This window comes from Phyllostomus hastatus, unplaced genomic scaffold, assembly GCF_019186645.2.
Source record: "Phyllostomus hastatus isolate PE091 unplaced genomic scaffold, TTU_PhHast_1.1 phas_contig_80, whole genome shotgun sequence".
Taxonomy (NCBI): Eukaryota; Metazoa; Chordata; class Mammalia; order Chiroptera; family Phyllostomidae; genus Phyllostomus; species Phyllostomus hastatus.
This window is the reverse complement of record NW_025333960.1, coordinates 52,282,423-52,426,601: the sequence shown is the minus strand read 5'-3', so window position 1 is coordinate 52,426,601 and position 144,179 is coordinate 52,282,423.

The window sequence follows — 144,179 nt, the reverse complement described above, 5'->3', positions numbered from 1 at the left end:
GCAGAAGCGAGGACGCTTGTGGTGGGGAAAAGGGAGAGAGAGTGGATTACGGGCAACGGGAAAGGGTTGGGGTGTGTGTCTGAATCTTCAGGCCCAGACTTGCGCCTTTGTCCTAGGTCTGCCCTTGAACCCTTGCAGCTATTCAGTAGGTACGTTTGGTGAGTTGAATTACATTGAACTGATCAACTCAAGTTTAAGTCACATGAGAAGTTAAGGCTGACAGCATGGAAGAAAAACAAGGTTTGGAGTACGTGACGAGGTTCGCTCGAGTTGTGCCGAAGAATGCACTGGGGAAATCAGCAGAAATGATGTGGATGAAATGGTAGCCTGGAGTTTCTGAGAGGTCTGGAGAGCTATACAGCCGTTTGCATTTAATTGGATTTGTAGTGGTCCCAGGATGGGAAATTTGCCATACCTTGCGAATCCATTTTACTGCATAACTGATGGATTCTACAAAGGATGCATAAGAGGCAACCGCAGTGGGGAGCTGCGGTTTTCTCCCCCATCTTAGGGTAGCTGATAGAGATGAGCAAGCCACCCGAATTTGAAAAGAGCAACGCTTCCGACAAGAACAACCTTTGCATTCCAATCTCTGTGTTCTTCTGGCCATCTTGTAGCCTTTTCTCTTCAATTATTTACAGAGCGTATAAATACTTGTCAAATATGGACATGGGTTTCTAAAGTGTTTCTCAACCCAATTCTCCAGCCTCTCGTTACCCCAGGAACTTCTTCGCTGCATTCGAACGCCAAATGCGGATGCGGGGAAGTTTTGCCCTCCTCGAGGCCCTGTGTGTGTGTTTTAAGAACACATCACCATTCTGAATCAGAATCATTTTTTTTTGTCTTCCATAGCAATTTATTCAGCACACTGTGCAAGAAGTTGGAGATGCTGTTTTCAAAAATATATATATTTTATTTATACATTTTAAATAGAATGAATTTATTGATGTTTTGAGGGAGCTAACACTATTTGCATGGCTTCAAAAGCCTATATTTTAAATTTTAAAATAGACATTGGGGTTATTTTTGCAATAAATATGATACTTAGATGAAAATAGATATATCAGTATTCAGTATGTGGAATACTACAGAAGAATAGTTGGTTCTATTTTAAAAGTAGGGTAAAAACAGACAATTCAAAATATTGGCAAAAATCTATGAAACCCGAGTGAACTGAGTAGCCCTCTTTGCTGTCTGGATGTTTCTGAGTGAGACCCCCTTTGGGACCCCTGGAATACAGGCCTGAAATTGAGGGCGCTGAGTTCTAGCTCCACCTTGGCTGTGTGATGGGGAAAATCTTTTTCCCGAGTTTCCACATGAACCAAGTTCATAAGAATGGAATGAAGATCAAATGAGATCATTTCTCTACCTTAGGTATCTCAGGGATAATTATCAATCAAAACAATATCTTTTCTGCAACACATTTTTGCCTGTAATGGGATGCGGTGCTATGTAAGCTGTGAATTCTCTCCTCCATCTAATATTCTAAAATTGCAGTGGGGTTTCCTTTACACTTGCAATATATTGCAATGTGTTTCTTTTCTATTACGTTCCGAGGTAGGATGTCTTACACACTCAAATTCATTGAAGAACAGCCAGGCGACAGCCACTGCCTCTTCTGGGTCGGCTATGTGTGTCCAAGGAGCGTTTCCAGTAAGACTAGAAGTGAGATTCTCCTTTCTAGGCTCATCTTCACTTTTGGGGGGTCTAGTCCTTGGGCATCCCGGGTGGCTGCACAAAGAGAATGCATCAGTAATCAGCAAGCGTTTTCAAAGACTTCTGGAGGGTTTCATGCTTTGCCGATTCTCCTCCTGGCGAGGCAGTTATTGTAATGAGCCTTGGTATTTAAAAGCACAGGATGAAAGTGTTTCACCTTTTGGAGGTCAATTTTATTCAATAATTTACATAAAAGGTGAAATATTAAAATACCTTTTAAAATTTCAGATAAGGTAGCAACTTTGTAAAGTGAAATGCAGTACATACAGAATAAAATGTGAGGTGTAAGATCCATATTGGGACTCCTCAAATGATGGTCTGCACCGGATTCTTCTTCTAGGAGCAACCTTAGGCTGTTCCTTAAAACAACACAACAATAAAATAACAACAACAACAACAAAACATCAAGAGCATGTGATGACTAACGATTAGGCTTCTGAAGTCAGTGTAAGGCTTCTTTGAAGCCCCGTTAGTGGTCAGACAATATTCCTTTAAGGATCTGCAATCTAACCACTGTTTGCTAAATTCAGTTAACATCATATATTTTTTTCTGGGTTGTTGATTTATCAGTTTCATAGGCAGTTAGTTTTGTTCATTTTAGGTTTTTTCAATTTTAGTGCTCTGTCTTTTCATTTGTTTATTTTATATCCTAAAATATTCAATTTTTACATTTTGAAAAACAAAAGTATATCCCTGAGAGAATTCTCACTTGCTGATGGTCTCTGCTATACTCCTTCTTTCCTCATCTAGCAAACCATTTTTATTTAGTCTTTTGTTTTTCCTCCCAGGATTCATTTTTGCAAATACTATAAGCACCATTCTGGACTCCATTGTTGATATTTTTCTCATTCAAAGTGTTTATGGTCTTGATAATGGTGTTGGTTTCATGGGCATATACTTACCCCTAAATGTATCAAGTTGTAGACATTAAAAGCATGCAATTTTTACATGTCAACCATACCTCAATAAAATGGCTCCACTAAGAATAAGAACAATAGCAAATGTTTTCTTAAAAAAAGCAACTCTAGCCTATAGGTCACTTCACAGATGTTTTCTTCTTTCTGAGGCTACATCATATGCAATTGTGCTGCTGGTCCATATTTTATTCATGTGTGCCTCTTCTGGTGGGCATTTTCACTTTTTTCCCAATGGTTTGTTTTTGGAAGTAATGCCAGAGTAAAGGCCCTGTTATTTCCGACTTCTGCCACTTTTTGTTTGGGATTGTTGAGTCAGAGGGCACACGCACGTGTTATTGTTCCCTTAGAGTAGTTAATGCTTTTTTCACATGTGTGTTTGTGCCTAAACAATGTACTGTGGGTTTTAGATGCTTTGATATTTGATATTTTAGGACACTGTATTGGTCAACTTATCTTGTTATGAATGGTTATCATGCATTTGTCTTTGTGCTCTGAAATATTGCTGTGAACATCTCGCGCCTCCATTCCGGCGCACGCTTGCAAGAATTCCTCTGTGTGGGTGCACAGGGAATCCTCACAGAGCAGCCACTGATGGCTGCTTGTTATCTGCCAGAGGGAGTCCACATTAAAGTAGTGCAGGCAAGTCTCGTGACTGATTTTAGCCACTGTCCCGTGAGCAGCCCTTACTAACTTTGCCATGGTGTTTTCCCATCGCAGGTTCTCGAGAAAAGCCAGTTCCTTTGCCAGAAAGGCACTTTACCTCGGCCAGTGCCAAACCTCTAATTGTCTTTCAAGGGTCAGTTGCAGTATCTCTTCAACTGCCCTCAGAGATGAGATACTTGCCTTTCTTGACTGTTCTTGTGTTGAAACCCCTGTGTGCATACTAAGCACGCTGCGGGAAGTGTCTGTATACATAACTGCCTCATCTGAAAGGCAGGAACAAGGAGTGGTCGTCATCACATTACCGATGTTGAGCATAGTGTTTGGCTCATAACAGGCTCTCAAAGGCTTTTTAAAAACTGGTGCACAAGTATTTTAAAAATGTTGAATATACCTTATGTGAGATGCATAAGATACATAATACCTTAAATTTTAACCTGGAAAAATTCTTCCAATTTTTGACACGAAGAGGAGGCAAACACCCAGAAAAGAGTCAAATATTGAGCTAATATCTTAACAAAGTTAGAAAAAAAGACGGTTTCCTGGTAAATGAGAGGCACCCACAAGGCCTGAAAAGAATTAGGATTTTTAGAGCAGGAGGCCAAGAGAAAGAAACAGTTAAGGGTTTTGTTTTGGTTTTCCTTAGTTGTCTTACATCCAGTCTAGAACTTTGCACCTCAGAAGGGGAGGCTCAAAGGGACGTGGACCATGAAGTTAATATCATGAGCATCATAAGGGAGGCTAAGGAAAGGTGGTTGGCACCTTTCTCCAGGAGGAAATAGAACAGATGCAGGTGGATGAGGGTGTTGAGAGGAAGTTCATTCCTTCCCCCTGGAGTTTTCCAGCCCTTTACCCACACGGTAAGCCACGTGAGTTTTTCTTCTCTCATTGCCATCAGTTCTTGCGATCTGTTCTCTGGCATCATGTAGGAAAATGCGGCCATGCGTTCCCGCTCTCCACTCGGAACTGAACTCCCACTTTGTGAAGAGTCTGAGACGTTATTAAATCGTCTCCACTCCTGCCCAGTTCAAGGTAGAATTCTTAACACCTAGGAAATCAGCATCTGCATGAAAGAAAATAGCCAAACGTGAGTGTCTGGGTACAACTAGCAAAGGGGAGGGACACCTTTCCAACAACCAGGAGAAGTTAGTGTCATTATTCACCTTTTGCAGACGAGAACTGACACTTAGCTCTCTAACCCATGGGGTCAAAGTTGCACAGGTAGCCACTCGTTGAAACAGATGTTTAAACTCACCGTTGTCCAGCATTATTGAGGGTTCATGTTATATTCTCCCCCTTGAGTTGAATAAAAACGAGATGAGTGATTTCTTTTGACAATACGAGCTTTTGCCTGGTCTGCCACAACAGCTCCGACCACTGTGTGTCTATCTACAGGGGACGCACTCCTGCTTGGCAGCTGAAGTGTGATGACGTATGTACTCTGCTTCAGACTTAACTGACAGAAAGTGGCTGATGCTCTTTCCTTATGCATGGGCACCTTACAGACAGAGGGCAGAGAAGAACGTGGATTTAGACTTCCGGAACTCGGAGAGAGCATCTCACTGAGCTGGCTTCTTGCAAGCTGAGGGCCACTGAACTCTGCTTCTTTCGCTCCTCATCTGCAAAGGGGGTAATGCCCAAGTTGATGGTGCATTTTTGTGATGGCCGAGGGAGATGGTGTCTGGGAAACCACTCTAAAAGTAATGTGTTCAAGTGTTGTCGCTTCATTCAGCACATTTACTTAGCAACATAGTAATTCAATACAAACATGACTCATATACGTGTCTTGTCCTTAGAATGCTTTTTATCATGACAGTGATAAGACGTGCACGGAAATAGCTATGAAAGGAGGTGAAAAGTCTAAAGAAGATGAAAGAAAATAGAGGTTAGAGTAGTTCTCATGAAACTGAAAAAAATCACTCACCAATCATGTAAACGTTGTTAGCCTTTGAAGTGTCTATGTAGCAAAACAGCAAAGAACTTTTTAAAATTTTACATGATATATATAGGCTTTCATTGAGAATGATTTCCCCCAAGGCTGATGGACTTGAGTAGAGATAAATGTTGCCACTCTCCAAGGAATGGCTTATATATCCTATGTGGCTGGAATACCAAGCCTGGGGTATTTCTGCTCTTAGTATTGTCAACACTATATAGTAGCGCTAATGATATTCTAAATGAATCGAAGCTGTGCATTTTCTGTGAGCTTCTGCAGAGTTGAAGCTTTACAGAAGTGACAGGTACTTTCATGTCATTGTTGCTGACAGAGGAGACAGGGAGGCTTTATGCTAATTGTTCAGGGGAGCACACCCAAGTGGCAGCTAGCGTTGGCTGGCAAGGCCAGGCAGCTCGTCTCTTTCATGGAGCCTTTTTGCAAGTAATTGATTTTTCAATCTTAGTGAGAGATTTACTTTGACATCCAAACCAGGGTGCGTGCATGTGTGTGTGTGTGTGTGTGTGTGTGTGTGTGTGTGTGTATGTGTTGCACTGCTGTGGAACAGTAAGGGGAATATGAATAAGAGTTTTTTAAAAAACAACGGTCCTTGAAATTTCAGAAAGCAAGTGTTCATTCATCTCAGTGGTTTGAATCCAATTCTCGCCGTGCACCTCTGAGCCTGCTATAATCCCGGTGGCTTTCACCAGGCTTTTCCGCGCCCACAGGCAGCAGTTGGGGTGTCCGATTTGGTGATGTAATTAAGAGCAATAAGCCAGTAAAAGCAGCTAAAAACAAAATCGCTATGTACTCAGTTAAATTTCTCTTGAGGAATCAGCGGTAGGTTTTATAGAACTCTGAAAATTCCAGCCCCTGCTTTTCTTTTGACAGAAGCCCAAGGCCTCTTCCCTCCTGTTTTACATTTTAATTCAGAATTGCACGCCTGAGAATGAAGGAATTTTGTGAATATTCTAAAGTTGCACTCTGCACTGTAACTCATGGACGTAGTGCACAGGTGTGTGTGTGTGACAGAGAAACCCACTCACTGACCTCTGTGTGACCTTGGGTGAATCCTCCCGAAAGCACATTTTAATGGATTTATCATTTAAGAAAAGCACTGGTATATAATTTGGTTGTCTATTTCTGCCTTAAAAATATATTGAACCAAGACTTTGAATCTCTCTCTGCTCTAGTTTTCTTACCTGTAATATGAAGTAGATTCACAAATTTTCTCTTCATTAAATTATTAGAACAATAAAATTTATGTTTACAAGATGTTTCAAAATTTTTCAAGAGTGGTTTGTGGGTGTAAGATATTATTTTAAGCTGTTCTTCTTTGAAATTAACACATTGCTAAAATGTTCTTTTATAATTTTCTTGAGAATAGTTTCATTTTCCTGTCAATTGATAATATATTCTTCTGGCATACAAATTTATATGGATTATATTAGTGAATATCTTAGTTGCTTCTGATGATATTTCTTGTTCTCTTTGGGAAATAAAATCTTTATTATCATATAAAAGGAAGGATGAAATATTTTCTGTGTTAACATTGTATTGAGCGTTTGCCTATGTACTTAAAGGGAAAAGAAGTATTTGGTGTGAGCAGAAAGAAGACAAATGATTATTTTTAAGAATAACAAATACATTAATACAAAAAATAGAAACATTTCACACTAAACATGAATCTATCCTAACTACACCAGCAATTTTCTCAATAAATAAAAAAAAATCAAAGCAAATATGATAATATCAATTTTGGTAGCAAGAGATATATAAATAATAATTTAATAAATATTAATAAATACAGCAATAATATATTTTATTGATATATAAGGCAACATTGCTAATTTTAATAAACAGAAGAGGCATACTAGGAAGAAAATTGTATTAAATTTAAATTCAATCTTGATAATGGCTATTAAGAATTGAAGAGACAAAGAGTCAAGCAAAATTGTCTTTCTCTTGCTTTTTCAATGATCAGGAAGCATGCGTACTTTAAGACAAGAAGGTGTCCCTTGGAGACTCAATAGGAGGCACTTCAAAGTGGCCCGCAGCTGGCAAACTGGTGTGGATGAGGATTTGCCTTCTGATACTTGCTTGCGAATTCCGACACGTTCACCATGTCTCGCAAAATTCTCTCTGATTCCGAGTAGAAACTGTTCTCTTTTTTTCCACTACTTTTGTCAGTCTTGGCTACTGCCTATATTGCCTTCAGTGCTGGGCCATACATAAAGGGAAGCCTTGGGAAAATACTGAGGTTGTACAAAATGTGCTCAAACCCTTTCCCAGCATTGCTTGCTTCTACCCCATTCATTTATTGGTTGACTTTTTCTTGATCCTTATTTACTCAGGTTCTCCTTTGACTGTCTAATGAAAGCCTATGACATTAACTAATTAATTAATAGAATATTTTTATCCATCAAGAGTGTTTGTTAAAAAAGGTTGATGTGAGAATTCTGCCTCTGAGGCGATGGTACCGTTGTCCTTTTCTCTATTTTTCCTAAAAGTAACTAGAGACAGTGGGCTTTCTACGGGGCTGGGCAAAAGTCTGCTTCTAGTTGTTCATGTGGAAAACAATTCAGTAACATATAATAGTACCAGAATAAACCCTGTTTTGCATACTCACAGCTATAAACCTACTTTTGCCCACCCCTGTCTATAAAACAAACATAATTTGAAAATGCAGACAAATCAAATGTTGCAGAGAATAACACACATATGATACGAATGACTAAAATGAAAGGGTGAGGTAGATGAAGACAAGGTGGAGGGAAAGAATGGTCCAGCTCACTTCAAGACTGACATCAAATTACAGCACCAAAGAAAGAAGTGTCTAAGGATTTTACATGAGTAACCAGTACACAAAGGGGAAATGAAAACTACTAATAATGAAAAGAAACAGTAAAAAAGAATGAGAAAAAATAACAGACCACATAGCATCAGGTAAATAAAATATAAACAATCTGACAGAATGAAGACCAAACAGAAATATGAAGACATAGAAATTATCTATTAGAAGAGAAATCTCAGTTTGGCTAATAGAGCTAAATTCAACTCTATGCTGTAGGTGAGACATACCCTGGACGGGAAGATTCAGGGAGGTCATAAAGAGAAGAATGGGGTAAATATGCATCAAGCAAATGCAAATAAAAATAACAACATAGATTGCAATGTTGATGACAAGACAAATTTGGGTCAAAAAAAAGCATTATATACGACAAAGAAGCACAGTGTACTGCCACAGAATGCAATTCACACTGAAGATAAATCAGTTATCAATATATATTCATGAAACAACACAGCAGCCACTTGCATACAATGTAAGTTATGGGATGCGGGGAGGGGCAGAGAGGGTGCACCACCATCAGAAACAGGAGACGGAAACACACTTCTCACAGACCTGAATGCACGCATGGGCAAAGGGTCAGTGAGCACGTGGGCCCGAAGCACGTAGTCAATAACGGTTGACAAGAAGGCGGGTTTGCTGTGTGTGGACACAGGCACGCACACGCACGGAAAAGGTGGGAGGGGGTACAATGTGAAAAGATGTATCTATATATTTAAGTAACTGGGGAAATTTAAATATGGGCATAATTTTAGGGGACACCAAGGAACTCTTCCTTTTGTTCAGATGAAAATAACACTGTGGTCATGTATGAAGGTGTCGGCCGTGTCAGAGATGCATAGTGGGGAAAGTATTGAAAGGATATGAAAACTTCTTTAAACTACCGTGACAAAGGCAGAGATGAAACACACTCAAACATGGATAACTGTGGAAGTTTTACACGGGCCACATGCGTGATTGTACACTGCTAAAATCCTAGCTCTACTTTGTCTCTGAACTGTGACCTTAGGCACACTCTGTTTTCTAGACTGAAAGGCGACCGCAGCAGCATCTGCCCCTTGGATTGCTGTGGTGGTTGTACCCAGTCGCAGCTCACCTGCTCGCCAAGTACCTGGAGTGGTTTGCTGGGCACCTGGCTCTGGCAAGCATGGACGCCCAGTGTTAGGCTTTTGTCTCGGATTACGTTAAAACTGTTTTTCCACTGGCCTGTTTTTTGCATTGACGTAACTTTCATTAGATTTAAGAGAATAAACACTTTGGGGCCCTGATGTGTTCCCGACCTTCCAAGATGTCCAGTTTTATAGATATCTCAGCCTCTCATGACTCACAAGTTAGCTGAGTGAATCATGGAACCTTAGGTCTACAGCTTTAGTTCTCATTACTGCTGTGTATATTTTTTTAAATTCATGAGCATTTAGATTCCTGTAGGACAATAGTTACTAAAATTATCTGATGTAGGTCTGGGACTAAGGCCAAGGTTGTGGACTGAACTGGGTCTGAGGCAGGAACTGAAAAAACCTGAGATTTACCGCTCTCTCAGGCCATGACTAGTACAAAACTAATTACCCGAGACAGCCGGCAAGGACACGCAGAGACACCTATGGCCAAGATGCGTGTCAGGCCGCTGCAGCTCAGCAAAGGGAGCTGTAACATCTGTGATAGTGTTTCTGGATACGGCTCTGTTCTGCCGTCTCAGAGCTGTTTCTGGCTGGGGGGGGTAGGAGGGCTTTGATTTTCAGAGGAGGCCAGACAGATGGAGGAAAGGCAGGCAGAGAGTGAGAAGACACTCATTAAAAAGCAACACCAAAACAAAACAAAACACACCTGTTTAAGATGTGACTGCATGCCCTGGCTGGTGTAGCTCAGCGGACTGAGTGCGGGCCGTGAACTAAAAGGTCACCGGTTTGATCTGCAGTCAGGGCACATGCCTGGGTTGTGGGTCAGGTCCCCAGTAGGGGGCGCTCGAGAGGCAACCACACATTGGTGTTTCTTTCCCTCTCTTTCTCCTCCCCTTCCCTTGTCTCTAAAAATAAATAAATAAATAAAAGCCCCCCGCCCCCGCAAAAAGACATGTGACTGCAAAGGGCATAAAGAAAACTAATGTAAGAAAGTAGGAGCCCCGATGTAACTTGCTCTGAAAAGAGAAAACAAACCAAGTAAAGTTATCTAAATGAGCATGGCTTTAAGCATGGTTAGTACACTCCAAGAGATAAAATAGAGAATAATTGTGACAAATGATAGCTGTGAAAAGAACTGAATGGAAATCCTAGGACAACGTGTTTTTATATATAAACAAATCTTTCTAGGATGCAGGCTGCACTCTGAGAAGAACTAAAGAGATAAGCAGTGAGATGAAGTGAATTTGAGGGAATTAGAATGAAATTTATAAAACATGTGGTAAAGATGGACAGAAAGATGAAAATAATGCAGAGGCCCTAAGACAGAGGAGTGACGAATGGAGAGACTTTAACGTAAGGCAAATGAAAGTTTAAGGGAAAAATAGATGAAAAAGGTTGAAAAAAAACAACAACAAAAAACCCAGGGACTAGAAAAAAGCCACGCTAAACTGGAATTCTCCTCCCGTCCCAGGGTTTCTGTCATACGGTCTGTCTGTCACCTGGCTCCCATGCGGGAGGAGCATTCCCCTCAGGGTCACCGTCCGTCCCTCAGGGTCGTCAGGCAGGTGTCCCTATGGGGGACCGTGTGTCTAGGAGGGTGGCAGCATCACTAGGCACTGTCAGTCTGAACACTCTGACACCGGAAGGACCGAGGGAAGTGGGCAGATGTCCCGTCTGGGCTCTTGACCCTCCTGTCTCCCCTCAGAGCCGGGGATGAGCCATCTGTGACGCCCCCAGAACATGAAGGGGTGCCCCTGTGGACTCCCAGCCCCTTGAACTCCTCTTCTCAGGGCGTTGGCCTTCTGCCAAGGGTGCAGGTATTTTTTCCGAGTCTTGACTTCCCTGGGTCCAGACTCACGGGCCAGGCTAGCCATGGGCGTGTTCATGACTCCATTCTCATCCCACCTGCCGGGGGCTCTGAGAGTGGCCTTCCCAAAGCGGAGGCGGTCAGGTGTTCCTGGCGTGCCCCTGGGCTCCCAGGACGCAGAGGTCACTTAGGTGACAAGGTCCCTCGCATCTACGGTAACTCCCAGGGGAAGTTCCCCAGCAGCGCTTGTCCTGGGAAGCTTTGTCCAAGAGATGGGGACCTGTCTGCTCCTCTTCTCGGGAAGCTGCTTTACGGAGCTGGACCGAGGCCGCCCGCTTGGCCTCCAGGTCTTGACGGCAGCTCAGGGCCTTGCTCCCCCCTTTGGCTTTCTTCTCCGAGGCAGGCAGCGTGACCCCCTTCTATCCGTCTTCCCAGACTGTTTCACCAACAGTGAAAAGTCCGTAAGTCCCCCTGGTCTCCCGTGGAGTCGAAGTTGTCTGCAAGGCTTTGCTCTAAATCCATCCTGTTGCTACTCCCACCCCCTGGGGCCCCGTTTGTCCCGAGCTCCATCACGCCGTGCTGTGTTTTACAACCCGCAGAAGAGCTCGTAAAAATCTCAGCACACACAGAGGTCTTTCCTCCTTCCTGCTGATGGATGGTGAGAAATTTGGCTTCACAATCTTGGCACAGTCTCATATAAACAAATGCCCGGGCCAGTCCTGCTAGTCATCCATCCAGAGACAAAGGGAGAGGCTGGTTGGTGACTCCATATAACTCTTAATTTGAAGACCTGCGCAAGTTTCGGTGAATTTGTGTTCCTCTGCCTCCTCTAAGGCCTGTCAGCCTGTTCCATTTCAGCAGCAGAGCCTGACCATAACTCAAGAGTCTCTTCTCTGCTTTCAGAGGCTCGGGAATAATTCTCATTTCATCCTGTAGCCTTCCCCGCAGAGGAGTGGGAACTGGAGCCCCGGCCGAGACCCCGTCCACAGGGCTGGTACCCTCACCCTCCCCTGCCCGCTCTGAGCACGGAGTCCCCTGGGGGACTTGGCCTTGGTCAGAGATAACGGCCTCCCCAGACTCACGCCGTCCCCCTGGTGTCACCGGCGGCCAGCGGCTGGTTCACGCGGCAGAAAGGCCTGGGCCTGTGCCTCCGTTTGGAGTAACTCTGAAGTGTCGTTCCAACTCCTGAGTCCCTCGAAGGAGCGTCTCAAGCTTCTGCTGTGATCGCATTGCAAGTCGGTGTCTGCCCTTTCCTAGGTCCGCCTTTCTCACTTCCTTACCGGTGTTTCCCACAGAAGCAGCTCCCTGGAAACCCGTGGAATTTCCCTCTCTGTGTTGATTTCTGGGGAACCCAGTTGAAGACAGGTGGCATCAGAAGTGGTCCTAGGGAGTCGACTCCTCCCAGGAAAATGGAGAAGGGCCACCTTCCAGGGAGCGGGCGAGGAGGAGCCCACCTCTGGGGGGAGACGTGGTGCTGGCAGCCCCCAGCTTGCCATAGCGATGGTGCTGTTGAAGGGCTCACTGGGGGGTGAACTCTGACAGGGACCCAAGGGGCGGGGAAGGGGTCGGGGGTGCCGGGGGAAGGTGTGAGCGAAATGGTAACTGAAGGGTAATGGAGTTGGGTGACGGCTGCTGAGCATCACTGACCCTGGGGGGGAAAGCTAATGATTAATCAACAGTTCAAGGTGAAATGTGAAAGCCAGAAAACCTTGTGATAACATGGAATAAAATCTTAATATCCTGCAGCCAGGGGGTGGACAGAGTGGAGGACAGCTCAGGGTCTAATGACGATGCAGGTCTGGGGTCCGACTGGGCACGGAGTGGACCTGAACAGGAGGCTGACTCATCTCAGCTCCGGCCAAGCTCCAACACCAAGGCCGTGACCCTGAAACTTGACATGGCGAGCCCGGGTAACACAAGTGAGAGAGAGCTTTCAGCAGTGCCCATTTTACACCTGCCCTGGGACTGTGTCCGCTCTCCTTCCCTCTGTCACGGGACAGGGCACGACACCTGGGGCATGTGGATATTGTGCAGAATGTGTCACTGGTTCTTTACATCAATGGCATCACTCGAGGCTAAGCAGACGGCGTGGGCAAGAAGGGGCCAGTGGGCGGGAGGTCCTGAGACATGCACCACAGAGGGCAGGAAATGAACCCAGCGATACTGCAGGGTCCCACCGGGTCCATGCAGCTTGTAAGAGTTCAGTAGGTTTGGGCCTGTTGGACTGTCCTCCCTGGGAAAGGGCAGACAGAGTGTTGCAGCTCACACTATTCGAAAGCACAGATCGGCACAGTGCACGACTGACCTCTTTGGGTTTGGCTGCAGCACATTGGGCACCGAGATGGTCTGCTCCAGTCTGTTTAGTGGGTGCCCAGAAGTCACCCAGATCTGACTGGGAAGAGAGTGGGACAGGCAACGTGGGTCCCTGGCTCCCCAGTCTGATGAAGAGCAAGACACCAACGCAGTCCTCAGGGAATGTCGGCTCAGTGGAAGGAACCGCGCGGGGTGCTCAGCTAGCTAGTGGCCAGGGCCAGGCCTCCTGTTAGGCAAGATCCCAGTGTTTTTGAAAATTGTGTATCGGGTGCAGCTAGGTGAAACTTAAGTTCCAGCTGGCTCTTCAACAAGGAAGGGTCTTGAATTTACTCAGTCCTGTCAGCTCAGATACTAAAGCAAATACCTTGTGCTTTATCTGAAATATCTGAGTCGATCCAGATTTAAATCTGCATCCGTGTGCGGGCTTAAAAATCGGGGCCGGTGAGAGACATGTGGCGCCTTTGAGACTAGGCCATCCATGGAGCTTCTGCGGCGCTGGTGTTTGCCCTTGGTTTCTCTGTGGGCACTAATCCAGGACAGCCGTGCAAGGGGAGAGAAGGACCCACTCACAGAGGACCCAAGAAAGCCCTTGTAATGCTAGGGATTCTCTGAAAAGCCTTTGAGTTCACATTCGTCTCCCGGGGGTTGCAAGCTTCGTCCTCGGCGTGGGCGAGGGGGCTTCGAGAAGGTGAAACAAAGGACGGGGTTCAGTGTAAATCTATCCAACCTGCAGTTTGCCCGCCCCTGGAGTCTTCACCAGTGAACCCTCACCCTAGACATCAACCTGATTTCCAAAATGCAAAGAGCTGTGTCCTTCGTTGTCAAGCACTTGCGCGCTAAAATATAGCAACCGAGATGAAATTACCTCAGAATGAGAACTACAGTGGTTTTCTCAAAAAGGTGGTTTGCGCCCCGACTTTCCTTTGGCTAAAGGGCATTGGTCTATGAGCCGGCTGACCGCGCTGGGGGTGAAATTCATCAGCCTGCAGCGTATGCTAATTACTCGGTGTGACGTCATGTATGAATATGGAAAAGAAATGTCATGAAGAGTCTTTTAAGCGATAATAGGTACTTAGAGAAAAAATACTTTTCCTTAAAATTTTTGGTATATCTCTGTGTTGGTGATCACAAAGTATTTATGTAATAGTCTGTGTTTTTGTTTGTTTTTTATTGAGATGTTATGATATTTGGGGGGCAATAATGACCTGTTGCAAATGACTTTGTTGAAAAAAGAAGTTTCAAATTGGTAGACATGCCAGTCTTTTAAAAAAAGCTGAGAGAAAAATTGGCAGTTGGACCTCACAGAATTTGACATGGAAAATGAAAATGAATGTAATCATAGACTTTCATGGATGACCTTTTCTAGGTATTGTCATACGCCTCCCATTTCTCTGCATTTGAAATGTTTTCACTTCTCTCTGGGTGCCTTTCAGTCTAACTGTTTTCCCACTCCTGAATTTTACTGTAGTATCCCAGGGACTCGTTTAAATATGTGTTATTACCCAATTGTTTTGCAGAAGAAAATCACAATGAACAATAATTTATGTACAAGTAATCTTTTCCCCACTTAAACAATATTTTCAAATCCATTTGTTTTATTTAATTCCCACTCTCCCCCAAATTTCATCATGTTTAGTTTATTACGTTCATTACTTTAAAAAATATTCTTATAAAGAGAGTTAGTGCCTAGGCTTTTATTAATCTCAAAAAGACACAACTTTTTTTTAACCCTCACCCGAAGATATGTTTCTTGACTTCAGAGAGAGAGAGAGGATAGGAGAGAGAGAGAGAAAGAGAGAGAGAAACACTGATGTGACGGAGAAACAGCAGTCAGTTGTCACCCATACACACCGTGACCGGAACCCAACCCCCAACCTGGGGATGGACCCTGACCGGGAATCAAACTTGCAACCTTTCGGTGTACCGGATGCTGCTCCAACCAACCAAACTACCTGACTAGGGCAAGATACAACATTTTGATAGGAAAATATGAGTCAAGGAGAAATTGAGGCACTATGGATGTGTTATATTTTTGTAGTTTTGAGAAGTATTGTGGTAATCCTGAAACGTATCCCATTTCGAAAGTCTGCCAAATTGGGCATGTTCTTGATTGGCCTTGAAATAAATGATGCACTTTCACAAAAGTGCTCCCGATTCCAGAAGCACCAAGAGAACAAATGATGAGAAGTGGACACTACTGTCAATAGGTAGTGAAAACATACTGGGGTGTCTGTGTGCGTGTTTATTTATAACTTGCCGACTTCAGCGAAGATTTAAGGCAGCTTGATCACATTGTTGCCATGTTAGAAAAGGGCATTTGAACTTCTCCCAAATATAATTTATTGTAACCAACTACAGTGAACATTTCAGACGGGGCAAACACCTCCCACTAGTGAAGATAAATGAACTATTTTGGCATTATTCTGTGACAATTTTTGTGTTATCTGGTTAAGAAGCACCCTCTTTTTTTCTTTTTTACAACAGACCTGTAACTGAAAAGTTGGAAGCAGTAACTTCCCTTCTAATAAATACTCCAATAAATATTCTCTCTTCTGCCAAGTAAAAAACACGTAAAGTCCCTTTTACTCCTGAGAGTACGGGAAGTGGAGTTTGGTTTCCTTCACTAAACTCTCAGGAGTAAGATGAGGGGCTGTTTTTATTTTGCTTGTTCGGAAGAATTTTTATTACTCTTGAGAGTAAGGGCAGTAGACTTGGCTAAGAAAACCAAACTCTGAGGAGCCAGCAGGGACTTTTATTTCGCATGTCAAGGGAGAATTTTTTTATAGGGAGGAATTACTTCCAACTTCTCGCTCACGGATCCTTTGTTTGAAGAGCAAGCTCTGCGGGGTTCAGTGGAGTGAGGAGACAACCGTGGTTATTTCGATCTGTGCTGTGCCCACCTAGCTAAACTGGACCTCCGTTTTCCAGAATTGCCTTCTCCTCCAAGCCCTGGGTGAATAGGGACTGTCTTCTCGTTCTGTGTCTCCGGTGTGACCTGTGGGAGGAAGCAGCATCACGCCTGCTTCTGCGCAGGCGCGGGAGGCAAGGCCGCGCAGGGGCGGCGGAGCCCTCATTCCAGCCCTGCAGCCCTAGTGCTCTTGGACCGCGCCCCGTCTTTTCTCCCTGTCTCCTCACCTGCAAAACCGGGGCTCGGCGGAGGGACAGCGAGCGAGCTCCGGTCTCCCTTCTTCTAACAAGGTCGCTCATTCCATCCAGGCCTCATGTAAACCTAATCACGTCCCGAAGGCCCACCTCCAGGACATTGCAGCCTAGAGTTTCGGAGGATGGGTTTTGGGGGACACGGTCAGTCCACAACAGGTTTAGAGAAAAGACGACTCACAGAACGTGTGGATTCAAATGCCCGACAGAAACGATGTAGCTTTTATGCTGGAACCAGTAGCCTGCAGGAGTCTCCATTCTGTAGGTGCTTGAGAATGCAGAGTTTTACAACTCCTCTAATACATGCCTTTTGCCAGGTGGTTAGAGCATCATCCCAATACAAGGTGTGGGTTCTATCCCTGGTCAGAGCATATGCAAGAATCAACCAATGAATGCCCAGATAAGGGGAACAACAAATCAATGTTTCTCCCTCTCCCTCTCTCTCTCTCTCTCTCTCTCAAAAATCAATCAATCGAAAATATAAAATAAAAACTCTGTGTGTGTGCCCATGATTGGGTCGCCACTGGAAAGTGAGGTCGGTATCAGAGAAAGATGCCCATAAAAGAAGTTGGGATACAGAACACTTACCGAGGTGACATCAGGTTGTATGCACGGTGTGCCGGTGAGCTAGAGTGCAGGGTCGCCTCGATGCAGCAGGACGACCCTTCAGAAAGGGAAGCCAGGGACAGCGCTGCTCCTTCCTCAGGGCAGGGGAGCAGCCAGCAGCCTGGCACGCGCCGTTGTCGAAGGGACGCGGCCCCAGACACAGGTAAATGGTCTGGGAAGTCTGTGTTCTGGGCTGTTGCAACAGGAGTTGAGATGACTGCAATGGGAAAGGCGTGGGCAGAATTCCCTCGAACTAAAAGGCAGGCGAGCTTTCAGTGCTGGGAAGGTTCTGGAGGGTGCTAGGAGGCAGGCCGGTCCATGTGATCAGACCCTCTGGATTTGCTGGCAGGCTCCCACCCTCCCACAGAGACTGGGAGGGAGAGGCCCCGGCTTTCCCCCGGATTAGGTTTTGGAAGCCTGACCCGCAGGCCCTCATGAAAGAGGTTTCCTGGTAACGAGCAGGAAACCTAGGCCTGATGTGTAAACGATGCACTAGAGAAACCGAAGCCCAGAGAGGCTGACAGACTAGCTGGAGGTGACACTAATATTGCTTCAGAGCTGGGCAGTTTGCTTGGTTTTGTTGGTTTTTGAATGCCTGTCTATTTTGTTTCTAAACAAGTTCATGGTAACCTCAGCTGCCTGTGATCGTTATAGGTATAAGTCTTGTTATTTCTCCGCATTTTTCTCTTCCAAATGAGGAGCCGTGATTTACTGCATTTGCTCTTTCTCTAAGAGCAGTGCCCTTCAAAACTCTACCTTCCTTCCTTCTTTATCCGAGTCCCCTTCCTTGTCATGCGTCCCATTCTCGTCTTCATTTTGGTGGCTGAGAGAGGCTGCCTTGGACATGCGCTGTAGCCAGGACACACCTTAGCATGTGACTCTCTGTGTGCAGGTGACATGGACTGGTCAGCGTTCACGAGGTCAGCATGCTCGCTCACTGACCCTCTCATAGAGAGTGCAGAGTGTCTGAGCTGGTGCCCTCTGCCCCTCAGGGCTACTGGGTGTTTATCATTTAAAACAGTCTTACGTTGTCAGAGTCAGTGATGGAGGAGACAGGCTGGAAGAGTCTTGTTTCCCTGGTCCCTTGGCAACTTCTCTTAGCTCTTCCAGGACTCGTCTTCCTTGCTGATATTCTGTTGTTATGGGGTTAGTTTTATTGTGTGTGCTCTGCACGTAATTTTCTGATATGGTGCTATTTTTCTGGTGAAAAAATTTTTGTATAAATATCCAGTGCAGGTTATTATGCGTGTAATCACCTAAGGTTGCAGGTCAGAAAGTTGTTTACATAAATGTCCAAAGGCGCTTCTCTTTGGTCAAACCCCTTTAGCCCCCCCCCCCGACCCCGGGAGTAGTGGATCAGGAAGACCTCACTCGTGAGACCATAAAGGTGTCAACTCGAAGTTGCTCCACCTCCGCCTCCCCAACTCCGTCACCACTCACTCAAGTGGGTTAAATACTGGGGGGTGTTGTGCGGGCTACAGTGAAGTAAACATGAGTTTTAAAATCTGGAATATCGTACCTACATTATCACACTATGAACAGGTTACCTGGGAATTAGGAAATAAGTGTGTTTCTACATGCCAAACTATTTGACGTGAACATTTAAAAATTTTAAATTTCTAAGTTATCAATGTATTGTTTCTTTCCACTCTGTTTGGAAACAGATCACATTTACAATAAAAAAATTTAAGAGGTCCCTGTTTTAACACAAGGTTACATACATCTCATGAGTGCAACTTTACTTTTTTATAACAAGGTTTTTATAATGACTGCATGATCACAAATGTAATATGAAAAAATCTGTATCCAATTTTATTTTCGAAGTGATACAAGAAAAGGAATTTTAAGATTTATAGAATGAAAAAATTCCAAGTTATATTAAAATGGTGGTCTAATAATCCTCATCCAAAGCAGATTTTTTAAAAGATTTTATTTATTTATTTTTAGAGAGGGAAGGGAGGGAGATAGAGCGAGAGAGAGAGAGAGAGAGAAACATCAATGTGTGGTTGCTGGGGGTCATGGCCTGCAACCCAGGCATGTACCCTGACTGGGAATCGAACCTGCGACACTTTGGTTCTCAGCCCACGCTCAGTTCACTGAACTATGCCAGCCAGGGCTTCCAAAGCATATTTTTCTCTACATTATTAAATTTTGGCTTGATTATTTTTAGGGACAGACTTTATACAGCAGCTGATTCCAATTTCAGGCAGTTCAAAAAAGTGTTGGAAAGTTTCTTCTTGCTCTGTGAACGCGGGCTCCCTGTGTTTTCACACGTCGGTGCTGCTTCTGTCCCCTGGGGCCTTTCGGGATGGATCCCACCCCTTCCTCTGCCGGCCCTTCAGACACTGTGAGCAGTTCTCTCCGTAAGACATTTCTGCTCCAGCTGAACATTTCACTTAATTAAACCTCTCCTCATGTAACAGCTGTCTAACTCTTTTATCATCACGATTACCCATGTGAACTCTCGAGCTTTTTTTTTTTTTACGTTATGACCAAAATTCACAAGTAATGCCCCTGAATGCCCTCAGGGGAGGTGGAAGCCAGCACAGTGTAACCAATGAGTGGAGAGCGAGCTGCAAACCACACGCCCCGCGATGCCGGACCCTGCGAGCGTCACAGACCACAGCCGCCTGCGTCCTGGCGGCCCAGCACTACATCGGCCTGTGGAGGGTCCACAGAAGCATGTGAGTGCACACTGGATTTTCAATGATCTAAAGGCTGGTACTCAATGGTCATAACTCGGTGGTAAAAATTATGCATCTAATAATCATGTTCAAAATTCCAATATACTTGCTATATAGAAAAGCAAGACATTTATATAGGAAATTTAATAAGACACACACATATATGCACTTTCCTTTCTCTTTAAACCATTCAAGCACCATTGTCTCTACTTCAGGGATTTTTATTTTTTTAGCTTAAGTAGAGGATTTATCCTGTCATTCACTCGAGTGTCTTGCTTCATAGTCATGTTTTAATTAAAGAGGATTCTTTTCTTAACAGAAGATTCACAAAAAATAATATTTTATTTTTACAAAGAGAATTATTATTTTTTTGGTAGGGACAGCAATTATTTGTTGAATATTTTCAGTGAATGCGAAAGTTCTTAAGCTGGAAAACGAGGAAGCAGGAATGTTAACCTTGTGCTTTTAGAGACAGGTCTAATAGTGGTTAGATTTCTTCGCTTCTGATGGATGGCCTTTGGCAAAACCATGTGACATTTAAAATAAGACAAGCTCTGATCCAGTAATTCCAATGTAGTTTCAGTAATATATGTGTGGAGACGTTCGCTACAGGATTTTCCATCAACGGGGGAACGGTCACTTAGAGTCGATACAGTGGAAGACCGCACAGCCATTGGGCAGTGAGCGTAACTCCCCCCTGCTGCCACGGAAGCGCGTCCGTCACACACGGCAGCAGAACACACCGTCCCTCCGTTGGCATCTCATGTACACTTTAACCTCAGTCCCGGGCTGTCACCGTCACGACAGATGGGGAAGGAGCCCTCGCTCGGCCCTGACTACCAGACTTGACTTTCCACGTCCGCACTAGGGCAGAGGAGCTTTGAGGATAAGGCTTTGTGGGATGACAGCCACGACATTACCCGGTGAAAAGGCATCGTCTCTGCCATAAATAATAGATGTGTGGCGGGAGAGATGAAAAGCCAGAGGACTCTGTCCAGAGTAGGTAAACACGGCAGAGCTGCCTGGTTTGGGAGCGCTGAGCGGCCTCGTCGCGGCGCGCAGGGCGGTGACAACTCCGCGCGCGGTGGGAGCCGCGTCTGGAAGGCTCAGCCTCAAAGCGTTCGCGGCGGTTACGCGGAGGGATTTGTGTAATAGCAACACCTCTATTTTGATTTTTTTTTTGCATTCCTATACTTTTGGCAAGTTGCAATACGCAAGAACTGCTTGTGCAATTTAAACAATGATCTTAAGATCATTAAACGGCAGGAAAGAAGTATTGAATTTGAGAAAGGGCAAGGATCGGCTACTAAAACATCGATGTGGTTTTTGTAATTTATTGCGTTTTTATGCAGCTATTTTTTAAGAATTTATTTACTTATTTTTAGAGAGGAAAAGGAGGAAGAAAGAGAGAGAAACATCAGTGTGCGGTTGCTGGGGGCCGTGGCCTGCAAGCCAGGCAGGTGCCCTGAATGGGAATTGAACCTGGGACACTTTGGTTCCCAGACCGCGGTCAATCCACTGAGCTATGCCAGCCAGGGCTATGCAGCCATTTTTAAAGTGAGATTTGTTACTTCTAGTTATTTTCTAGGAATTAGTAATGATTCAAACAGACATACACACATGCAAAGAACCTATACATGAATCTTCATAATTAGCAGCCAGCTTTGTGGGATGTGCTTCATGTCCCTCCGTTTTTATTTTTGAGGTCAGAAGGCAGAGGAGGGGAGAATTAGTCACAGGTGAATAGAAAATGTACCCGCAGGGCGGCCCCAGGAAACTTCTGGGAGAAGCGCGGAGGGTAAGAGGCTGGAGAAAGCTATTTAGGGGGAGCAGTGGACCTCAGGTGGTAGCTGTCATCTGTGACTTACACGTCGTCCGAACTCCGAGCAGCACGTTTTACTCATAAGCGGTTGAAGCAGCGCCAAAGGTGCGGTGTTCCGGAGAGCGGGCCTGGGCAGGGGCCACACGCACCCACAGGCCCCGGCCGGGGGTGGTGCTTTTAGGGCTAGTGCGGGGTGTGGAGGGGAGGCCACTGGGGTGGAGCGGCGGGTTCCGAGGCTTGTGCTGTGGGATTCCAGGGAGACTGTCTGCGTATATTCCATGGGCAAAGGGCACAGCCCGGAGCTCAGCATGCAGCAGAGTGACATTGCGGGTTTTGAAACTTACACTGTGACCAGGAGCGAGGTCTCTCGGCATTTCTGCTTTAGCTTTTTCCCTGCTTAAACTGCCAGAAAAAGTCATGTCCACCGTCAATGTCATATGTATGTTATCAGGGCCAATGGGATGTCACTTTTAGACCCAAATACAATTCTTCAACCGATTGTTTTAGATAATCATTATTTTAAAAATGAAATATATATATATTTCATATATATATGTATATATATGCCTCTCCCAGATGGTAGTGATGTCTCAGTATTGTAAGAAAATGTCGTGTTCTAAGTGTCACTTTGAAGCCAAACCACTGCTCCAGCTTTGTCATACATACACTGGAAAATCCTAGTGATAAATACTGGAAATTTGAAGGTGATGACCTCTATTAATATAAACTTTATCGTTACAAGCGACTGCTGTTCTTGAGTAATAGTATAGAGCAAACCTCATTAACTGCAATTAGCAAAAGAATCATCTTACGTCTCTAACCCACAAAAGGAAACACATTTCTTAGCTTTCGATTCATTTACTACCTGAATGATTGTTTTTCTCCTCCATGTTTTTAATTAAGAAGGGATTGCTTCAGTAATTCAGTAAATAAGTCTTAATGAACTAGAAACTCCTTCTCTGAGAGAAAATGACAGAAAAGTACAAAAGAATAAGACATGGAAACATGCATCATTCTATGCGATGCCCAAATGGACTTGCCACTTGCAAAGTTTTTATGAAGGTCAGGACTGCCTTTCTTGACCTCATTTTGATTTTTCACTTTGCATGTATTTAATATTGCACATTATTTTTCAGTTACCTAGGTTGAGAGTGCCCCTATGAGTATGAAACAAGAAAACTACTTGTGATAAGGAGTTAAAGTTGTGGGAAAAAGGCACAGCAACAGACTGGAGAAGTCTTTCAGAACCAAGTATAATATGAAGTAATTGAACCACCACCTAAGTAGTTCAGGCTTCATTTTTCTAGAAAGACCTGTTATGCTCTGATTGCTGGAACAATTATCCAATAGGTTCCTGGTTTGCTGGAAAATCGTATGCATTTCTGCAAATTCAGCACCTGGTTTTGAGAAATAACCATTGCACAATTCTCTAGTCCGTTTGTTTGGGATTCGCTGTGCGTGATTTCAGCTGGGGACAGAGTGCACGCACCCTGGGCTGCGTCACCGTGTCTTATCTCAGGTGGGAATGCACAGAGCGTGAGCCAGGTGTTCCTGCGAGCATCTCACTTACTCTCCAACATGCATTCTTAACCACTGCTTTTCTTATATGCTCTGATCTGATGTGCTGTTTGTTGTCCGTCTTATGGATTATTTTCCTGCTGTAGACAAAACTTAGGGAGGGGGGAGCCTACCTTTGGCATAATTTAGAAGTTAGCTTTATTTCATCAGAGCGTGTATTTCTGTGACCTGACATATTCCCTGAGGACACCTTGGAAATTGCCTACTTAAGCTACTTACCAAGTAGAAATAAATGGTCCCCGTAACTTAATATTTATTATCATTTCATCTTTATCCCTTCACGGATGTGATCGTTTTGCTTCCGGTTTCTCCTCCTGCAGTTATATATAACTCTATAAGATACATATCTTTCTATAGTACAGTTTGCTTCTCACTTAATAAACTATGAGAAAAAAAAGAGTCATATGACATTTAGGGACCTTAAATATACAATGACCAAAATAAAAGTTCAGTGGTTACATTCGTGTTCAAAAATAAAGGTTTAGAAGAGGAAAATCAGAGAATTAGAAGATAGAACTGTAATTCATTCATTCTGAGCAACGTAGAGAAGGTGGACTGATTGATTCTTCTTTTTCACATCTATTCTTATTTATTTGTAAGAGCAGGGACTTAGGAGGAATGGGGCTACTTCATCTTGGCCGGAAGTAGAAGTCTAAGTCAAAAAATTGTATTAAAAATCTCCATCATTTTGACACCACTCCACAGTATCTATATTGCCTAATCCATATATCTCCTGTCATTTAGGGTTTGGGGTTATTTGAAGGATGAAGAGAATGTAATGATATTTGCAAAACTATTTGCATACAAATTTAATGATATTTGCAGAATGATTTGAATACAGAGTACATCTACTAAAATCTATTACCGTAATCACTCAGGGTAGTCATAAAAAAATGCCCTTATCTAAGAGCACCGTGACTCAATTAATTGAAATACTTTGGGTAGGGACTAGGTTTTAGTATTAATCTTTAAACATTCTCAGGAGATTGTAGAAAATCATAATGAATATCATTGAATAAATTATTATAAATAGGATGGGGCCAAACCAACTTATTTTGAGAAACATTCAGCTCAGTTTGCGAACACACAGATATCCAGATGTAATCAACAGCACGTAGTCCGTCGGTCCTGACCACGCAGGCTGCCGGAAAGCACGTATCAGGACGTTGCAGAGGCAACGCTCGGTCTCGGCCGGCAAAGGGACCACATGCTGCTTCTCTGCTCATCTCCATCTTCAGAAGGAGGGCACTTTCATTGACCCTGCCTACTTTAAAGGTTCGTGCTGGAGATATTAGTACCTGTCTTTCAACAAGTTCTAAGTATTTGCTAGACTTATCTATGTTGCTGTTAACCCCAACTATTTCTGTGCAAGGTGATCTTTACCCTCCTTCATAGTTGGTTAGGCATGGCATGGCCTTGGAAATATCACATAGTTATAAATGTCAAAACCGTGTTTAGAGACTCAAGTGTGTGCTTTTCTCTACTTCCCATGTATACTCTTTATGTAATAGTTTTTCAATTTAATTTATTTAAACTAAAAAAAAAAGACAAAAAACAGTTTACCCATTTTTCTCACCCCTCACTACCCTATGTAATATTTAGGAAGAAGTGCAGTGGTATTTATAAACAGCAAGACAGTAACACACTATATTTAGATTGTATAATATAATGTTATACCTCATCTCTTCAAAAGAAGAAAATATAATCTAACTAGTAAAACACAAGTGTGTAGTTACAGTTCCTTTAGTTTTATCCCTCATCTAAGCTGGCCTGCTACACTCAAACAAAGACATACATGGGCTGCCTTACAGTTGGTGATCATTTAAAGAATATCATTTAAAGAATATGGAGAGAATTAATTCTTCTCTTCAAGGTCAATGTTAGATCCCTCACCTTTTGGGTTACAGTATGTCTGAGGATCTTTCTTTCTTCCTTCCTTTCTTTATTTCTTTATATCTTTATTTCTTTATTTTATGTACCAAGGGCACTGTTTGACATTCCAACTCTTCATTCACTTTCCCAGAAATAGACATCTTGACTAGGTTGGCAGATTTATCTAAAGGGGCTATGAAGACTGTTGGCATGTAATGGAGTTGTCAATAGAATTTAGCAAAATAGGGAGTTTGAAGAGTTTTCCAGTTCTCCTGATGTATGTTTTCACCATATGTTTTGACTTTTTCACTGGAAATGTATTCCCAGCATTTCATCAAATCCATCTTTAGGTAAAAACTGAAACTTCATTCTGAAACCTAACTTGAAAGACTTTAGGTTTTCCTTGTTACTTGTAATTGGTTTCCTATTGATCTTTGGAAATGAAGCAAAATAAGCTATGAGGAGAGAGGGAAGAACGTCCTATAGAATAAATGCTATATGTTAATGGCGATCCTTACTTTTATGTATCAACTTGACTGGCCCAAGGGATTCATTCCCAGATAAATGTAAAATCATTGTTTCTGGTTGTGGCTGTGAGGGTGTTTCTGGAAGCTGAGTAATGACGATGGCTGTCCCCAACCTGGTAGACACCTACCAGATAGAACAACATGGTCACAGGAAGGGCGGCGTAGCTTTCTCTTCTTGAGCAAAGCCATCCATATTGTACCCCTGGCCACCAGCCATTGCTGGTTCTTGGGTCTTCACACTTGGACTGGGACTCACACCATCAGCTCCCCTGGGCCTCCGGCCTGCAGACTTGAGCTGGGTCATGCCACTGAGTCTACTGCGTAAGGAGCAGATGGTGGGGCTTCTAGCCCTCCATCACTGAGTGAGCTGATCTACATGATAAACCCATCTCTCTCAGATTTATATGTGAACCACAACCAATACAATTAGAGACCCATAATCAGAAAAACACAGAATTCATAAGAAAATTATGATAGTTTAATTGAGCTAAAAATATTATGCTAACATTCTAGTACATACGTGATATCTGATGAATAATGAAGCTTTTGCATTGGTTTTATTTGAGGCATTCACAGTATTTTTTAGATGATTTCTGCTGCTTGTTAATTGTCAAGCAATTTTGATCTCTGGAGTAGCAACTGGTAGATTTTTTTTGTTGCTGTTTATTTAAAGCAGCTCTACCACTTAAGTTGTAGAATATTAATCGCTGCTAATAAGGCATTAATGATATTATACATACTGAAATGAACTTGGCAACAATGTATTGTGATTCAAAGGTTTTATTTCTGCTCTGGTGGTGAGAAATCTTAAGTTAAATGTTTATAAAACACTGGCAGTTTGCCAGCACAACACACACACAGGGCAAGTTCAAGAACATTGATTTGAACAACTTAAGCAAGATTTTTTTTCTGCTACAATGATCTTTCACGAAAGATTGCTTTTTCTGAAGGACTAATTAGCATCAACAAATCATCATCTATTACTGAGTTACCATGGAAGCTGTGGGCGTGTGATTGGCCACTTCTTGCCTACGCATCCAGCCACCGATAAGCCACACACGGCAATCCCCCAGAGATCCCTGCGGTGGTGTGCATGTTTCCTTGTAAACATGTGTGGGTCTCTGCTGTTGCAAATAGTCATGAAATTCAGCTTTTAGAAAGCAACGTTTTTTAAATCCAGAGCTACTATTGGAAGAGAGTTTGTTTAACTAAGATTACGCTTCCAGTCACTTCCCCCTTTCCTGTGATTAATTTTCAAAGGAGTTTCAACTACAATGAGCTTCAAGTAGGCTACTTTCAAAGTGATTTTTAAAAATCATATTTTTTCATATCATTTTTAAAGTGTCTAAATATTGGAACAAAGAAACTATACTACCCTAACAGAAGCTGATATATGGCTTCTCCTCTAATTTTAGCTGGTTAGATCTAATCATATGCAAAGTATCCTGGTGAAGTTTGCTTGTGTGAGAAGATTCTATCATATTTCTTATGAATGACACTTATCCTATTCTGAAAAAGAAATACAAGATACTCTCTACTGTGAATTTGCATGGACAGTTGTATCTGATGTAAGTAAAACTTATATAAAAATAATAAAATAATATCGAATAATGTCTTATTAAGAAGACTTTCCTTAGAAAATTTAATATTATTGGTAAATGAGTATTATGGACATAACTGGTAGCTAAGTTACCCTAATATAATATTATAATGTAGGTGTAATGAAAATTTAATAATCATATTCAAGGAACCAGAGAACTGAGAATATAATGCAAAAAACAGGATCAGGATACAATAAACTATTCATTGTACATGATGTGTGGTCATGAGTCCTTGAATTTATTTGGCAAGGCTTTGCCATCAAAATTGTGTGTTCGCAACAAACATCAATTTTGCTTATGTGGATTTGAGGTTATAATTTTAAAGATCTAAATATGTGCACCTGTTTTAAAATTATAAATGAAAATAAATATCCCCAAATAACATCTTTTAAAGGGAGAATATCGAGTAGTTAAATAATTGAATACCAAACATTTGTAAACCAGTGAAATCACCGAGATATTTTTCACGTAGTTTCCATGGGAAAATTTGGGAAGATTTTGCAATTTGATTCACATACGAATGGCAAACTGGGAGGTCTGTGGCCAGGCGGAGGATGTGGAGGTGGGTGTGCTCCATGCTGGAGGGGAGGGAGGGCTCCGGACACAGGCGTTTGTCCTTGAGTCTTTGAGAGTATCTCAGGAGACAGCCTTGCTCCTGGACATGACCCAGAGTGGGAGGCGCTGGTGAGGCCCGGCCATGGGTCCCACTGCCGGTCTCAGAGAGGAGCAGCCGAAAGAGTCTCAGGTGGGGCCGGACGGTGGCCACAGCGAGGCAGAAAGTAAGGCAGAACATCTCAGCATCAGGGAGCAGGGTAGATAAGTGTTCACCTTCCAGTGTCTTCCTTCTGAGCAGAAAGTCTACAGGGTCCGGCAGCTGTAAGGCTTGCTCTAGTGTGATTGGTAGCGTTCAGGAATGTTTTGTATGAGATGAACCACAATTTGAACATCTCACCTAAAATGCCATACAGTGTGCTTGAGTGTGATGTTGTTATGTTGCAGAATTACATGCTTACGATTTTGTAATAAAAAAGGGTCATTATTTGTGCCGGGCCTTGTATATCCACCCTGTGGGAAATACAGTGTTAGCAGAAGCTTTTAACTGTTCGGTGTGGGCCCAGACCCGAAACGCCCTTTGAAATGCAACCCAGCTCTTTGAGTTTGAAAGGAAGACCTGGCTGAGACAAAGAACATGACAACTACCTCACTGCTTGATGTTGTTCTTTGTTATTTTCTTCTTTTCGCAAAGGGCATCCTTTCACTGTTTCCCAGTTGAGGGAGAGGACTTGGTGAGGAACCGTGCTGAATTTCAGAGAACTCTGGAGACCATCGAACCGAAGGGGATGGAGTGTAGTGGCATCAGACTCCGAGCTGCCCCCCGTGCTGTATCAGACCTCAGTTAAACATGCTAATGTTGACTTTCATGGCTTTGACCATGGAGAGATAGATCTCAGTTCATCTCTGGGCAAAACAGGGAAGTTGAAAAACGGTTCCTTTTTATGTGACATTTTTGTTTCTGGAATCAGAGGCCCGTGTTCTCTTGTCAAGGAGGACAAATGCCTGGGATGTGGAAGTGTGTGACCTGATGCCGCTGAGGAAGAGGAGGCTGCTGGGTGCTTCTTCCAGGACCGTCCCCTAAGATTGGCGGACGCGATGGGCCGGGTCTTGTCTGCGCCTCACCCAACAGCTGCTTGACTTCACTCACATCATTTAACCTTTCTGTCCCTCGTGTGTTTTTTTCTCTCTCTGCAACATTAGGGCTTTGGAATAGATAGTTTCTATCATTTTTCCATCTAAAGTCATTTAATTGCATCGCTCCCGTTTAACTTACCAGGCTATTTCTTCCATGACATTTGGCATCGCGGAAATGAAGTGTTTCCACAGGGCACAGCCCTGAGAGGTTTGAGCGTGACCTTGGGGATTCCGTGCTGTCATTCAGCCTCGTCGGCAGCCGATTGAGTTGTTAATTCGGCATCGATCGAAGGAGCAAGTGTCCTCTTCAGCACTGATTACTGAAACAGAAAGTCCCAGAACCCTTCCTGGCGGATTTTCCTTTTTAGATTTTTCTTTGCTAATCAAAGTGAACTGTTCAGTGTATAAAATACCATTACACACTTCGCATTTGCTAAGCGACATTTTTGTGCTGAAACGCCACTCTAAAATTGAAATCATTGCTATTATTTATTGATCGTGTGTGATTTTCTAGGCTCACCTGCCATGGGTGCATTTCACATAGGAAGTCACTTATATTTTTTATTTTATATCCAGAACTTCACACACGCGATTTTTTGAAGTCTGCTTTAAAAAACAAAAAATCTTTCAGCCTGGTTGGACTCAGGATCACTGTGAAGCTTCATATGTAGCACATTTTAAATTTATTTCCTTCCGAACACTAACTCATAGTCTAATTGCTCCCCCCAGAGCTAGCCTGTCTTCCCCCATGCCGCTTCCCATTAAGCTGGACGAGAAGCTCTCACTGCCACTGGGCCTTCTCTCGCCTCGCCGCTGCTCCCTTCCCTGCGGCTTCCAGACACAGCCCTCCCGTCCGCGTCCCCGAGCTTTGTCCTTACAGCTTCCGCACACCCTCCGGGCCGGCCCCGTCTCCCTTGTTGCTGTACTTCTGGCTGCTTTCATGTGTGACCCCCGTGGGGAATTTTCTGCCTCTGTCTCTAGGAAGGAGCACTGCCTGTCAATCAATGGCTATTGACTAGGTACCGTCTAATGGGACCAAAAAAAAAAAAAACCCCAGTTCTTACAGAGAACATTACTTTGGAAGACAATTATGCAGAACTGCCATTTCTCCACACTGGGAGATGGGGAGGGATGGCATTTTCACGGGAGGCACCTGCAGAGGGACGGCTCGGGAAGATTGAGCTACGCAGATGAGGAAATGACAGGCCATCGGGAGAGAGATTCGGGGGCAGGCGTGTGCTTCGGGGTCCCTGAAACTGTCCTATATACCCTTGTTTTTGGAAAGACACTTTGAGGGAACACCTGTGAATAAAAGATTTTAGATTTTTCACAAAAGCTTCCAGTTCTAGAGTCCCTTCATTAAAAGAAAAAAAAAAAGCCTTATATGATGGCATTTGCACTTTGCATCTAAGCTAACGGAGGGAACTGGGTGCCTGTGGGAGTCTATATGCTTAAATATAGATTGCCTTACTGTATGTTCTTAAGCCTGAAAGAGGAAATTTATATTTCCTTATGAAATCTTCAAACAAGAATAATCCATAATGTCACACAACTTAATTTCTAGTAACCGTGTTTTAAATGGGGCCCAGAATATTGTAGTCTTGTCTGAAGGAAAAAAAAGTTGTCATAAAGTATAACATTATTCATTTGGATAGGATCTGTTTTTAATTCAAATGCCAATTAAAGCTCTATGTTTTTGTAATGCTTTTTTTCATATGTGAAAATATATGTATTTTAGGGATTACCATAATTTACCTAGATTCTACTTCAGAGTCTATAGATTGCTTTCATGACATTTATAAGCCCTGCAAAAATTGTATGGAAAATATTGTGGGAACATAAAAATTTCTGGATAAAAGGTTCATAGTTTTGATTAGGTTTTTAATGAAACTTATGAACTAAAAGCTCAAACCAGCAGTCTGGATGAAGCATTCCTAAATCAGTGTTTACGTTTCATTCCAGTACTTGGTCTCTTCCACGTATCCAAAGTCTGGAATGTGTGTTGCTGGGCTCTGTCTCAGGGATGATTTCATTAACTGAGCCATCTTGGGAAAGGGGATGTATTATAAGGAACTGAGAGATCTCAGAAGGATGGAACCGGATGTACTAAAGTCATGAGATAGTTAGTTAGGTTTGTTCTTTCCTGTTCTCGTTGTCTTGTTTCTGATTCTGGGTTGATTTCATCTAACTCTACCAGTCTTCCTTTACTTACCTCAGGGTGAACCGGGTTCGCTTCTAAGAATTAATGCCGAATTTCTTTATAAGCTGTTGTCTCGCAGCAATGGCTTGTTAGGTTGAGTCTCTAAGAACCAATTCCCAGCTCCCAGGGGAGAGAATATAATGGTATCAACTGATGTTCACCTCTAGATCCAGGTTGTGAGGTCACTCACACAAGTGCTTCCTCCTTCCGAGAGGTACCTTGAGCACGGTCTAATGGCCACCGTGATGACATTAATCATTAAACCTGAACTAAATAGCATGGATTAGAATTCAGTCGGGAGACTTATTTCGGAGATCCACCACAGCCGGTGCGAGTGGTGAAACCGAGTGACCTTGCCAGTCCTCCACGCCTGCAAATGCTCCAGACCACACAGCTGCCTCTCCCAGGCTTGTCTGATACCCTGGAACGCAGCTGCGTGGGAAGGTGGGGACCTCCGGAATCCTTCCTGATTAGTAACTGCTTTGCCTAATGAGTCAGTAAATATGTTTTTAAAAATAATTCTTCTCAGTTGGAGAGATCCCATATTTCCCCTAAGATTGTGGGAATTGAGAAACAAATCAGCACGTTGCAGCTGCTGATGGCCTTCCAGGTTATCCATCCCCCTTCCCGACGCAGGAGGGCGCTGTCTGGCTGGGACTTTCAGGATCCCCCTGGGTCCTCACAAGTAAATCTCAGTGTGAAGACAGGGCAGTGGGTTCATCATAATCAAATCATCTCCAAAGAGGATGTAGTCTAGAGATAGGGGCGCTGGAGAAACAAAATATTGGAGTGGGCAGAAGAATCAGCAAATCAGACACAGTTTATAAAAGAATTCATGAACTGAACAGATCATGGTGAGAGCTCAGAAGTTAGCACACAGGGATAAACATAGAAAATAAATTATAAAAGGGGGTTTAATTATCTTACCTCATAGAATAAGACTTTTCAATGAACATTTAATAGAACTTCTAGAAGGGGAGAATGGAGAAAACATGGGCATGCAGGCCTTGGAAGAAGAATCCTGAGAAAATTCTGAGACTAATATTGGATTTATAAAGGATAAAAATTCTCAGATTCAGTCATCCAAAATAAGAAGAATAAAAATAACTACAAACCTAGGCATAGCAATGTGAGACTGCAGAACTCCAGAGATAAAAAAGAATCTCAGTAGCACCCTAGAGAGAAAAAATAATGCCTAGCAAAGAATAATAAAGATTTCATACCATGTAGATGGTCACCTGGTTCTTATTTTTTACTTTCTAGAGAAATGAAGAATAGTTTCTCTATGAGAGAACTATCTGGAAGAACAGGAATTTTTCCATCCTGAAAAATTACGTATTGTCCCCAACAGTCTCTCTACATATTTCCAACGTACATTTGTGATATAAGCCTCCTGTCTGTCTGTCTGTCTGTAGAGACTGCGAGGTCCTTCAAGGAAGGAACTGTGCTGTACTCCCTTGGTCCCCACAGCATCGCGCACAGGGCCTGGCATCTGGGTGAGGCTGCGTCACCGATGGCGAGAATTCATGAATGGCCTGGTCCACGGGGTTTGCCCCGCTGCTTAATGAGGAGAGTGCGACTTTTTCTCGTAAGTCGTCCCTTAGGAGAATTTGTTGTGAGGTCATGTGAAGGGACTATTTTGGAAGGCCATCTACCACATTTTTTATATGATAAGGCTTAAATTTGATGACCTATACTTATATGTTTACTCTTTTTTAATAGTTGTGATCTTATCTGTGGACTTCAGACTATGAGAAAACCAAAACATGAAGCCTTTTACACTTACAGTGAATTTGGTGTATAGGTAGTTGGTTGGTTGGTTGGTTGGTTTTTTTACTCTGAACACCGTGGATAGAAAATGAGATTGGCAAAAAAAAGAAAGAAAATATTAACAAAGTAAATTGGAAAGGCCGAAGGTCACCTTTCTCGCTTCGTAATTTTCCAGAGGATCGGTTTGGCTCCTTAATAATGACGACTTTGGCTCTCATTGAACTGTCTTAGGGTCTGCTTCTCATTCCCACCAATGTAGCAAACAAACAAGGAATGGAGTCTTTGAGGTGGGAAATTGGAATGAGCCAGGTGATTTGACGTAATGTTATTCTAACCCAGTTACAGAGTTAAGCCTATGTTTAGAATCATTGAATTCTTCAGTGAGCAATTCCTTGTTTTAGAACTCAGTTCGAGACAGTTGTTTAGCTGTGTCTCTGTTTTACTTCTCACCACGCTACCCGCTGACGGCTCCGGTCTCATTAATTTGGAAGTTATATTGAGTAGATGCTCTTTGTTGGTTTTCAAAATGCCAATTTATCTGAGTATTCAGGCAGAAATGCTCTAATCTTTCAAGAATTTACATCAGACAACACAGGAAGCTGGTTAGATTTCTAATGCTGCTATTTATTTTATAATAAACAAAGAAGGATTCTCCATTGTAAAATAAGACTTCCCTGAGTTTCACCGGTTTTAAGAAATTGAAATATTTGTACATCTTGTGGAGTTCTCACAGAGTCAACATTTTTTATAAGCATAGAGAAATGAGAGCCTTTATGTTATAATAAAGACCAGGTGTGCTTTTTAAAAAATGACTCTGAACTTCAGCCGTTTTCTCTGCCACACTCAGTTTTATTGGGGTAATTTACATTTTATCTTTGGGCAATCAGTATGGAAATGCCTCCCTTTACAAGTGGCCTAGATGGCGAAAATTGCCACAACATATGGGCCTCGGAAAATGTGCACGTTTTAATGGCTGTTTGCTATAATGTCCCTCCTGCTTCGCCAAGCAGAAGGCACCCTCGGAAGGGACAGGCCCTTCCCCGGTGCCTTTAAGTGCAGCGTTCAGACGGGCGTGCTCCGGACCAGCCTTCGCTATTCACACTCAGTGCAGCTGTTTGCACTGGGAAAGACGTTATCTTAAGAGCTTTAAATGGAAAAAGATAAAAAGCTTAATTGGTTTTATTTTTTCATTTAAACAGCTAAAAAAAAAAATAGGAAGACAGGAAGAACCTGCACTGACAGAACATGTGAAACATAACACCATTGCCTCATTTTTAAAGTGTATAGCCATGTTTGTTATGTGTCCACAGCGGGACCTTTTCCAGGGACACTGTAGCTCTGCTAGAACTGCAGGTTTAACATGGCTGGGGCCTTTCCCATTTACAAGCCAGCCAAACGTGACCGTAGCCAGCGGACCTGCAGCCCAGATTTGAGGCTGTGTGAGATTCTATTCCTGTCCCCTCCCAGTCTGCTCAGATTTGAATCCGTTTACGTCCAGCCAACCTAGAAGTGAATGAATGTGTCGCCTTGTTTGTAGCAGCAAACGGGTGGAATCGAATCCACTGCCGTGGCTCGCACTAGTTATAACCGTGAACGGGCAGCTTCGCCTTTGCTAACTCCTCTCTTCCCTCTTAGGGGCCCCAGATATCTAGACTCCCGTTCTGCCCTTAATAACTCAGGATTCGCCACTATAATTCTCTTATCTTATGAATTCTCCCCTTTCACTAAAAACGCTTGTATGATGGTACCCTGATCCAAATGGACGTGGTGAAAGGTAATATGGAAATGAGATATTATAATATTGTTTAATACAATCCAGGCTTCTACTTTGACAGTGCATGCTTTTAAAAGCCTTCTAATGAGAATATGCACTGTTAACATTTGGGGCATCGTGCAATACACTTGCAGGTTCTTTCTAGAGAATACAGTCTTGGAGTTTCCTTAGAACATACTACACTGCCCTGCATCACGTTCCACTCCCACCAGTGGATTGCTGGCACAGCTTAATTCAGACTTCTAGACTAGGGAGTCTGTGGCTGCCGCCAATGTAGCAAAGGGTCAGGTGGCTTTTGGTTCAGCATTTTGAAGGTTTGTTCTCGTTTGTCATATGTTGTTCCGCCCTGGAGAAATTTTCTGCATCTTTGATTATAATCATTTTTTTCTCTGTCACATATCTAGGCGTACCTTTCTAGTGTATAGTCTGCTTGGAGGCTACTGAGATTCTTAAATCTGTGAGTTTATATCTTTCAACAAATTTAGGAATTTTTTGGTCACTATTTCTTCCAATATTTTTTCTGCCTTATTAACCCTTCTCCCCTTTTGTGACTGATCACCTGTATGTTAGACATTTTGATGTTGTCTCTCAACTTCCTGACCATATGTTCATTTTTTCCAATTGCTTATTTTTGTTGTTGTTCTTTTGATGGGACGATTTCTCCTAATTTACCTTTAAGTTCACTGTCTCTTTTCTCCATTGTCTGCTTTTACTGTTGAGCCAATTGGTGGATTTCTTTTCTTTCTTTTCCAGACACTATTTTTTCCAGTTCCAGAAATTCAACTTGGTTATTTTCTTAGAACATGTTTCCTAGTGATGTGTGATATAGTACATTGCTATATTTAATTGCTTACTTGGTTATCTTAATAGAATATTGAAAAAAGATGTCTGCAGTACTTACTCTTCTTTCCTTTTGAGACCAGTCGTGTGTACATTAGGCATTTTGACATTGTGTTGCAATGGTTGGTGTAATATACGTGCACCAAGGTCTAAGAAACGATACATGGTAAAGCCCACATTTCCGATTTTCTAAGAATTGAAAGTAGAGAGCCATCTGCCTGGTTATTCTGTGGAGCTATCAAAAATCTCCATAGTAAGTAAACATGGTTTTGATCCAAAGACAAAAAGAGTTAGAACATATCTTTTCCTAAACCTTTCTTACCCCTTTTTCCTCCAAGTCTTCCAATGAGAGAGAGAGAGAGAGAGAGAGAGAGAGAGAATGTGTGTGTGTGTGTGTGTGTGTGTGTGTGTGTCTGCCATCAGGAACGGACAAGCTCAGAAGAGCCTGTGATATCAGTTCCTTCCTGGGAGAACCAATTTCAGACCCCGAGCAGACAGTAACCGTGAGTCAGCACACACATGGAGATCGCGTTCCGATGGCTGGGTCTGGGTGATAGGGATGATCTGCACAAAGAACACTTCATGGTGAGATGACTTGCTGTCACCACCCAGAGCTGCTTTAGAGTTAAAGCTGAGATTTTCTTCGGGGAAAGGTGGAGCGCACTCGCAGTTAAATATCACTCTTTCTGCATTGACCATCTTCTTACTAGGGCAGCGAAACCCCCTCGCTCTGGACAAGGATGCTAGATTCTGACTCTGGCTACCTGGCTCAAGCTTTCTTTGGCCTCGCTGACATAGAGAGATTTTGCTTATAATGTGACATACTTCTGTGACTGTATTCCTACTATGAAGCTACTTATCAATGACAACTACACATTAGGTCCCTGGTAGCTTCCGTGGGCTGCTGTAACCAAGTCACAAACTGAGTGGCTTGAACAAGAGAAATGTATTGGTTCTCGATTCTGAGGCTATTTACAAACAAGGTCACATTCTGAGGTACTGGGAGGGAGACTTCCGCCTGTGAATTTGGGCGATATAACTCAACCCCTAACAGCCATCCACACATTAATCTTTATTTGAAACTAGCTTAAGATTAGGCTGGCCTGTGGTTCTCCAATTGGAGAATTGTGAAAACCAGAAGGTCTGCTCCAACAAAATTGTATTGTCAATGTAAACAAAAGAAGAGTTAATAGGAAGTAGGCTAGGATGAGAAACAATTATTGTGTCAGACCAAAAGTTGGAAGCTGTAGATTTTTTAAATTGCATGCTTTTCTTTGAGAGAATACAAAGAAAATAACAAAGCCTCTCTTTGCCAAGGAGGCTTATTATGTAGGAGCTTGGATTTTAGATTTTAAAAATTCTTCTTAAGAATTTTGTGTTTAGCAATGAATGTTTGTACTTTAAAAGTTATTGTTTCTATGCCTTCATTTTGGAGGCACATTGTCTCTCTTCTCCAAAACAGACCTCTCTGCTGGAGAGAGATGAGGTACATCCAGGTTGAGAGGGTATTCATAACTTCCTGGCATTGACATAGTACCGTGAGTAGCACAACAAAAATAAGTGGCGTAGATTTAATTTAAAAGGAAAACATCAGAGTTTAATTTCAGAATAATTCTATTACACAGTCTCAGAATCTGAAGAAAATGGAAATGATGTTGTAAGAGAAGGGAATTCTATTCTTGAATGAAGTTTTGCCAACAGCAACACGAGTTTTGCATTGTAGCTCTTGCTTTCCAATACATGTTTTATTGATTAGAAAGAAAAGAGATGACTATTGTATAAAAGTTTTCTGTCTCCTTGGATGCTGGATTTTAAAAATATAATTTTATAAAATTATTGTGGTAATAATTTTATTTTTTTCTTTTTTGTTATATGTCGGTCCGCGGGAAAAATTTGATCATGACAACACAGCAAGAGACATCTTGGGTAGTGACATCAAGCCAAATTCATTTTTCAGTGTAAACAGTGTTCACTGAGCGCCCACATGCACACGTCCTTGTGCTGAAGCCTATGGCCACTGCCCCGAGGTGTGGGTTACAATCCGGAAGGGTGTCTGCAAGATCCATGACCAGGGATTTGTACTACACGGCCATGTTTCAAAAGCACAAGGAGACGATTAAACATTTCTATGAGTTTAGAATTATTTTACTGGAAGAGGTAAAAGATATCTTCATGGCTACTGTTCATGATGGATTTATAGATTAGGTGCAATCTTAATAAATAATGAAGGGAAAACATTTTGAAGACTTAAACCACATTAACCAAAGTTTAGAAACCAAAAGTTAAAGGTGCTAAGAGAATAGCAAGGAGTGTTATTTACACTAAAGGTCAGAGGTTGGTGAGGAGACTCAGCAGGGTGGTGGGGGCGGAGGACAGAGGGCGTGAAGGTCACGCTGACCCACGCAGGCCAGCTGGTGTAGATTCCACTGGAAGCAACACGGCCGCAGACATTTTAATGGTGGGTGGTATGTTAGCAGCAGTGTCAGGGATGGTCGTGTTAGCACTGCGCAGGGCACGCTTTATGGGAGGGCTGATGGACAAAGATGGACTTAATATTTGCCTTACTGAATAGCCATGAGAGAGGAAATAAGAACTTTAATGTGGCTTATGGAAGTAAGAAACAAAAAGACGAACAATGGGTCCTTCTTTTGTATATGTGTTCTTTACCTTGATCTTGATTTACTCATTTGTTTATGCAAATACATGGTATGGAATTGGCCAGATAGCCTCTCACATATGTTAGTGGGCAGTATTACGGAGCTCTGGGCCTCATAGAATTCATGAGGATGTAATCAGATACTCTCTAACCAGTTTATGCCCCTGGCTGTTGGAGAAGGGCGCATAAGAAGGGGCCTGGCAAGGCTCTGAGTCCAGGGAGCGTGACGGATGGAGGGTCTTGGCTGCTGCATTTCCACCGGCAGGGCTCACATTTGCATCAAGGTGGCCCTTCCCACGAGCCACTCGTAGCACTGTCCGCATGCTGCACGCGTCTGTGGGCAGACCTGTGCCGCGTGGGCGTGGCATGTAAAATGTCGTCATGTAAGGGATGCTGTGGAAGGTACGATGATGCAAGCGTTTGAAAGACAGGATGAGGGGATAATGCTCACCCAGAACGTGGAGCTGGCTGGTGACTGCTAAGCTGTCATGACACCGTGCAGAAAGGCGAGTGACTGAGAGCTGTTGGTACGTGCTTAATGGCCAAGGCCAGAGCCAGAGAGGCCCGTGGGGGCTTGAACAGTGGCTGCTCTTGTTTGTAGCAGAGGATGTGGAGGAGGGGGGCGGGGCACAGTTAAATGGAAGGCCAACGGCCTAATGATGAAAGCTGTATAGCACCGGAGACTTCTGAATAAAATGGTAAGGTGGTTAAAAAGGTCAGGGCTCTGGCAGCAAACCTGGAATTCTGCAAACTGGGATGAGAACATGCACGTGGATGCCCCTGAGGGTGTTGAGTTTACAGCCCCAACCGCTGGAATGCCCCTGCTCCAGCGAGGACAGCATGGCCTTCGTGCTGGGGGAGGCGCTCCTGTGGGTGCCACCGGGCAGGGCTTGGGGGGCAGCTGGACATCAGCAGCACACAGGTCGCCTCGACCCCCGGCTCGTCTGACTCCAGCTGTCAGTGGCCCTGAGGGTCAGACCCCTGCCTGGCTGGTTCAGTCGCCTTCGCTGAGGCTCCCAGTCCCCTGTGCTGGCCTGAGTCACAGAGCACTTCCCACGCCACCTCGTCTTGGCTTCTCCCCGTCCGTGTTCTGCATCGAGTTTCCCCGCCCTGACGCAAGCCAACGGTCCCCTGTCCAGCACAGGCCTCAGGGCATGGCTGTTGGATGAACTAGTGAATATAATTCACATGCTTTCACCGCTTGGGTGAAAAAAGGCAAGTGCATTTTATACTTCCCTGTCTTCTTAAAGTGATGCCTGGAAATGATCTGGCTTTTAAAAAGCTTTTGTTTCCCATGTAGCTCCACACACGATTCAGGATTGGCTGTAAGCGGGGCTTATGATTTGGTGATACTCTCAGGGTTTTAACACAGCCCATAAGCTTCTGATATCCTCGGTAACAGGCCCACTTAGGTATTCTCAGGGAAGAACCATGAACCTGTAGATAATGATCCCCATGGGGAGTGATTTGATTGCTCTGATGTTTTATTTTTAATAGTATTTAAGGCTTCTCTACTCATTGTGATAAGCCACTGAGACCCTACAGAAATATCAGTATGGGCACATTGAGCTTCCATATATCACTGGCTCCGTTTTTGTACCTGTGGACCACCCAAAATAACGTAAAGGAGGATCAGTGACCTTAACTGACAGGAAGTACGAACAAGTTCTCAAGTCTGCTCGGACATTGCTTAGGCCAGAACATCTGCTGAGCTTGAGAGCCCTATCTAGACAGCCTAGCATTCCTGGTAAAACGTGTCCGTGTTATCAATGAAATTAAGAGCCCTTTCTGGGAAGCAAGGTTCACACTTTGAAGATACCTCACTCTTCACAACAAATAAAAATGATTTTGTTTATTTATTTATTTTTAGAGAGAGGGGCAGGGAGGGAGAAAGAGAGGGAGAGAAACATCGATGTGAGGGAGGAACACCTCTCGACTGCCACTCGCAAGGGCGCCGACTGGGGACCTGGCCCGCAACCCAGGCGCCTGCCCTGACCGGGAACCACGCCCCCCGCGACCCTTTGCTGTACGGGATTAAGCTCAACCACCTGAGCCACTTGGGGCAGGGCAAGGGCCTCGACCCTTCAGTCAGCTTTGGAACTATGCGAATAATCCTGATCAGAACTCCTTCTGTGTATCCAGTCTAAGAACAATGATCGAGACAACATTTTTAAAAATCTCTGTAATGTGTCTCTACCATGAGAAAGTCTCTGGATCGGTTTTCTCAGGGGCCCGTTCTTTAATTATAAGCTCGCACTAAAACTCCGACGGACGCTCACCAACAGTTCCTTGGAGAAGTCCTTCCGCTGGAGGCAAGCTGGGCATCTGCACGCCAGCCAGCTTCCTCGGGGGCTCGGGGGGCAGTCAGCCCCCCCTCCACAGAGAGAGTTTCTTGGGCATCCGCCGGGCCCGCTTTCCATACTGTAGCACCTTCTCCTAAGTTATTCTGGTCCCATCAGTAAAATAACAGCCATGCCCCTTAATACCGAGTCAGAGGCATCTTGAATATCGGCAGAATATCCTGTCGGCCCTTCGGCCATGCGTCTCCCGTGTAACAGCTCCAGAGGCATCCATGCTTCCTGCTGTCTGGGTGCCTAGAGTGTCAGCTGAAGCTTAAGTGTGACTCCCTCACGTCCAGCGTGGGTGCCTCCCAACCTTCCCAACCCTGTTACCCAGTTCCTGCCCAGCAAGTAGGAGAACACCAGACTCTCCATCTCTGTGCCTTGCTAGTGTGAAGGCTGCAATAAAAACTTCTGGGTCAAGCCCTGGCTGGCGTAGCTCAGTGGGTTGAGCGCAGGCTGCGAACCAAAGTGTCGCAGGTTCGATTCCCAGTCAGGGCACATGCCTGGGTTGCAGGCCATGGCCCCCAGCAACCGCACATTGATGTTTCTCTCTCTCTTTCTCCCTCTCTTCCCTCTCTAAAAATAAATAAATAGAATCTTAAAATCTTTTTAAAAATTAAAAAAAAACTTCTGGGTCAGTAAACGAGATTGTCTCCAGCCGACTGTCTCTTTGCAATTAAAGAAGCAATTATTGATTTTTACCACAACTTTGAAAGGAAATTAAAAGTCTGAGAAAAAAGCAATATAGGAGAATAGTGTTTAGTCAAAGGAGTTCAGTGCTTTATAGGGGAGATGCAAAATGTCTCACCTTGAATATGTTTCCATACTTTTCTTTTTAAATGAACACAACAAAATGGAGTAGATTATGTGGTCTTTAATAGGGTCCTCAAACTTTTACAGAAGAAAATCTAAATACAGCATATGTACGTCCACAGATGCAGGTGACATCACATGACCCTGCATGTGCAGTACCAGTGGTGCTGCCTGTGTGACCTTTGTAACTGGTTGTTAGTACAGAGTTGTGGTGAAAATCACTGGCTGTTTTTAAAATCTACTTTTTCTTCTCCCTTAGCCTATAACCACAGGTGGCAAACCACAAGGCCCGTGGGCTGAATCCAGCCCTCCACCTTGTTTTATCTGAACCCACAACTTGTTTCTACCCGGCAGCAGCACCAAAGTCTCCCTTAACTATTAAGGAATAGTTACATTTATGCAGTCCTAAAATTACATTCGACCCTTTGAAGGTAACCACGAGGCTGATGTGACCCCCGGTGAACATGACTTTGACACCCCTGAGCTAGACTAACATTTCCCATCTCCCCTTGCGGTGAGGTTTGATCGATGTAATATGAGCAAGGAGTCTGTGTCGTTGACCAGCAGAACCCAAGAAACCCTCCAGTGGGTGACTCCATTCCCTTTTCTGTGGACCAGCTGGATGCAGATGACCACGAAGACTTAGGGCTTGTTCCAGCCGCCAAACAGAAGGGGCTGCGACCAGAGCTTTGAGTGGACCAGGGCTTTGTCTCCTCACACTGATTGGAGCAATGAGCTGTGTCATCCCCCCAAGATCGTGAGCAAGAACCGGCTTACCTGTGGCCGCCGAATCTGTCTATTGTCATGGGCAAGTCTACCCTGTCCAGCCTGCAGGGGCTGAGGGTGTGGTTTCTGCAGTTGTAATTTTTTTCTGTTTTTTAGCTACACTGTGGTTTCTTGGCTTCTTCTTCCCATTAACTCTTTCTCCCTCTCATATTTCTGGTATTTTTTGGTTGGTTCTTCTTTTCTTGACAAGAAAATCTTCCAGTCTCCACTGTGTTGCTGATGAGGTGATGGACAAGGCAAAAATACAGGAAAGGCCGAAATGTTTTCAAAAGCAAAAATAGACATTTTACTGTGGGTGTTGGGAAGAATCTGAAAATTTTGGCTTTTGATTTACCTTCACTATTCCAGTTTCCTTCTTTCATATTTTAGTGGATTAAAGAGATTCCATGGGGAGAAGAGTAAAGTTCTGGGTTGAGAGAAACATTTATTTGACTATATATCTCAGTGATTTATTTCTTGGTGGGAAACCAAAACATAACAGGTTTAGAGAAGAGTCCTATCCCACCACCAGGTGATGGATCTACAAGTAAAACCCTCCTCTAATGAATTTGTGGTGTTACCACTGATTCCATTCTATGAATTTCAAGTAGTTTTACCACATTAAATATGACACTAAATATATAAGAAATTTTAGGAAATAATGTTTTACTTTAGTAAAACTTATTACCAAATGGACTAATATGAAATGAAATATGACAGCCAAAAATATATTTTTCTATCACTGTGATATTTGATAATGATTATATATTTTTAATTACATGTTAGTTTTTTCTACGCTCTGTTTTTGTGAAGATGTTTTTGGCAAACCCAGGTTCACGAACAGGTGGTATGAGGTGGTGTTACAGAGAGCTTATTCTGCCATATGTGGGAAATTATGCTTTGTTTTTGCTCAGAATTTGATCCAGCCATCACTTGAAAACCCTAGATTTAAATATCCACTCACACATGTTCTGTTACTTAACACTCTGTTTCTTAACAGCTTCACGGCGCAGAGCCTGTGCTGTTAAAGGGATTGAAAATCCAGATGCGATATTTAGCTCACAAGGCAAATACTCATTTGAAGTGGGTGGAAGTCTAGACATGTGAAGCGTTATGCAACTCTTTATTGAACCATCCATCTCGAGGTTACACTCTGAGACGTTCTCCAAGCTGACAAAGTGACCAGCCGACCACACTCTTCATTTGCATGTGTGCGGCCGTGTGTTCCCAGAGCATCTGTGGCGGGAGTTTGCCAGGGAAGCCCCAGTCGCCTCTTCTGCTGTTCCTTCCATGCACTCTCTCCCCCTGTCGCCTTTGGCTGAGATGCGTCTCTTGTCATGCAGGAAACAACTCAGTGTTCACTTCCCCAGGGACAGCTTCCCCTTTTCACCCTCTCAGGATGAACGCTCTGTTACCCAGTCCCCTCTGTAGAGTGTCGTCATAGCTGTGATTTTACATTTTGTTTATTTAATTGTATGGTTAGCGTCTGCCTCATCTACTAGACGCTTTCTATTTAACGTGCGGCTCAGGTGTGTATAGCATTATCGGTGTCGCCTGGGATCTTGTTGGAAAAGCAGAATAGTGAGTTCAATCATAGATCTGCTGAGTCAATGTACATGTTAACAATACCCCAGGACTCATACACATCCTAAAAATCCCTCCCTATACTATAAACCTCAGGAGGCCATCGTCTGTCAACTCCCCGCTACTGAATACTATGCTCAGTGTGCATTTGTCAAATACATTTCTTTATTTAATTAGTATACGTGCAGTGTATCAGAAGCTTGTGAACCCATTGAAGAATAACATACAGTTCAGCTAAACATGAGTCTTTTAAAGTGTTTCCATGTGTTCTTTTGACACATACTGAATTAGTGCCAATCACAGCCCAGAAACGGTCCTATTAATAGTGCTGGCAGTGTGTTTATTCAGTCATTATCATTTAGGTCTTCCTAACAGATAAGGATGGACAGAAGCCAAAGGTTTGAGGAAAGAACCTCAGAGATCTACTTTGAATTTGGACCATCAACTTAATTTTCTACGAACTTGGAAAGACTGTGTTAATATATTTTTAGTAATGGCGCACCAGAACTAATGTGATAGAACACTGGTGTGACCTGAGGGCATGGGACCACCCTTCGGAAGCGTGGGCGTGTGAGCGGGGGGGTGGGGTGGACGAGTTTGCTCCGACGTCTTCGGTCTGTTACCTGGTGCCCACAGCCGCTCCTTGAAATGGGGTGAGGCGTGAGTCATAGAAAAGGACAACCGGATAAATTAATTGGGAAAAAAAATCTCCTAATTTGATGTTAGAATGAACATTCTTCAACTTAGCTTATAAATCATTAAACAAAACACTTATTAAAACTGTCTGTCATCCATCTATTCCAGGGAACAATGTTAGATCTGTAACTTTTTTCCAAATAAGTAGGTCTTTTAAATTCTGAATTTTGAAGAGGTCTCAAAGGTCACAATTTAGGAAAAAGACTGAGCCAAAATGTACGTGATGGGGATGAATACAAGCCTCCCGGTTTATTGCAGCTACACGACGTGGTGGCATCGGCATGCAGAACACGCCGCCACCTGGGGGCGGACGGGTCTAGTCGTCATTTGTTCTTGGTAAGCTGAAGGGCAGCAAACTCATCTCAACTTACGCTGGGTACACTTATGTAATGAGATGTTTTTTCTTCCTAGAGAAGTTGTGCATGTGGTGCAACTTCAAAGCTGTATGTACAACCATTTATTCTTGCTAGAAAGGTAAGCTTTTCTCAATGGATCTAATTAAAGTTCTGGACGTCTATCCTTTCAATATGAAACAGATTCTGAGATCACAGGGGGTCTGAAAATGGCTGATAAAGTTTCCAAAAAACTTCAACCGTTTGATATCATTTGAACGGTCAACTTTTTACTTAGTTGAAAAGACAAATTACTAAAATGACTTAAAAACAATGTCTATTGATTATTACATTCTCATGTGCTCAAGTGTTTAACTTCTTATTAAAATTAAATAATAAGCCCTGGCTGGTGTAGCTCAGTGGATTGAGCGTGGGCTGCAAACCAGGCATTGCAGGTTCGATTCCCAGTCAGGGCACATGCCTGGGTTGCAGGCCATGGCCCCCAGCAACTTCACATTGATGTTTCTCTCTCTCTCTCTTTTTCTCCCTCCCTTCCCTCTCTAAAAATAAATAAATAAAATCTTTAAAAAGTTGAATAATAAAATTTTGACAATTTTTTCTGTGGAGGTAAATAAAGAAATAAATAAATATTCTTGTAAGATATGCATTGGTAAACACTGACCACTTTAACAGCATTAATTTTTTTCTGGAGAAACCACTCTCAGACAATGTAATTTGAACAAAAAATTTTAAATAAATATATGCCAGTTTTCAACTTACACGTTTTAAAAAGAAAGGCCTTTATAGATTGATTGGATAATATTTTTATATCTTTTACTCTTGTTAGGGCATTTCCCACTGCCTTTAGTCCAATTAAAGCTCCAGTGTTTACTCCTTCGGTCATGCTCCTTCCTCAAACTAAAATTCTGTCTCCCACTGTCTGTCAGTTTAAACTGTGAACTTCACAATTCATCTCACCCCCTATGGGGAGCTTCCCTCTTCTGAATTATTTTAACAACATAATCTACAAAACTCACCTGTTATAGGACAACAATTCAACCCATAAATATTTATTAAGTGCCTACTATGTACATGTTATCACTATATTCTCTTCAGTATTTTTTGTGATAGAAAAGAATATAATTGAAAATACTTTTGTATAGAAGAACACAGTCTCCCATTAGGCTCAGACTTTCCCTGGTGTAATTCTTACTTTATTTGATATTGAAATTAGCTGAATTATTTCACACATATAGATTTAATGAAAATGCTGTTTTTGTGTTCTGATGTATCAAATATCCTAAGAATCTTAACAAAGTAGAACTATTAGCCCCTAGTTTTCCTCTCTGTCAAAACTGAGATTCATAGAATTACGACTTTGCCAGAGGTCAGATTTGACTCCGGGTCTCTCTGGGTCCGTGAGCTTCTTTTATATGTGTGGGGCTGTCATCTCGGTCATGTTTAATTTTGGTAACTCTCCGTGACTTGCTTCAATATTCCTCCTGGTCTTCAAAATAAGTAAGTCTTTTCCCAGAGTTTAAAGTGGCATACAATATAATGCATTGGTATATTTATATAATGTTTTTCTTTCCTTATTCTTCCAATACTTCGTACTGAGAAATGTTTCCTTCTAATTCATCGTTTCCTCCCATTTAAACCTCATCCTTCTTAAATATTTTTTCAAATGAATCCATCTTAACCCAGACCCTTTCCCTTATCTCAGCTCCCCAGTCCAGACAATCTCCATGTTTTCTCTTTTTGGAACACTCTTACATGACTAAACATGCTTGTGGCAGCAGCAACCCCACTGGCTCACAGTGTGTCATACTTCCTGTTTGGCCACCTTAGTTCTTTCAATGTCCCTCTCCCACCAAGGTCAGAGTCAGTTGGGATGTTGTTCAATAGTGTGCACTCAGCAGCTATTCCAACGTGTGGCAATAGACAATACAGCAAGCATTCAATGACTACCGGTTGAAAAATCACTGGTGGACAAGTGAACTTTATAGTCATATTCTTATAATTAACATTCCTGTGTTCCTACATACTATTAAGAATAATTCATAGGTACAAGCAGTGATACAGGTCTTAAAGACCTGTGGTACCTAAAGTAAATTAATAATTTTTTACCTATACTTGAACCATCCTTTTCAAACTTTTTTCTTATAGATGGTACCTCAGTTTTTCTGTTTACCAAATTTAAAATACTGCAGGCATATTATCTTTACTCTTCACTTACTGGTTAACAATTTTGGATTCCATTTGTTCCCTTAGATGTCCAACCTGCAGCCCGCAGGCTGCCCGCAGCCCAGAATGGCTGTGAATGCAGCCCAACACAACATTGTAAACGTACTGAAAACATTTTGAGATATTTTTGTGTGTGATTATGTGTCATAATAAATTTAATGAGTGGCCCAAAACAACTCTCCTTCTTCCACTGTGGCCTAGAGATGCCAAAAGATTGGACACTCCTGCAAGTAATGTCTCATGAATTTGATCTTTTGCATTTTTCTTACAGCTACATTCTTTCATGTTGAGAGTGTTCAGAATGAGCCACCCCAAGATGTGACTCACTGGTATTTGGGTTCTTTTCAGCTAAAGGCAATTTTCTCTTCAGGCTCAAGAGAAACTTCTGCCCCTCCCTTAACTACCCAGGGGGACTTGAATTAGGGGCCTTGCCCATCAAAATGATCAGCAGCAAGCTCTTTGGCCTCTCACTAGGGCAGAACAACCTTTTATTTACCAAATATTTGTTCCTCTTACTCTGCAATGACCCTCTGAAGTCCCCAGGTCTCTCACCTTGTCCCTCACTCAGGGTGTCTTACACCCCGTGTTCCTGTTCCATCTCTGAACCTCTGGTGCACGTGGGGGCCCCTGCACGTACGCTCCCACGTACACGGGGTTCCCATGCATGTGTGCCGAAGCTGCTGATTTTCTCGTGCTGCTCTGTCTCGGGTCGGCTCGATGGTCAGCCCGGCCAGAAGAACCTCAAGGGCAAAGTTTGTCCCTCCCCCACAGAATCTTACCGAATTTTTTCCTCTAAGTTGTTCTTTGCACACCTGTCAAATGATCCACATTAACCAAAGTTTTTGTTATGTCATTTTACCAAAACCCCTGAGTGCTTTCTAGAGCTTACCCATTCCTGTCTAAAGTTTCTAGTTAATGAGCAGTACCTGTTGTTTTTTTCTTTTTTGTTGTTTCGTCACCCTACCCTTACCTAGTGTTCAAGCAAATTTTTACACCCAATCCTTACTAACTCCTATGTGCTTCTTCACATTTTACCTCTTTTGTTAGGCCTTATTTTTTCCCGATCCCCATTCCTTTTTGTCAGTTTAAAGTTAAGCAGAAATTGGAACTTTTGAGTGAAACTTTTCTGGTTATGCTCCTATGTGCATTTTATTTCCCAGCTCAGAATTCCAGGGACAATTTATTGGATCACATACTACTTTGTACCATTAGGATCCTGGTTCTGCCACTTCTCTGACATGTAACCTTGAGAAAGTTATTTCACTGTCTTGGTGTCTCAGTTTGCACATGTGTAAAGTTGGCAACATAAATAGAATCCATCTCAAGCAGTCGTAAAGATTAAGTAAGTCAATACATGTAACAGCCATGGAACAGTTCCTATCACATACCGTGTGTTCTGTAACAGTTTTGTTTTATTCTCATAACTGTTCTGCAAGTCACCCGACAGGCTGCAGACCTCCAGTGTTACCATACTGGAGTTCCATAGACTCAAGAGGAGCAGTCATAAGGTCAAGTTCAGCCTGAGGTCATCTATCTAAAGTGACAGAAGAAGGCAGATTCAGGAGGAAAACGTGGACATTTCAAGACAAATCTGCGGGATTCAACACAATGATTCAGTCAGAATTGTTGCCTACAAGATTCGAGGTAATGGTCTAAGGAAAAAATAGTTGAAAAACAAGGAAGTTCTTCTGATCGCAGGCTGCAGGACCGAAAAGGCCCCAAGTGAGCGAGAGCTCCAGGAGTTCTTCATTCTCTGCAGCTTTCCCAGCGGGGCTCAAGGCGAGGCTGCAGGCTCTGCCCCCTGGACAGAAAATTCCTGAAGGTATTATCCTCAAATAAAGATGACAATCTCCCCTCTCCGTCCACCGTCCACAAATCCAAAAGTGGGACACGATTTCTGAGCACATTGCAATCGCCATGGGAGTCGATCTGTTCTGTAGGAATCTCAAGGGATTCGGAATTCAAGAGCGGCAGTCCCGTTCTGCCAGCGTTATCCCTCTGCAGGTTTCTGCTGTGAGACAGAGCCGGGTGGTGTCTAGAGCCCCGGTGCTCTCGAGTCCACACAGATCCGGCGTTTTGTGGAAGCCAAGAAGGCTAGGCGGGGCTGGGCCTGGCCGCCCAGTGAGCTCAGAGGACGCCCACACCCCTTTCTCACCAGTGGTGAGCTGTGCATCCTTCTAAAAGGAAAGGCCCGCACTGCTGGCTGGACTACAAAGTGAAACCATTTTACCCTTGGAAACAGCCTGGGCATCTGTCTGTGTCAGCAAAGAAATCACTTCACCTCAGAGCTTTGGAAAGAACCTTGAGGCACTGTCTCAGCTCTTATTTCTGTAAGCCTTTCCCGCTGAGTGAGACCCAACCCACTCCCGTTGTGTTCCTTTATCTCCACTCGCTCGGTAATTCCTCCCATAATTCACTGACTTCTGTGCTTCTCTGCACTAGCCTTATCTTCCCTTCGCATTTCTAGTTTCAGGAAGCCATCATGACTCAGAGTTTATTATTTATTATTCATGTGAACTTGGGAAAGTTTTACGAACCTCTACGTGTCTAAATTCTATTTAAAAGAGGCTCCATGATACCCACTTGACAGGATTGTTGAGACCAATACTAAATGACAATTTTTAGCATAGTGAAAAATACTGAAAACACATCCCTACTCCATCAGTGTTACCGAACTGAAGGGGTTGGTTCTGCGGTGCACATCAAAGCCCGATCAAATGCAAACAGAAGTTTGCAGCAAAGAATATAAAGGTTTATTTAAGGAAATGGGGCCAGACCTGAAGGCACAGGTGAACTGTGCTCTGAAACCTGGCTCTTCGGCAGTTCCCTGGGGATGGGTTCTATAGAGAAAAGTCATTCATCATGGTGACTAAGGGAGTTAGGGTCACGGTCAAGATTGTGCTCTGTATTGATTGTTCAGCACTCGGGTACGTGGTTGTTGATCACACTGCACTTGGCATTGTCCCGCCTGTGTTTGAAAGAGTGTGGTTGGGGGTGTTGATCTGATTTTCTGGGTCTGAAGCTGAAACAGGACTAAGGCTCATGTGCTTTTTCCAGTTTGACTGAAACTCTGTCTCTGTGATTGACAGAGCCGAGGATGTGTCCCTAAAATTATCTGATGGTGATCGTTGTCCTGCGGGCTTCATGATGAAGGGAGTGGGAACGGAAGGGAGAGGGTGGGTGGGGGAGTCAGGGTGCTGGGTGAGGCTTGTTGGAATCAAAAGGAGAGGAAGGAGACAAGGTCACATTGAAGAAATTTAGTTTCTCTGTGTTTATACCACCTTCAATGATGGTGGAGTCCTAGGCCCATGGCAATCTTATCAGATGAAAGAGAAGTTCAACCATTAAAGAAAATAGTTAACAGATTCATCTAATCCAGTTACTTTTACTGTCCAGAATTGGCAAAGTGGAACAAAAAGACCCATAAAAGAATAAATCCCTAGCTGTGAGAAGCAACATTATTTTCATCTTTAGTATGCTTTCACTCCACTTCATCACACATAATGCGCGTTACAAGATCCCACATTATTTCTGGGCTGCACTGATGAATGGGCAGACTGAAAAACACAATCCCAATAAATTGTAATGTCTCGCCCCACATCTCAGAACTGTTGTTAAACTTCATTTCACTTTCATTTTCCTTTCAGCAGTCTCCCCCTTTCTGGCAGCAAGTTCAAGGGTTGACTTCCTGGGCCATGTATGTCATAGAACCAGTTTGAGAAGTAAAGTAATTGCATAACTTAAGTAGATTGGGAGACTGCCCTTGTGAGGGCTCTGAAGCTACAGAACTTTTCCATCATTACCCTTCCATCCCAGTGCTCAGGTTTCTTCCTCCTTCATTCACGCAACTGGAGCCACTTCTGTTCAGTACGAGTCACTTGTCGTCATAGGGAAAGGAGAGATTTTAGTATATGTAGAACCATCGTGAAGCTCTATTGGGCATTCTTTATTCCATTGGGATAAAAAAACAGAGGCAGACCAATATTAATATAGTTATTCTTTCTTCCTCATGTCCTCCATCTCTCTTCTCCCTTGCATCCTCTTCATTTCATAGCCGTCTATTCAAAGACTTGTGTGCACTTACTAAGCAGCAGGCATCTCCTTAGGTGCTGGAGGCAGAATTCTCCGTGCGGTTCAGGCTATACCTCTTCTCACCACACACGCGCACACACACACACACATATGCACACACACCTGGATTGGCAGCATCTCAGGTAACACTTACATTCCCTTTAGTAAGTGATGTCCTATCAATTCTTCACAAACATTGGTCTCTGAGCCAGCTGTATCAGCCTCAACCAATGTGCTTAGATGGAAGTACATTCCATAGACCCACCTAGATTTACTAAGAATCTCTGAAAATGAAGCCCGAAAACTTTTGCTTTTAACAAGCTTCAAAGAAATGATGGTGCCAGGCCAGATATGATCAATTCTTCTTATACTATGAAACCCACCGTCCTTGCCGCTGACGTCAAACTCACTTGACCTGTTTCTGATAGAACAGATCTGTCCAAAGAAATCCTTTACACCTACTCATGGTTTGGTGTCCTCTCAGGAGAATTTGCATTTGAGGACAAGTGTCTTATACTCGTGGGATAAACATACAGTGGGGGTGTTTCAGGAACTGCAGTGCGCTGACAAAGGGCAATGTTTGGGGAAAGCCAGCATCGCCAGCATGCTTCAAACCCCACCACGGGTTAAGGACAGTTTCGTACTTACAAGGCAGAATTATCTGCGAAAGGGGGAAAGTAAATCTGTATGTAAGTACTCATCAATCATTTTTATCATGGAAGTTGTGGTGTGCAATGGGAAGGGGGACTATTTGAAGAAGCCCATTAAAAGAGAGTGGTTGAGTCGCTGTTTGCAGAACTACATTAAAATGAGGTTCATGACTCACGCGCCGCGCCGTCTCCCTTCTCAGAGGCAGCTGCGCACCGCCGATGACCGCCCGCAGCGAGGAGCAATCTGTCCGGCCCCGCCCGGCCCGGCGCAGGGGAGCGAGCCACCTGCTCTCTTCAGAACCACAGCTTCCGCAAATCAGTGTTCTTTTTAAAAATGTTCTTTAAAAAAATTGTTGCAATTGCCGGACCAGAATGGAAATAATGTGCAGCTTTCATGCAAAAAACATCAAGAAATTCAAAAGCCTTTGTTTGTTCTCCCCAGTTAGCATTTGGAATTGCTGGAAGGAAGGAGGGCTGTGAGATGAGGATCTTTGACACAACGCAAACAGTTAACTCGAGTGTTTCACATTAATACGATGGTTTCACGTTCGTGGGAAGCTAAATGCCCGAGGATCTCTGCTGACCGATGCCTGTGGGAAAAGCCACACATGTCGTGAGCGTGGATCTGATAAACCTTTTCATTCTAGAGCAGGAATAGAATTCCATAAAGATGAATAAGAAAATATTCAAGAATTTTGAGACTACCATTTTCACTGGATATCATTGCTTATGCCACACAAAAACCTTTGGTTCTCGCTGTTTTTGTTTTCTCTTGCTCACTCCAACGAAGGTTCTTATATTTCCTGGGAGTAAATGTTTCATTATTTCTCTTTCCAAATTTCTGTTGTTTTTTTTTCTAACTTTGCTCCTGATATTCTCCTAGCTACACTTACCACACACCATTATCCATTCTGGCAAACCACAGACGCCCTTCAAGCCCTCAGCCAGCCTGCTGTCTACCCCTTGATGACATCTCAAAGCAGCCTAACTGGAGGGCATTTCTAGCTCTTCTAAATATTAACATGTGGAGTTTTAACTTCCCTGGATCAACGTGAATGTTTGAGTTAGAAATTGGAGAGACTTAGAAAATGGCTAAAATATTTTTCATATGGTTTTCAGTTTTCTAAATAATGGGAAAGATCGACTTTCTTATTCTTTAAGGAGCTAAATTTCAGTAAAGTCAGTATGCATTGTGTAAATCTTAGTATACTCAAAATGTTACTTTGTAATAGTAAAAACACTAAAATCACACTGGACTATAGGTTATCAAGTACTCTGAAGGTTTTATCCTACTTGTAAGTTAAAAAGTTAGTCTGCCATGGTTTTCCTGGATTCTGGAAAAAGACATGGGACTCTTGGGCTAGAGATGAAAAAAACTTTAAAAATATATTTTACTGATTATACTATTATAGTTGTCCCAATTTTCTCCTTTTGCCCCCTTCTGCCCGCTACCCCCATTCCCTCCAGCAGTCCCCCCTTCGTTCATGTCCATGGGTCGTGCATACAAGTTCTCTGGCTTCTCCATTTTCTATACTACCCTTAACATCCCCCTGTCTATTTTGTACCTACCAATTATACTTAATCCCTGCACCTTTCTCTCCATTCTCCTCCTTCCCCCTCCCAGCTGATAGCCCACCAAATGACCTCCATGTCTATGATTCTGTTTCTGTTCTAGTTATTTGCTTAGTTGTTTTTTTATTAGTCACAGCACAGTAAGAAGCATGAACATCTGTGTATTTACACCACTTCTGCTTATCCCCAATCCCATGGGCGTACTCCAGACGTGCCCGCATGAATGCCTGCATACACACTAAAGGAGAGAACTCTGAGCTTAGGGAACCCAAGTCTTTATAATAAGTAGTAAGTGCATCTGACTTTTGCCTTAGAAAGGGAGGCTATGTTGATTACGCTGGAGAGGAAGCATGACTGCTGTTTGTTCTAGAACATAGGTCAGTTAGTACCTCTGCATCCAAGATATGCAGAAATGTGTGAGCTCCATCACGAATCACGGTGTCTATATTAACGTCTGAAGAGTTTTACTGTAAGTATGCAACTGTGAAAACCACTCTGATAGATATGGCCAATGACAGCTGAATCCACTTGTGTTCAATTCATCTTAAACAGCCTTTAGTGAAGACTGTCGACATGACCTCAAATATCAGGGTGAAGCCACTTGCAGGGCTGACCTCAGCCACCCTTGTGTCCCCCCGGGGTTCCAAACCAGCGGAGCAAATCCCACTGGGGCCCACCCTGAAGTGCAGGTAGCTTTCTCCTTCAGTTTCTGTAACTGAAACTTTCACTGGGCCTAGGATATTCATCTAATGGGGGGACAGTGTCTATATTGTACATCTACCTACCTGCCTGCCCACCTACCTGCTGATCTGTCATCCGCCTATATTTTAAAACACACATTTTCAGACCAGATATCTCTGAAAAGAATAGGAAAATGGGAAACTGGGGTGCCTTTCTCCCATCAAATCTAATGTGAGATGGGAACAAGGAGAGCTTACTATGTTTCACCTTGTGGCTAGATTGGCACTGACCTGTGTAGTCTAGGGTTTGGGCAAAGGATGTATGTTTTGCATGGACCACCTGAAAAAGAGTCCTTATGAGAAATTGTACTGGGTTCTGTTCAGTGGAGTCGCAAGAAGAGCTAAGGCTTCATTAACTAAGAGAAAATTAACTGCTCTTGGACCTCCAGGGGCTGACGACTGTTGACTGCACTAAGGACATGGCCAGTTAGAGGACCACCAGGGGGTGGTGGCAGGAGACCTACTAACCCCAGGAGGAGTTGTTTGGGACTAAGCTCATTTAATGACTCAAGACTCAACTGAGACTGTTTTTGGTCATTTGAGTGACTGTAAGATTTTCTATTTTATAAGACTGATCAGAGAATTGTATGGCATGAAGAAGTTTTCACATAGGGGCAATGAGAAAAGTTAGCCCCAATGTGCAAATTTAAAGGGGTAAAATAAAGTTATTTTCTGATTATATCCATAACATCATATTTTTCCTACATTCTGGTTACATGATGGGATATATAGGAATGAACACATGTTACATGTTTATATATATACATATATATGCTCTGTATGTATATATTGGTATTGAGATGGCCTCTAATTTCTCCCCATTAAGAACTGATGATATGGTGAAGAAAATTTCGTATATTCTCATATAATCTATATACTGGTTTCTTCCTTATCTTGTATATGTCTTTTACTTCACAGATTCAGGTTTATTGGAGCTTTTCATAATAATTGTAGAGAAAGAGAAATCAGTGTTACATAAGTTTCTTACATCCGTAATTTTCAAACACTCATTGTAAACAAATAACCAAGTATACCGCATTTTTCTTTTCCTTTTCTTTGGTACACACTGCAAGATTCCTACTGCTAGCTACTTATCACCCTTAAATGAATGTTATCTCCTTTTGCGTGACTCAGTCACAATCTATTTGTTCTGAGTATTTTCAGTGCTGTGTCTGTGCCCTCAATTCAGCCTCTTCTATAAAATGCGGTTCTGCATCATTAAGCGGGTTTTTATAGCCCCATTTCCTTGGCAGAAAGAGCAAGATTAAACTTGGCGCTCCTACAGCACTTGATGGGCAGTGGTGGTCACCTTGAAAATTCCTGTGGGACTCCATTAATTGCCCCTTAATCTGTGGAATGTTGACGTTTCACTGTGAAGTAACCCTGTCTCTCCTCCACATGGGTCGTGCTCATCAGGAGCACGTGTTAATTCTCTTATTAGGTTTGGGGGGCATCAGAACCCGGGGGGGAAGCTCCACCTGTGCTCCAGATGGGGGGGGGGAAGAGCACCAGCCTCGACGTCCCCACCCAAACAGGGCACATCGTTAAATAACACGCACCCGACAGAGCGGTAATGCAGCCACACTTCCCAGAGTAAGTGCTCTCCGGTTTCCACACTGACTCCGTGTACAGTGATCATACAGTGATCTGGAAACAACATCAGCATTCTATTTGTTTCTAAAATACAAAGGTGCTTTTGAAACCGGTAGGTTATTCTGTGACAAGGAAGGATAATTGTGGCGTATGTCTTAAGAAACCCTCCACCTGAGACTTGATTTATGAAATAGGTGTATTAGGGAATCATTGTTCTTATCAAATGATTGTTATTATATAATTACCTGGAGCTTTGTAAGTTTAATTCAATTTTACACAAGGTGTGTCGGGGAGGAGTTCGGGCAGCTAAACAGAAGCTGAAATTGTAATGAAATGTGAGTGGTGTTCCCTAGAGCAGAGCCCTGGGAAACGAGCAGTCATCCCCTGGATCCCGCTTTACCTGATACCGCGCTGCTGAGTGGGCTCCGCCTCCACGCTGCCCTGTCCTCGGGCTCCACTTGTTCTGTTTCTCACCCTGAGTGTGAGTCCACAGCTTCCTGGACATTGCTTACTTCTAATCATGTTCGGGGGAGTTCTGGAAGCAGCAGCTGAGAAATTAAACTGGGAAAACGATGCATCCTTTAAAGATTACAATTAGGTCGATTTCATTACTCATGGTGCACTTCTGCGTGACTTATTGTTTCTAGGTTTTAGATTTATGGCACACTCCATTGAACCCTACCAGACATCTGTGTCGCCACCACTGCCTTCAAACTGTGGAACTGTGTTCAAAGCACGTCAGAGCATCTTACAATATGTGCGCCGTCCTGCCTCCGTCTGTGAGCTTTCTGTGATTTGAAAGTAGACTGATGTTTTCAAAGAAATATGTGTATAACAAAATTTTCTGGAAATTCAATATTTATTTGTTTGTTTGTCCAGAGAACTTTGTAAGAACTTGCATATATGTTTATTATGTTTCATTTATTTCAAAGTACTAGTAAATTTTTTATCATGTTGTATTTTAATATTATGAGTGCATTTAGGTCTCCAAGTTAGGAATACTCAACCAAAAGTAGAAAGCTTTTTTTAATAGAGAGAGTGAGAGAGGAAGGAGGGGAGATGGGGGGGGAGAGAGAGAGAGAGAGAGAGAGAGAGAGAGAGAGAGAGAGAGAGAGAATGAGAATGTATACCTAAAAAATCTGAAAACGGGAAAATGGCCAGGATTATACAAAGACCAATTGCTTGCAGGGTTAGGAAAATAAGCAAAGCCTACACTGGGTCCCCACATCCCTTTTTAGGGTCGAAAAGGACGGAAGCCCTGTTTCTGAACAAAGTAAGATGTATTTCCCACTTTCTGCCGCTAGGGTTGTGGTCAGCAGCCTGAGGCCCTGCACACCCAGCTTCCGGCTGCGTCCTTCCTGTGCTCCTGGCTGCGCTGCTAGGGACCACCGCCTTCCATTTGTGTAGGAGATGCTAAGTCCTGATCTGAATTTTTTTGGTATCAGTGTTCTTTTATATATTTTTAAAAATCTAGTTTCTTCTACAATATCCTGAAAATGTATTCCTAGAAATTGAAGTTCTGTGCTCCAGAGAATACACATTTGGTTTTTAAGTATGAACATTTGAAATGGTAATTTTTCGGCACACTTTTTTTTGTGTATGTTTAAATATTTAGTTTATATTCTGAAAAATACAGTACAGAGAAGAGTGTCTGAAGTCCATGCATGCCCTTTAAAAGAATAGAAAGTGAAAGAATTCCCATGTCACCACTACCCAGGCGAAATAAAATACTGGCCATGTCTTAGAAAATCAATCTCTGTCTCTCTCTCCCTCCTTCTCTCTCACACACGGTTTTATGATGTTCTTTAAGAACACACCTCAGGAGTTACAAGGGGCATGTGCAGAAGATGCCTTGGCTACTTGCTGGCTGTGTGATCTTGGGCACAGCATTTAGCTTCTCCATTCCTTATTTTAAGATTTATAAAGTGAAAGATAGTAATAGAAATACTGCTGACCTCAGATATTCCACATGCTTGCTCTGAACACAGTGCTGACATATGCTCTGTAAGTGTTTCTTTTAAAATTTCTCTTTGCACACTGTGTTGTCTTTACCATTGCCTTTGGGTAGGGCTTGAAACAAACCCACTTTATAGATCTATTGATATAAAGAGACACAGCATCTTTATGTTGGTTTACAGAGATTTAACGTGTGGCTTTGTTAATATGTGACAGATAAGGGTTATTCATAAAAATGCAAAGATTTGCAAAATACCTTAAATATGGTTTTAAGTGAAAGTGCAAGTTACAGGAGGATGCATAGAGAAAAGATAAAATTGTCAGTATTCAGAATATCTTGGTAAAGTCTGCTTTTACTCCTAGATAAGTTTTCCTCTTGAAAAGGGTAGGGCTTAAGAAGAGTTTAAAATGTTGTATTTTAGTTCCATTTATGTAGTAATACTCCTCTTAAGGCACACTTAAATATGTTGAAATAAGTCATTCATATTTTTATTGCATCTGTAGCAGCAGTTTGTATAGAAACTATACTGGACTTGAGAATGTAAAGTCCTTACCCACTTGAACTATTCTAAATCTTTATTTAAGAATAATGGTATTCATGCCTTTATTAAAAGTCAGCCTTATTTGATTGGTTGTAGTACTTCAATGTTGTAATAACACAGTAGAATTACTAACTGTGCCTATTCTTTCTGAAAAATACAGGTCAAAGCTGAAGTTTTCTGGTTAGTTTAGGTGCCCTCCTTTCTGAGCTTAGTTTGCCTTGATCTGAAGGCACCAGCTCCCAAATGCACGGTGTGGTGTTGTCACTGACCGGTGCCCATGCTAATGGTGACGTCTTGGCAGATCATGTCCAGACATGCAAACCTGCGTTGTTGATTTACTAAGACAACCCCCGTGAAGAGATTTAAGATGATTCACACACCATAAATATTCTATTCATGATGTTCCTATTTTTTTTCAAGATGTGGTGGCGGTGGTAGGGAACAGCCTCACACAGGAACGGCTGGTAAACGCGGACTGAGAAGAACTGACAAGGTTCACCCGAGGGAAGATGTTCTGGCTGCACGGGAGGGTCCCTGACTCAGGAGCTGAGGTCCTAGGAGCCCCGCGTGTTTGCCTTCTGGTGATTAAAGAAAGCAAACTCTCTGCTTCCTATCAGGAGGAAAGGTGGGGGCGGACAAGCTGCCAGGCGTCAGCCACGGGAGGCAGAGTCAGATCTCAGCCCCGCTGCCAGCTTCCCTGGGGACCAGCTCGGGGCCCCCAGAGTGACTTATGCGTCTGTCTTCTCCATCGTTTCTCTGTTGCTCTCTTTAGTCCCTTCGCTGTCCCTGGGCGTGACTAAATCCACTGCTCACAGAGAGGCACCAGCCGACCACCCGTCCGCAGGTGTGCGGAGTGGGCTTGGCCCATGTGCCGAGACTAAGTGGCAGGCCATCCTCGTGCCCCTTCCCAGTGTCTTTCTGGGGAAAGAGGTGGCAGGTGCTGGTAGACAGCACAGACCCCCAGGGAACGGCACTGGGAGAACTGCACTGTCTCCACCAGGAGCCCAGCGACACACTGGTGCAGGGAGACACGGCTGGTCCGACCTGGGTAGTTCTGCCGGCCACGTGAATAGGGACAGGAAAGAGAAAACCCAAATGTGAGGAGATGCAGCAGACCACCCACAATGATCAGTAAACGTGTTTCCAACACAACTTTTAACGTGAGGCACAGAGGCCAAAGGTCACGGGATGTGCGCTCTCCTGTAAGCAACGCCGCTAACCACGGAGCTGCTGCAAACAGAGTCAAAGGTTCCTAGCGCCAGTCCATGCCTCTCACTGCCCGAGTCCTCTTGTTTACTGAGACTCAGCACTGGCGCGACCAAGCCTTGTCAACCAAGGAACTGAACAGTAACAATGACCTTTTACAAAGACTCCTAACACACCTTGGGATCAACACCATATCCTTTTTTGGTAAAAGGAAGGTAGGGAGATGCTTTGGATTTTTAAGTGTTGCTTCTTCCATGAATATGCTGAAATCGCAAACCATCGGAGGACGCCAGGGACAGTCAGCTTGACTCCGTGAGAGGAGACAGCCTGGGCACACCCGGACTGCGGTGTGCCCAGTGGCTCAGCAGGGGTGTCAGGGAGCACGGTTTCCCCGGCTGTGGGGGGAGGAGGAGGCCAAGCTGAATCCCAAGGGGAGGAATAGGAAGAAGTGTAGAAAAACCTCCAGGGACAGGGGAGGGTGTTTACAGCACTGAGCAGGTCCTTTGGAGTGGACTGGAGGGAGGCACGAACAGGGAAAGTTCTTGGCAAAAGAAACAGAGGCCAAGTCCATAAGAAAAACATGCTTCATTCAGCTCTTCGTCTCTGTTCTGAGACAGGTAGATCAGTCCTGCAGCCTGAGCGTGGACCAGACCAACACCGGCTCTATTCACACAGAGGCTCACTAACCAAGCCGCCTCGCCACGGTTCTGTTTTTCTGGGTTTTCACTCCTGGCATTCAATGGCGGGCGCTAAGAGCTGCCTGTGAAACGTGAGTGACGTGGAAGATGGGCAGACAGCACCAGTCTTTCAGGCATTGCAGATGAGCCTGAGGACTTCTGAGCTTTCCCAGAGGGAGGGCGAGAATCGTGCTGAAAAAAAATATGGTGCTTATTTTCGGAGCATGATGACTCATCAGGACTCACGAAGGCAGTTTTTCTCTTAGGGTGATGACGGCTGAAAATTAAAGCTATTAGTTTTCTGCTAGATGTGTATCTGGTCTATTAATTATGCATTCAATATGCCATGTGCAAAATGAGGTAAGGGGCGAGGATTAACAGATCAAGAAAATCACAGCCGTAAATCAAAGAAACACCTTCTTAAATTGTTTCATAATCTTATGCTGATTTTAATGTAATGTGTTTATTAAATACATTTCTAACCCAAAGAAAAAAAAATGCAGCTCTAAAGTAAGTAAACATGGATGCATTGTGGTTATAGCCAGACATGCTTACTCAAAATATACTCTGGAATAAATGGAGCAAATTTCTGGAGGAGGAGTTCCTCTCTGCCAGACTCCATCGGTCATTCATCAGAGCGCGACCCTACATCATTAGACGCCTCGCACTCAGCACCGGCCACTGACTGGCTGTGGAATATCGGGCTGCGCGGGGCTGACCTCCTGGCTTGTTGTCATCACCCAGAGCTGCGCTCTGCCCGTATGGTCGCCATTAACCAACCACCTGTGGCCGCTGAGCACTTGAACCGTGTTCAGTCCAAACTGGTGTTGGAATGCAAAATCCACTCCGGATTTCAAAGGCTTAGTGACAAATAGAAATGCCAAAAAATCTCATTGATTTTTGTTTCTATGGATGACACTGTAAAGTGATAATGTTTTGAATATATAATATTTGTGTATATGTATAATATTGGCTATGTATTATATTTTGGCTATATCACTAAAAACTTGAATTACTAAGAGGCTTGCATTTGTGGCTACATTAGATTTCGTTCGGGAAGCACCGGCTGGGGGTGTATTTCTTGGGCTCTTCCATGTACGTATTGATCTTTCCATCATCTTTTAAGGCAATGTCACAACTGACAAAATTATTTTATCATCTCTGTTTCCCAGAAGCTCACATAGTCTTCATGGATTTAATTCCCTTTTAGCCCAGTTAATTCTTCCAAGGAGATTTTTAAGAAAGTTTTCCTGGTATAGACTTTTGACAATTTTTTGATCGATACTATCTTTATTTTACCCTCTGATTAAATTATTTGGCTTTGAAATTTTATATTTAAAGTTCTTTAATGTTTTCAAACTTGTTTTCATCCGTCCTGATTTCCCACTGAAATTTCTGACTTGAGAGTGACTGTGGGTGCGTGTCCGTGTGCGCATGCGCTGCAGATTGCAGCGGTTCATTTTATATGTCAACGTGGCTAGCCCGGGGTGCCCCAATATGCGGTAAAACATTGCAAATGTTTCTGTGAGGCTGTTTCTGGATGAGATTAACATTAACATTAACATTTACGCAGGTGGACTTAAAGTAGATTGCTCTGGACAATGTGGATGATCCCCATCCAATTAGTTAGCTGGAGGCCTAAATAGAACAAAAGACCGCGCATCCCTGAGCCCGCGGGCAGTCTGCACCGCCCCGCCCTGGCGCGCAGCTGGGGGGACGTGAGCCGCCTCCTGCGTCCCCAGGCAGCCGCCTCTCCCACGGGTTCTGACGTGCCCCCCTCAGTGATCGTGGGGGCCCGTTCATTAAAATAATTGCTTTTCCTTACGTACATTCATCTGATCGGCTTTCTTCCTCCGAAGAACTTGACTGCTACAGGGTCTGCTCCTTCTTTGTGAGCTACTTGAGAGTCTTGTCTCGAATTGATGTCCTCGCCATTTTTTAAACCTTTTCTAGGGTTTTTTTTTTTTTTTAATCACGCTATGTGTGGCACAGCCACCTCTTCCTGCTCGTTGTTCAGAATAATTATTGGTCAACATTCTGCACCTGTTTCCGTCACTTATTTTTCTCTTTCCTGAACAAATGTCGATACTTCACTTTTTCTGTCACATTTTCAAATTTTTCTTTTGTTTCCTCTATTGCTTTTCCTTGGCCTGGCCCTCCAGCTCACCCGTTCTTTCCGTGGCTCCTTCCATCCTGCTCTTCATCTCACCTGCTGCATCCCTCATTCGGACCACCGTGATTTTCTTTTTTTTATAAGATTTTATTTATTTATTTTTAGAGAGGGGAGGGAGGGAGAAAGAGAGAGAGAGAGAGAGACACATCAATGTGTGGTTGCTGGGGGTCATGGCCTGCAACCCAAGCATGTACCCTGACTGGGAATCGAACCTGCGACACTTTGGTTTGCAGCCCGCGCTCAATCCACTGAGCTACGCCAGCCAGGACCATTGTGATTTTCATGCACGATATTTATTTAACACGTCTCAATCCCTCATTTGGACCGTCGTGATTTTCACGCACGACACTTAACACAGCTCAAACTTGTTTCAGTTTGCTTATGTCCTCCCTTGTTTCCTTGTAACGATGATTTTAAGTGCCTCTTCCATATTCCATTTGTTCTGCCTTGTCTGGCACGTCTGCACAGGTTGCTCAGCTTTATTTCCTACGTATGTTAAGCCCTTTATGTGGCTTCTTGTGTATCTGTCTCTTAATGGTATCAGCGGTCTCCACTGATGACACGGCTGCCAGCGGTTCTCTAGCCCAGACACCTGGCTGCGCACCTTCCCCCGAATTTAGAGGAGAGTGCGTGGTGGGAGAGCTATCTCAGGCACCATGATCTCGTCTCCAACCACTCTCAACTGGCTGCCTCTCCTCGACACCACCCTGCAGCCGTGGAAAATCCTAACAGCTCAGAGACAGGATAGCCGATATCTAAATAACTTAGAATTTGTTATTTTGCCATGTGTGATACCTCCTCAACAATCACCTATTTCTTTCTTCTGATTTGACTTCATAAAAGGTTCCTCCTTCAATACATTTGGAGGCCGTAGCATCAAGATCCTTTGAAGTGCTGCAATTTAAATTTGGAAGGGGACACTGAGTGAGAGCTGAATCATCTCAGCAGGACACTTGGAGATTGGTATAAATTTGTCCCCACAAATCTCTCGATGGTACTTACTGGAAAAAATACTTGTATTCCATCTCTGAATCCAGTAAATTAAAGCGTCTTACTGTTAGCTCTGCCCTTGGCGTGAGAGCCAAGTTTCTTGTTTGTTCTTCCCTGGCGCTTTGTTCTCTATTCCCTAATGCGATTTTGTTACTGCGAATCTTTCTTGAACTGTCAAGATGAAATGGATTGGGCCAAGGTCCCTGATTCAGACAATTTCTCTGCCTGAACTTGCAACTTCAGCGTAAGTTGCTCCAGTTGGCTCTCTCCTGCCTTTTGAGACTCCACTCAAGGTGATTAATTTTTATCCTTTTATCTGTTAGGAGAGAAGAACATTGTCAGTGGTCAGGAATTTTCATATTGACCCTGAAATCTCTTTGATTTTACTTGTGCTCTTCAATCTTCCTCACATGTGTATTTTCAGTCTGATTTTATTTTAAATCTCACTAAGATTAATTATCTGCAGATAATGTATTTCAGAAGTTGCAGCCAAACATCTCTCTAATTTCCTCTACACTAATGGCCCAGGAAAAGCTGTAAATTGTGCTAAAAAGAGAGAAGAGGGGAGATTGGCTAGTGGCCAGTCAGGAAATGCTGGTCAGAAATATCTCCTAAAACAAATATTTTGGTAGAAGTTGGAAATAAGATACAATTTCAGTTCTGTCCTAGACTTCAAGACACTGCTGTCTATGCTGCATACTGACCAGTTCTTTTGCTGTGATATTTCTGCCATTAGCTAAAGGTGTTGATGGATTTAAATTTTTTCCTAAGGTGTATTATCTCCGAGGACCTGAATTTACAAAGATGATCATTTTTGTTTATGTGATTTCTGTAGAAACACTTTGCAAAATCTTTTTCTATAACCAGGCTGAGAATTTTAAACAACAAAAAATCCCTGAACTACCAATTCTTTGTCACAACTGGTTCAACTCACATATTTTGATCTCTAATGAGATGGCCACTAAAGTCATTGTTCAAAAGATATTGTCCTATTTTGCATATAATTTTCACATGCATGGGTCTTTGGTTTTATGTTCTATAGTGGGTTAGATGCAGAAATGTACAAGGATGTTGAAGAGGAATCTCAATTATTGTTAACTTCAAAAGTTAAAAACTTAAAAGAAAGGAAAAGACAGTAAATGAAGATAAACACCCACACGTCCTGATGCTTACATGTGCACTTAAACATCCATGTAGCACATGCAATGCCCACCATAAACATCCATCTCAGTGCACACTCACTCTTCTCAACACCCACCCATGTGCACACGCCCTGTTTCAGTGCACACGCAATCCCTTATCTTAACACATGCACTAGTCTAAATCCCAACATCTGTGCAGATAATACATGTAATCCCCCCACACAGACCACAGCCATAGCGACATATACAAGTTATTCACAATCTTAACATGTACACCTTTTAATACACATGTCCATATGGACATGCACATCACCTCTCTCGCCTCCCCAAGTCTCCTGGAAATGAACTTCACTCCACAGTTCCTGCCTTCTTCCTGCCCCCTTTGCCACCCTCCTGCACCCGGTTTTCTGTGTCTCCTTTTCTCCCACATCAATGACCCATACATGCCCCACCCCCTTATTCACACACAAGTGTAACTGAACACATACACAGAAAGTTTAGTGAATAACTAATATCCCTACACATTTCAAGGGTGTCCCTTCAAGGGGTTTATAGTGTAAATCAGCATATGATCCAAAAAGAGTAAATCATACTCATTCTACTTTATTTTAGAATGTGAGATAAAATTTAATATGTTTCAGAAGATTCCCCATTAAAACTATGACAGAAAAGAGCATTGCGGTGATTAAACATCCATGGGAAAACGTTTGAACTCTCCAGGGAGACATATGTGCTTGATTTGCGGTTTGCTGGTGCATTGTTTCCTGGATCCTAACCTGTCCTTCTAGTAACGACACTATTTATATCCCAGCCCCTACCTCCCATTGTAAGGTGACCCTACGATGAGAATATCTTTGAGTTAAAAACAAACAAACAAACAGTTTTAATGTCTGCCTTAACAACCGGTATAACACAGGTCTCTAGGGGAAATTGTGGTTGTCCTTCTTATACACACGCTCTTGATAGCCTATTTCATCACTTCGACTCACTGTGAGTCCACTCTAATTGGAGTCTTGCCCTTTTTACTCCATGACAATTACATCTGTGATGCTCATTTAAAGTCTTAATGAGGCAAATAGCCAATCATCGCATTCCTCAACTTCTTGACCTCACAGTTAAATGCTTTATCCATGAAATACTGCTGTTCTTGGATTCATGACACCAACTTTCCCGACTTTCTTCTTCCTTTCTAGATCATTCTGGCCAGGCTTTTCCTACTCTATTCACTGAAATGCCCTAGAATGTCCTTGGTCCTTGTTCTTAGACTGTCTTTCTGTGTTCTTTCTGTGTTTGTTCCATGTTATCTCATCAACTTTTTGGGGTGAAGTTGACCCCTCTCATGCCAATGACTGCCAAATTTCTGTCCCTACCCAGACAGTTACTGAGGTCCAGTCATGTATTTATCCACCTTGACTTGGATGTCCTGTGGGCCTCTCAAGTCAATGTGGCCAAACTAACTAGCCTCTTCACCATCTTTCCCCACACCTCAACTCTAAACCTGCTCCTTCCCCATGGTGCCCCATTTCAAAACATCACTCTGTTTCCCTGTCACTCATCTCTCATCAACTCGCATCCGCTTTATGCCAACAATGTCCCTTGAATACATTCTTTTCTATCTTCACCGACAAACCTTCTCCGTCTGAGCTACAGTGGCCTCTGGTGAGAATGACTAAGTGCCACTCTCTGTTATCCATTTCTATCCTTGTCCTCCTCCTAGGAAGTAGCATGCTGCCACTCCACTTTGCTTTTCCAAAGCGGATTTGTTCATGTCTTTGCCCTAACCAAACCCTCAAGGACCCTCAGCATTATTAGGACAGCCTTAAACATACTTCAGATCTTGCATGATCCAGACCATATGTATCAACCTGGCTGTCGAGCTGCATCTGATGTCACGTCCATCTGCTCATCACACCGACTTCGTTTCCAGTGCCGTAAAACGCTCCTTGCCACTTTGGGTGTTCCCACACGCTCTTCCCCTTGCGTGTGCTTCTTGCCTTCTCTTTAAGGCTGATTATGTCTCAGGTCTAAATTCCCTTTACATTCCCTGGTCTACATCAGTCTCTAATTTATGCTTCAATGTCAGCCATTTCTTTTCCTTTACCACACATATCATAGTAGGGACTATGTTCTTATTGGAGTGCTGTGGTTACATGTCTGTTTCCCCACACTAGATTCAAGATCCATGTCTGTTATCTTTAACATTGTATTATATATGTCTAACACATAATAAGCACTAAGTAAACAGTAGTCGAATGAATGGGAGTTGTAAAAATTTAATGTAGATGAATCCCTACACAAGATGGACTCAGACTATGCAAGTAGAAGCAACCTTATATTTTCCCACTACATGTTTTAAATTGTTTTGTTGCTTCTTCCTTACCTCCTTGATAAAATCTCAGGCATACTCCATAGCTTGATTTTTCAATACTGTGTAATGAAAAGTTCCCAAACTAACACATACTCTAGTCAAGACTAAGTCCAGAGCCATGCTGAATTCAACTTAAAAATTAAGATTTTTGTCTTTTTTTAGCCTGAGTCCATGTCAACTTTGGAAACCTACAACTGGGATGGGTTCAAGGATAATTGACCTTTTTTTCTATTGATTCACATTGTTCTCTACTTTATTCTCGGTTGATTTTTTTTCCCCTGATTCCCTCTAGGTCAGGCCAAAGGTACAGGGAAGTATGGACAGAGGCACTGTGTGTAGTTGATTCATTTATAAATTGGCACTGGTGCCCTTAGATGGGACGGTGTTCACTCTTTATCAGAAGATGTTTAAAGCCACAGGAAAAAACCTAATTAGAGGAACAGGCAAACATGACTGAATAAAAATACATAATCTGCCCTGGCTGGCATAGCTCAGTGGATTGAGCGCGGGCCCTGAACCAAAGCATCACAGTTTCGATTCCCAGTCAGGGCACATGCCTGGGTTGCAGGCCACGGCCCCCAGCAACCGCACATGGATGTTTCTCTCTGTCTCTCTTTCTCCCTCCCTTCCCTCTCTAAAAATAAATAAATAAAATATTAATAAATAAATAAATAATCTATTCAGGGTGCAGCAGAAGCAAATTTACAGTTGTCCGTATGGAAAATAATAAAATAATGAAGGAATAGTACTACAAGAATAAATTCTGTGTGTCATGTACTCACAACTGTAAACCTCCTTCTGTCCCACCCTGTTTTGGGGGGATAATCAGGTCGCAGGGGTGTCTTGCTGTAGGACAGGATCAAGGACACTGCAGGAAAAGATATAATTTCATTTGACACTGCAGGAAAGGATGTAATTTCGACGACAGGTAATTATAGCTTTGTGGATAAGTGAGGAGTAGGGGGTAATGAAATAATTCTTACTCTTGACAACTTCATTTTATTCTCCGAGAATTCGAATGCAGTATCATCAGTTGATGGAGTGTGTGGGTTACGGGTTGTTAGAGCAAAATTTCATACAAAAATTGATCTTGAGCACATGTCAAAGTATATTAACTTGTTAATGAAGGAACTCACAAGGAGATAATAGACTGTGTCAGGTCAGAGCAGGAGTGGGGAGAAGGATTTTATATCTCATAAATGAGAAACTGTTTATGGAAGTAGCTAGGTTGCTCAGGGCAGATGCTAGTCTATTTCATGTGGTTATAAATCTGTTAGAGCTAGAAAATTACCTTCCTTTATCAGCTGACATGAGCTAAACTTGGGAGCTCATCAATTGGAGCCAAGTTCACAGTGTCGCCAGGCATGAATCATTATGCCAGAATAACAAATCATACATATCTGAGAAGCAGACAACATGCAATTGACCTGTGACTGTTAATCAGACACACCCAGACAGAAGTCCCTGTTCCCTTCAAGGGTGCACTTAGGACAGGGCATCGAAGGGAGATTTGCTAGGACAGGCAGCTATCACCAAGTTTCTCCACCATGCATCCAAATGTATTAACATCGCAATTTGCTTATTTGGGGATCTGTAACATTTTTTTCTATCTTGGTACCTTCTTTGGGGCTAATGACAGTAGATGTATCTTGATGATTAATATAGAAGTCCTCATTAAAATTTTGTGCTGAAGCTATTAAAGAAATTTTCTTCCTGTTCATCACTTTCTGAAATTCTTGAACTTAATGGTAAATTAAAACATGGTTGTCTAATACAATGGGATTGTAATCATGATTGCTAGTAATAGTTTTCAAAATTTGATATTATTCCTTTCATTGATAATATTGGGAAGAAATTTCCAGTTAAAATTGAAGATTTAGCATGAGACCAAGAGGAAAGAGAATTCGGAAGAACGCCTTCCAGGCCAGGGGGTGGCGGGAAGAAAGCACACAAATGTGGTGTCTGAGTCTCGTTTTTACCTTCCCATTGAGCTTGGAGACAATAGGATGAGTTACTGGGACTCAGGAGTTTTCAATAGTGTTTCCCAATACTTCTAATATTTCCCAAAGTACTTTTCCACTGGGTCCCTATTGACCATGTGTTTCTGTTCCTAGATTTCATGTGTACTCCCTGACAGGAACAGATACAGAGAAAGTTCAACCAAATTTCCTTTTACAGAATTATATTTACTAATCTTAGCAGACTTACCCAGAAACAATAGACTAGAGATTCCTGCTGAAACCTGTGCTCATTCCCGCAGGTGCTACCATGGCTCGCACAGGTCAAGCTGAGCGAGCTCAAAGGTCGTTCCCCACATCTCAGTGGCTTTAGAACACAATGTGTGTGTCCGGCTTAGGCCAGCGTTCATCCCTGGTTCAGGGCGGCGCTGGACTCCGCGCCTCCTTCCAGAGCCCCGGGTGCCGTGTGGGGGAGTGACTTGGTAGGGAGACGGAGGGCAGAGCGGTCCGATTTCTAACGGGGGCGTTTTTTCTGTTCACCGGTCACTGTGGGTACTCAGTTACGTGGCCTCAGCCAGCCAGCAGGAACTTCAGTTCCACCATGAGTCTAGAAGGTGGAATGCTGGAAATTGTCGGTGAAGGGCATTGTGACTGATAGAGTGTGCTTTTTCTATATATATATTCTATATATATTTTGGTTTTCCAATTTTTTCCTGCCATTCCTTATAAATTTCTGCCATTCATTTCACTTCTCCATTGGCTATAATTATGTCATACATTGTTACTTTAAACAAAGTTATCTTTTTGCTCATTTTAGACTAAAAGCAATAAAAGTTGTGTTCTATCTTCAATTATTCCTTCTCCAAGTTATTCCTTCCTTTATTTAAGTCAATCAAATTTTTTGACCTGTATCACTTTTTACTGCCTGAAAAATTTTCAAGATTTCTTGCAGGACAGGTCTCCTCAAAATGAGTTAGTTCACTGTTTGTCTGAGAACTTCTTTATTTTTTAAAAGATTTTATTTATTTATTTTTAGAGAGAGGGAAAGGAAGGGAGAAAGAGAGAGAGAGAAACATCAGTGTGTGGTTGCCTCTCACATGGCCCCCAATGGGGACCTGGCCCATAGCCCAGGCATGTGCCCAGACTGGGAATCGAACTGGCGACCCTTTGGTTCACAGCCCACATTCAATCCACTGAGCTACACCAGCCAAGACTGAGAACATCCTTATTTCCCCATCACCTTTAGAGGATAATTTTGCTGAGTATAGAATGCTAGTTTGTATTTTTTCAACACTTTAAATATTTCTCTCTATGCTGACATGGTTTTTAACAATACATATGCATTAATTCTTATCTTTAGTTCACTATAGTTAAGGTGTTTTTCTCCCTCTGACTTTTTTCAAGGTTTTCTGTATTTTTGTTTTTTGCAGTTCTACGGTTTGAGTAAGATAATCTTAGGGTGTGCGATGTGCATTTTGATGTTATTTTGTCTTTGTTGTTGTTTTCTACTTCCAGGATATGTAATTGGGTGGCTTTCATTTTTTTTTAAAAGTTTTTGGCCATTATTGTTTCAAGTATTTCTTCTCTCTTCTCTGTCCATTCTTCTGGTTTTCAAATTATGCATGCTTTACATCTTTTGAAGTTGACTACCTATTCTTGGATGTTCTGGGTTTTTTGGTTTTGTTTTTTGGTTTTCATTTCTTTCTGTCTCTTTGTATTTTAGTTTGGGGAAGTTTTGACATATCTTCAAGCTCACTGATCTTTTCCTCAGCCATGCTCAGTCTACTAATGAGCCAAATGAAGATATCTTTTCTCTGTTACAGTGGCTTTGATTTCTGATGTTTTTGTTGTCCTTAGAGTCCCAGCTCTCTGCTGACTTGAGCCGCCTAGCCATGCCTGCTTCTCCCATCAGACTCTTTATCACAGTAATCAGGTTTCCTCTAAATTCCCTGCCTGCGCATTCCCAAATCTGTATTACCTCTGTATCTGGATCTAGTAATTGCTTTGTCTCTTCAGACTATACTTGTTTTTGCCTTTACACATGAGTTGTGATACTTTTCATTGAAAGCCAGACGTGTTGCGTGAGATGACGGGCAGGGGAGTAAGTGGGCTTCTATTGCGAGGGTTTCCACCATCTGGCTGAGATGAAGGCGGCGTTAAGTGTTCCTGTCGATAGCTGTTCCAGTGCCTTGGTTTTTGTCTCTTCTCTTCACCCAGGGCTCTTGCCTGGTCTCCCCCCGAGAGGGGTCTGACCACTGCAGCCCTTTCAGCCTAATCCGCCATGCTCAGCCTGCAGGCCTGCAGCCACGACCTCGAGGTTCGCAGCAAGGCCAGTGTCCGACAATCTGCCCGTGCAACACTACAGTTGTAGCGAGCCTGTGTCTTTGGAACGGGACCGCACACGCTGGTCCAGTGATGTAGCTTTCCCTTTCCTCTTGCTGGCTGCCTCCTGCTTCCCGGGCTGCCGCATTCCTGATCTATTCCTTCGGGCCTTGACCTCGGTTGAGTGCGTTTGCCCCTCTTTAGGTGAAGGCAGGAAGTCGGGTAGCCGAAATGCCTTCCTCCCAGCCTGGCTGAAGCTCCGGCATTTGGTTTTCCCTGGAGAGTGTCTGTCTCAAGGGGAAAGTTCTTGGTGCATTTCTTAATGATCGCCTGTCCCCTCCTCATGGCAGACAGAAATGGATGTTTTTGCAGCTTTAGTGAAGGTAAATCTCACAAAAGTGGGCGGGCTCCACCACCACCACCACCACCACCACTTTGCCTCCTAGGAATTATTTTCTTCCAAGTGGGTGCATACTCTGCACCGGAAACGTGGAAGTCTGCACCCATTGTTTCCGCTAGTTCGTGGTGCTGGCGCTTCTGCTCTGGGCAAGCGGATCTCAGCTGGGGCTCTCTGTGTAAGCCTGTTTTCAGGGATTCGGGAGGATTTTTTGCCTTACTACCTTAGTGCCCTGGTGGGTCCAAGAGAAGTCATAGGCATTCGGTCCGTCCAGCTTCTCCTTGCAAGTGTGGGAGCCTTGACGGATCTGAAATCGGAAGAGTCCCACTTGTTCATTTTTCATTGTCCTTTGTCCATAAATGAATGAGTTCTCCCATTTTTCCTGGGGCCACGGGCCCTTTCTCAGTGTGTTTCTTTGCAGTAGCACACTGGGAACATGGTGGCCCTTTTTAGTCTCATGGGGTCACAGGCTTCTAAGCTACTTTTGGATCTCTTGTTCAATATCGTGTTCTCGATCTTAGTGACTGGCTTTGCTGTTTCGGTAGGGACTTACTATCGGTAGCCACATTGCTGACCTGCCTCTTGGGTTTGCTCTATTCCCTTGTGTATTAGTTAGGGTTCCCCAGAGAAACAGAACCAATCAGAGATCCATGAACTTGGCTCATGAAATCGTGAGGGCTGGCCAGTCTGAAATCTGTAGAGCAGGCAGGCAGGCTGGACGTTCTGGGAAGAGCTGATGTCCAGGCTTGTGTGTAAGCCTGTGGGCTGAAAACTCAGGCAGGATATGGCTGTTGCCGCCTTCAGGTGAAATTGTTTCTTCTTTGGGAAACCTGCCTGTCTCTGCCCTTTGGCCTTCAAATAATGGGGTGAGGCCCATTCACAGCATGGAGGTTAATCTGTTTACTCAAAGGCTCCCCATTCAAATGCTAATCACATCTTAGTAATACCTTCACAGCCATATCTAGACTGGCGTTTGACCAAGCAACGGGCCACCACAGTCCAGGGAAACGGACACTAAAATTAACCATCATGCTTTGTTTTCTTGTTTCGGTGCCTCTCTCTCTGTTTTCTTTTCTTTTCTCAAGTTATTGTCGCCGTGTTGGCATTGTGAGGGTGTCATTCTCTTATTCGTTCATGTTTAGTCTATTTGGACCCACTCAAAGGATTTGCTGGGCACCATTTAAATCCAGTGAGAAATTTCTCCCCTTGGGGGTGAAAGGGATTCTGATTAAATGCTGCAGCGTTTTCATACACCTTGCCATTTCATTTTAGTTTGTACTCTTTGGAGGTGAGAAGCAGTTACCTCCTCCAAATACTGAAGTCCATACATTTGTGGCCTTTCTTTACCTCCTGTCATTTGTGCTCACATATTGGTCCATTCATTTCTAAGTTAATATTTTTCTCATACCATTTTGCTAAATATAGCCAGTGACATTCTCCTTATACTAATTATCTATATTCCCCAGGGACACAAAATTATATATGATATGTCTTTGACAGACATTTTCCCACCACATTTACATAGACGACTATTGCTCTATGCACGTGCAGTAACTGTACCTTCATTGTCCGTGCTGTGTGTATCCTGTGTTAATTTTTTGTTGTTGTATCAACACACACTTCTTGCATCAGCCAGGACTGGTTAGGTTTTGCCACATGACACACTTGATACAGCTGGGCCTTTCTTACCTATGGAGAAAATATTTGTCCAGATGCCGGAGGAACAGCCTTTTGGAGAATGCCTGGGCCAACAAGGATACACTCCGGCTCAGGCGTGACAGCCATAATTTCTGTTGTTCACTCACTGGACAGTGATGGACAGTGATGGACAGTGACTGATGTCATTCACTCACTGGTGTCACGGGGTCTCTCCCAACCACATGGTTCTAAGAAGTCAGAAGGCCGGGAATGTTTGTGCGTAGCAGTGATGAACACCGGAAGTCCCTTCATCCCCATGTACACTCATGTATTTGCAAATCCCTAAGGGACATCAAAATCGCAAAGAATGGTTTTAATATTTTAATATAATTATTTAGTAGATGTTATGGAGTGAATTATGTCAACACCCTCCCCCCAAATTCATAGGTTGAAGTTCTAACCCCCACTGTGACTATTTGGAGACAAGGCCTTGAAGCAGGTGGTTAGCTTTAGATGCGGCCGTGAAACCGAGGCCCTCACTCAGTAGCACTGGGGTCCCCACAGGAAGAGGAAGAGACACTAGGAGTTGGAGCACACAGAGGAAAACCAGGTGGGGCGACAGACAGAAGGTGGCCATCCGTAAGGTGGCCGTGTGTAAGTGCGAGGCCGTAGGAGAAACCAAACCTGTTCCTGGTGGCACTTTGAGGCTGGCCTTCCAGCCCCCAGAAATGCGAGAAGACACATTTCTGTTGCTTAAGCCAGCCAGTCTGTGGCGTTTTGTCATAGAGCCCAAGCTGACTTATATAGTAAACATGGCCATTTACATAAGGAATCTGGTAAATATATTTAGAATTAATGTGTGTGTGTATGCTCTCCAGAGAAATGCCATTTTATAACTTTTTCAGGGAAACCTATAATTGAGTTTGAAATGCAGAACCTCATTTGCATTTTTTAATTGAGTTGCCCAGAGGACTGCAGCAAAACTTATCTGTCTGTATACGTGTGAGTTAGGTGGGGCCGTGAAATCAATCCAATGTGCCTTTCAATAGTTACAGCAAAGTTCTGTTGCGCGTGGGTCACCGGCCAGCAGTGACCACGGAACACTGTGGATGGCTCGACGATAAACACGCGAGAAAAAACAACACATGCACAGAGACAGACTAGTTTCTGTGGGGAAGTAGGGACGAAATGGCCACCCCCCAGTGGGGAGCGCGCTGATTTACCGTCCATACCTGCTTTTATTGGGCTCATTCTGCATAATAATTCAGGTAAAGTACAGTACTCATTAGGGGGAAGTAAGGAATCATAGAAAACAAAGAACTCTGCCGGTCTATTGAGTCGGGGTCAAAGAGCTGTAAGACTGAGGAACAAAATCCTCCTTCCTCCTTCCTCCTTCCTCCTTCCTCCTTCCTCCTTCCTCCTTCCTCCTAAGACCCTTCTCATTCAACTGAGAGCATTCTAAACAAAGAAGGTTTCATAGTAATTTACATGTTCTTTCTTAGGCCTGATCACCCCGGGGAATCCGCACTTCTCAGTACAGAGCTGCACCACCCTGTCATTGCTTCAGGCTTAGGTGGAGCAAGGGAACTAAGGCAACTGGGAGACAAGGAGGTTTTTTTCCAGACACTGAGCACTCAGGCTATGTCAAAGCTGAGGAGCGAAGGTCCATCACCCCCTTTTGCTGCAGCCCCCCAAATCCTTCTTTTGGGGGGCCTCCCAAAGTGATCGTGCCTGTCTTAGGTTGTTCCCCCCGTGGGGAATCTTACCCGTCTTTGGCTAACTGACCAAGCTTTTTGGGGTTCAGTCATGAATGAAGCAGCAGAAGCAGCATTCCTGCCAGGAAGATAAGCTTTTGTCTCCTTGCTGGCTTACGGTTCCAAGGGCGATCCCTTAGCCTTAGCCTACGCAGGGGTTTCAGCCTCTGATACCAGTCAGGGCAGTTCCCAACAAAGTTCCACTTTCAAATTCTCATTTTTATAAAGAAACTTAGTTTATACAATGTACAATTATATGCATTGAACTGAGATGTAGAGAAATAAATGTGTTGACATATGCTTATTAAATTTATATGTGCTTGCAAATATTTAGCTTACGGATTCCATTGTCAAATGTATGAATTTATATTGCCGTTGATTTTAAAGTTTTATAGTAGAGAAAATACTTTTTTATAAATTTATTTTGGTTTTAAATATATTCAACATACCCTCTTATGTAAAAGAGTATTTTCAACACAGCATAGTGTGTGCGAAACATTTTTATGTCAGCAATATGTTTAAAGTTTTTCATATTGTAAATATTTTTAAGTCAGTATCATGAGATGAAATTGTAATTACCTCATTTTCTATGAAATTATACTTCCAAAATATATTTTTATATCTGCTTTAGAGTAAGTCATGGGTACGCATAGGTTATACTTATAACCTCTGCCTTACTTATAAGCCCTGCTTTTATGTTATAAATTCACTTTCAGTGGTTAGGAACTTGGACTATTCAAATGAATTCTCACTAGAATGCTTTCCCTTGTACTTTCCTTATCTGCAATTAATTCAGATTAATAACAATAATAGCAGTACTACTATTAATTCCGATAAGACAGCTAGCATTTACTGAACATTTCCTATAAACTAGACCTTGTTCTGAGTACCTTACATTGTTTCATTTACTCTTATCCCAAACCATATAATTTGGGTATAATTACTAACATCTTATCACATAAGAGAAAATGGAAGCTGGCAGAATGAATGTGAATTTTCTAGTAAGCGAAGTTTGGAGTGGAATGAAATCAGCCTATTTGCAATCCCTATTTCAAGAACTATGCACTTGAACCCCACTCTAGTACGCCCGCATGTGATGAGGAAGTTGGCTTCAATGCTCATTCCCAGACTCTGCCCGTGGAGAGTCTGATCCAGGTGTTGTCTTACAGGTTACGATCTTTGGAACTACAGTTTAACAACCACTATAGTGTGGTATACACCTCTCCAAATGGTAAACTCTCTCACTTCCAGCCAGCTCAGTTTGAAAAGTCCACACAATTATACAGTGGTAGGCTGAATAATGGCCCCAAAGGTGAGATCGTATGGTGCATTTCACTTAGCATAAGTCTCCAGTTCCATCCATGCTATCACAAAAGGCAGGAGCTCCTTCATTCTTTCTGCTGAGTAGTGGTCTCTTGTGTAAATGGGCCAGTTTTTTGATCCACGCGTCTACTGATGGGCATTCAGGCTGTTTCCAGCACCTGGCTATTATAAATAATGCTGCTATGAACATTGGGGTGCATAAATTCTTTTGAATTGGTGTTTCGGCATTCTTAGGGTATATTCCCAGCAGGGGAATGACTGGGTCATAAGGCAATTCCATTTTTAGTTTTCTGAGGAAATTCCAGACTGTTTTCCACACCGGCTGCACCAGTCTACATGCACAACAGGGTGCTAGGTTCGCCTTTCTCCACATCCTCGCCAGCACTTGTTGTTTGTTCATTCAATGATGGCCATTTCAGCGGATGTGAAGTGATATCTCATGGTGGTTTTAATTTGCATCCCTCTCATGGCTAGTGATGTTGAACACTTTTTCATGTGTCTATGGGCCACCTGTATGCTCTTGGAAGAGTGTCTGCTAAGGTCCTTTCCTAATTTTTTAATTGGATTGTTTGTCTTCCTCGTGTTGAGTCGTATAAGTCCTTCACATATTTTGGAGGTTAAACCCTTGCATGTGTGATTTAGTTACAGCTCTTGAGAGGAGGACATTATCCTGGGTGTCCCAGGTGAGTCCTACGTGCTGCCACACTGTCCTGGCGTTAGGGAGGCAGAGGGAGATTTCAGACGGGAGACGGGAGGCCGTGTGACCAGGGAGACGGAGATGGGAGTGACAGGGCCCCAAACCCAGGAATGGCAGAGGCCACCAGACACTGGAAGACACAAGAAAGGTTTGTGCTCTAAGGTTTTGGGGGGACAGCTCAGAGATACTGATTTCAGACACTGGCTCCCTGAACTGTGAGAAAACATATTTATATTGTTTTAAGCCACCAAATTTGTGGTAATTTGTCACAGCCGCCATGGACTCTCGTACATACACCACATAATGGCTTCATAAATGTGTTTGTTGCTTTGAAATCACTCAATATTTGATGTGTGTCAAAGTTTTACAATCTCACCCAAGTGGTATTTCTAGATCCTGGATTGTAGCTTGTTGCATGTGGATGAATTGCCGGATTTGGCAAAACAAAGTAAAATGGAAAAGAATTGGAATAGAATACAACGGGATATGGTGGGATGGGATGGGATGGAACATAGGTCTTCTCAGTTAAATTTGAATTTCAGCAAAGCGACCAAGACTCTCTAGCGTAAATGAAGGTGGTCCTGACTTCAGTAAGAGCTCATGTGCAAGCGCAGGCTCATGCTACTGAGCTCATAGCCCAGCAAAAACCTAACCGGGGGGAATTTCTGTTTCTTGGCTGTCATGAAAAAAAAAAAGAAGATTCAGAAAGAGGAGATGCAGGGGGAGCCTTGATCCAGGTCAATTAAATGTGTGCAAATGCAAATACGCTAAAAATGATTTGTTGTTGGTGTGTGTCAAGCGTCTTTTCTGGAATTCTACTGCAGTGCCCCATGGACTCACTGAAATGACACCAGTGTATCCTGTCACTAGTCTCTCTTTGAAGGAATTAGGGGTCCTTGAAAACCAGCTGATTTCATGCCTTGGATGAGAAGAAACCCGAAACCAAATAGAAGAAGCGGTCCTCCTGGCGCAGGAGGAGGGGCGCTGTCACGCGCCCTCGGGGCTGATGGGGAGGATGAAGAGGGCTGTGGAATACGGGCGCCGTCGGCATCCAGATGGGAGCCAGTCAAGGATCAATAGAAAATATTTAGCGTTCTGGGGAGCTAGGGGAGCCTGGAAGTCCTGAGGTGTTGCCTAAAATAGCGTTTTTTGGTACACAGCTGTAATTCTAAAGTAAATGGCTGCAGATGCCAGTTTCCCCCACAGAGGGAGGAATGCCAGACGCCCACGGGTGACTGGTCTACTGCGGCTGCACCTTGGCCCTCGTGCCCTTCAGGCAGCGGCCGCAGCAGCGCGGATGGGTCTGGGTGGGTGTGTTCCGCTCTGTTCCTGAAACCGCTGTCTGCGAGAGAAAAGAAGCGAAGGCGAGACTGCTGAGCTAGTGCTGCTGCGGGCTTACTGAGCATGGCTCCTATGAGGACGAGGGGTACCATCAACAGAGTCCCGTTTGGGATGGTCGCATCCCTGGGTGCCTGAGATGGCCGTTGCCTGCCTCTGCTGCCGCCTTTGCCCTGGGTTGGCTGGGGCTGGCCGGCGTGGGTCACCCTGTGGTGAGAGCATTAGGTAAGCTGCAGGCGAGGTGTGCGGGTGCTGTGATACAGTCCCGCTAAAGGAAGCGCCTTGGTTTTGGGTCTCAAGCGACCCGAGGGCGTGGAAATCCAGTCTGGAGAAGCCTCCCCCATTTCCTGTGGGGTGAACCACTGCCTCGCTGAGCCCTGAGCAGGTCGCTGCCGTTGGGAAAACTGGAACACGGCGGGATCTCCGTCATCTTACGGGACAATGCTGGATGCGGTCATCTTCGCTCATCCACCCTTCCCTGAAAGGAACCGTCATCTTTACCTGTTTTGTCTGCTTTCCAAGCAGTCTCCTCCTGGTGCTTAAGGTGCGCAACAAGCTAGGGAACCTTGTGGACCAGTGTCTCCGAGGAGAGATTTTTCTCCTGGGTGACTTTCCATCAGAGAAGAGAGAAGGGACCAAAACTTAATAGGTAGTTGGAACCCTTTAAGAAGATATATTTTTCTTACAGAAAACAATAAATAACAGAAACCAATTGACTTTGCGGTTGCTTTGAAATAGTTTTCATTTTTTCCTGCAGAGACACAATTCAGTTAATAATAGGGTAGATCTAAGCATGCATGCCTCATACTCCCTATAAGGATGTACGATACTTCATGGAGACCGGTATCAGTGTAATGCCTGGTAGCCCCAGCTGGCGTGGCTCAGTGGATTGCGCACTGGCCTACAAACCGAAGAGTCATCGGTTTGATTCCCAGTCAGGCACATGCCTGGGCTGTGTGTGGGCCAGGTCCCCAGTGGGGGACATACGAGAAGCAACCACACATTGATGTTTCTCTCCCTCTCTCCTTCTGTTCTGCTGCCTCTAAAAATAAATAAATGAAATCTAAAACAAAACACAATGCCTGACCAAGGGAGGAAAGACCGGACCACTCACGTACGTTATGCACACCAAGCGCACACTCATCTTCTTAACAAAACCCGGGAAATGAGTACTGCTGTGGTTCGTTCATCCTGAGACGCACTTGTATTTTCCGTTTTAATCGGAAATCCTGTCTGATGTGCTTTGCCATCGTGATGTGTTGTCGGCAGGTGGCAGCTCCGGTGTGGGTGCCTTTACCCGTGCGCTTGTGAATGGAAGAAACGCCAGTGTAAAATCTTCTGATTCAGCGTCAGAAGTTTGAGGGGAAAACCTCAAAAACAATAGTGGACCGCTCTCTTACGGCCCAGGCACCAAAGGCGGAGGAGGATGCCAGAAAGGAGTAAGATGCGATGCAGGGATTTCAAACGGCTTTCCTGGGCCAGGAGTGAACAGCAGATTGGCTGTCCGTCTTCCCGAAGCCGGCCTGCGAATCCAGCACTGGCGTCTGCCAGCTCTTCGATGTGTTATGGAAGGAAACCCTGGTTTGCCCATCCTCTGGATGACCTGTAGACTGTGGGGAACACAGCAGATGGGCAGGAATTGTAAATCAAAAAGTGATTCAGGAAAGTCAGATGCGGAAAGTGAAGAGGTTGACCAATTTTTCTATCCTGTGTTTTTTCATTTTATTCGTGCATAAGAGTCATATGCAAAAAGTTCATGCTTACTCAGGTCTAAAAAGCTAGTCCAGTGAATAGAAAAGTATTCTAAATGATAAATCATATTTTAACTGGCAGCATCTTTGGGAGTTTGGTGGCACAGAATATAATGAAGGCTGTGACACAATTATCGTCCTTACTTTGGAGACGAGGAAGGGCTCCACCTGGCACCGCCTCATTTTTGGCAGCCAGGCTGCTAGTAAATTCGGGAACAAGATTTGATTCGTGTCCTATTTGACTATGAGCACACCCTATCACTGCCTACAAAGAAAGGGTTGAAAGCCATTACAAGAAACAGAAAGCATACCTTATCAGAAAACAAAGAATTCACGTTTTTCTTTCCACCCAGACTTACCACTTGCACAAACACTTAGCTCCTTGGTGAAGATTTTCCCCTTTGCCAGCATCTAACAGACAGTATTTCATTGGCAGAAGGCAGGAGAACCAGCGTCAGAATCAAAGTAGTGGAAAGCTGAGAAGGTTCGAGCACATGAGTACAAAGCAGAAGATTCTGACCCCCCAAAAGACATTAATGCTCCCCCCAGTGCCTTAGTACCTGCAGGGACAATGACCGGTAATGCTCTCCTTGTTAGTGGTTGGTGGGTGTGCGAATCCTAATAAAGACGTGTCCGTGTAGAATTCATCAGGGACCGCTGGGTCTGTGTGTGGGTGTCACCCCGGGAACACGTGTGCAGTCCCTGGCTCTCTAAACTAAGTCATCTCCATCAGTGGTTTGCCCGCTGGGACCAATGACGTGCCAGTGCCCTTTGATGCAAGCAAGCATTGTCATTCTGGGTACACATCGCATAGGGGTTCCCTTTCATGTGCTTAAGCCATGGTGACTCCGTGACATTTATGTATAATGATAAATTGGAGTCCACATTTAAGGGCAGGTCATCAGGATGGTAAGGGCAGGACTGCATCGTTGAGCACGTTTCCTACCTGGAAGACCTCGGGAACTGTGATGCGCTGTGATGGGTGAGGAAGCTGGGATGCGACCCCATCAGTGTTTCAGGCATTATGAGAAACTATTACATAGAGGATTTTAGTCCCCGTTCCTTTGTGGCCTAAATCAACTAACTCTGGATTGCAACATGATTGGTGATGGCCTGTGATTTGGTAAAAAATGTTCCAAGAAGTCAGAAATGGTTGAGGGCAGAAGGGGTCAAATATTATTAAACTTCATTCCCTAGAAGTTGGGAGCTTCGAAATAAGCTATAACATTTTATATAATGTCGTGTGATAAAGAATGGGGTTAGAGTGCTGATGAACTTGCTGTTAATAAGCCATGTAAAGAAAAATATGTTCTCGTTCCCATCCTCTTGTGCCTCTGGACCTCAGATTCCATGGTTGGAGTGTCACACTTTAGGGTTTAACCTTTTTTTTTGTTTCCAGGATCCCCACTTAATATCAAACACCTTTGTGAGGTTTTAAATCTTTGCCAGTGCTTGAGATGTTAATTGATAAGGCACTGGCAGAGATTTATTTTATTTCCAATCTTAGTCATTTGAACCCGACCATTAGAGAAGGGCCCGGATGAGGAAAAGCAGGGTACTAAGAATAGACAACCAGTGCATGCTGTGTGGTGCTCACTAAACATTGCTTAATTACGGGGTGTGTGAAATAATAATTATTAAAAGAGAGGCTATGTGCATATGAATATATGTGCACACCTATTTCATATATGTCAAGTATAATAGAAGACAAATTATTCCTACAAGAATGCACCACTCTCAGGTGCCATCTAAGAATTTGTTGTCCGGATTTAGATAAACTTAAGTTTGAATTCTGGTCTCCTTAATCTCTATGAGGTAGATAATAATGCCTAACTTGTATTGTTTTCTTAAGGATAAATGAATCATTTATAATTTATTGCCGTAAAGATTGAATGGCATAATATTCATAGAATTCTCAGTACTTACTGACCTGGAGAAATTGCTCAACAAATATTGTTTTAATTACCATCTGCCTCAAAATTGCTGAGACTGGTCCTTAGCTATGTGAGTTATTGATGCAGGAAGTAGAGACTTGCAAAGCACTTCATGCAAATGTAGCAGCAGCTCTCAAAAGAAAGCCAATTGAGAATGTAGAGAAATAAAATGGTTAAGATGGTCAAGAAATAGTTCCCAAGGACTGATGGTATTGGAGAACAGTTTAAATGAAATATAATGATTGTTCTATGAGTGAGACAGGCAAGAGCATTCAGGTGGCAGAGTTAGGGGGTGGGCAGGCACAGGGACACGGGACTGGGGTGCCTTAGGGAGCCACAGGGGATTCTGAATGGCTGTAGCATTAGAAATGGCCTGGGAGGAGCTTCTCAGGAGGTGGACTTGAAGAGTTGGGCATGACCCATACTATGAAGACTTTTTCATAGAACACAGTAGGACTGGACTTGGTCATACAAAAAGAAGGAACCTCTAAAATATTTTAAGGGAGGGAATGCTATGCTTGGATTTGGAACCAGATAATGAGTGTGCTGGTAAACATAACAGCACCAGCCACAAGACAGTCCAGCAGTTATCAAAGGTCCTGGTGTGCGTGTGTGCTGCTGTCCAGAAAGGCCTGGGTAAGAGTGTGGGGGAAGTAAAATCAGCAGGGTTTGGTAGCAGGTGAGATGCGGGGGTGGGGGTGGGGTAAAACCACAGGGGCTTCTCAGGGGGCCCCCCGGGTTCTGGTTTGCATAGGTGAGTCCTGTCTTTCACCAAGATATAATGAAAGTGGGTGGGAAGAATCTGAGGGTGATCAGGACTTCACGAGAGAATACTGCTTTCCGAAACCGCTGGAGACCTCCTCATTTTCCTTCCACTTTTCCAGTTTTTGAAATGCGATAAGAATTTTTTAAGTGATTCATTGTTATACTGTTGGCAAGCGTAGTGATGTGGTAACTTAATGAATACGAATCCAAAGGTGGATATTGCTACTCGCTTTTGTGTTGGCTTTATTTTATTTTCTGTTTATTCCTTGGGCATATATTAAGACTTTCTTCCTTTTCAGAAAAGGAAAGGTCATATTAACATTCTCTTCAGCTCAATGCTTGTCATTACGTAGACTCTCAGGAAAAATTTATTTTAATAACTCTTGAAACGGAACCAGACTATTTCAATGAAGAAGGGCAGCTGAGGAGCAACCTAGACACATTTGGAAACTTAACCAACTCTTTTCACACTGACTTTCTTGTATTAGAACATGAAACACTTTAATGACTGTCCTTTGAAATTGTTAGACTGTAATTTTTAGCTGTAAATTTATCAGTACAAACAGGTCTGAGTGTGCCGTATACACATGCTAGTCAGTTGGTCTGTCCTGTACAATGAATTTATCATCCTGTTGCCAGGTCCTGTTTTATAGCTGGTGGACTTCACTGGATGTTGTAGGCAAATATATTGGAAAGTTGTAGTTACAGTAATTATAGATATAGACAGACACTTAACATTTACTCCACAGGAAAAGCGACCTTATAGATATCCAGTGTGCTTTAAGAGCTTCTTAACACTGCTGAGTCTCCTTAGACTATGTAGCCTCAGAGCAAGAGTCAGCAAACTCTACCTGCAAAGGGCCAGATAGTAAATATTTTCAGTTCCGTAGGCCAACTGAGCTGTGTCCCTGCTCCTCACCACTGCCACTGCAGTGCAAATGCGGTGTTGATGACGTGTAAAGAGATGAGGGTGTGTGCGTCTCAATAAAAAGGTCTTTACAGAGACAGGCAGCGGTCTGGGTGTGGGTCAGGCACACAGGTTGCGGCCCTGAAGCCTGGTCGACAATCTGCAGCACGTGAGAGGCCCCTGCTGGGCCTTGACTCCGCTGTGCCACGAGGACTGCTTCCTGTGGGTCGCCATCAGGACTGCTAACAGAGCAGGGACAACCTCCACTGATTCTCAGGAGATGGAACTTGCCAATCAGTTCCTGTAGCTAGGTTCAGTTGACTTGTGTCTCCTTGGGTTCCTATCTGTCCCCTCTAATTTACATCTAATTCCTCTCCTGATGCCAATTCTCTCCTGTCAAGCATAAACCCTACACAAAACATTCCCATCTCTGCATGGGACCCTCAGGTCCTTTTGTAGCCACATTGTCTCCCCACCCCCACTCACCCAACTCACCCCTAAACTCTGTGACCCATTGCAGCAACCCTGGTCCACCAAGTGCATCAGAGGTTACGCAGACTCCGGAGCCTGCAGCTGACTCATTACACCTTCTTCTTAAAGACACTCGCGCCATCCGGGGCTTCATGCCAATGACCCTGTGGGGTGGACTCCGCTCCGGCCAGCCTTCTCGGAGGGCTTTGGCTGTGCGTCATCTTGGAGTGCTGTTAGAGTTCTCTTTCCCACTCGCCGATTCTTCCTGACACCTGCTGTTAGCTGCTCGTTTCTATTTCAATTTTAGTTGTGATTTTCTTAGAATCTTCAGGGTTTGAGTTTTTTTTTCATACTTCCTTGATCCTGTTGGAGAGACCACAGGCTTACTGGAAGCAGAATATCCCTGCTACATTTTTAGATCTGTATACAACCACTTGGTGATAGTCACATATTATCCTGTATTACTTAATATTCACAGCATGTCAAATAAAATAACATTGTTAAACAACACATCTTTATAGATTAAGCTTTTGTTATGAAGTATTTGTAGATTCACATGCAGTTATAAGGAGTTATAACAAGAGATCCCAAATGGATCTCTCTGATCATTGGGATTCTTTACCCAATTTATCCCAAGGGTAACATCTTGCAAAAACGGTGGCACAGCACCGGGACGCTGACATTGATGCAGTAATGGCCAGGGCGTGTCCACCAGACAAGGGTCTCTACGTGGTCCTTGCACAGAACACCCCCCCCCGCCCCCCCTCCAGCCAGTCCCTGAACGCAAGCAGTTCCCAGCCTGCTCTCCAGTTCTACAGACTGGGGACTTCAGAGTCTTGGATAGACTAAGTCACACCACATGCGACCATTTGGGAACGGCTTTTCTTTTCCACTCAACATACTCTTCTGGAAATTCATCAAAGGTTTTGAATGTTTTTATTGTATGTAATTTTTTTTTTGCTGAATGGTACTTTCTAAGTTGTTTATATTTACAAGTGTAAAGTTATGTATAGTATTCCTCTATTTTTTTAATGGCTGTTGGGCCTGTTGGGATATAGTCCATCTAATTTCTGATACTGGTGACTTGTATCTTCTCTCTTTTTCTCTTGTCTATTTTGCTAGAGGCTTATAAGATTTTTCAGTTATTTCAAAGAATCAGCATTTTAATTTTTGATCTCTCTATTATTTTTCTACTTTAATTTCATTGATTCCTGCTCTTTATTATTTTCTTGACTTAACTCTTGGCTATATGTTGCGCTTTTACTTCTAGTTTATTGAGATAGGAACTCAACATTATTGATTTAAGACCACTTCTTTTTTCTAATACAATCATTTACAGTTATAAATTTCCCTCTTAATGCATACATTTTGACATATTGTCCTATACATTCTGATTTATTTCATTTTCACTTTTGTTCAGTTCATGTATTTTTAAAAATTTCCTTTAAGACTTTCTTTGATCTATGGATTATTTAAAAGTGGGTGGATTAATTTCCACATATTTACAAATTTCTTAGAGTTTTTCTGTTATTGATTTCTATTTTTCTTTTTTTTTAAAGATTTTATTTATTTTTAGAGAGGGGAGAGAGGGAGATAGAGAGAAAGAGAGAAACATCAATGTGCAGTTGCTGGGGGCCGTGGCCTGCAACCCAGGTATGTGGCCTGACTGGGAATCGAACCTGCAATGCTTTGGTTCACAGCCCATGCTCAATCCACTGAGCTACACCAGCCAGGGCGTGATTTCTATTTTTCTTCCTTTAAGGTCAGACAACATAATCTATATGATGTCAATTATTTTATATTTGCTGAGATGTGTTTTATGGTCTAGAATATGATCTATTCCAGTGGGTATTTTACAGATGCTTGAATTATTTGTATATTCTGCTAATTGTTTACTGGGATGTTCAAGAATAGCAATTCGATCTTGTGAGTTGATGTTGTAGGTCAGATCTTCTGTAACTCTGTCTTGGAGTTATGTGCATTTCTGACAGGGGTGTTAAATTCCCTATGTGTGATTGTGGATTTGTATATTTTTCCTGTCAAGTTTATCAGTTTTTACTTCAAATGTTTTGTGTGGCTTCAGGTATACATATTTATAGCAACTATGTCTTCCAGGTGAATTGATCTTCTATCATCACTTAAGGTCTTCTCTGTCTCAAATAGTTTTCTTTCCTCTGAAGTCTACATTCATTGATATAAATATCGTAATTTCTGCTTTTTAATTCAAATGACTGTGTGGTATATCTTTTTTGATTCTTTTCCTTCGGCACACCAATGTCATTAAAGTTAAAGTGAGTTTCCTGTGAACGGTGTATACTTCATCCATGACTTTTAAAGAAATTGTATTTATTCTATTACAGTTGATGCGATTTTCCCCCCTGTGTCCTTCTTTAACCAGCCCACCCTCCTCCCACAGTCCATCCCCACCCTGTTGTCCATGGCCATGGGTCGTTAATACATGTTCTTTGACTATTCCCTCCCTCTTCTTCCCCACCATTCCACCCTCCCCACTTTCCTCTGGCAGCTGTCTCTGTTTCCACGCCTCTGGTTCTGTTTTGCTTATGATTTTATTTTGTTTATGATTCCTCTTATGAATGAGATCATATGGCAAATTTACCTTTTACCATCTGGCATATTTTACTTAGCCTCCAGTTCTGTCCATGCTGCCTTGAAGGGTAGGAGCTCCTTCTTTCTCTCTGCTGCATAGTATTCCATTGAGTAAATGTACCACAGTGTTTTAATCCACTCATCTGTTTCCAACACTTGGCTATTGTAAACAGTGCATGTGTTCTTTTGAATTGGCGACTTGGGATTCTTGGGGTATATTCCCAGCAGTAGAATCGCTGGGTCCAAAAGTAGTTTCATTTTTAGTTTTTTGAGGAAATTTTATACTATTTTCCACAGTGGCTGCACTGAGTCATGACTTTTTATGTACTCTTCCCATCTCTGTTTTTCCAGGAATATTTAGACAATTTGTAGTTAAAGTAATCATTGATATGTTAGGTCTTAAGTCTGTCTAGTTATTTGTTTTCTCTGCTCTTATTTTTCTGTTTCCTTTTTTTCCTCATCTTCTTGTGGATTACTTGCATATTTTTTTAAGGAGGTGATCTCGATTTGTTTACAGGATTTTTTAGTGTATCACTTTGTAGAGTTTTCCTAGTCAATGCTATGGGTATTACAAACTACAGTATGCACATGACACTATACTGCATTTGTATCATGTTTTATCACTTTGAGTGGCATGTGAAGGTGAAAAATGTAGGGTTTTAGGTCCCTTCTCTATCCTCACTTCTAAAATAGAGTTGTCTTGAGTTGGGCTGGTTTTATAACTCTCACTTCGGTCATCACACATGATTGGAAAACATACAAGCCTAAGCAACTTCACAGGCTTTTTCCATGGGCCAGACCTGCCAGTGGCCTTCACCCCTTGGTCTACATGACATTGACTTACTCCTAGTCCAGTCACGTGACCACAATCCGTGTGCAGAAAGCTGAAAGGAAAAGTTTTCTTTGGGCTTATGCATCTAAACATACAGAATTTTCATTACCATCATTATTTTCACTTTACAACATATAATGAAGAGCAAATCTTTGTACCATGACTCTAACCTTTTGGATACAGTTTTAATTACTTATGGAAGAGGGTATTACATACCACCTTTCCTGAGATAGTGAACAGGAGTCTCCTGTATATGTGAATTTTTTTGGCTTTAATAAAAAATAAACCTTTAAAAACCCTTTATTTAAATTGTGCTTTTTCTGTAAAATTTCATAAACACTAAGTTTTAGCCAAGAGTGTCAATTTAATATGCTTTGAAATTTAACCAAGTTAATTAACATTATATTAAGCCACTTCAGAGAGGTATCAAAGAAATATGCTATTCTTAGACTAATACGAAGTTTCCTTTTAGAAACAATGGTGTCAGAATCCTTCACTAAAATGTGAAAACTGACTCAGCAAGCATGAAAGGACCTGCTATCCATTGCACCGTCTGCTCGCTACACGGCAACCTTTCCTCAGTCAGTTCCCAGGAAATTAATGAACAGATTTGATTCTGCTTAGCTTGGAGAACTGATAAAAATCTCACTCCAAGGTAATATGAAGGGAGCTATAACCTTTCATTTTCTATTCTTTTAAGAATAATTAAAACACTTAATTAAAAAAAACCTACACCATTCAAAGTTCCTTTCCACCCCAAACTATAATAATGCTGATTTATCAGGTAAACCCAACTATCTATTCTCTAGGCTATAATAATCTTTCCTCTGTATTCTGACCTTATGAAAGGTCGTCACTGTTGTTTTTTTTTTAATGGTAAAATGACTTTCTTACTTCTACTTTCAGCTGCTTAGGCATTCCTCATAGATTTTAAAGCAGTGTGACTGTCCTTTATTTTCCCTGCAGGGGAGAAAGATTACATAGACCTGTGTATCCTGACACTGTTTGTACATAACAAAACAGGACTAACTCATTTCCCAGAACTAAAATATATTTAATTATGTTATTTTAAAATTGCTTTTATTGCTGAAGATACACAGAGGAAGGCCAATCCATTTTTACCAGCGAGCAAAGTATGAAAGAACAATGTGGAGAAATCATAAGGCTCTTACTGGCTTTTGGAAAATGCATGTGAGAGACATCAAGACGTCAGCCGTGTAAAATCCATTTTTGTTAGACTATGAAGCACGTAAAAGATGCCACAGAGGGAACGCTGGAAGAACAGTATTCTGGAAACTGCGCAATAGAATTTAAAAATCTATCTGCATGCTTTCCTAGTAAGCAACCACACTTATACAATCTAAAAGATTCAATTAAAAATCAGTTTTCCAGATGTGAATGGGACCGTATCCGGCATTTCTGTTCTTTATTTTGACACAGTGACTTTTGCAGCACCAGTTAGTTACTATGACAACATTCGACACCTGCTTTTAAGATAATTTCCAAATGGAATGTCAGAGGTCTCGCTGATTTATTCATGACAATGCTTAAAATGTTACAGAAAGGCCCCAGAATGTGAACGGCATATTGGTGAGTCAAGTCAAAGCCAGTATTCGAAGTAAACCGTGTGGTCAGCACAGCACCCCCAGTAGTAAGGGGGCCCTCACCCCCATTCTCATCGTGCCAATATTGCTTAGATTGCTGATGAAGAGCTGGTAGGCATTTTGCAGCGATTAAACATTCCAGATGGTGTCAAATGTTCAGGTGACTCAAACTCCTTTTTCTAAATGCAAGCATTGAATGGAAAACACTTGATAATGCCACTTCAACAGTCAATTTAAGAGCTCAGCATATATTATTTATTCATTAATCTATTAAATCATCCCTTCCTCCATTTATTTTCACATACACACAATATCGAATGTGTTTAAGGCATTAAGCCAAGTGAAGATGATTACGATGAACTTAGAGCTTACCTTTGAGGAATTTATCATCTGTTATTGGGAGAGAAATATAATCACAGAGAAAAAGTCTACTGAAAATAAAGATCTCTGGGAGAAAGTGGAGAGGGATTAGTTAAATCAGACCTTAGAGCATGAGGGACATGTTGACAGAGATGCTCAAAAAGAGCATCCCGGGCGGTCCACGAAGAAAGTAAATGGGAAATCGCGAGTGGACGGCAAGCAGGAGTAGCGCTCAGTGATACAGAGGGCTGCATGGTAGTGTTCCAATGATCGTCACAGCCACGGCCGAATTAGAAAATATATGTCCTGTGGCTGAAGCATATTCCCGAAGTATCGTAAATTTGGAAAGAATAAAAGAGGTCCAAGACATATTCTCATATTGCATCATCAAGCGTTTTGCACTTGGAAAATTTTGCAGTTGTTCTCATGTCTAGACACCATGTATTTGTTTTCCACTTGCTGGGATCCACCTGCTGTTTCACAGTTGACCTTGACTTTATGAGCATGACTTCACCACGTGATTTCTGCTAGATGTGGGTGGGCAATGTGTGACGTAAAGCCCTTCTACTCATCGAAGCTTTGGAAAGATGAGATTCTGGTTCTCCTAATAATCACTCTTCACTGATGGTCTAGCCACATTATCGGAACCACTGACTGGCTGGGTTTGCTGCTGATGATCCTTGTGGCTGTTGGAACCTATTTTTGCTTTACTCAAAAAGGGACCTTAACGAGAGGGAGACGATCTGTCCCATGCTGTTTTTTTTTTAATTGAAATTAGAGTGAAAATCCTGTGTCTAAAATTTGTCTCCATGCTTACCTTGAGACATGATAACATAATTTGACATGGGTAGAGCAGTTAGTTACTCACAACTTTCATGCTTTCATTTTTCTGTTACCCTCTTTAGCACAATATTTTAATTGCTAAATAATACTTAGTTTTTTAAAAAATTTGATAACGATTCACAATAAGAAATGCATTTTCCCTCATGACCCACTGCACACACTGACACAAACATATTTGTGATCTACCCAGCATTTTCCACTTTATTTTGCTTCATTTTGTTTTGTGAAAAATGTACTAGTTGAGATCCATTGAATTTAAAGACAATGTGATTTTCTTCACTTTTTTCTCAATACAAAAAAATAATAAGTTAGGGATTTGATCTTTAATCGGTTATTTTTTATTTTAAATAGTTTCCATATATATCCATGTGTAGATATATATCCATGTATATCTGTATATAGATAATATATGTGTGTATATATATGGATATACACACACACACACACACACACACACACACACATATATATATATATATGGTGTCCAGTTGACTTTTTTCTCTCTTTGGTTAAAATGAAAGTAATTTTACCTTGACTGGAGGCTACATATATTTACAAAAAAATAACAATGAAGGAATTACATGTTAAAATAAAAATGATAACATCTTCCTCTTTGTCAGTGATACGATGAATCATTTAAATTACTTTGGTACTGAGGATTATTTTGCAGACGTGAGGACTGTGACATTGAAGTGGAACGTGGCTGGTTCACTCTGGGGGAAATTGATTCCTCGAGCCCAATCAGAATGCCAGAAAGAGCTGGAGGCAGCCGCGTGCTGCGTGCTCATGCGTTTTAATGTGAACGGAAACCTCTTACGTGGGACAGAAACAAGGCACATAATGTGCCTGCAGGAAAACTTAGATCCTAAAACTTCTAGTCGTTGTACCTAGACTCTCACTATTTTATAATTTTTATCTGTTTGTGTTTGATACCATTCTGGGTGCTTAGAACTTCTGAAACCTAAAAATGATAACACAAATAGAGTTTTAGGGGGCTATAAATAATGAGTATCTCTGTGCTACAAATGAAAACATTTCGGTGTTAATTCTCACAGACACACCAGCATTCCTTTAAAAAATCTGAAAGGTACGTTAAAATAATAAGAATTTCATAATGGCAGCTTTAAGTTAGGCAACATGCTAAGTGTTTACACAAAATATCTTATTAATCCTCACAAAAACCTTTAAGGAAGAAAATATTGTTTATCCACACTGAAGATGACACGTCTTTAAAGGAAATAATATTGAAACACTTTCAACTTAGTCACATCTGAGGCCTTAACAGTTATCGTGTGATGGTACCTTTACCACCACGTTTATTTGTTATCATAGATTCAGATACTTTTGGCAGTGTTTGCAATGTAACAATCTTTAGAATGGAACCTATGTATTCACTACATTGTGATATTTTTCACTTCAGGGTTATTCATTTCATCAAAACATACGCAAAACCCTGTTTCCCTTACTCACATTGAGACCTCACAGAATGACCCCATCAAAGAAGCACCATGAGATGGAGTCAGAAAAATAAGTAGGAAACTCAGCTTCCCGATACTGATGTGCAAGGGAAAATGGAGAAATTAATAAACATCTATCATGCAAATGCATGCAAATGTATCACTGTCTTGAAACTCAAGGGGGGCATATAAACTGACGTTCATATTTCTGATACTTCCTTGGAGTAAATGCATGATTTTACAGTATTCCAGATATTTCTTCATTTTTTAAAAGATTTTGTTTATTTATTTTTAGAGAGCGGGGAAGGAGGGAGAAAGAGAGGGACAGAAACATCCATGTGTGGTTGCCTCTCATGCACCCCCACCGGGGACCTGGCCCACAACCCAGGCATGTGTCCTGACTGGGAATTGAACCAGTGACTCTTTGGTTTGCAGGCCAGTGCTCAATCTGCTGAGCCACCCCAGCCAGGTCTGTTATTTCTTTAATGTAGATTACACAGAATGTGTTGCCGGAAGGAGTGATGTTTCAGAAGGAGGAGAATGGGGTGGGGTGTAGTTAAGTACTGCCATCAAACAGAAAAGCATGATTTAACAAACTAGCCAGCTCAAAGCACCCTCTTTTATCTGACTTTCCCCCCAAGAGTTGAGCAGTCTTACAAAGTATGTGTTATTTAAAGTTGCACTGAGTGCACACTGAATTTATAAACTTTAAAAATGCTCACAAGTATGGCATACATGAGGTTAACTTGCTTTAATTATCTTTCTTATAAATCAAAGGTAAAACTTGATTTTTTAAGTTATAGTCTCACCAGTTTCTGAAGCTTTCTAAATTTCAATTCATTCTAAACTAGCTTGTTTTTTTTTCCTATCTTCTTTTTTCATTTCTTCTGGAGAAAACTTCATAATCTCAGAATATCAGATTGATGTGTCATTTTTATTTTCTCGAAAACAACATGATTATTCTTAGGCAAGAGAATGATTGAATTGATATTTAAACTATGTGCTAAGTACTCTGCCTACCACTGAAAATGTTCAGTGTTTGTTTGTAACTGTCTTTTCATCTGCTAACGCACTTGCCCTACTTCCCTGCTCCTAACAGGAGACTTGCAATTAAGCATCATAAATAAATCATTGCTGATGAGTTCATGGATCTTAAATGCTTCGGTGTCCGGTGCTATCCAACTGTGCTCCAGAGTGGGTTTCAGCAGCAGATCACAAAGGGAAGAAATCTAAAGTAGATACATTTCCGTCAGCAATCTCCTGCAGATTCGCAACCCGAAGCTGCTGTTTCCTGATAGCTAGAGAAGTTTATCTTTTCTGCCCTCGATTTTCCAAAGGGAAAAAAAATGGTTCAATGTACTTGACCTCTGCCTCTGCCCAACAAACTCTCTGGTCTTGGTTTCCTTGATTCTTCCCATCTTTTGTTCTACTTTACCTTCTAGTAGCTCCTTCTAGTAATTCTCCCCCCTCCCTTAGCTACTCAAGTTTTGAGCGGTGTTTTAAACACCCAGTCCATAACAGAATGATCATATGATGATTTTTTAAAGACAAATTTCTGAGAACCTATGTGGGAAACCCATGGCGTCTCTCTCTTTGGCTTATAAATGGCCGTTTCCTCTCTGTGTCTCTTCATATTGTTTTCCCTCTATGTGGGTCTCTGTGAAAATTTCCTTCTTAATGGAGACACAAATCATTTTAGTTCGTAACCATGTTACCATATTTTTAGGACCATAAGACACACCTAGGTTTTAGAGGAGGAAGATAGGAAAAAAATTTTGAAGCAAAAAATGTGACAAAATATTAATAACCTGTGATCCCGCTCTACCGCCCGCCCCACAGAGAGCCAGGTGAGCTACTATAGGACTATATAGAGACTAGTCCTATATAGAGATTAGGACTATATGGGACTATATAGAGCACCAGGACTATAAGATGCACGCCCCCTTTCCTCCCAAATTTGGGGGGGAAGTGTGTCTTATAGTCCAAAAAATACGGTAACTTTTTGTATCTGTTGAAAGACCTAGAGTTCAGGGAATTAGAGCTTCAACATAGGAATTTTGGAGGGGGAAATGATTCAGTCCTGTGTCTTAAGAGCAGTATTTTATGATTATACTCAGCTCAATATACACATTTGGGATATGCTCTAAGTCCGTGTCTTTGGCCTTCGCTATTTTGTGCACTCCCTTGGTTCACGCAACCTGGGCAACACCTGCGGCAAGCACACCCCTCTCCGCATGGCCTCTGCAGGCTGCCCGTGCACAGGCAAGCGGGCAGGAAAGGCGGAGCCGGAGAGCCCGCGGGCCACCCTCCTGCAGACTGGGCAGGCCGCAGCACGGCAGGGCTGCAGGGGCCACGAGGGATGCAGAGCGCTGGATTCACTGCCACTTTCTTTGAAGTCTGTCTAAAGTAGGCAAGGTCCTCGCACAAATGATACCATGAGCTGAAAAGCTATCACCTGGTGCTTTTGCACCATATCACACCCTCCCCCCGCAACTAACACTCAGGTGATGAGAACTTAAAAAAAAAACCCCAACTTGCTATCAGTCATTAGGAAAAATAAAAACATTCCATGTTTGCACCTTGCCGTGTTGAAGCAGATCAAACTAATCCTTTATCATTAGTTCTCACTGCCATGTTTCTTTTAGCTCTTGTTCCAGGATTTAGGTAAATAACTAAATAAAACAATATTTTTGTAGCTAGCTATTTCTCTTTCCTTATGCCACACACACTTCTAAATTCTCTTTTTTTTTCCTTTCATGGTTTTGGGGATCTCTATTCAGCTTTTCTGTTGTAGAATGCTGCATTCACAGGCATAAAAATCAGATGCACTTTATTCCTCTAACAGCTTGCATCGACTGAGCCAGAAACGATGATAACCACTGCTGCCACTATTTAATACTCACAATAACCTCGTGGTGAGGTATTGTGTCGGGGTTTTATAGATTTTTGAAACTGGGATTCAGAGGGTTGGAGTAACGGGGTCCCCAGGGAACATTGTTTTGAGGTCAGAACCGTGTGCGTTTCCCGTAATTCCAAAGCCCGTGATTCTAGCCCCGGCATGCTTTGCTCCCTCGATTTAGAAGAGCATTTTATCAGTCCCAAATGCCATTCTGTGGGACCCTAGTAAGTGTTCATCCTGTCAGGACAGACGTGTCTGCTCTGCTGTAGGGAGACAAGCCGAGTTTCAGAAGTTGATGTGATGACTCATGCAAGCCAGTCCATCATGGCGTGGCCACAACCAGCCTGGGGCCCAGTCGCATAAGTACCTTGATTCACATCGCTTTGGAGTGATCTCTGTTTTATAAATTATTTTAATTTTACCACATTACTTTAATTTTACTTTGGCAAACATTTTTGAAAAGCGTAACAACGTTCCTTTTTCTTTTTTGCTTCAGGAATGAATGTTTTCCCCAACTGGTTTGCTGAAAAAAAAATAGGCTCCTAAATCTTACTAAAGTACCTTTGTGTATGAAAATTACATAAATCACTATTTCTCTTCAAGAATTTAAAACATGTGTAGTTTATAAAAACAAAGAGAAAGAGAACAGACTTTAGAAATGTAAGTTGTAAAACCGAGAGGTAGATAAAAATATACAGAATATACATAAGATATTTAGGGGAAAAAAGAGAACCCTTGATCCTGTTTTCCAATTTGGTCTTATATATCTTCTTTTGATTTCTAATTATAGGCTTTTCATATAGTAAAATGAATGTTTTTATTACTCATTCTTCTTGCTCCTCTGGCGTGCATAAAGTAGTGTCTGCTTTCATCTGCTTGGGAAAACCTGACGGTGCCCGGCAGGTACCTAAGAACCAGTGAGCTCAGGGGTTGAGTCGTAATCGCAGGAGTTCGTTCATCTGCAACTTGGCTCTCAATTCTAATGTGGTTCCGTAGCTTGCTTAGTGATTTCCAAGATCTACTTGGACAAAAGTCTCATAGTTCTTTAGTGATGCTTGAAAATAAGATGCACCCTTCCTGGGGACCCCGGGAACTGCTCAAGGAAAAAGCTCCATAACGATAGTTTGTAACCGTGGATCCAAACGCCCTTTCCAATCTTCCTGAAGCCTGGAGAACGGTCCTGTGGCTGCTTTGGTCTCTTCGACATTTAGTGTGTGTCTTGGCTTTGGGGAAATGGTCATGAAAAACACACTGTTGTAAGTGACTGCTTTTTTTCTTTATTATACCGGGTATACTTCTAAGTTTCCTTTCTGTGTTCTGCTTTGGATTGAATATGCTGGGGAAAATTGAAAAACTATTTGTACTCGAACGACAGTTATATTTTTAAATGGTATTTTATTGATTATGCTGTAACAGTTGTCCCGATTTCCCCCTTTGCCCCCCTCCACCCAGCACCACCCCCTCCCTCAGGCAATCCCTCCACCCTTGTTCTTGTCCATGGGTCCTGCACATAAGTTTTTTGGCTGCCCCATTTCCTATAGCATGCTTCACATTCCTGTGGCTATTCTGTGGCTACCAGTGTGTACTTCTTAAACCCCTCACCTCTTCACCCATTCCATTATCTGCCCCTCCCATCTGGAAACCATCAGAATATTCTCTGCATCCATGATGCTGTTTTTCTTGTTTGCATAGTTTATGCTTTAGATTGAATTGTTGATAGGTATGTAGTCTGTTAAAGGCAAGAAAGAATCACAGAAGTAAAATCTGTGTTGGTGTTCGGAGAAACTAGAAAAGAAAATACAACTAGAATTTCCCTTTCTGTTGAGTAGTAGACAGCTGTCTTTGCATTTCATCATGTAGCAGAAAACCTGGAAGAGTCTTAGGAGTCTTCACGTGGGTGGACCCTGAGACGGCTGGCTGAGGAGGTGAATTAATCACATAAAATGGGATTCCTGCTGCGAGTCTGGTCCTAGACTGGCCAGAAGAGTTCATAGTGAAGGTCATATGATTAACTACTGCAGATTGATTTTGGAATATTTCTTTACCGTTCATAACCCATGTAGGGAAAGTTAACATGGGCTACACTGTGAGTAGCCTTGAACCACATTTAATTGTGGTCGAGTATCATTCTTACATGTGTCATTTAACTCCATGTATCACCAGTCCCCTCAGTATGACATTTTTATAAAAATCGCTGGCCGCTTCCTCCTTTGGAAATGCTCTTTAGTTATGACTTCCTTGATCCCTTTCCTCCTTCATCTGTCACTTTTCCTCTGACACTCAGCCAGTTCAGGGGTTTCCCTGAAACCTCTATATTTTGGAAAATTTATGGGGCAAACCCTGTATTTTCCCCCATTTCTAAACATTTATATTTTCTCTCCAGGTGAGTGCATTCATCCTCGTGACTTCAGTTACCTGCTGTATGTTTATAACACACAAACAAAATCTTCGCCCAGACCTTGCTCCTGAACGTAACCTACGTGTACCAGAAAAATACATGCTGTGTCTTCCTTGTCTTCACATGCAGCTTCTACCTCTGCCTGACCCTCCGTCTGCCACCGTACGTTTTTCTTAGTACATGGTGTCTTCCTTGAACCATCTACCCAGAATGGCTGAGAGCCGAAACTAGAAACCATCCCTTATTTCTCTCTCTCTTTTTCCTTCATACCGATTGGAATTAGCACCAGCCTTATGCTATGTAGCCTGTAGATGTAGCCTATAAAATGTATCTTAAACCCATTGTTCAGTCATTCTGCCAATAAATTTGAGCATCACGTACCAGACACTGGAATACTCACTAAAGGCTCTGCCTGGGAGCAGGACAACATGATCACTGCTCTCACAGACTGTGCATTACAGGGGGAAAACAGATGAAACAAAAGGAGGTAAGCTAATACAGTCATTCCATAATAGGCGACCTTGCAAGAAATAGTGAGCCATGGTCAAGAATGATAAGAGCGAATCTAAATTTACTCTTAAATATGGTGGTTAGGAAAAGACTCTTGTGAACTGAAAACTGAATGATGAGATAGATTTTCCCAGGAAGAGATCGCTTGGGAAAGGGCACGCCTGGCGTTTGTATTGCACACCACACGGCTGGCTTACCGTCAGCTTCAGTGCCCTTCCGCCGACCCCCAGGTTCTTGCGTGGGTCCCCTCTGCCAGGCAAATGCACGGTAAACATGCCAGACACTATTTGCTGTAATTCTGTAATGTAGCCATGGTTAGGATAGAGTTTAATCATTCCACTCCTTAGACGGTGTTGCACTTAGAAACAAACTAAGAAATCAATAAAAATGTCAGATGGTGGTAAGTGCTACAAGGACTTGGTGGAATCACTGGAAGGTCAAGGACCACCTTCAGGGAAATGGCATTTCACAGTGAGATTTGACTGAAAGGCTGGGTCAGCCATTCAAAGGGAAATGCCCGAGTAGCAGTGTCGAGGCCAGCCAAAGCTCGGCGTGCTTCTGTCCCAGAAGAAGGTGGCGAGGTTGCAGTGTGGAGGCTGCCAGGGGCGGGGACGGGAAGAGGCTGGAGGGGTGGTCAGTGGGTAATCGTGATGGGGTACAAGTTTGATTTTAAGAATAAGCATATCGATGATATATTGCATATAAAACATCATAAAACTGATGGTATATTGTACATGCAATTGAATCCATTCAGATCATTTCCAATGACTTATCATGCACATTACCTATTCTTCGTCTTTTTTTTAAAAGAAAGACATTGTTCTACAAGCAACACTAATTAGTTTAACAAGGCAACTTGTTTTCATAACAGAATTTTAAAAAATCTTATGCTACTAGTTATTTAGTAAGCCTATAGCTCCTATAATTGGGCTGTATTTTGGGCTTTCCCACAAGGAATTATACATTTTTCTCCGCTCCTCTCACAGAACAAAAATGCAACTACTGTGAGGCGATATTACATTCTGTAATTTCGTCTAGAATTGGATTTGTTACCTCATTAAAAACGGCTGCTAGGGTACGAGACAAGGCGATGCCAAGCGAGTTATCGCACACCTGGATCTTCAGAAAAGCAGATGCTGGCTCCATCGGGGAGACGGGGATGCGCACGGCGCTGAACCGCCTCACCGCAGGTGCAGCGCCGTGTTGGCTGTGTCTGTAATGGACTCACGTTCAACGCTTCAATCCCAATTGAAGTGAGTCCTACCCCAAACCTCGTCTAAATTAAGAAAATACTTACTAGGGTTTGTAGAAGCATAAATATTTACAAAACCATAGGCTGCTTCATTTTAGCGTTAAGGATCTTCGAACGTACAAGGCACACAGAGTAACAGAAGCAGTTAAACACAGTTCACAATCGCTGCAAGGTCAGACTGCGACTCATTTATTTCCCATTTCCCAGAACTTATCAGTTTATGAAAACAACTCGTTCTCTGAATTGTCTGAGTTGTGAAATGGAATGAGATGGCATAAACAAACACAGCAGGGCGTTCCTTAAATATATGCGCACGGAGAGGTGGAAGTGTCTTCCATTTCCCGTTCACTCTCTCAAATCTCAGGTACGCTCAAGTACATACTGGAGACAAAATTATAACTGTTCTTTGTTATTGAAGGCTCATAAAGCAACCGAAACACATCTCCTTTGCCAGGTGTAAATTACAAGCAGTGCAGCTGCCGCAGCAACAGGGATCACTGTGCTCACATATTCAGGGCCTCTGGGTTCAGTAAAATGTGGAAGGAAAAAAATGTATAACTGGATGCATGTCCAGAACCTTTGGCAGCTCCTTTGTTTGTAAGCAAACAATTCTAAACAGTGTATAGGGAAGCCTTAAAAAGATAAGTAGAAGTATTGAAGTAATTATCATAAGGATAGTCTTTTTTGTCTTCATAATGTGGCAATATTATGAGACATAGCTAAGGCTCTGTATAGTTTTCAAAGTGCGTTTATGTAACCAAGTTACCTTACATTTTAAATGACACTTGAAGAGGAATTGGCTGTTATTTGATATTTTAAAAGATTTTATTTATTTTTTAGGGAAGAGAAGGGAGGGAGAGAGAGAGGGAGAGAAACATCAACGTGTTGTTGCCTCCCGCACGACCTCTACCGGGGACCCAGCCACCAGCCCAGGCATGTGCCCTGACTGGGAATTGAACCAGTGACCCTTTGATTCGCAGGCCAGCACTCAGCCACTGAGCCACACCAGCCAGGGCTGATATTTAAAATTAATGCAAAGACCAAACCAAGATGTTGCTACATTATTAACCATTATTTGATGGTTCTATGAAAAGGGATAGGGATTTTCAGAGTAGAAATCCTACTATAAATGATCAATTTTGAGACAGTCGTTAAATTCCCAGTAAACAGCTGAGACTGGAATATTACCTCAGTGAGAGGACATGAATGCAAACGTGTGTTTGCAGCTGACTTGGTGTCGATGCCGATAAAAACACTGGGACTAGATGAATTCTCCAGATTTAGAGGCAAAAAAGAGGAAGATATAACAATTGTTTGATGTTTACCTTTGTATCTATGTTCAAATATTTTACCTTAAGATACAACTTTTATTTGGTAATTGCCCATGCAGGTTCTTTGATAAAACATGGCTTTCATTTCTGAAATAAATTAGGATTTTAAATTGACATCTTGGACATAGCGGTATTGTGGAGCAATTTACAATTTTAATTCTTCCAGGGTAGTCAGAAAATGCAGGCGTAAACTTGGAAGTTAATAAACCTCACTTAAAATGGAGTTTGGAGGCTAGAAGAGAGAGCTCAAAAGCGTGTGCCCCTCAACCCACACACTGCCCCCGGACAGGAAGAGACAGTGGTTTGCATCTCCGACAGGAAGGGGTAGTGCCTGACCGCCCCCACCTGTGAATGTGGAGTCCCTGCACTTCGAACTTTCCGTTTCCTCCAATGGACTCATCCTGTACCAGAGCCCCTGCCAAGTCCAGGAAAGGGCGGTCCCCTCCTTTGTTCCTTTGGACTCGCCCCTGGTTCGCAGCGAGACTGCACATCCTAAATCGCAAGTCGGGGTTGTTCCCAAATGCACCCATTTTGCTGGAGAAGTATCTGGCTGTAACTTGCTGAAGGTCAACAAGCTCAAAATGTACACCGTAAAGGGTAAAAGCTGTCCCGGTGGGCTGTGTAAATGAGAATTTTTTTATTAGGTTAGATATTCAATGCTGAAGACAAACTAGAAATGAAAACATACTTTATATTCATGCCAATTCCAAAATGGTTTGGATTAGTTATAATAGCCTTTACTGATATGCTTCAGCTAAGTAATTTCTGTGTCTAAGTATTTGTCCAGTTCTGCAATAATAAAAATTAAATTCAGACATTAATTTCTAGTTCTGAATCCTAGTTACTGAAGGATAGGAATTGTTAGTAATGAAATAATGCTAAATTTCAAGTGGCTGAGATAGCTACCCAGCTCTCCAATACCTAATTACAATTGAATCTTGGGAATCAGTCACTCAGAGTTATTCTGATTAAATATGAGGTCCAATTATGCTGAACCAGCAAACTGAACTTGGACATTAGTAATTCCATTCTGATAACAAAATGTGACTGCTCCATATTTGTTACAGATTTCAGTATTTAGAAATATTAAATGTGATACAAGTCTTGTCATAATATATTTTTTCTGCAAAACCCACGTTCAGCCTATTCTATAAAATTAATACTATTAATTTGAACATTTTTTATTTTTAGATTTTGTTTATAGTTAAGTTGCAAATTTTTTTTAAATGTGAACAACAGGGTGAGAAATTTCGCTCTGACTTAGATTTGTCCCTGTTTATATTGCCTTTTATTAATATTAACACATAAACCACCGCTAAGATTCACCAGGTATCATTTCCCGTTAATAATGGACACTTTTGTTAAAAGGCTACTTTCTCCCTAAACTAGAGGACAGTCTAGTCTGAAGCCTGCCTTCAAATCCCAGCTCTCTCCCCTGCTGGCCGTATGACGATTGCTAATTAAAGTCCCTGGAGTCCCCGCGCTTCCGTTTCCTCGCCTGGGGAAGGGCGTGTAGTAACAGTAAGGTCCTCACCCGGCGTTTTGGAGATTAAATGAGTGATATTTGCGAAGCCCTTAGACCTGCGCTTGACATGCTGCCCAGAGTTTGTGGAAGAAAATGTATGTCTGGGCAAGGGGGGGAAACAGGCTCCCCTCCCGACAAGGCCTCCTCCAGCGAGGCTGTGCCGGAGAGAAAGGGGCAGCATCCCAGAGCTGGTTCTCACTAGAACAGTTTGAAATAGAAGCTTCTCATGGAAATGCTGGAGAGCTGTTCGGCCTCAGAGGAATGTTGGAAGGAAAAATGCAGAAGGTGCAAACAATATTTAGCTCTTCCGTCAAGTCAGCCCAGTTCTCATCTATCTGCGTGTTAGAACTGCCTGGCACTGCAGGGTCCCCAGCCCTGGCCACCAGGTTCTTCCCGCCCACGTCATCAGATGCTCTTGCCTCTCCCGTGGGCCGGGGCGTGGGGTGAGCACCTCTATTCCTGGGCGCTACAGAGAGGCTTGCTGGGGCTTCCCATTCCTGACCTCAGAACGTCTTACTACTTAACATGTACGGGGGACACACGACACCCAGAAGCTTGGGGAGTAAGTCATCAGAGAGAGAGGGGAGGCCCGCCCCCCGCTGATGCCGGCCTCTGTGTGTTCCCCGCAGGATGTCTGGGTTTGTGTGGCTGTGACCTTCCTCCAAGTCTGGGGAGCGCCCGACCCTTTCCCCGGGAAAACACATCCCGAGTGTGTGGGCATAGCAAGGGAAAGAAGAGCATTTTCCCTCAGGAAGCCCAATCGTAGAAGAGAAGCCAGTGGTAGAGAAGATTGGCATCTTTGGTTTTTCTTAGCAAAATATCTTTATTAAAATTTCACGACCGTCCACACTTTGGGAAGCCCGCAGTTAGGGGATATGCTCATATTAAGAGAGAGAGAAGGTGCTGGTGAGGGAAAGTAACCACCAGCTCCCGCAGTAGTGGGCCCCAACCGACATCTTCAAAACCAGACATTTTCAGACAAGGTAGAAAGAATACATTGAATCTTCTGACTTTATTGTTGCTGACTCTATTTATCAATATTTTCTATCAGTGATCCTGGAACATAACTGGAGTATAATATGTATAATAAAACAGTCTATATCCTTTGCTATAATAGATAAAAACAGTACTATTAAGATTTTACAAAAAGGGCAATAGATATTCATTACTTACATTAATAAACTTGATACGTTACTAAAAAAGGGATCCTTGAAGCAGAGAGCAGGAATAAAGTCCAGAACCCCAAAGCCATTACTTTTTATTTCAATAAAAGGAATGGGGTTGTCCCTGGAATCCGTAAAGGCATCAAGTAGGAGTGGCGATTCTTTTGTCTTCCGTTTTCTCAGAGAGATGACTTGTGTCTCCCCCAGATGAAAGCATTCGCTTCATAACAAATTTGCTGTGTTTAGTATCCTTAATGTGAATAAATAGCTTTTCTTTAATCCGAACAGCATTTTCCATTTTGCTATCTGTATTATAATTGTAATTACATTGAAATTACTGTTTGTTTAAAACTGGATTGTAATGCACGATGCCAGATAAGAAGAAATAACTAGCCTGTTACAAAACATTCATTTTCATGGACAAAGTTGACATTCTGCAGATATAATTTGCAAGTCAAATTTATGCTTCCCCCTCCCCCTTGGCTCCTTTTTATTTACAGGGAGACTTAGTTGAATTAATAAATAAGCAGTAGCTGAAATATTTCACTTTAATTAGTAGAAGGTGACATTTGTAGAGGAATGTTTAACCAAGAGCTGTGAGGTGCTGTCAGACAGAGGATTAATGCTAAAACAAAGGTCTCAATAAATACGTGGTTTTCCAAACCAGGTTCTCTGCACACACGGGGTGTCCTGCTGTAGGTAAGGCTTTTGCATTTAATATGAGATAATACAGCCATGCCCTTTGAACTGTGATAAATTGCTCAGCAGGTGTCTTTGGGGACACAAGACAACAGGCACCAAGGTATTATTCTTTCCCCTGAAGCTGTCAAGCCCTGTTATTTCCTAAGAAGCCAGACAGATTTGGAAGGGAAACAAAAAGACTCTTGTTTGGAATTATAACATTCTGCAGGTATGTTTTTTTTTTCACTACTAACACAAAATTAGCAACACAATCATTCTTGAAAGGATGTACGCTAACAGTAAAAATGGAAAACGCCTAGATCTCAAGGGTGAGGAATGACTCGGGAAGGAAGCATTTACACTTTGGATCTTGGCTTCTACTTTTTGTATCAAATTCCAGAATTTATGGTGACAAGTCACTTCGTACATTATAAAAACTGTTCTTATCAGTTTTTTTCCCTACACACTTTCTTTCCACACTGAAACAAAGATAAATCGGCCTCATTCTCACATTTTTCATCTCACCTATTGTAGTGCGTTCATTTGTGGGACAACTATTCTTGGAGCCGTATTTTTGCTCAAAGGTTTGAGATGAGCGTTCGTTCTATCTTCCATGAATTTCTTATATATTTGGAGGAGTAAGGCACACACATGTGGGGTGTGAGGTGTTATAATGGGATTACAAATCAGGGTCACAAGAGTTCATCAGAGGCAGTTAGAGAGTCCAGCTGGAACAACCAAGGGAAGGCCAGTAGTCATCAGTTCTGGGGGGCGGTACTGCTGTTCAGGCCTTCATGCGTGTGGCATTCATCCGCTGTGCGCACAGTCGATTTCGGGTGACACCCACCCGAAGTAACAAAGAAAATGTAAAAAAATCATATAGCTCCAGTTTAGAATGTAAGTAACTTCCTAATCAGGCCAAAGTGTTCTTCTAAATCGCCCAAAGCCCTGCACAGCTGTGCATTGTAGACGAAAATCACCGACAACAACTTTTGTTGATTTACTTTGCTGTGGCAAGGTCCCCCAACTCCCAAGTTTTCATGAAAATTATACCCAGTCATTTAACAATTATGTTGGGGGAAGTATCGTGTTTGATGGGACATATGAGGGTCTTAGCAGCAAATTTTCACCTCCAGCCAGGACTGCCCCCTAGCATGAGTGTTTGGTTTCAGGCAAGGGAGAAAACTGCATTTTGGCAGTTAAAGGTACAAAACTTTGACTTCTGAGCTGCATAGAAAGAAGGAGCTAACATGAAAACTTATGTGTAAACAGGAGCATATTAAAATTCTACATAAAAATGTATTTTTACTAAATGCATCTTAATACAATGTAATAGTTTGGGCTCATTCTTCAGTTACTGCAAGAAAGTACATGCATAAATCAAAGAAGTATTGACCCTTAAATTCTATTAATTTGCATTTGTTCATTTCTTTAATTCTGATTGTGGTTACAAATGGAGAAGGTAGAATATTTGCAGAAATCACATTTTTATTTAAATATAATTCTGATAATGTCCTCTTTAGGGTTCAGTATCAAAAATGAAAGTGAAGCTTTCGTTAGATGTGCTTTTGCTTATAATAAATTATATATTTGGTTTCTCAATGCCGACATTTTTAATGTTTTGCTTTTTAAGTTACTTTGTGTCCTGTGGGAGACAGGCAGACATAAAAAATACCTACTTTGCAGACAGACATTTTTAACGTTATGAAAGGAAAGGAAAATGCTAAAGTTCACTTAATAAAGATCATGAAAGTGCTTGTCAAGTAGTCCAGGATCAAGGAGACAGCAGCAATTTCAAAAGCCCAGTTTCAAAGATTCTCTATATTCAGGGAACAAATAGTTCCCCTTAATCTCTCATAAAAGAACTTCTATAGTCTGAATCCACACAAAAACAAAACTAAGAACAAAAGATTGTATAGAGTTACCTGAAACTTTGTAAGTTTGAGTTCTCTCCGAAACTTTCCCTTTTTTAAAGATGTTATTTATTTATTTTGGACAGAGAGGAAGGGAGGGAGAAAGAGAGGGAGAGAGACATCAGTGTGTGGCTGCCTCTCATGCACCTCCCACTGGGGACCTGGCCCACAACCCAGGCATGTGCCCTGACTGGGGATCCAACTGGCGACCATTTGGTTCTCAGGCCAGCACTCGACCCACTGAGCCACACCAGCCAGGGTTCTTTGAGACGTTCTTAGTGGCCTTAGACGACAATCGAACCAGAATCCTAAGGAACCAAATGTCGTATAGCACAGATTTATATTCTGTCTCATGTATTTATTCTCTGACTTTAATACTTTCCAAGCCAATGAGTCTTTTGAATGCCAGACGCATAGCTGTGCTATATATTTAAATACATAACTCCTCTTTTTATGAGCTTCCTGACCACACTGGGTGGGGTGACTTTCCATCAGCATTTTCTCTTTTTTGAAACAGACATTTACCTGGAGCACCAACACACAACAGATTCAAGGGATGAATACCTAGAGCCAATACTGGCTTTAAAATATTTATTTGACATCATTCCATGTCTTCTTACTCTATTTATACCACCCAGGAACTGTCCTGCTTTGTAATGACAGGAATCTGTTTGATGTGCTGTACCTGCTAGGATGTTTTTAGTTACAAGGAAAGAAAAAGAGAGTCACACTTGCTTGGGCAATAAAACATTTATGATCTCTCCTGCCAGGAAGTTGTCTAGGGAGGTGACCTGTGGGTGTAGGAGATGTCTGAGATGCCAGATTCTGTCTGATTAGAGATTTCAGAGGAAGAGTACCCTGTTCTTTAGAAGAATGTGATTTTCTGGGTGTTGACAGGTCTCTCCCGTGGATTGCCTGAGACAATGGCTGCCGTCTTGCGGGTGTGAAGGACCCTGAGACTTGAGGAGAAACACTGGTGGGAGAGCGGAAGTGGTAATAAAACCAGACTCCCGGTGGCACCAGCTCAGGTTCCCAGACCCACCACTTCCACGGACTGTAGTGGTCACAGGGACTGCAGTGACCTAACAGGTGGCTCCACCCCCTCACACAGCTGTCCATCCAAGTCACATGTCCCTGTGGGTGGCTAATCATGGCCCTTGACCCTACTCAACACTGCTTCATTATAGGACTTTGGGCTAACATTTTAACCTCTCCTTGTTTCCCAACTCATGAAAGATGACATTAGATTCTCTAATGTCTCTTTCTATTTTTAGCAGTTCTGTGTTCCTATCCTTATTATTCACTTAACCATGAGGTATTTGTTTAGTGCCCAGATTGTCACTGATCCCTGAAGTGTGGTTGTCCCTGTCCCTCCTTTTGCTTCACCTGGCAGAATGAAAACCAGCCACAGGCTCTTACTGGTCCCCGAAATTGCCCCCGGTGCACTACATTGCTAGTTCCTCAGCCGATGCCGACCGCGTCTTCCCGATGTTGTCCGTCCAGCTCTGCTCCTGTCTCTTGGACAAAACTGTTTTCACGTCAAGTACTGTGTTTAAAGATCTTTCATATTTCCAGCATTAGTAGATATCCAATTAACTTTGTAATAAAAAGAGCCAGGACTATTAATTTTTTATGTTAAGAATGTAATGATGTCTGCAGCTACCGCATCCTATAGTTAATTTACAGAGTGTGCTTTTGCTACAATATTCAACAATGTGCACTAATCCATAGATCCGTCCTGAGGTGGACTGACCATTGTTTTAAACAGGAAATTTGCCCATAAGAAATGACCTAAATCTCTGCCTGAAAGGATTCATCGGCCAACCCAAGGATCAAGTTCCTTTCAAGGAAGGTGTGGGGCATACTTCAGAGGAATAGCCAGTGTTAAGCATTACTGGGCTCTATTTTCAATCCGAGGATGGGATGACATTGAGGGCAAGTTGATGTCAAAACCCGAGCGGAATTTTGCGGCGTGGGGGCGGGGCTCTAAGGTGCCATTCCACCTCGAAGAGTCAAGAGGAGTTGACATGTTTGCAAAAGAGACGCAGAGGGAAGTCGACAGCACAGTGCTTGCATGTGGCTTCCTGTCCGCCTGCCTTAGTTGCACCTGAATGTATACCAGTGCCTTCCCAAACCACGGTCCAGAGTGCCCGTGGCCTCCTCCCACACTTGGCAGTTGTCACCCAGGCTGAGGTCTCGCTGGGGTGGCCTCACAGAGGGCAGCATGCAATGGGTTTGGCGCGGCGACTGGCAGGCTCCTGTGTTCCTTCTTTTGATGTCATCATAATTGATCTCATTTGCAAATCACTCGGATGCCACAAGGATGACAACATTACTCGATGTCGCATTGAGTTCCCATTCACTTCTCGGAGGTAAAGGGGGGTGAGGTGCATGGTGGGTTTTTTATGGCGTGGCTGTTCAGATGGGAGTTGGATCCGTGGAATGTAGCCTTGGCTGCGGGGAAAGCTGGAGCATGCGTGTGACTGGGAACGGGAGGACTTGCAGTCTGGCTTTCTGAAGGGTTGGGGCTCGCTCTCTCCTTGGACGGTCAGTAGATGGAAACAGATAGGCAGGTAAAATTACTGCTGGGGAGTCTGGGCTTGAACTTGGCTTCCTGAAGTGTGCTCAGAGCTCAGATTGAAATTCTACTGGTTATTCGGTATATTATAGGTTCTACTGTTCCTTATTCTGCCATTCTTCACAGTGAATTCCACGGACCTAAGGAGATCAATAATGTACCACTTGCTTCAATCACATATTGGATTTGAGTGTGAATACTTGAAAGTCATCAAATAAGTTGAACATTTACCTGGGAATGTTAAGTTTAGTGTGTAATTGCATCTTACCATTTATGTAAAGCATACCAGTTTGTGAGCCATAGTTTGTGTTAGGAATCTTTGTGTTCAAAAATTTTATTTCTAGAGGCATTGTCATTTCAGAAATTCTTTGATCCCATGAAAGAGCTTAGTAATTCTCTGAAGTTCCCCTGAGTTATCTGCCGGCCATCATTAGACAGATGTCTCGCCGTGCTCGAAGTGACCATGGCTTAACAGTGAGGTAGTTTGTCGATATGCTTCCATGTATGGGGATAGATCACTTCTGTCATGACAGCCAACCAGCGTGGCTAGCAAAGTTCGCAGAGGAAACACTCCTGGTAGGAGATGAAATAAGACATAGGAAATCAATCTTCGCTTTTCATGTAAAGGAACTTTAGATAAAGCAGATGTGACAAAGGTCTTTAGGTTTTTGGTTTTTTAAACTACTTCAGCCATATCTGTAACATTTTAGGCAGGCGCGGGCCATATTAACCATTGTTAACTAACCAGGCGAGTGGAGGCCTTTTTAAAAATCTCAGATGTTTGTATTTCAGATAGATTTTGACGTTTATCTCAGATTTTTAAACAACGTGTATGTATGACAACGTCAGATGGATGTCTCTGAAGTAATCTATTAGGTTCAACATCTGAATGTACAATTTGCTACCTTATTTGGTTTCTATACATATTTGTGATGTATTTTTATGTGTTCTTATAATGCTACTATAATACCTGCTATTTTAAAATGTACTTTTTTTGTAAGAGCAAGCCTCACACCACAGTAACACCAGCTGACTTGTAGCCACTGGTTGTCAGGGACTTTTTGTATTGCTGGGTGGGGTTCCTGAGAGAAGCAAGTTTTTCCTTTACAACACCTGAACCGATGGTGTGGAAAGGAAGGCTCTGACCTATTAATAGGTCGGTTTCATCAATAGAATTATGCTATCAGTCAACTTGTTAACTAAGTCGGTGACAGGCAAGAAGAGTTTGTAAAGTTCATGTACATTAATCAGCAGTGTGTCTTAAGTTTTCTGCCTGAAGGTCAAAGTTATGGGCATTATAATTTCTCCCATTAAAAAAAATAGAAAACTTGGTAAAACTATATAGTGAAATAAGAATTACTTCATAGCTGCCTGCCATGACTAAGAAACTGAGCTATCTTTGCTCCATTACACATGCATTAAAATGGAATGAAAATTAGATATTGATGTTCATTTCTGTGCTTAAAACATTTAGTGATCTGTATGTAATATTTTCCACGTGAACTCACCAGTAACTCTTCTCTCGCTCTTTTTCAAATCAGACTCTCATTTATTCATTAAGAGCACGATTTAAGGTTTGTGGCGATCTCCATAATGGGGTCGTATTTTAAAGAAAATGCATCATTTTTTATAATTAAAGTGCTGGGATAGCCTCTTTTCTCATGCAGTGGCATAACACTGATCTTTGGATAAATAATTACTGATGGTACCGATGGTACATTTGTGAAAAGAAGGTTAAAACGTGAGTTCTAAATTTGAAATAACTCTGCAGTGAAGTCACAGTTTCTAAAACCTTCAGGTTGCAGAGGCAGAAATGATGCAGTATGTGCACATGTGGATTTTCTTTTTTTTTAATATGCAGTAAACTCTTTTTTATTTTATTTTTTAAAAGATTCTGTTTATTTATTTTTAGGGAGGGAAGGGAGGGAGAAAGAGAGAGAGAGAGAAACATCAATGTTCGGTTGCTGGGGGCTGTGGCCTGCAACCCAGGCATGTGCCCTGACTGGGAATCGAACCTGCGATGCTTTGGTTCATAGCCCGAGTTCAATCCACTGAGCTATGCCAGCCAGGGCCACACGTGGCTTTTCAAATAGGCTCCCTAGTCTCCTGTTACCTGGACATGCGGGCAACACCTGCCGGAAAAATCAGCTTAGAAATCTGTTACCACAAAACAAGCAAATCCAAACACAGTTCATCTCTACGAAGTGTTTTTGTCTTCTTCGTCTACAGCGATAACCTCTGTTGTTAATGCCGCCTGGGTGGACAAAGGCTAGAAAAAAAAGTCATACGATTAATATTTTCAAACACTTGCCATAGTTTTTGGCATCATGTAGGTCTTCTAAGTTATAAATATCACTAATATTTTTCCTAGGAAGAAAGAGTTTTCTTTTTTTTTCTTTTTTTTAATGAAAAAAATTTTTTAAAGATTTTATTTATTTATTTTTAGGGAGGGAAGAGAGGGATATATATATATATATATATATATATATATATATAGAGAGAGAGAGAGAGAGAGAGAGAGAGAGAGAGAGAGAGAAACATCAATGTGCAGTTGCTGGGGCTTATGGCCTGCAACCCAGGAATGTACCCTGGCTGGGAATCGAACCTGGGACACTTTGGTTCCCAGCCCACACTCAATCCACTGAGCTACGCCAGCCAGGGCTGGAAGAAAGAATTTTCAAAATTTTATATGAATATACTTTAGAATCTATGTTCATTGCTGTGTTTTCCATGTGACTGCATTTTAACTGCTGAAAGAGAAAAGCAGGGTTTTTTTTTTCCTTTTTGTGTTATGAACTTCCTTGGTAGATTGTTAGTACTCAGGAGTGCAAGTGGAAATCTCATGAAATCAGTCTGAGATCCCAGTTGAACCGTTCTGTATTTCACATTTTTTAATACAAACTACGTACTAAGACGTAGCGCCAAGGACTGTAGAAGTAAATGATCCTTGTCGAGGTGTTTATGGCTCTTGTAACAGGGGCCTAAAAAACACCAGTTAAGTTTTAGAATCAGCACTGAAGTTGAAAACCGCACCTGGGCACAATCACTCCTGACAATCTCTAAGAAAAATGCTGGAGTGGAGTAAACCTAAACTCCAGGCAATGCTCCAGCCTTGGAATAAACAGCAATTTCTGTGGTTAAATTGTGCCCAGAACAGTGAGCTTTTGTGATGATAAGCATGGCAGAAATGAGAGCTCAGCGAAAAGTAGAATTTTTAAAAAAAATTTAATTGTTCAAGTACAGTTTTCTGCCTTTTACCCCTATCCCAGTCTACCCCCCCCAGTCCTCCCCACCTCCCTCCCGTTTCCAACCCCCCTTGTGTTTGTCCGTGTGTCCTTTGTACTTGTTCCTGTGAACCCTTCCCCTTTCCCCTGAAATTCCCTCCCCTCTCCCCTTGCCCTCCCTCTCATATTCCAGCTGGGCCTCTGCTCGCTAACTGACCTGCTTAAATACTCACCTAGCACCTCTTGTCTCTGGTTTCCATTTTTATTTTGAATGATTGATTTGTTCATTTGTACATGTGACTGGTTTTCTGGTTTGACCACTTTCATGCGCTTCTGTCTTCCCAGGTGCCAGACGCACTGAAGGGAACGCCCGTTCACGGGGTGGCTTGAGGGGAGTGCATCGCATCTTGTTGAAATGAACCGCGAATGACGGCCAGGTAGGGGGGAAGTCGGAGAAACCGCCTGGCAAGCTGGAATCGGGGTGTTTCCTAGCTGTGGCTTGGATTGTACGTGGTCCCGGTGGAGAAGAACCCAGCGTTACAGGTGAGGGGGTTAGAAACAAGGAAGAAGAGGAGGGCCCGTCTCTGTTCAGCGCAAACTCAGAAAGACAGGCGCAGAGATGGTAAGGGTGTGTTTTCATGCCAGGACAGAGACCACACGGACACTCAGTGGACACTGAAAATCATCTGTAAAGCACGGTGTCCTGATACAGCCGGAGCTCTGCTTTGAGGAGAATAGTCTCCCAGCTGTTCACAGTGTGCGGAGCTATAGAAATACCGATGATACCGTGAAGATGATGAGCGGGGAGAAACCGTCACAGAGGGCTCCGAAGTCGTTTGCGCTCATGTGACACAGAGAAGGGTGGTGCGGTGTGCAGAGTTAGGGGGGTCAGAAGCCGCTCGGTGCCCCACAGCAGAGAAACGGTCACTGGTTCTGATGATAGTACTGTTTTCCTGCGATTTTATATTTCCACTTAATTCTTAATCTATCTCAAGTTCTTTGGATGGTGACATAAGGTCTTATTTGATTTGTATTTCTGCTAGGCAGTTTTGCCTCTAATATTATTGAAAAATTATCCTCTTCTCTATTGGTTGGATTCATGTGGCCTTATTACATGTTATGCATTGGTCATGGTACATATTATAAAATTAGGTATTATTTATTATTATATATCTAGCATTACATATGATGTTTAATACCATAATCTGTCTATCTATCTATTTATTTAATTTATTCCTAAACATGAATGTTATCTTTTTTCAGTTTTTCTTAATGTTAAATAAAACATTTGATTTTTATATCTTTCCTCCATTGAAAATCTTTCAGGCTACCTTATAAAATGGTACTTGTATTATTATTGTCATTGCTTTTCCCATATTAAGTTCAAATATCTTCTAGATATTTGAGGAACTTATTTGTTACATTTTACTATTTTTCAAGAACGTGCCTGGCCTGCATTCACCCCCACGTATGCCCTCTCATTTCCCGGGATGCTGACACATTAAAATATGTCAAAAAGATAGTGGGTCATGATGAAATACTCCTAGTAACCGAAAAACTGATTTCGGCATCTATTTATCTACTTTTTCTCCCTTTCTTTAGCAATGTCTTTCAACTTTTTTGAAAAGAGCATAAGCTTGTGTGAGCAGGATAGAACAAGTGTCATTGTCCCTGCGGTAGAAAGGGTGGCGTCTGCATGCAGCAGTCACTTGCCTGGCCGCGGTTAGGCCTCTGCCCGTGGGTTTCGGCCAAGGTGAAGGGACGGAGCGCAGTGTTGAACGTGCGGAGCCGCCCCTTACCTGCAGCCTGGTGGGGTCTGGGGCTGGCGAGGAGGAGAGGCGGGGCCCCGGCGGTCAGGGGTCTGCCCCGGGCAGGGCAGTGAGGACCCTCCGTTCCTCTATCCTCTCCCGAGAGAGCGGCCAGCATGGCATTTTCTTCTCTGAAGCAGAATATTTTTTTAAAGGCGTGCATCCTATTTAAGTTATCCAGGCTACGCAGAAAAAAATTTTTCTTCATCAACTTCTCAAAATAAATGTATAAATGTGTGAATAAAGATAATATCCTTCACTGCGATGAACAGAATCGGTGCATAAATGTGTGAATGAAGATAATATACTTGACCTAGATGAGTGCTTTGAAAGGAGACGAGCAAAGACGGTCTTAGCAGGACTTTTTTTCTGGATGAGATGCTCCTGGAGGCCGTGTGGGTACCGTCCGGGAATGCAGAAACAGGATTCCCTGTTGAGATGTATAGAGTTCGTAATAACCTCTAAATTATCTGCAAACTCTCGAATGAAACCAAAGCCGCTATGTTTTTATCTTGAGAATGCAAGTCTCTTTGTAATGGATTTTCCCTGTCTGACCGTCGCCTATCAAGGATTGTGTTTGTTTTCTGAAAGGGGGAGCAGCGTGCCTGCGAAGAATAGATTACTTCGCCTCATGGAAATCAATTAAGGACTTTGTCTAAAGCTTTATCAAACATAGCAGGATTTATACACGCCGGAGAGCGCGTATACCTATCACCTATCCCGGTTGCTCCTGGGCGTGATTTGCATATGCATTCCCTACTCTCTGGGCGTCAAACGCGAGGGGATTGGGGGCTGAGCCGAGTCCCCTGGTTCCATCCTGCGGGCTTTGCAAAGGGGGCACGGGAGGCCCGCGCCGCGCGCGGGGACTCGGCCTGGCCCTCCTCCTCGTCACGAGTGTGGGCTTCACTCGGAGCCCAGGGACGGTTAATGGACCTTCCCTGCATCTCAGGTGGAGCCAAAAGCTTTTGAGCAGCACTTAGGCGTGCAGAGAATCACACAGGTCAGCGGCCTTGTTCTCTGAAGAAATTCTAAAAAAAAAAATGCTTGCTTCTCTCTGAACACCCCAGGCCTTTCTTAATGCGCAGTGTTGAAAATGCCGGCTCCTCGGCTTGGAATCCAGCGGAAACTCCCTTTCCCCTGGCTCTTGGCAGGCCTCGGCTGAGTATCGCTTCTTCGTGGGGACTGGTATCATTTGTCTTTCATTTTATACGTTTTTCTTTCTATAAAAGTGAACATTGTCCGAAAGGCTTCCGAGGCCCTACACGATGGACCGAGAGCTGGCGGCCGGCTGCACGCACTCCGTTCTGGGGGCAGGCGAGCTTTGCCGTTGTCCGGGTCCTGGGTGGGCCCGCTGGCCTCGCCTGCCCTGTTCCCGGTCCACCGCGCCTGACCTGCAGTGATGCTCGTGGTGATGGTCCTGTGCACTGGGAGGCCTCAGGGAACGCGTTTGAGAGGCTAGCGTTGCCATCTGACTTTTTCTCTGTAATGTGAGGTCAGAGTCAGATACCTTTCGAAGAGTGTTTTACTCTTTGTGCGATTGAGCAATGAAAAAAAAAGTGGTTGGTGTAGGTGGACAAATATATATTTATTAGGTTACATATACTTTCATGGATAATATAAGAAAAATTCGTTGTCTGATGTCCTCCTAAATGTCTTGAGGATGCTCCTAATTCTAATTAAGAATTGGGCCCTTACTATGTAAATAAGCCAGGAACAGACCTTCATTTCCTCTGTGTGTAAAAAAATGATTTTGTTCTGAACAACAACCAAAGTTGAAAAGAAAATATCTTAGCCAAATGGGTTTGTTTCTTGGTGACACTAAAAATAATTTATTTGATCAAAGTAATTATTTTTAATTTTAAGATAGAATCTGCTTTTTGACATGTATCCTGTTTGTCATATTTGACCTGAGGACTGAAGGTGTAACACTTCTACTTCATTTTGTTTTGGTAGCATTATTTTTAATATCTTCCTATAGCCTAGATGTGACAAAGGGGAGTCGTAGCCAGGCACCCAGAATAAATTTATGAACCAGTCCAACGTGCCCCTGCATACACAGAGCTTAGAATCTGGTGTTAGAGGAGCAAACAGATATATCAGAGGTAAATTGCTCTGTGATTCTAGAGGAATATCGAGACATACCACTTCTCTTTATTTTAGACTACAAAAACCAGGCCCCCAATATTTGAGATGCCCCCTCTCCCTCTCCCTGCCGTCCATGCCTCATTAGATTATTAAAGAACCCCGAGGCCATTCATTACAGTTTTAATGTACGAGTCCTGGCCCTTCTTTCATGGTGCTCCCACAGCTCCCACGGTTAGTGATGAGGAACACCGGTCCCTCATCCTCTGCTGGGGCTGATGCTGCAGAGGAGGCGGTGCTCTCTGCTGACCAGTCACTCCTGCTTGCTGCTCCCACAGCTCTGGCATGTGGCCAGGCTGAGCCAGCAGGCCCCGCATGGGAGTGGGGGTTCCAGTCTCCGCTCCTGTGAAACCTGTGTGTCCTCTCCTCTCACTGTCTCCTTTTCCAGATTTTAACCCCAAAGTCCAGTGGTTCTTAGTATCTCTCCCTGCTGGGATGACTCCAATGCCTCTCTCATGGGCCATCGCCTCCACCCCGAACCCTCAGCTTTGCCGACAGGTGCAGTGGTGAGGTTGTCTCGGTGAGGTGGCTGAGACACAGGAAGAAGTCTGAGTTCCACTCCCTGCAACAGGGGGCGACTCAACAATGCAAAGGGGGAAATTATATTTGCAATCTTTTGGCTATTGAACGTGCTCTAGTAAAGCAACAAAGCACAGGTCATTTTTGCGTTATATTGATGGGCAAAGTAGTGCAAGGTGTCATGGAGTCCATGGAAATCTGGATACAACTGGGGGCTTTGGGAAACTTGGCTCTTGTTTTTGGAAATGACATCTTGATTTGACATTTAGAAACGAGTCCCTGTTATCAAGGTAGATCCAGGAATGAGCAGTGAACACATGTAATGGCCTGATTTGTGGACAGAGGTGGAAAACAAGTGAAATTAATATATTAATCTTGCCTTGTCTACTTCATGGGCTGTTTTAAGAGCTAAAACACTTAAACCCTGAAGGGTGCTAAAGAGGTGTGTGGAATATTACTCATGCAGTAAGACGGCATCCTGTCCAGCATGCAGACAGAAAGCCCATCCCAATGGCCAGGAGGGGACTCGCTGTGAATGGCATTTGGGGACTCCTGGTGGCCAGCCTGAACCGACATTTCGTGGTGAGGGTACGAGGGCTTATGTTTTTCCACTGTCTTTACCACTGACTGGAGTAGGGAAGTTATTGCTCAAGACATGCTGACTGTTCTTTCCCCATCCTTTGACCAGAGGAATTAGTCTTTTCTTGGGCTGTTGCTTCGCCAGTGGCCAGCTTCTCCAGCCCTCAAGGGGCTAAAAGAAAATGTAGGCATTCGGTATCCATGCTGGAGCTGGAGGTCTCTAGCTGACCTGCCTTCTCTTCGCCTTCCCGGCGCTCCTGGTGTCATGTCCAGAGTTTTTAGATGTATGTGTTGGGAGCAAAAGGGAAAATAGGTATGTACTTCCTCTTATTTGGGTGAAAAGATCCCTTTTCAATGTTGCATCTGCATTAATTAAAATATACTTTATGTATTGCCATCGTGTGCTAACTGTGTCGGAATGCCACTAACTTGCAGTCGCCTCTACACCCGGTATCGCACACGAGTGTCTGGTGGAGACTCACCTGTTTCTCACCGTAGGGTGTGGCGCTGTTTTCTCTCTGAAGCCTGTGCTACATTCTTCCCCACGGCACAGGGGTCAAAGGGTTAGTTACGAGACTTCACAACTGCTGGGCCCACCCACTCGTCTTCTCCTGACGTTTCCACCATCCACCAGGAGCAAAAACCTCATGACTGGAATTTATTTGATTTTCTTTATCATGCCATAATCCTGGAGATAAAAACCTTAGCCCGAGCGATGGCATGAAATCACTGCTTTGAACCTTTAACGCGTGTTTCTTCTAGGCAGCATTTTCATGGATTATTCTCTAAGGTTTACTGTTACAGAGAAATGTCTGTGTGAATGAATAAAAGAAAAACTTCTAACATATAGACATATCGGTAAGTGTGGAGTTAAACCACACTAGCCGTGTTTCCTTTCTGTTCTGAAGATTGTACCCATGGGTTTCACTGGTTTTAAAATTTGTCTTCGTGAGTGTGGAGGTGAGTTTATTTTTGCGCCTTCTTTTTCTGCATAAGAAATAAAATCGTGTGTCTTCTCCACATTAAATTTTTGTACTGTTCTCTGACAGGTTTCTTTCATGATTCAACAGAGCAAAAACATCAGTTTATCATTTATAATGTCTCAATTTTTGTCATTTCATCTGTTTTGAAATGTTTCCCTGTCTAATTCACTGTGGGTAGTTCAAAGCTCACATTCTGTGAGTAGAAAAAAGCTGCTTTTCTTTTATAAAAATGTCACTGAAAATAAAAAGAGTCTTCTTTTTATTTTAATTCAGTTGTTTTTTAATATCATGTACATCATCTGGGACAAAGAGCCACAATGACAGGAAAACTGTTTACTACCACAATGTACAAGCAGAAGATGAAAGCACTCAGTATGATTTTGCTGTCTAGCTTGCTTACTCCCTGACTGGGATTTAAAATAAAACATACGACCAAGAAACCTCTCTATTCAGTAAAAGCCACATTTTTATGTTTGGCTCACAAGAAGGCTTTAATGATCCTTCTGCATTTAATAAAATGTTCTAAATATCATTTGTAACGTTTATCTTAAAACAAGTTAATTCAATGTTGACTTGAACATTTAGCTGCTAATCTGGATTTAGCACTAGAGATAAATAATGCACTTTGTTTAGTTACATTAAGTCAGGAAGCATAAGGTTCTTACTTGCATTACTTCAACCTACTCTGCCATAAATGCGTGAGGTTGAACGTGAGCTTGATGCTCATTTATGAGAGCAGAATTTCTCTGTGAGGTGGAGATAATTTATTTTCCTCTTCAGGGACAATTGGCCATGAGCATGAAGTTTAATATGCAGACAAGTTTTTGATTGTCACGACACCCCGGACACCTCCCACAACTGAGAATAATCCTGTCCCAAATGCCCAGAGCTCTGCTGTTGAGAAACTATAGCCTCAAAGGACAAATTCCGGGGTCTGGTAATTTATGGATTGCTGGAACCTGGGAGGATAAATAACTGATACACACAAGAGTTTTACTTCCTGTACTAATGCACACATAATATAAGACATTTCACCTGACAGAGGTCTTTTAACATTCCAGTGGCAAGCATGTCTCTCCAAAGCCGTCTCTAATTATTTACCTTGTTTCTTCATGCTTTTGAACAAATAAGCTCCGTAAAGAAATTCTCCTGTGGGATTCCTGATGAAATAGACAGAGATGAAGATAATCCTCCATTTGTGGTTTTGCAAATCATTACGTATCCCTAATGTCTGGGCTGCAGATAAATTGAAGGTAAAATTGAGGTCACATGTACTTTAATCTGCATTGGGCTGGATGCAAGCCCTTACCTTTTCACGGAGGCCAGCCACTCTGTAATTGCCCGCTGGCCCCCTGCCCGGCTGGCAGCGGACCTGTGGCCGCCCTGTCCCTGTAGGTGAGAGGCATGGGAGGAGAGAAGCCTGCCCCCACCAAACCTCCCTGCCCCCGCCAAGGGGCAGATTCTCGCCAGTTTGCCCCAGACCGAGTACTCTTCATCTTCCCGTTGCTGTGATTATTTCTTGCAAAGGTAGCGTCCTCACAGTTCTGGCCCCTGACTAGGTGCTCCGAGGAGGTTTCCCCATACATACCAGGGTTGTTTCTTGCCTTGGAATGTTGCCACTAGGGAAAAGCACTTTGTCATTTCCAAGGACATTTTCCCCTGGGGCAAAGCGATACCCCTGAGCACCCTGAGCACAGGATCAGAAGCTGGGGGCTGGGAAGCACCCCAGGATGGCTCTCCTCCAACCCTTAGGCTCTGTTGCTGAGTCTGGGTATTCCTTCCTTCTTTGGGGGCGATTCTGTCTCAGAACTCTGGTATCTGTGCTGCAACCCGGGTTGCCACTCATCAGACTCTGCCATGTGTGATTCCGCCTCCTGCCCACCCCACAGGAGGCTCCCAAGCCGAGGAGTGTGCCCCTGAGGTTTCCCGGCGTCGTGACACATGAGATCCAACCTCACTCTAACTCAGTCAAGGCCCTGCTGTGTCTTTAATGAACAAAATAAATAAAAATGAAAATGAACAGTAATTACCACAACCACACACTTTTTTTAACCCAGCTGTAAATTGATGCCAATACAGCAGCATTTAACAAAATAATAAATGCGTGTGAAAGTTAATTTTTTTGCGTTGACCTGACTGGATCGGGAGATGGCCTGGCTATCCATTTAAACGTTATTCTCTGCCTGGGAGGGTGTTTCCAGACGGGATTAGCATCTGTGTCCGTGGACTCAGTACAGCCATCGGCCCCCGCAGTGCTGCGGGCAACGCACAGCGCCTCGAGAGCCCGAAAAGAACAAAAAGGCGAATGAAAAAGGAATTCGCTTCACTTTTCTGCTGCATTGCTCAAGCTGCGACATCTCATCTCACCTTCTCCCTGGTCTGGGGGCTCTGCCTCCTCAGCCCCGGGTTCTCAGACTCCGGGGTGTGGCATTGCGTCACTGACTCTGTGCAGTCTCCAGGTCGCAGGTAACAGACTGCGAGACTTCTCAGTCTGCGTAACCACGAGCCAGTCCTGCATAACAAATCTCCTTTGACATCCTATTGGTTTTGTTTCTCTGGAGAACCCTGGCTGATAGACAGTGTGGGCGAGCACAAAGGCTTTGTGAGTGCTCAGCCGGTGTGCTTTTAGGATTTGAAATGGTCTCAGAGAGGGACACGATGCTTTCAGGAATATTGATGGTTATTATTTTTCGGTCCACCTGTCTATCTATGTGTGCATTTATTCTCTGTATGTGTGAACATTTCATTTGAAAACAAAGGGCCTGGTGAGGTGCAACTGTCATGTTGTCGAGAGAAATCCCGGATCGAATCCCCAGGGGGCCCGGGGCTGTGCACACTAAATCATGGAACAGAAGGAGATTCCTTGGAGTTCAGGAAGATGCAGAAAAGACTGTGAGCAGCATCCGGTATACTCCGGCCCAGCCTTGTGGGTAACAATTATTACAAGCTCCCCAATTGGTTTTTACATGCAGCAATGCTACAGGAGTGTGTGGTGTTTAGTAAGCCCCAGGAAACCTTGGGGAAATATACCCCAGAGGTCTATTAAGAAATGAAATCTGGATGTGGTTTAACTGACAAGGTCACGGTTTAAAAGGCTTAGTGCTCTGTGGTAGGCTGAGTAATAGCCTCTCCCCATCAAGGATTCCCACACCCTAGTCCCTGGGACCTATGAAAGCTACCTTATTGGCAAAAGAGACTTTGCACATGTGGCTACCTTAAGGATTCTGAGAAGGAGAGTTATCCTGGTCAGCCTGAGAGAGTCACGAGCCTCTTTGCAAGGGGCAAGCAGGAGGTCCGAGACCTATCAGATAGCGTGAAAGAGGCAAGAGGGTAACCATGTCCAAATGGAAACACTTCTCTCCTCCGGACTCTGGGAAGCAGCTGCGTCCCCAAGTACCCACGCGTTTGAATCCCGTTTCTGCGTGAGAAGGGATTCTCACACTCCTCATGGATCCTTGGGCTCCTCATCCGAACAATCAGCGCCTTGAGAGCTCCCTGTCCTGATGATGCTTTAAGGATTGAATGAGAGATGTGCAAAAACCTCTGTCAACGTTTTCCTTTTGAACTATTAACGATTCTAAATGCCAAGGCATAAAGATACCCTACTTTGCTGTGTATAATATGCAGTGTTTTGCCCCAATTTTGGAGAGAACAATAAGGATGCGCATAATACATGGGTAGTACCAATTCCGTATCTACCATATTTTTAGGCCTATAAGACGCACCTAGGTTTTAGAGGAGAAAAATAGGGAAAAAAATTTTTGAAGCAAAAAATGTGGTGGGATATTTAATAACCTGTGACCCTGCTCCACCCCCCCCACCACAGGGAGCCAGGTAAGCTACATTCGGACTATAAGACACACCCCCATACTCCTCCCAAATTTGGGGGGTAAGGTGCATCTTATGCTCCAAAAAATACGTTATATAAATGTTTTTAATTCCTTTACTTATGCTTATGCGTTAAACTCTTTAAAGCAATAACGATATCCATGTGCAAAATAACACCTTGGAATACGATAATCGGCTTTGTTTCTAAATATAAATAAATAAAAATTGAATTGAAAAAATAAAAACGAAAGATTTCTTTTCCGGAAAGTTCGGGCCAAAACTGTGGGTGTGCATTAGCCACGGCAAAATAGGGTAACTACTGTCCTTCGCCTGGCAGAACTCAAACCAATTCACTGTCTACAGAGAGAACCACGGAGCACCCCGCGCCTTCCCTTCTCGTGCTGCGTGTCTGGCAGCCCCACTGCTCCCGGCTGAGACCCAGCGCGTGTGGGTGGCGGCTCTGATCAGAGGCTGCATCCAGTCCTGTTTCCCATCTATTTCTGTCTCACGACGTGGTTGCGAAGTTTTCTGAATCGATGGGCTTTGATGGCCCAGCTCGTCGCCATAGCAGTCAGTACATGTCAGACATTATCACGGACACTGTTGCACTAAGGACACTTACCGTCGAGAGTAGAAAAAACGAGGAGGGCCGAAGACACTCGAGTGATTCGGCCGAGACAAGCTGAGGTGGCCGGTGAGAGGCTCCCGCACCCAAGAGTGAGACAGACACCTCGAGGGTGCGCATGTGCAGACTTAGAGCCGCCAGCTGTGCTCACGTCTGAAGGACGGGAAGGTGCGGAGATGCAGAATTCTACATTTTTTCTGATTTTACCAGTCTTCTCATTACCTCTTGTGTTTCGTTATGAATGTGCTCGATTCATACACTCACTCTACTATATTTTTGGCTACAGTTTTGTCCTAGTTTGTTCTTTTGGCCTAATTTTCTATTATTTAAACTTTTTCACTGCTGTAACATTACTAATTGATTGCTGATCTCCACGGTCGAATAATTTGCCTTCCCCCACTCTTTGGGTCAAGTTGGGGCCCTGTTTCTCGGGAGATGTGCTGAGTTCAGTGACTCTGAGAATGCGCCCCCAGCTATGGCCCTGGGCCAGCTGCCTTGTGTCATTGTACCAGAGGTTCTTATCTGTAAAATATTGCTGATAGCTCATACCATTATGTGTAGTTTGATTAAAAGAGACAATTTATTAAGTACCAGGCTAAATTTCAGGCATTTATGATGATTCAAAAATCCCCTAGTCCCTATATAGTCTGAATAAAAATAGTAGATTAAATTTGATCGCTACTCTTAGCAAAGTGAAAGGAATGAAGAAATACATTAAAATTTTTGAATACACAAGATACAAAAAAAAGCTATGAAACGATTTTAGTATTTCACTGCATTCTATCAGTGGAGACACATGGTTGAAGTAGAGCAGGAGTTTTTTTGTTTTTTTTTTCCCCTTAAATCACTACCAGTTTATACGTTGTATTTAGTTTTTAGTGATTAAGTCCCTTCGTGGACTCCTTTTTATCATTATTAGGCTAAACATAACATACAGGCACTGGCTCAATGTTTCTCAGCTTCACAATTACACTAAGAAGCACTTTTCTAACTCCCCATTTCGGGTCCTGACCCAGTGACACCCTCTTTGTTCAGTTTTTGCATTTTCCCATCACAGGGCACCCCCTCCTCTGATGTCGCATGGCTCAGAAAAGCACAGAAATTACTCCCGCACTGCGCAAAAGGTCGTGCGTCATTAGTAGGCTCCACGCTAATGCTTCTGTTGATCTTCAGCCAAACAAAGCTGGTGCTTTTGCCTTTCCAACTCTATTCACCTTGCTTCAACTGCTGAAGTCGAGGTGTTGTGTTAACTGACATTACCTTTTAATTTCCTCTTCAACTCCATGTTAAAAAATACTTGCGATATTGAAGCAATGGCAAATACAATGACATCATCTTAGAGAAAAGAAAGAAAATCGTGTCTCAAAACAAGCCTTCTGTCTCATGGCTTATGTAACAAATGTTGTTTGTGAGAATGAGAGTTATGGTTCTTTGCTTGCTCTCTTGTCCTGCTGTCTCTGTTCACTCGGTCGTAAGATTCCCACTCTCCACGTGGGGGTGTCCAGAATGCACTGATAAACTGACACAATTCACGATACCAGCTGGACTGGACAGAAGTTCTGCCTTTCCAGTTGGTCTTTGGCTTCCTTCCTGATCCATTCAGAGGCTGTGAACTTTTAGACCCAAACACTTGGAATGGTCTTAGGAGGGACACTGTGCTTGGACAGAGGGAGAACACAGCCTTTCTGGTAGAAGGAAAACTCGTTCTCATCTGCTGGAGTAGTCCTTCGGCCAACCGAATCGTGGGCAGTAGAGTACTTGTGAGAACAGCAGCAGAAGCACTGGAGAGGCGTCTCCGTTTGTTAACGAGTGGATTCTGTATTAAAAAATGTAAATGTCCTAAATGTTTATCTTTAAGATAAGAGTGGCATCGCTTATAAAAATTGAAGATATGGAAAATAATCTGTGATAACCAATTTATGATATTTTGGCATTAAACAGGACATATACAACTATTTCTTAAATGTTGATTTTTCAGGTGGTGACTCTATTAGTGTAATACATGGATCGGTGATCCCTGAGGGTAAATTTTATGAGGTATATATATCTGTTTGTGTGGGGGGAGGGCATAAGAAAAAGGATGCATTTTGAAATATCAGGAACATTGTATTTTTGCACAAAGACACACTATGCAGGACAAGTCGGTGGTGCCGTGAGTGATTTGGGCAGACAGATCTGGAAGAGCTAGTGACGATTCCAATGGCTGTTCAGGGAAGCACAGTCCATCACGAAGTCCCACAGGCCTAACGCGGGCCCAGCTTTCACCTTTATATGTTTCTGCTGGGGAGAGGATGAGAAATGCGGCCAACGAGATTTGGAAATGTGTGTAGGAGTTGAGCGTTAGAAGTATATTAACATTTTCTCTTTCTTCAGATTTATTTTGTATTTTATTTTATTTTGCCTTTAAGTATATTTTATTGATTTTGCCACTACAGTTGTCTCCATTTTTCTCTCCCCTTTCTCTCCCCTCCACCTTGTGCCCAGCCACCCTCCAGCATTCCCCCTGCTTAGTTCATGTCCATGGGTCCTACGTATAAGTTCTTTGGCTTCTCCATTTCCTCTACTATTCTTAAGCTACCTGTCTTTTTCATGCCTACCAATTATGCTTCTTATTCCCTGTACCTCCCCCAATTCTCCTCCTCCCCCTGCTTGTTGATAACCCTCCCTGTGATCTCTGTTTCCGTGATTCTGTTCCTGTTCTAGTTGTTTGTTTAGTTTTTGTTTTTTAGGTTCAGTTGTTGATAGTTATGAGTTTGTTGTCATTTTACTGTTCATAGTTTTTGATCTTCTATTTCTTAAATACATCCCTTTAACATTTCATATAATAAGGGCTTGGTGATGATGAACTCCTTTATCTTCACCTCATCTGGGAAACACTTTATCTGCCCTGCTGGTACATGCTAATGATGTAATCGCCTTGATGAAAAGGCAATAATTTACACTGCCCATTCAGACATAACTTTCTCGAGTCTACAAAATGGCATAGAATTAATTGTTCAAAAGACAACAGAAATGCATATCTGTCACATTTTCGTTTTAATCAGATGTACGGTTCTAGTTAAATCTGTTATGTCAGGTAGGGTCATTAATAAAAAAAAATTCACGGGACTCCAATTCGGAGGGACACAGAGGGGCTGGAAGCCCCGTAAAGACGGCACGTTTGAGTGGCTTTGATTTTATACTCCAGCTACTCCTGCGGCCTCGGGCTTTGTTTCTCTTCTTGAATAATTGAAGACCCTGTCTCCCGTTTTCTGGAGTAACTCTGATAGTCTGCTCTTCTGCTTTGATGAACAGCATGTTCTCGCACAGCCCACATCCTGCATCAGAATGAGAATAACCGAACTGCGGTGCGAGTCCACTGTTCCATTCGTTTCCTGTGACTTGCGATACGACACGCGGATTACCGGGCGTGTTTCTGGCCCGCAGCCTCGCCAGTCGTTGGGCGTGCAGCGGTCAGGTGGTTACCGTCCATCCCGCCGCTGGGCAGGAACCCATCAGCGGACCCACGCCATCGTCCCGACACGCGGCCTCACTTCAGGGCCCAGGTGCCCTTGGTGGTTTTCCAGAAACCTGCCCCGAGAATCCTCAGCAGGCGCCTCGCCGTCGGCTCTGTGTGTGCCCGAAAAGAGCTCAGCTTGGGGCAACTTCTGGAAACTGATGTCAGTGCCCATCACGCCCGCGGCTGTTCCTGCTCCCGAAATGGCCTGGGGACGGACTGCAGCGGGTTCCCTGCAGTTCTCTGCTGTCACGGTTCAGCCAGCAACAAAACGCTGGTAGTCCCATCCCGGCCCCGGAGTAAATCAACATGAATTCATTTCCGCGGTGCATGGCTAAAAATTGTACATTTGTTTAGAATAAGCGCTTCCACACTTACCTTTTCCTACCCCTTAAGTTACAGATCAGACAGAGTGTGTGTGTTTATTAAACACCTGCCGTCTGCAGACTGCTTTGCAGCAAACTGCTGTGGCGTTTTCCACTCTTTCTGGACTAAGTCACTGCAAAGCTGGGGAAAAAATGCATTTCGTGAGACATGGGTCTGCTTGCTTTATTGGACGATTATTAAGTATCACTAAATACGGAGAAAAATAGATCTGGGGGTATCCCTAAACTTAGACACTTCATTTTTACCGAAAAAATTAAAATCGTGTTCTCTCTACTTCTGTGGACTCTTTAACCTCTGCGTATGTTGACTTCAGGACAATAGGGAATATATGACAATTATAATTTTTTTGTCAGAACAAAACAACCGCAAAACACAATTGGGCAATACTGTGGGAAAGACAAAGCAGGCCAGGCTTGCTCTTTCAATCACTGTATGTATTTCCTTCTCCTTTCCTGAAAAAATAATATTTTTATCTGTCGATACTGCTGTGTAGTTTACAAAGAGTTTTGCTGGCATGCTATGATGCAGCGATCACCACAAATGGCAAGCACGGCATTTCAAGCTTCCAGACGGGACCTGGGCCCCTGGTGCTTAGTCCCCAGGGTCACAGGCCAGAGGCTGCAGGTAGACTTGCCCATGACACCTGCCTTCTTGTCTCTTCCCGCACTCTGAAGGTCTCCCTTCCATAACTCCCTTCGTTCTCCTCATTTCTAGAATACTGAGAGCCCCAAACCACTCAAAATCAACACTCTCTTGGTCTTATCACCAAGAAAAACAAAGTAGTTGTTTTCTTTTCCATGAGACAGCTGGGGACTTAGATGTGAATGGTGAGTGATAGATCTATGGAGGTTGAGTGAATACGATGGAGGCAGTGTTAGGGGACAGTATACAGGAACCTTCTCCTGAGATACAGGCAATTTCTTTTCCTATCCGGCCTCTCCTATGATGACATGCAGTTAGCCAAGGGCATGCTGGGTACCTTGACTGAAGGATACCTGGGTGACGGTCACGGGCATTGCCACCTACTGCTGGCCAGGACCTTGGTGAGGGAATGGCTGAGAACGCATCTCACAGTGAGGCCAGGAAGAAGGAATTTTATATAGGGCTCCAAATATGTAATTTTGCTATTGGAGATATATATTTTTAATCTAAAACACAAAAATGTTTCTTGCAGGCTCAGTTCCCCAAAATGTTATCTATCAAGTGAATGGAATTTTATTGGATTGTAAAGTGAGATGCCTAGGAGAGAAGTTTAAAATGTTAATCCAATTTTTCATTGGAGTATAAATAAAATGTTCATATCCACAGCTGTAACAAGCCCGTCTGGAGACTTTCGCAGTGGTCCCTGCTGGTCTGTAATCCATACAGTCAGAATTTAACGTATGAAGGTTTTATCAGGGAAAGGAGAAAATGGTAAGTTGTAAAGCATGCATAATAAAGAGATTTTTCTCACTACCAGAAAATTTATGTTCAAGACTAAATTAGTTTCTTATAAATTATGCACAACCCCTTATGATATTAGCAAAAATATGGTACAAACTGCTGCAAGATTTGTTAGTGCAAATTCTGTAGTGTCTTTGAAAATAATTGTATTCATTTTTATCAAAAATGTTAAAAGATAACATCACTGACTTTTGCTAAGCAGTGTGTTTACTCAAGAAGTTTACGTTAGCAGAGTAACTAAAACAATGTGAAAGTTAAACCACTGCATTTTATGTTACCTTTAAATTGCTCTTGCAAGTAGTATTTCTGAGGCCCGGTGGTCTTTCTGTCGAAAGTGGTCAGTGGTGGTTGCCTGACCTTTAGCAACAGACCAGGATAATGGCTGGAGGCGGAGGCGGAGAAAGTAATTTGTCATGGAAGCAGAATGAAAATCTGCAGACCACGTGGCTTTGGCTCTTGTGTTTTCTACACCTGGAAAGTTCTCATGCAAAGTGAACACACATGCAGTGGGGTGGCGTAACCGGTCTCTGATCGACACCACGCGATACACAGTTCGCATGAGGCCGTGCAACATCAGTTCACAGACATAACCCTTGGCCCAGTAATTTTATTTTTAAGGTGAAAAATTTATATATATATATATATATATAAATATATATAAATACAGGTATATAAATGTGTATGTACACATTTACACAAGAAACATACACAGGGAAATTAAGCATGCCATTATTTGTATATAAAATATATATTTAAATATGTGTGTATTCCTGTGTATATATACATATATACAGATATACATATATCTGTATATATACATATGTATATATTTTCTGTGCGTGTGTATGTGTGTGTGTGTGTGTATACATACAGAAAAACTACAATGTCCAACAAAGGATAATTAGTTATAATAAATTCATATTATAGAACTCTAGCAGTAGTTAAAAACAATGGTCTTGAATAATATTTAGAGATTCTGGAAAATATTAAAGGTATAGTTTTAGACTTTTAAATCAGGAGAAAAATATGTACATTAAAGATAATCATTTTTTTAAAAAATGTAAACATGAATAACCAATTTGTTATTGGTAAAATATCAGGGGTGTTTTTCCTTCCATTTTTTCATAATTTTCTCTAGTAAACATTTATACTTTAACAATTATAGTTTTAAAAAAAGATTAAAACACACACATAAAATACAACTGATAAAATAATCCAAGTGTTTTCTTTAGATATTCCCTCTAAAACGGTGTGAAATGTAGAATCTGAGTAAGACGAGATTTGTTTTACCTGCATCCGAATACTCTCGACCTTTTCTAATGTGTAGGTACTTCTGGTTAAATTTACCTAAGCACAGTTTATTTAATAGTTTTTCTTTTCCAGTGAGCAAAACATTTACAGCCACAGAATGTGATGACTTATCCCATATCTTTAGATTTAGATTTGTGTGTGTGTGTCTACACTAAGCTTCCTGTTAGTAAGTATAGAAGGAAAAAGAACATGATTTCATTCTGTCAACAAGAGAGGAGAGAAATCCTCCTGGAGGTAAGGCCATTTGCTCTAGTGATTGAGCATAATTTTGCAAAGTCCTTTTTTTTCTGGAAAAGGTTTTATTTATTTTTGAAGAAATAATGTGGCAATTTAGAATCTGAAGAGGTTTGTTGTCTCGGTGCAGCAGTGGGCAATTTGACAAGGACCATGGTACTAGGTGGGAAATTGCGTGTTGCTCCAGGACCAGCGAGCACAGCCGTAATTCAATGAAGTAACAAATGATTTGAAATTACCCAAATTTTCTTCCCTGCAGACAGGGCAGATTCAGGCACTTCCAGAGAAGGGACTGTGTGTAGAGAGGGAGCTGCATTCTGCATTCATCATGTCCAAATAACAGTGTCGCCACTGCCCCCCCACCCCCAACCAGCAGCTACTCCTGATTGTTCATTGAAATAATTCTGAAAGCTGCATTTCCTTTTGTGTTAGAATAGATTGCACGTAGTTACTCAAACACCATAAATGTTTGTTAAACATATGAATTCCCAGGACCCTGCACACGGCTCTTATTAAAAATCATCATGGAGTCTGGGTGCCAATACCGTGACCCAGGGTCTGAATAAGTAGAGGGACGCACTACAGAGTGACTGTGGCAGGAGAGACTACGAAATCGCCCAAAGTAAAAAAATAATTTCAGGGCAAATTTTTAGTAGTCTCTTTCAAAATGAAAAGGAAAAAAATATTTGTGATCTATGTTTTCCTTTTCTTAGGTATTTTGGCAAAGATAGATTGCTTCCACAAATCTTCCAGATTCTGCCGCCTGCACCCCTCAAAACTGCAAACTGCAAAGAATGTGTAATAACACTTTGCTTCCGCACCTGTGCTCAGGTCATGGTAGCTTCGGGCAGTGCAGTGATTTCTTCTTGAAATTTTATAGTGTTGTCTACGGGACCAAGGCTCCTTTGAAGCAATTTGGAAACATATTGGTTTAGTATCAACAAGGTCTGAAAATTCAAGCTGTCATCTCAGTGAGCGAATGGAAACTTTATTCACTGCATCTGCTATTTGCATGGGCATATTCACGTGTGCACATTACTGTTGCTAGGAAACTCGGAGCTGGATTCTGCACCAGCCGGGAAGACGCGTAAATAAATGTCATCAGATCACCGCAGTCCTCACAGCACAGTGTCCTCTATTGCTCATCTCGCTGCAGCTGAATTACACTCCAAATCCAAGCCTGTGCACTTGAGCCCAGCCTGCTCAATGTCGGCAAATGTCTTCAACTCAAATGAGACATCCCAGGGCTGGTCCTCGTGAGTTCTTCCATCTATAATTGATCTGCCGGCATGCATTCATGCTTCTTCCTTCCATCTAAGGCAGGCCAGTCTCTTTCACGGCATCTCTATCTCTACCTCCCTGCATCGGTTGCATATTCTTCCAGTGCTACAGCTCAAAAAGTATAGTTCTTGAAGAGGGTTTTTTTTTCTTTCATTCACACAACATATTGTCATATGACTATAATGGCTGAACTTCTGAGATTCCAGCAGTTTGGGCAATAAAGAGAAGTTCGTTGGACCTGACATTTGCACAGAAGGAACTTGCAGCCTAGAAAGCAAAATCAGTAGTGTTTTAACAATTAAGAATGAGGGTGGCACATTGCATCAAGATGGCCATATTAGGAAACTCTTGCATAACGTGAAATCAAAATCTGACCAAAAGCCTGAATCAAACATGTAGACCCAGAACACAATTTCCAGTGCCAGGCGGAGGAGGAGGGCCACCCATTAGAAAAGCAACGCTCCCGAGACCAGACATGGAGACCAGGAGGCACGTCTGTGGACAAGAGTGGAACACAGACCTTGTAAGTCTTCAGTGTGCGCTGCAAGAGCAGTTTATGCTGATTGACAGCTGAAGAACAACTTCCCATGCACAGACAAGTCTGTGGGATGAGCAAGTGGTGAATGAAACATTAATAAAGAGCGCCATGTGTTGATGGCGAGTCTACCCTGCGGCTCCTCTCTCACTGCCTTCTTCCATCTGCCCCTGGCTGCAGCTTTCGGTCCCTTCCCCCCAGACCTGCCGTCCCCCTTTTGGCGTCTAGCGGGATCGTGACTCGACAAGCTTGCGAAGGTAACTCTCCAGGTAACAGGCTCTGCTGCAGAGCTGGCTGACCAGAGGGCAGGTGTATTGAATACCCTTGAGGACAAGGGTCAAACAGGATCTTTTTCTACTCCCCAGCTGATGGGAGAAATACTGGGATTTTCAGGAAATCCTTCCAGGGTTCAAAAACACACTGAGTATATTCCCGTCCCCCCAGCGATCACCTCACTGCTGTCCGTGTCCATGAGTCCTTCTTCCTTTCTGCTCCATCCCTCCACCTCCTCCCCTCCCCTCTCCCATTCCAGCTCAGCTGTCGTCCTGCTCTAGTGGGAAAAATACATTGAAGACTAAATAAAAGGTGAGGCAAAACAAAATGAAACAAAAACACACCCAGGATACCGACACTGGCAGAGCTCCTCAGACTCTCTTTTAACCCCTCACTAATGCGCCCTGATGACTGCAACGTTCTGTGTTAGTGGGCGCCCCTCACAGCCACACCTGGCTCTCTTTTAGACCACTGCCATGAAGTGAGTCCTCATCCTGTGCGGGTGGAGGGTCTCACCTTCAACTCGTAAAAACCACAACAGCTGTGAAGTGCCAGAAAGTGTAGCACCCCAAAACCAGCTGCCTCTGGATATGGTGAGGGAGGCTCCGCTCACAGGAGGAACTCTTCTGAAGCAAGAGTTTCTGTTTCGTGTGACCACACAGGTGCTTTCAGGCTACACCTGGAAGGCCGTCACGTCCCCTGACCATTGCTTTGAGGCACGTTTTTCTCCCCCAATCAGGAGAAAGGAGGAGGAATAAGCAGGCCTCAGTGTTCAGTGTCTTCTCTTGTGTCAGGATCTGGCAGTCGCTTCTCGTCTCTTCTTTCTTTCTCCGTCCTTTCTTTCTCCTATTAAAAATCTTTTCTTTTCAAAATTTTAACATAATCATAATACCAAATATATATATATATAAATAGCTAAGTTTTTCCTCCCTTCTTTCTTTGTCCCCTCTCCTTCCCTTTGGATCTTTATCACCTTCCCTGACTATATAGCTTTAGGGAATGAAAATAATAAGATAACTGTCAGCCCAGTATAGCATGTTCATTTTTCTTTTCTGGACACACTTACCTGGTATTGAATTAATATTTTCCAAATATTCATTATGTTAATTAAGATAGTGTAGATGGCACACTAAACAAAACATTTGCACCAAAATGAATCCCTTTCAGTTGCTTTTGGCATACTGACTTTGTAAATATGGCATTTGTTCATGTCATTTTATAAAGGCTGGCAATTAAATGCAATATTTATTCCTTTTAGTACACTGGAGTTTTCCAGGGAGAAAATGGGAAAAAATATCCCTTATTAGTTCTTGCCCATAGTCCACCTTTCTTCTAAGAGGTTTTCAAGATTATTGTCTGGTTAACTTACGCTCACCTGGCAATGTCAAATGAGTCCTAAACTGAGTACATTCTTTATGCTTTCAGAAGTGTTTACACCAAAATAGGAGGCATTATTGACATATTGGTGTAGTCTTTATCAAGAGAGGTAATAAAACCTCACAGTTTTTTTGTAGCTGAATATGGTGGCTATGGTTTTGTTCTAAGATGATGGAATTTGGCAGAAACTAATTGAGAATTAGGTTTATTTGAAAACTATATTCTCCAGTGTTAAGATTTGGTTTGGTGGATCTTGGTTTGGGAAAGGAATCCATAATGCACATTTATACATAAAGGAACTGTCTCAGTCAGGATACCGAGGTGCTGCCCCACACAGCTCATCACTTAGCATAGGAAGAGTTTCCTTCTCACTCACTGCAGCATCTGTCCAGATCTGGGGGCCCTCAGACTGGAGAGGGGCTGAGGAATGAGGGTGCACAGTCCTCCTCGAAGTCACAGCCAGTTCAGTGGGGTGGCAATGGTTATGAGCAAAGGGTCTGAAGACTGTAACCCATTCTTTCTCTCTTCCTGAGAAACCTGCAAAGCAGGAGTGACCCCAGTCCAACCTTGTCGTCAGCATCCTAGGAAGCAGGCCTCCTGACACAGATGGTCTTCACCAGGGTAGAGACAGCAGAGTCATTACTCACACAACACTGTTATTGGAATGATTCAGGTTTGGTCAGGCTTTTTACTGTAAGACTAAATCTGGGGCTTATGGATTCACGGTCATGACTGGCTGAGAAATAGGGTGCAGTCACATAAGCTGTGTAATCAGTGCGTGAAAGATGAGGATGTTCCTTGGCATCTCAGCAATCAGCGAGCATTCACTGCTCAGAACAACCCTCACAGATCAGCTAACTCCGGATGCACATTAAAGACAGAGAGAAATGACCTTGCCCGGCAGCTGTTTCAGGAAGTCTGTGTCTTGTGGTGCTTTGTGTCTTAGGATGGTTTGTGTCCTTCGATTTAAGTAAAAAAAATGAAAGCTTTGTCAGTGAGTGAAGCCTATAGTTCCTGTGAGTCTACCCTGACCATTCAACGTTTGGTATAATGACAATGGTATAACATAACTATATAGAAGAGAAAATGCAGAGCTAATATATTTCTAAATTATTTTCCTCTTCTTTATGCGGCAAAGAACCATATCTGAAAGTGGATCAAAAGTTGAGGTTATAATATCTAAGTTTCACCAGAACATTGCAAGTGAGTATGTAGATTTTCTACCCGAATTCCCGGTTTTTGGTCTGGGTAAGTGTATCAGTTAGGGATGCAGTCGGCTGCAAGTAACATGGTTGAACGTCATTAAGTTTTTTTTTATTATTAACTGCACTTGAGAAGAAAGCAGAAAGCAGACATTTCAGGTTTTATCTGAATAAGGGTGCTGCTACTAAAGGTCCAGCTCCCCAAATCTTTCATGTCTACATAACTCTTGGCAGCTGGCTTTCTGTCCCAGGCATGGGACCTTGGCATGCTTGGGAGGAAGACGGAGTGGGCAAAACATGCATAGGATTTGCTGGGGACTTTCACTATATCTCATTGGCCAGAACTTTGTTACATGACTACCCTTATTGAAATAGTGTTGGTGAAGTTAATTTAAAGTATACATATTGGCATACCAATTACAATTATGGACCTCTTAGTTGCAAATAAGGAAAAGGAGGTATTTGGACCAGCAATTATTGGTGTCTATTCTGTCAAAATATAAAAACAAACAAATAAACAACCAAACAAACAAACAAAAAACCACCCTGGAAGAGGCTGTGGAATCAGAGAGGATAAAACTGAATTGTTATCAGAGGAGGCTTTGGAAGGAGTCAAATGTAGACGGCAGGCTAAATGATCATGGACATAGGTGGCCTCAAATGAATGCTCATGTATCTGCAGCTGTGAGATTGGATGAATCTATTGTTTTTCTTTTGTGCATTTCTTTATCAATATTGTCTCATTCCAACCCAAGATGAAATCAAGTTTCTTTTTCAACACATCGTGAGTTAATTAATTTCAATATTCTAATACCCTCCATGACATCTAATTGGCTATCTGGGTACAGTGAATCCGAATTTATGAAGTCTCTAAATTTGAAGGTTTTGGAAGATATCTTTGATGAGAATAGACAGACAGGACCGGAAACTGTGCTTGCTCTCATGTTGTAAAGACCATTCGAATCTTGTCTCTCGTCTCTTTCCCAACTCTTTCTTTAGGTTTCCCCATGGTCTTCAATCTATCTTTTATTTTCCTTCCTCATTTTTTTTCTGTTTCTCCCATTGCATTTTTTATTTTTAACTTGCCTTAGTAGTCACCGCATTCAGGAATCTATCTCATTTCTTCCAGGTCATACTATTTCCTGCTTTGGACACAAAGGGGTGTGTGTGTGTGTGTGTGTATTTTTTATCTCTTTAAATAATGTGACTTTTAGTAAAAACTTGACATATCAGAATTTTTATCATTTGTTTCTCTAGATATTTCAGGAAAATAATTCTCACACTAAGCACATTATAAATTCAATAAATGTTTGCTATTTTTAAAGAAAAAGAACCTGATAGATAATCAGAGAAAGAAATGGAAATTTGAAATTTAAAGATTATTTCAAGTAAGTTATATTCAGTATTAAGCTAAGTCTATTACCTACTTGTTTTCACAAGGCACACCCCATTGAGATGAATATATGGTATATAATTTGTAGCAAAGTATGTTTATGCTTCCTTATGAAAAAAGCATATTAGTAAAGGCCAAATACTAGCATGATATTTAATGGACTTTTATGTATGAAAATCTTTTTTTTTTACCCTCATGGCAGGATCTGCCTTCTCCTTCCTCCATCTTTCACCCTGTGTGTGTGTGTGTAAATGTGTGCATACATAAATAACAAGATAGCTGGACAGATACATACATATGACGATATTATAAGGCTTAATGGCATTCCAGTGCATTATGTAATATATATTTCATGTGATATGTGTTTTGTGCTCTTTTATAAAAAGCCTTTCCTTTTGATTTTAGCATCGTTGTTAGAAAAGTGTAAGTGGAAGAGTTCAATGTCAAAAGGAACGCCCACAAATGTAATGGCTCTAATGGATGGAAAGAGAGTTTCACAAATGAAAAGCATTGTCAGCTTTCGCAATTGTTTCCCACTTACATTTTTTTTTTCTGTGTCCCGGGTCTGAGATAAGTATAAACTAAGAAATCCAAAGTAACACTAAGCTTGATGATTAGCCACTGGGATATAAAGTAATCAGCATGCAAAAATCAACCGGGCTAAGTGAAATGTGTTTTCAACCTTCAAGGGTATTGTTTTGTTATCATAACCTGAGCCGATGAGAAAGTGCAATATGAAAAGGATCTGTGCTATATAGGTAATGGGAACCTTGGGCACCGAATGTACACATGAAAATGACAGAACCCTTCAGAGTGAGTTAAAATAGAACCAGGGAGCCCCTGCGTCTGGTCCCCCAGAGCAAGCGGAAGGCAGGCGAGCTTGCGGAGTGCGGTACCACAGAGCTACTGTGGGGTCCCCCTCGGGGCACGTGTGATGGGCATCATTTCTCTGGTACATTTTACTTTCCTTTTGCAGTTTTCAGCAAAGAAACGGGACAAGCCCTGCACCTTTTAGTCATCTCCCTTCCTGCCTCCACTGCTTTAAATCAGTCCTCTATAGGGTTCCATAAGAATGTATCTGAAATTCCAGACATTGAGACTTTTTTCAACTCTTTGTTGGTGTACACAACCTAAATTCCTTGACCTGAAATAAAAGGTCTTCTGTCATCTGATCCTGCAACCCCTTCGATATCATCTCTTTGAGCTGTTTCTCCCCAATGTTTTCCAGCACCTTCTTGGAGACGGCTACTTGTGGTGCCTCCCCGTCTAAACACCACCTGCTCTCTTTCCCTAAACGAGGTTCCTCGTGTCCCAGCTCTGCCCGGTGAGCCCCACCCTTTAAGCCTCCTTTCAGCCATTGCTGTCTCCAGGAAGCTTTCTCGGCCCCCAAGTCTTGGTTAGCTGTCTTTTCCCTGTGCCCTCATAATGCCACACTTTAGAGGAACCTCTTTCTGGAAGCACAAAGCAAACACTAGTAAGTGCATACACTATTAAATGTAACCAGCACCAGGGATGAGAAACAGGCTGTTATCTGTACTGTAGAAGCCCACCACATGCCACCTGTACTCACAGGTGCACCCCAAGACAGTCACTGTTCTCGCTCCTTGCACCGTAGGTTTATTCCTTCTGGTTTTGAAAATGTGTACAATTTCATGCATTGAGCAAAAGTTACCTATAAATAGGGATCTTGTCTTGGTATAGCTTAGTTAAGTGAAGAAAATGTGATGGATGAACGAATGTATCTCATTCTTCTTCCCGAAGACAGACAGATTTTTCTCCGTGTGAATAAACTGAAGTAGTTTAGCATACTGCAATATATTTTAATATGGAGCAATAGGTAGACTCACGGTTGTGTACAATTCTGATTATGGTTTTTTGATGTTATTTATGCTACATTCTTTATGCAAAGTATTTTGCTTAGCAGAGTCTCCAGTTTCACTGTACTTAACGATACATTTCCATGACGTATACTGTTCTTTGTAGGAAGCAATAGATAATAAAGACAAAGAAAGTATTACATAACTCTATGGGTATTGATTTAGATGGTATTTGAAAGTACATAGCAGGACAGGATTGATGTCATTTCCCTTATAAACATAGAAAGACACTTAAGTAGGAGACGAGTCAGATTACAGAAAGTGTGCTTGTTAAGAACGTCGGTGAGTGTGAAATTGAACCCTAGTGGCAGACTCCGAGGCTAGCCTGCCAGTTACATGGATGCTGACAGAAAGACATGACACTCTTGATCCGAGAAAAAGGACTTTGTCACTTGGAGAAATAACACCCAGAGTATCAGCATTTCTTAGGCTGGTTCCCTGACAGTGTGACAGGAAGAGGCTAAGTTGAACTCTACCCACAAAGTGGATGGCGTCACAGGAGAAGAATCTGGAACGTGAGAAACCCACGTCTTTTAGAATGGACATTCAGCGTGTCCTTTGCTCCAGAGAGAGGCACTGACTACAAGCCCCTGCCCACCTGCCCTTGGCAGTAGAAGGACCTACTCTCTTGTGTCTTTAAATGTTTTCCTATACCAACGTTCTAGAAAAGACTGTGGAACAAAGGCTGTCGGTGCCTTTGCTTACAAGACATGCAGCAACGTGAGAGAGCCTTAGACACTCGTCTCTCCTAAATATCTCCGCCTAGATTGTACACTGTTTCGGGTTCTGGTAGACTTTCCTGCAAGCACACCACTCTTGTCGGCCGTTCTGATGAGCCTGAGAGAGGCCAGACCAGATCTGTTGGTTGTGTCTCCTGGGACGCTTGTGAAGGCCCCTGTCAACACAACACCAAGCTGCAGGAGGGGGCCGACCTGCGGTGTGCACCTCAACCGTGACCCCCCAGGGGCCTGGACCCAGCCACAGGAGCAAATCCGTTAGCCCTGGGGGTCTGTCTTAGACATTCAGGGAGTGGTCTCAGCCTCCAGAACTGACGTTCCCACTTGACGTGAGGAATTACCCAGGTACAGCAGGACGTGCCCGTGGTTCCGGAGCTCCCCCCTGGCCTGTGAGGAGGAAGTCTAGGGACATCCATTCCGTCATCTGTGATGACACTGGTCAGTGAGTGCAGTGGGCCTGTTTCCCTTTTAGAGAGGATGTCCTTGATAACTTCCGATAAAAATCAGGGACATCATCCACACCACCTTTTATAATTGGCAACTCCCACTGTGGAGTAGGGTGGGGGCAGGGGGTTAAGGGTTTGGCCATATATGAAAATGGTTTCTAGTTCTTTCTATTAGTTGAAAATGAGAACTGATCTAATATGATACTTAATACCTTAGAGTTGTATTACCATTTCTGTTTTTATTTTTTTATTTTTTTTAAAGATTTTATTTATTTATTTTTAGAGAGGGAAGGGAGGGAGATAGAGAGAAAGAGAGAGAAACATCAATGTGCGGTTGCTGGGGGCCATGGCCTGCAACCCAGGCATGTACCCTGGCTGGGAATCGAACCTGCGACACTGGTTCGCAGCCCGCGCTCAATCCACTGAGCTACGCCAGCCAGGGCTTGTTTTTATTTTTTAAAATAAAACCCCATTATAACCCCAAGGGGATTAACCCCCTTGGGATTTTAACCCCAAGGACATAGGTTTACATTGGTCTATAGGACATGTCTTTCTAAATGGTACATTATCTTTTTTCTGAGACTACCGATAAAATGCTACTGTAAAACACACCACCATCTATATGGTGTTTCCAAGTCATATTTAGAGATTTAGAGTTTCATTTTTGTTTATTTTTCCCAATCTCTTGCCTCCTTTTTTGAGAGAATACACATTCTTATTAAGTATATTTATTATATAAATTGCTTTTGTCTATGAAAGTGTAATTATTTGGAAATGAAAATTGGACTTAAAATGCAAGTGCTAAAAGCTCCCAATGTTCGGTTTCTCGTTAATAGAACTCTGGTGTTATGTACCAAAAACTTGTTTTCCATTTTACTTGAATCCAGCAGTGTAGCGCTTAACAGTCCATACCAAAAAGGTCAGACAGCAATTACTGTAATTTTGCTTAAAATGAAATTAAAAGGCTGCTCCTTTCACTCCAGATGAAAAGTGTCAGGATAATCAAATTCTCACGAGGCCTTTTCAATCAATACACGCCTCAGTGAGTGATTGCGGCCCCCCGAATCGAAAGAACATTCCATTCAGGTCGGCGATCACGGTCACACAGAGTGTAAGTCCTTTTCGAGGGATGTTTTTCTGACTTGAAAGGATTGATTTCGGTTGTCCGTGACCCTCGTGTTTGCTCTGACCCTGTTTTGTACGTTTCCAGGGTTCGGTCCCTTTTGTGGATGTTTGCGGTCACCGAATTGACTCCTCACCGAAACACGTGTGGCTCTCTGTAACCAGGATTCTTTTCTACTTAGACTTTCTGGGCCTTCACGATGAAGCCAAAAGCAAATTAGGGAAACGGAATACCGCAGCCTCCAGGGCACCCTCACCCCCGGCGTCTGCAAGACACCGTTCACATGAGGGCAGCTCTCTGAGCTGGCAGAAATGCAATTATTTTCTTCGAGTAAAATACCTTTTTTTTTTCCTTGTAGAACCAACTACCCATGAACTAAGTTAGAAAATAGTTAAAGGGTAAAATTTTAGGTGAAGGATGAGAACTTTTCAGAAACATATTATACATGAATAGTCAAGTATTTGCCAAGGGTACTTTGTCGGGGACTTAGGCATGAGGCAGGCCTCTCGACCTCTCTCCTATTCATCTAAACCGTCTTGTTGGAAATGAGAAAGCACAGCATTATGTTGGAGCAAAAAATAGATAAAAATTAGGCCATCGAGAAGGAGCGCATGGAGCATGAAGGGATGGGGTAAGATAAAATGTACGGAAGGCAGGGCAAAACGACTTACTGTGTTCATCTTATGACACGTTCTTTTCAAAACCTAGTTGCACTTGGGCTTTGAACAACAGGGTAAAAGTCGCTGGAGAGCAACACTGTACGTGGGGGAAAGAATTAATTTTGCTGGAATTGTGGATTCATCCAGAATCATTTCAGATGGGTCCAGAAAAAATGAAGTTACCTTCCAGCAAAATCAAGGAGTCCACAGGATTGGCTGCCTCCACAGGCCATGAGAATTTGTTCTTTGTCTGGGCTTCTGGTGGCTGCCTGTGTCCTGGGCGTCCTTGACTTGCAGCTCCGTCACGCCAGGCTCCGCCTCTCTGGACACGTGGTATACTCACTGTGCACCTGTCTCTCTGTGTCTCTTCTCCTCTTCCTATGAGGGTATCAGTTTTATTGGGTTTAGTCCCCACCCTGATCCACTATAAACTGGGTCTGACATCAATCCCAGTGTGTGTGTGTGCTGCGGGGTGGGTGGAGAAGGGGGAGGGTCCCCTCACACCTCCAGCAAGCACTTCTCAGACACCAGCAGACAGCACCCAATTGCACGGCTAAGGGTTCAGTCTTACAAGATGCCATTTGCAGGACAAGCTTGGCTGTGCTTCTGACTAATGAGTTATAGATCAAAGGTTCCGGTGGCCCCCTCTTGGGTTGGATTAGCTTGCTAGAACAACTCACAGATCTCAGGGAAATATTTTACCTACTAGATCACTGATGTATTATAAAACCACATGACTCAAGAAGAGATGCAGAGGCAAGGTGTGGAGAAAGAGCAATCAGCTCCCGGACCTTCTCCAGGTGCCCCCCTCTCCCCACATCTCCAGGTATGCACACCGACCCCGAGTTCTTTAAACCATGTTCTCCTGGGTTTATACGGCAGTCTCATTACACAGGCGTGATTGATTAAATCATCGGCCATTGGCAATAGAGTGAATCACCCAGCCTCTCTCTCCTCTCCCCTCCTTGAAGGTCAGGGTGGGCGCTGAAAATTGCAACCCTGAAATTACATGGCTGTCTCCACTGGCAACCAGCCCCCATCCTTACGTGGCTTCCCCAAGGTTACCTTATTCACATAACAAAAGACATCTGTAACCCTCTCAATACTTGGAAAATCCCGAGGGTTTTGGGAGCTGTGAGTCACAGGCTCTGAAGGAAGACCAAATGTATATGACAGATATACTGTTATATGTCTTATAAATCACAATATGGCAAGTATGACCTCATCTTAACTTGATTACATCTGCAGAGGCCCAGTTTCCAAATGTTCCGTCCCCAGGCTCCAGGTGGACGTGAACTTGGGCACACCGTTCAGCCCAGTACTGCACTATGAGTAACAATTTACAGTTGTAACAGACTCTTGCATGCCCTAGATGCCCCAGCCAGCGAGTGGAATAGATCCAGTTTAAACTTTGATCTGTTTAGTTTCACATGCAGTTTTCAGACTACTTTCGCCTTGACCATGGATGCATGTTTTAGACTTTACGAAGAGCTCATGGTTACTCAAAGCTCATTACTCCCAACACCAAACCCTTAACCCCCACCCCACACACTTTCAAGGCAAAATAATCTCAGATGGATGCGGCACATAATAAAAGTATACTGGGCATTGCTGAAGCCTAAGAAAGGAATACAGAGTACAGAGTTGGACTCATTGCATCTGGGTCTGAGGTTTTCAAGAACATATTCTCCTTTGCACTCTGCTTCCAACTGGATTGGGTGTGGCAAGAGTCAGGGGGCCAGTTCCCCAGTGAGCCCTTCCAGCACTGGTTCTCCAAGTGTGGTCCCTGGACTAAGAGCATCCCCTGGGACACTGTTAGAAATGCAGATCGCCTTGCCCAGCAATCCGCATTTTAATGAGCCCTCTGGATGATCGCCATGGACACCGAAGTGTAAGAGCTACTGCTCTAGAAAGCATTCGTCCTTCCTCTACTCTTGGGCATTTATTAAAAGAGCAAGCGAAACCCACGATGTCTCACCTGGTCCAGTTCCAGTTGCCAGGGTCAGAAACGAGACACATGTCTGTCCTTGAGGCTTAGCCGATAATACTGAAGTTCATGGTCTTGCTTTGTCTCCTTTACTTCCATCCTGCAACATCCCAGTGAGATTGTGGCGTCACCTTAGGAAGCAGTGGGGTTTTCTAGATCACAAAGAAAAGAGTGTTATGTATACATCCAACACATGTCTTTATTTCAGTTTCTGCCTCCTAGTATAGCTATTTGGGCACATATTTTATCTCTCTTTGAGGGACGTCAACTTTTTTAGGACAGCAGTTATATATTGTCACACATCTGTCCTTCCACAGGGCCAACTAATAATAAAGTCACCTTGTACTTACTGCCAGTCAATGCATTTTGAGGGGGGTGGGGGAGAGATTAAATTAAAAATATAATCCTAGAAAAAATAATTTCACAAAAGTAATTTTTATGCCCCAGAGGGTTAATCATGCTGACATTACTCGTGGTATTTATCTGTACATTTCAAAGCGAGTGCCTTTCATTGGAAACAGAACAGAATTATCCACTAAATCCATTTTTATAGAAGAAAAAAAGTTGAGAGCAACATGAATCAAAATGTCCTTTTGCATATAAAGTGCAGTGACAGCAATAATTGAAGTTCCCAGCAGCGCCGCCGCCGTAATGAGCTCCTGCCACAGCTGTCATCTACTTACTTATTAAGCACAGAGGAGCTGTTTGCTGTTATGAATAAAAAGAGCTGGACTCCTTGATCATTTGCTTAACTCCACTTTAGATAAAGGCTTTAAAAAATAAGCTTCCATTAATGAGAATCCTTAAAACCACCTAATGGGTTCTCACCTTCTATTTAATGTTTTCTAAAACATTTTTTCTAACTTTATTTCATGCCGCCTCATGCTTTTGTGTATGGTGCCTCTGCATCCCATTCACAGGCTTGTGAGAACATAATCGAGCCTTTCCTCGCCGTGCCCCGGTCATCGCTTTGCTCCTGTCACCGTTGCATAATCCAGGGATCCGGGGCCAGTGCAGGGTGGACGTGAGGCTGGTTCTCTTCTGGGTTCTTGAAAAATGTTTGTAGCTCTTGTGTCCTTCTGGGCTGTGAGCCATGAAAATTTAATGTGCACGTTTACTTTTGCTGTTGCCTTTAACCATTTATGAACGAGGCCGTGAGGAAGGCGTGTGTGTGAGATGTTTACCTGCACTTGAAACAGCAGAGTCTGAGACCAAGTTCTTGGGGCTCTTGTTATGTAAGTCCCTGAGATGTCACACCTGGGGAGGGCCGAACTGCCGCGCTCCGTGCCTAGCTGGTCAGGTGACTGCAGACTGATTTAGTATTGAAGATGTCAGCCCGGGTCGGGTGGCTTAGCTGGGTGGAGTGATGTCGCGTAACCCAGAAGCTGTGGGTCCATCCCTGGTCCGGATGTGTATGGAAGCCAACCAATTGATGTTTCTCTCTCACAGGGATGTTTCTCCCTCTTTCTCCCTTTCTCTAAAAGCAATGAAAAAATGTCCCAGGGTGAGGATACAAAATAAATAAATTTAAAAAAAAGATATCAAGTGAGTGGGCCTCTTTTTTAGGAGTCTCTGCTGCGAATTTATTTCTATAGAAAGTGATATTCTTCCTCTATCTCATGTGAACGATAGAGTATTATTGCCCCATCATGAACTTAAAATGATTCTTCATTTATTTAAATTAATATCTATACATATATTTCTAACTCCATTATATTTTTTATCTCAGTTCATCTTTTAAAAATGTAATCTTTTAAAGTAGTAATTCTTCTAAAAGCTAGATATTACCTTTGTTAAAATATTAGCATAATTTTGGAATTATTTAGAACGTAATATCCAATAAGCTAGCATTTGGAATTTTATTTCATTTATCCATAGTTACCAGACTAGAACAGAGGCACTTTAATAACTAGTTGGAATTTTGAGTGAATTAATTTTACGATGGAGGTGAACTTCCACTAGAAATAACCCATAATGTCATCTAGAGATGTGCAGAGGGGGTGCACAGAGCACCCTCTCTGACCCCGAGCAAGCCTATGAGACTCCAGCTGTGGGAGACAAAGCAACCCAGTAGCTGTGCAGCGTCCCTAAGTAGGTGGATGCGGTTGAAGCTACGTCAATACTTACTATCAATCTAGTCTCTTTGGGCTTGATGATTTGAGAATTTTCATATGGCATTATGGAATTTTAAAAAGTCATTAAAAACAGTCACAGGCAATGTCAGTAACTGATGACAGGAAAAAAATTGCTGCTGGATTTCTAGAGAGTAATTTTTATCCCTAAGAGCAGGGTAAGCAATTCACAATGATAACTGATGCATCATTTATACTTTGGTAAAGTTCTCCTGTTCTTAGGAGTCATGCACTTCTCCAGGTCAGCTGCCAAATGCAGGGCTGATGTGGTTTGTCTACAGCTGACCAAAGAAAATCACCCTAAAGAGCAGAAACAATCTCTTGGCATGAAAAGATGCCCATCCTCTGACGTGTCTCCTCAATGCAGGTTCAGCCGGAGGGAGTTAGGAACACGCAGACCGAAGCATCTCATGCGTACACATTGGCCTGTTGGACCCTCCTTCTCTCTTCCTCAATCCACCTGGGCTGGGGTTTTCTTCACGTTCCTCTCCTCTCACCATAGACTCTGCGAGTCCGTCAGCAGCGGAGCCTGGCGGTCCCTACTGGGCGTGCAGTCGTCTGAGCAGTGATTCACGTACTGCCTATGTTCTCCATTTCTAAATAAGCTATCATCCCTCGCTTTATTTTCCCCCACATTTTTTGAAACTTTTACTCCTGAAAATTACGTGCAAAGTCCATCCTTCTTCACAAACTACACCTACTTCACAAACTACCTCCTACTACTTTCTTAACCTACTACTAAACCTGCTTTACAAACTATCTTCTTTCTACTTTCTCCCTGCACTCTCCATATAGGCCAAAGTTGACCGAATTGTGACTAAGTA